This window comes from Anopheles moucheti, chromosome 2 (genome assembly GCF_943734755.1).
Source record: "Anopheles moucheti chromosome 2, idAnoMoucSN_F20_07, whole genome shotgun sequence".
Taxonomy (NCBI): domain Eukaryota; kingdom Metazoa; phylum Arthropoda; class Insecta; order Diptera; family Culicidae; genus Anopheles; species Anopheles moucheti.
Window position 1 is genome coordinate 52450034 of NC_069140.1, and position 120942 is coordinate 52570975.

The 120942-nt window shown below is 41.8% G+C and overlaps 4 protein-coding genes across 9 annotated transcripts; 1 reads left to right on the forward strand and 3 right to left on the reverse strand.

Annotated features, from left to right (window-relative positions):
- Positions 1-3024: 3024 nt before the first annotated feature.
- Positions 3025-29422, reverse strand: LOC128301047 (ATP-binding cassette sub-family G member 1-like). Its single transcript, XM_053037353.1, has 8 exons — positions 29245-29422; positions 17243-17737; positions 7597-7726; positions 7319-7524; positions 6662-7236; positions 4577-5386; positions 4399-4499; positions 3025-4340 (listed from the first exon to the last, which is right to left on the reverse strand). Exons 2-8 carry the CDS (start codon positions 17701-17703, stop codon positions 3840-3842), a joined length of 2784 nt encoding a protein of 927 aa, XP_052893313.1. The 5' UTR covers positions 17704-17737; positions 29245-29422; the 3' UTR covers positions 3025-3839.
- Positions 29423-41089: 11667 nt separating this feature from the next.
- Positions 41090-42939, forward strand: LOC128310737 (dnaJ homolog subfamily B member 14-like). 2 transcript variants are annotated; one of them, XM_053047453.1, is made up of 2 exons: positions 41090-41297; positions 41364-42939. In XM_053047453.1, the coding sequence occupies exon 2, from the start codon at positions 41515-41517 to the stop codon at positions 42664-42666; it is 1152 nt and encodes a 383-aa protein (XP_052903413.1). In that variant the 5' UTR covers positions 41090-41297; positions 41364-41514; the 3' UTR covers positions 42667-42939. The 2 variants fall into 2 exon arrangements, with proteins under 2 accessions (XP_052903413.1, XP_052903412.1); XM_053047452.1 differs by having other exon boundaries at positions 41367-42939.
- Positions 42940-44808: 1869 nt separating this feature from the next.
- Positions 44809-47251, reverse strand: LOC128301183 (cytochrome P450 4d2-like). The gene is made up of 4 exons (XM_053037537.1): positions 47092-47251; positions 45988-46441; positions 45343-45905; positions 44809-45262 (listed from the first exon to the last, which is right to left on the reverse strand). The coding sequence occupies exons 1-4, from the start codon at positions 47249-47251 to the stop codon at positions 44922-44924; spliced, it is 1518 nt and encodes a 505-aa protein (XP_052893497.1). The 3' UTR covers positions 44809-44921.
- A 5045-nt stretch (positions 47252-52296) lies between these two features.
- LOC128309411 (FMRFamide receptor-like) lies at positions 52297-120602 on the reverse strand. Of its 5 annotated transcripts, none has more exons than XM_053045787.1 (4): positions 120494-120602; positions 117509-117973; positions 86305-86369; positions 52297-54096 (listed from the first exon to the last, which is right to left on the reverse strand). In XM_053045787.1, the coding sequence occupies exon 4, from the start codon at positions 53755-53757 to the stop codon at positions 52297-52299; it is 1461 nt and encodes a 486-aa protein (XP_052901747.1). In that variant the 5' UTR covers positions 53758-54096; positions 86305-86369; positions 117509-117973; positions 120494-120602. The 5 variants fall into 5 exon arrangements, with proteins under 5 accessions (XP_052901747.1, XP_052901748.1, XP_052901750.1 ...); XM_053045788.1 differs by having other exon boundaries at positions 117509-117968; positions 120494-120593; XM_053045790.1 differs by having other exon boundaries at positions 117509-117934; positions 120382-120580.
- Positions 120603-120942: the final 340 nt, after the last annotated feature.

Genomic DNA, 120942 nt, shown 5'->3' on the forward strand with positions numbered 1-120942 from the left:
AATTAGATTTAGCTAAAGATTCTGGTTGCTAACCATTATTAGAACGTATAATTTATTACAGAGCTTCAAAGTTGTTGTTTGTTGTTCTTTCTAAAATGTTGAGCTTCTCGTACGAAAAGAAGAACATAAATTAAAAATTATAAAATTACTTATTTATGTAAATATTCAATTCATGAAATGAATTCATAATTATTCAAATTTTATATTCAGAGTTATCTCGTTTGCATTTAAGTTGGCAACTATTCTGTGTACTTATGGATTTTTTTACTCAGTTTGTAGTTCTACAAAGGTAAAAACACTTACGCACGAGATCGCCACCGTTCATTGATATACATCAATATATTGTATTATTTTCAACCGGGAATTACGTCGTGGGGCACACAGTCTTCGACAAACGTTTAAATCATCTTGCTTGCATTGTTCACGAGATCATTGTATGTACTTACGCGTTTTCCCCAATCGTTGCTGCATATATCGTCAGCAAAGAAGAGAAATTGAAAAGCTCGGACAAAAATCAATCCTTCAATGTCGCAGTCTTCACTTAAGATAACAGCTTTCAAGGCTATTATCCAAGGGAATCCAGTAAGATTAAATAAAAGATATGATTTTATTGCTGCAAGTTTCCGCTGAAATTCTAATTGGATCATAAATGGGGGCTTAACATAACTAGACTTTGATTGAAAATTTATTGAACATTTTATCAATTTTTGTTTCTGATTGGCTTATCAAATTGATGTTATTAAAATATTGAAGTGTTCTCCATGTGTTCCGTGGATAACGCTTAACTTATGTAGGTTATTAAAGGCAAGTTATTATTAAGGAAAAGGATTCCACAAAAGGAATAGTATTTCTTTCCAACGACACGTAAAACAACATACACCGGCGTCCCATTGTTTCAAAATTTGGGTTCTTTATTCATCCATTTCTGCTTTCCTCCAGTTCCGGTGCCCTACGATGTGTTTTTGTTGTTGTTTCCTATAATGCTAGTAATCCTAAACGCACGAGCGACAGAAATATGTTGAATATAGATGAAGGGAGAAAACGGATGGACACGTCCTTAGTTCTCTTGTTCTTGCTTCTCTAACCATTGTTGCACCGCGCTTTATGTGTTGGGTTTGGTTGGTGAAATCACTATCACTTATCACACGCAGAAATATCGTTTCCTTTCGAATTGCTAAAAATTGCCCCCAATTTCCCATACACTATTCCTCTCTTTCTCTTCCCCTCATTCTCTTTCTCTCTCTTTTATGTATCGCAAAGTCTACCTTTTCATCGTACCGGTAGAATGGTAAAATAAATTATGTTCTGTTAAACATTCCCACCGTATTACTATCACCACCCGTGCACCGGGCCCCAATCGGGGCGCATTGAAGGGGCAGAGACAAATGAGGACACTAAACATCACGTACTACGGACGCTGTTCCATTACTTGCTTAGAGCTTAAAGTTACAGGTTGTACATATGTAAGAATTGTAAAATATTTATCAAGATAGGTAGAAAACTAAAGGTAGGAAATATCCAACTCCAGCTCCATCGTATAACACATATAGCATGCTAAACGCAAGGCTACCCTACTGCACATATGATGTAGTTTGTATTAGCTTAACAAAAAGGGAAAGGTGAGTAAATCATAACCATCCCTAAATACCATCCCGACAGAAAGCATACTTGTAGGTTGTTGTATTAAAAATAAACAGGAAATAATATCACTTTCGGCCGATGGCCACTCTCTCTCTCTCTCTCTCTCTCTCTGCTCCCACCAACGTCTTCTCGTCACGCGCGATTAGCTTCTTTCGAGTTGCGTAAGGGTGTTGGCAAAGCAAAATACATTCTTGTTCCGAACACTTTCCGGATACTGAAAAGCCGCTAGGGCAGCGAACATGTGACACAAAATACTTTTGACGTTGATTGATGTCGCGAATCGAAACAAAACAAACCTCTGCTGTAATGTTGAAGCCGAAAACAACGCATTATTCCTTTTCCTTAACTACATTCCTATTCTACGGGGAGTCTTCGTTTCGTTTCACGCGTTTCAATATCCTCCGGAGGCCTGCTTGTTGGCGTTCTGCTGAATCTGGCAGCGACGTTCTATAACTCTATACTCGAAATACCCTTGCTTTTTTCGCGGTTCAATTCCCAAATATTCTGCTGCGATCACCTACACACTTCGCATACGCGTAATGGACTAAATGCCTAACTTAACCCCCCGATACTATCAACCTGCGTGGGGAAAAACATGATTCATTCCTTGGCTGATATCGTCGCTCGGTGCTGCCGGCTTGCCGACATGGGTTGGTTCCGTTGAAGCCCAAATCGATTTCACTAATTTTGGTTTGGTTTTTGCTCGTCTCATACCTCGTAACACAACAGTGTAAACTAACATAACCGTACCGACATCCTTCCGTTCCTAATTGCGGACGGGTTTTTTTTTTAATTTTGGTTACCTAACCGAAATAACTGCTTTTTCCTTTTTGTTGCACCTTTTTCGCCTATTCGCAGAGCAAATTATTTTTTGTTTTGGTTCACTTGCTCTCACAGCTTCACCTCACCGCTCTCGATTCTTTACAGGCAATTTTTGTTTGGATGTTAAGGGTGCTATTTTCACGATTCTCGCTTATTGTGTACCAATTTCTTCAACAGAGTTTTTGAATTATGTAAAATTAAACGTTTCTTTTGACTAAATGCACTAAACTATGCGCCGATCGGGTAATCACTTGTTTTCGATTGTTGTTTTCTATTTGGGTTTATTCTTGCCTTTTGTTTTCTTCCTCTCCTCATTTCTATGCATGTTCTATATACGTTTGTGGTTTGCCTATACGAGCGGATTCAAAAAACTTTCTATCCCACTTTATAATATGTATATATATGCTTTTTTTGTTGTTGTTGTTGTTTCTTTTTTTATGTTTCGATTTTCGTCGCAATTTATTCTTTTGTATGTTTAGTATGTTTTGTGTTTCAATCTTTTCTTTTGTCTATACGAGTATGGATTTTGCTTAATGTTTCTTCTTCTTCTTCTTCTTCTTTTTCTTTTGTTGTGTGGCTGTTATGTGAGAGCTATTATAAAGCTCTTGCGTGTTTTTTTTGCATGCTTTTGTTTTCAGCACACTAGAGCCAGTATAAATACTACTGTAATACTTTTAAAGGACATCGATACATGTGATTGCGACGTTCACGTAAATGTTCACATTCACGGCATGAAAAAGAAAGAACATTTGTGTATGTGAGTGTGTGTGTGTGTCCGACTGGTGTGTGTTTCTATGATCTGCTGGACATTAATCCTATATGGCGTTTCTATCGTTTTGTTTGTTGGTACCACCGGGTATTGTCGGGTTGGGGGGTCGACGTCATTACATTACGTTGCATAGCTTAGTTGCTGTTGTTAAAATACACATCTAGAGTAGGAAAACAGTTTGCTCTGCCAGAGTGGACAGTGTAACTGAGAAATCAGCTTAGGACACGCACAGTCGAGTTACACGTCAAGCGTAGCAGTAGTGTACCAGTGTGGTGCTGAACGTGTACAGCCTGTTCCAAAATACAAGTACAAAAACGTGTGATCAGATTGGTTTATCCCTCACGAAAGGCTGTGTGTAGGTGTGTGTGTGTGTGAGTGAGTGTCGTGTTTTTTTTCCTGGTGGTGTCGCTTGAGTTTTGGCTACTTCGGTTGTATTAGATCGGCGGGGCAAAGACAGCAAAATGGGCAAGCAACATGTGGATCTAGCGAGCGGGCGAGCTAGCGAACAAAGTGGCTGACACGCGGCTCACGTCAATTTTGCAAGGTGTGTTGTACGCTCTATTTGGGACTTTGGTATCGTAGTGGGTTCGTGTTTGTTTGGAGCATTTTAACGGATGGAATGCAGTTTCCAGCGCAGCACAAAGTACGCGATCACGCGCAGCGCGATGAAGAAACCAAACAGGGCGGTCGCATCGATCCAGTACTCCGCATTGTCCATCGACATCTCTTCGAGGAACTTTTTCGGGCTGCGGAAGTGGCAGTAGATCTCGGTGCAGGCAAGCTTCTCCCGCTCCATGCCGTACACGGACACCATGGCGCCCTCGAACCCGTACCGCACGTAGCTGACGTACGTCACCCACTGCAGGTAGCTCGGGATGACGTCGAAGTTGACGAAGAAACCCGAAAACAGGATGATCGGAATGGTGGAGACCGGGCCAAGAAACACACCCGTTTCGACGCTCATGCCGGCTCCGATTAGCAGACCGAGGCTTTGGGCCACGAGCGACGTGAGGATGCAGATCAGCACGAACATGCCCACCCGCTTCGGATCCATTGGCTGGGACGTGAGGTAGTACACTACGATCACGTACACGCTCGTGAAGAGTACCTGCAACGATGGAGAGCATAAGTATGTTGCGTACATCACAAACTGCGGCTTGAATTACTTGAAATGGAAGATCTGCGATCGTTTTGGCGAAGTAGAACGACTTGAGCGAATACCAGTAATTGAGATGTTCACGCACAAACACGGCCATTTCTGTGGGAACTGAAGAAGAAAATATTGAAGCATTCAGTTAGTGCACGTTATTAGTTGACGTAGGTTAATCCAGCAGATCCACTTACAGGTGAGTATCGTCGGCATCATGGCGGTGAACATGGTAAACATCGTGGTGAAGAAGATACATCCAGCATTGCTCATGATCTTCGACGCATCATTACCGATGTCGTAGTAGATCATCCCAATGATCGCACCGACAATCACGTGCGACAGTAGCCGCATCTGCGTGAGCGTTTGATCGCGCATTATCGTGATCATGGTGCGCTTGAGCAGTATCCAAAACTGCATCCAACCGGACGTGGGAAAACCGGCCTGCTTTTTCGGCACCGATATGCTCACACTTTCCGTCGAATCGAGCAACGACGTGGTACAGGTCGCTTTGCAACCGGTCTGGGTTTGGGTGGTGGAGCCCGCCACCGGAACAACGGCAGCTAACAGTGGTCCGGTAGCGTCGGACGCCGGAATGATCGAGACACCCGTGTTGGTTGTCGCCACCGCCGTCGTCGTAGTGGTGGTGGGGACCATGGACACTGCAACCGATTCCGCACCATTCCCGAGTGTTGGTTTCCGTTCCGCCGTGGCCGCGACACTCGCGGTGATTTGTTTACTTTCATTATTCAACTGCGACTCTGGTGTTGTGTTGGCCGGCATACTAATCGCGGTGTACTCACCGGTAGCGACAACCGTTTTTAGCAGCGCAAGCTCATCCTCGTGATCAGCAGTACCCGTTGCCGTTACGTCGAGCGACACATTCTTGTTGGAGGAGCTTTTACTTTGCGAAAGGGGTTGATTATAGTTGTTACATTTACCATTATTGACTGCAGTTACGAGTTTACTATTCCAGTCACCATGCTCCCCGCAAGCAACTTCCATCACTTGAATGTAGAAAATGAAAGAAAACAGTAATTAGTTTAACACAAACGAACTAGTGTTGGGAATAAAGGGGCGCAACGATCGAGAATCTTTTAGGTTCTGTTTGAGAAAAGTAGCTGGAGATGGGCGAAGTGCTTCATTTTCTAGATGTGGAATTGTTCATTTACGGGAACCTACAGAATTTAGTTTAGAATTTTCATTCAGATTGTACGATCGTTCCTATAAGGGTTCATTCAATTATTACGTAACGCTAATAGGGGTAGAGAGCGGGTTTAACTTTGTGTTAGGGAACATACAATAAGATTATACTTAGATTCCCGCTTCATAGTCTATGTGTTAAAAATTAACTTATTTTAGGGACTTTTATACAAATTCCATGTTACCTATCTACTTGTCGTTTATTTAAAGGTCAAGTTTCTTGGTATCATTTGATACCCACTCATTGATGATTCCTGTGTGTAGTAGTGGATCCAGTTTGAATCCACTGTCATATAACAAGCATCGTCGACGCTCAAAATTGTCATTGAACTCTAAGAGCTCCAAAAAGTCTCAGAATGATGCATCCAAGTTATCCACTATCTTAAAGAACTTCATGCAATGCCTGGTTATCTTCCTAACCAAATGTAAACCACCATAACCAAATGTCTAATCAAATAAAAAATATTGACATTTTAAATTTCTGATGTTCCATTGGGTGTTACGCTAGAGCTAGTTATATATCATCACCAAGTTAATATGTAATGTAAACTACCAAACGAGCTTCATAAGCTTTTTTCAGTGGACGATTAGCGAATGAATAATGGCCCTACGTTTGGGATCTGTGGTGAGTAGTAAATTTGTTAGGCAGTTTGTTAATATATTGCATTTGTCGAAATACGTTGGAATTACTTAGATAACTTAAGAAAATTTCATATATTTTTAAACGAGAAAGAGGGGGGGGGGGGGGGGGGCGGGGGGCGAAAATTGAAAATTTTTGCGTTACGTAATAATTGAATGATCCCTAAGATGAATGTTTTAATATCCTTCGAGATTAGCAAGTACTCTGGAAGGAACTCCACAAAATTCTAAAGAAATTGGAGTTGCACAGCGATATTTAGAATACTCAAATTGATTACAAAAAATCTGCAAAGTCGTTTCTTCGCATTTCATTTGAAGATTGTGAGTTAATTCTTGAAACCATTTAGTAGCTCCAGTCACTAAACGGAATTAATCAACCAGTTCCACAACGGTCACCATCGCAAGGAACCGCAGATAGAAACACTGACATCTTCACTTACCGTAATTCGCTGGATTGTGGTAGCTTGGGCATTCGAGCCCGAGCGAGGCAAGAAACGGTACCAGACCATTTACCCGCCCCTGATAGATACACTGCCCTTCGGCCAGCACGTACAGATTGTCGAACAGTTCGAAAATTCGAGCCGATGGTTGATGGATGGTGCAGACAATCGTACGACCGCCGCGCGCTAACGATTTCAGCAGCGCAATCAGCTGCGAACAGGTGGAGCTGTCCAGACCGCTCGTCGGTTCGTCGAAGAACATTACCGGTGGGTTGTTGACCAGCTCGAGGGCAATCGATAGCCGCTTCCGCTGGCCACCGGAGAGATTGAGCGTGAGCGTGGTGGCAGCGTCCAGCAGACCGAGCGTTTCGATAATTTCCTCCACGACGGCCCGTTTCGCCGACACGGAGATGTCCTTGCCGAGCTTCAGGTTGGCCGACACCATCATCGCTTCCCGCACGGTCAGGTAGGGTAGCAGCCGGTCGTCCTGCATGATGTAGCAGGAAAGTTTACGAAACTTGCGCAGATTTCGATCCTTCCCGTTGATTAGCACCGAACCGCTGAGGTGTGATGTTCTGCAATGGGTTAGGCAATGGCGATTGTTGGTAAGCGAACCTCACTGTGTGGGGGCGGTTTTGCCGTTCCATGGTGACTTACTTGTAACCGGCGAGAATATTCATGAGCGTGCTTTTACCAGCACCGGACGGTCCCATGATGGCGGTTAGCTCCCCGGATCGGAACTTTCCGTTTATACCCTTGAGTATGGTCTTGTAGCCCCGCTTGTGGCCTTCGGACACCGAGTAGGACATGTCCATGAACTGGATGTCGATCGGAGGTCTCTTTGGTAGATGCGTGAGTGATACCTTGAGGACGTAGGGGGAAGGTTTGGAATGAAATCTTGTGACTACCGTACCCCATAGCGTTCGATTCCTTACCATTGGCTTTTTCTGCCCATTTCCATCGCTGTTGTTGAGAACCTTCCGCACTAGGCCGTGCGCTAGGTTAGAGTCTTTCGTTTGTCCGTTTGTCATGATGGCTCCGTTGCAGAGAGCGCTTTGAGAATTCCTGTGGACAAAAAAGAAGGAATGCAACATTATTTCGGCTTCGGTAACATGTTTTTCCATAAATACTGTAGGAGCTTAATTAATTGTTTTTCTGTATTTGTTCCGAAGCAGTGTAGATATATGAAGCTCATAAATTGTTTCGACCCCAGCGCGTAACCTCACGCCAACAGTACGCTCGATGAGAGTTTAATGAGTATCAACAATTAGCGTGTAATAAAGCAAGAAAAAAAAACCCGAACACACCAGGCACCAGGCGTCAATTAATTCGTCATCCCGTTGTGGCAAAACCACTCGCGGAAGGGTTTTAATCTCGATTACCCATCACTCGTTCGTTGCACGTTTTGAGCGGCACTCTGGGCAGAAGTAGTGACGAATTGGGAACCATAACAATAATAATGAAAACCAAAAGCCAAAACAAAAAAAAAGAACACGAAAAATGGCCCATTAGAATTCATTTTAGGGTCGGCTGAAATTGCGTAAACTTTGCTTTTATCGTCGCGCCTTCGAGCAAGGCAGATATTTTCATTGTTAATGATTTTTATTCCGAATACTCCACGGGGAAGTTCTGTGGTATGGAATCGTTGCTAGCGTCAAAGCCGGGGTTTTTTTGGCAAAGAAAACGATACCAATCCATAATGTGATCGTTTTGTGTCGCGTAAGCGCATTTAACTGGAATAAATTACAACCAGCTCCCGCCGATGGATGGTTTGTATTGTGTTTGGCTTGTATTTTTTTCTTTATTTGTTTTGCTTGAGGAATCCCCACATAAACATGGCATGTTCCGGTAGATTCTGTCAGTTGGGTCTCACAAAATAAAAAACGGACCTCTCGCGCGTTACTGGCGACCATCGATCAAGGAAAACCGTGAGCTCAGTGTTGCTTTCGGTGGGCAATTTTTCGAAAACAGCGCATAAATTATGCTCCAAAGCAGGAACGGTGCGCTATTTCCTTGTTTTACAATTTGGAACAGGAGTCGCGCAACAAACAAACGCATCAAATCGATTTTCTCACACACTGCACGCCCATAAACTTGTGTTCCGGTGCCGATGAGGTGGAAAAATTGAGTGGAAATTTTAATTAACATTAGCCACCAGTTTCCATCACCAGCTGCCGAAGAGTTCAGGGAGCGGTAAGCCGGGCATAATTTTGGTCCCTGTTAGTTAGCCGGAGAATCGTGACCGGAGGTGATTACATTTCTCCATCCCGATGGACGAGACCACCGGCCAGGCCCGGATCATGTATCATGCCTATCCGCACATTACGGAAGTGACATCATTTCTAATTATTATATGTACATATTCCATACCGTGCTGCGATAAATAATTCATGGGAGCATTAAGGATGGTTGTTTGCTAACAAACAGACGATCAAAGGCATTTTGTAGTTAAAGTAGCAAATTTATTGAGGTGTTAACATTGATGTTATGAATAGCATTTTGCAGAACATCCGTTGTGACGGAAACGTGGTGAATCGCTAAAAGAACATGCATTTCTTTAAGGTGTTTTTTTAATATTAATTAGGCATTAATAACGGTTTAACAGGTGGGCTGATACTTGTTTGGCCTATGACAGTGAAACAATTTTTTTTGGCCAAATTATTTTTTTTTATTCAACATATATCCCTTCAAGGGTGATACACCGATTATAGCCGGTTTTCAATTTTTGGTTACTATTTTTGTAGTAGCATTTGTCTTTTGCTCAAAAAAGGCATTTGTTTCGGCGATCACCTCTTCATCCGAGGAAAAGTTGTTCCCAGCGAGCATCCTTTTGAGATACGAGACAAGGAAATAGTTCCTGGGAGCCATATCTGGGGAATACGATGGGTGGGGAAGCAATTCGTAGTCTAATTCATGAATTTTGGCCATTGTTTGTGACACGGTGCGTTGTCTTAGTGAAACAAAACATTTTTTTTTCTTCAAATGTGGCCGTTTTTTGGTGATTTCGTCCTTCAAACGCTCCAATGAATTGATAAAATAGTTGCTGTTAATGGTCTTTTCTTTCTCAAGATAGTCGATGGAGATTATTCCTTGTGAATCCCAAAAAATTGACGCCATAACCTTGCCAGCTGATTGTTGCGTTTTTACCCGGTTTGGAGCAAGTTCATCGCGTCCAGTACACTCGGATGACTGTCTATTGGACTTTGGAGTGAAGTGGAGAAGCCAAGACTCATCCATGGTAACATCCTGATTCAAAAACTCGGATTTATTTCGCTCAAACTGCTCCAAACGCTGCTCCGAATCATCAACTCGTTGTTGTTTTTGGTCAATTGTGAGCTCACGCGGCAGCCAATTTGCACAGAGCTTTCTCATATCCAAATATTCGTGAACGATATGTCCAACACGTTCCTTAGACATCTTTAAGGTGTCAGCTATCTCGATCAACTTCACATTATGGGTGTTCTTAATAATTTTATGATTTTTTTAATGTTTTCTTCTGTAACCACCTCTTTTGAGCTTCCACTATGTTCACCGTCCCCAGTGCTCATTTTACCACATTTAATTTTAACATACCGTAATTTTAAGGTTGGTTTAGGTGGAGCACTGTCCAAAAACACTTCATCAAGCCAATTTTTAGCTTCGACTGTATTTTTCCCCTTTCATAAAGCAATATTTTATCATCACGCGAAATTTCTTCTTTTCCATGATTACTCAAAACACAAAAGCGGCGTCACACAAAATGCTCTAGCCTACTAGGTTACTGTCTGAGTGCTGTCAAATTTTGACAGAACTCGTTTGAAGGTTGGTACAAACTAAAAATGATATGGATTTTTAAATCTACTAGCGCGATCTATGTGTTAGGCCAAACAATTATCAGCCGACCTGTAACTTCACATGCCATCATCGTCCTTGGCATCAAATCGTTCAAAAATTAGGTTAGTCCTTTTTCCCCCTTCAAACACTTTAGTAGCTAGAAGCTTTCCACTCTGCACAGTTTCACTAGAATTAATTCACCTCACCATAGTTCGGTTGGGAGCGTCATTGGGCTGTACACTGTCCGCGCACTTTGTCCAGGACCTTTTCCCTTGCCTTGCGTTTGTCAGCCAGCCAGACGGTCTAGTCCACACCCTAAAACGGCCAATGGCACACTGAACTGCAAGAGATCGAGGCAGCGGCATGGATCGCGCCTAGGACGGAAACACGCGTTCTACGTGCTGATAACCGTCGACGGCATTGGGGCCATTGTTAGTATTTGCTAATCGCGCCGGTCGGTCAACGTTGATGAGTTATTGTCGACGGCCAGCGCCCCATCTCACCTGGGCGCAACGGGGATGAATGGAATGTACTTCCTTGGAGATATCGACTTCGAAACGCGATTTTCGCATCACCACCAAGGAGAATGAAAACCTTCGCCGTGGTTGTCAAACGAATCGATTCGTTGCAATGAACCACGGGATGGTAGCACACCGATTAATCGGGTGTGATGTGTAATCATGTGGCGGTTCATGAGCCACCGTGGGGATTGTTCGTGCTGGAATCACTAAAATCGCGCGAGAGTTCAAAGTCGTCGCAAGTTGGTTCGGTTTGGACCACGAAAGAACGCGTTGATAAGCGAACTACCAAAGTCGCTCGTATTACTCAATCGATGGAAATAACAGAAGAAATTGTTTTAATGTTCAACAAAAGGCAAGGTTAGGGAACTGTCGAAATGAAACAAAAAAAAAATGTCTACAAACGCGACCCTCACACCGCACCGGTGACCGTGACATGAATTTTGAACTCATCTCTAGCTCCCATGTATTCCATTCTTGGCCGTTTTTGTGGCGGCCGTGGGATCGTTTAAGAGTTTTCATTTTTGCTATGACGGTATCGTTGTTTCGTCGTTTCGTTTTGCTTCGACTTCTTATTTCACCATCCGATTATCAATGGCCGGTGAGTTGGTTGGTTCGGTACACATGCACCCTCAACCGATCGAACGCAAAAAGGTGGAGAAAAGAATGGTAAATTTAAAAATAAAACCACACCGAACCGTCGTGTTCCCGAGCCTTGTTCCCGTTCGGCCGCGGAATGTTTGCTGTATGCACCAGTTGAACAAAAACCAAGATGGTGCGAGCAACGCGCGAAAAATACAAAAAAAAAACACAAAAATCGTTCACAATACAACGGGCACGATCGATGGTATGCTGTTTCTTAATATATTTGAAAATGGTTTTCCTTTTTTTCTGGTGGTCATTTTTATTTAGGGGAAAGAATATTTACCAGCCAGGTGCTATAATTATTTCAAAGTAAATAAATTCCTTCGGGGGCAGGAGGACTAGGTTAGAGAGTAGAAGTAATGTTTTGTTGAGAAGAGAGCTATTTGTTTACGTTTACGGCTTACGCGAATCGTGTCGCCGTTCATTTACGCTAAAACATCAGTTTAAAGTCGATTTATCATTGGTAAAAAGTGAGTCTTTCGACCCTTTTTGTAGACCACATTGATTCAGAGAAACAAATATATGAATAATGTGTATGTGTTTATTGAAAAAGATAAACAGTAAGGATAAATTTGGATTGGAAACAATTTTGGATTCGTAAGTAAAATAAACTATAGTTGATAGGTATTAGTAACACAACAACATGCAACTGCCAAAAATTGTTCAAATTCAGATGACATCAATGTGTCACTGTGAGTGTTTTCGTTTTTTTAATTGGTTCATCACTGATCAAACTTCTGAGTTTTACCCACGCATTGTCCATTTAAGTTGTGAACAATGAGGAGCGTGAGCTAAATACCACAACAGCGCCGTGCGTTAGTATCAGTTGTGTCTATTTGCACGAGAGCCACAACAAGCTAAATGCATTAACGTCGCCATTTGGCTCGGTAAACTGTGCTTGATTTTGGTGATTATATTTATGAACCCAGCAACGCTGTCAAATACGCTAAAACTGGGTTACCGGTTCAGATGTACTGGCTTCTTATCAAAACACTAACAATGCATATTAACGCGCACAAGCCGAAAGGAAAGAAGGCAATGAGTCGAGGAATAACGATACTCTACCTCTTCACCCAGACGGTTGGGTGGTTTTTGAAGTTCTTCATGCTGCCCGCATCCGATCCGGAATCGCAACGGTTGGCGTAGAAATTCAAGTTGTAATGGTTGTCGCAACTTAGTTGATAGATCGTCGTACCCTCGACGGTGTCATCCAGATCCTCCAAACTGCTGCATCCCGATGGTGGCAGCGTACCCAAACGAAAGCCATGCCCGCCACCGGGAGAAGTGGAACGAACGCAAGCAAGCGACGGTAAATCTTGACCCTGCGCAACATCCTGATAGTTTGGCGAATGTTGCACTACTGAATCGGCAATCACTTCGGTGTCCATCCTAGATCCCATTAGCAATGTCACTATAGTTTTAATTGCCAAAAACCACCAGACAACACCGCACTGTCAACTAGACCACTGATCAGCTGGAACCGTTCTGACATACTGAGGATCTGCAAAGGTTCGATCTAGTGAGATGGCGACTCGATCACGCACGATTCTCTCACTTGTGCACGATTTCATTCAATTAGGCTCGGTAGCAGCAGATGTGTGCGAAGAAGAAAGAATTGCCCAAGCCATGTGCCCGAGCAATGTTCAACATTCGATCAAATGGATCGACGATTAGAGATCGTTTGCGTCGGAACGATTCCCCGCCCATATGCAACCGGCGGTGTACGCTGCAGAAGAAGCAAACGTCTTCCTAGTAAACCGTTCCGGCTTGTAGGAGCCGTTCGGGGGAAATCAAACTAACATTAAGGAAGTCGGTCCATCGGGCCCACTATTCTCATGACGGTCGGTGCAAAGTAATTGACTTCTAATGGACACACATCACCTTTGTTTTGCTCGGTGCATCGCGCGTCAACCGACGGTGTGACACCGTCTGCGTGTTGGAGTCAATTAAACTCAATTTAGATTTAATTTCCTATCGGTGTCCGGGTGATGGCAAGAACTCATCATTTGCGAGTGGAGGTGGATGATTGAAGAAGTAGACGCGGTCGTTCGCGGATGGTGCAGCCAACGAGACACAAAGCGAACTGGTGAATGGTTTCAAAGTTCGTTCGAATGGAGGAAAAAATAAAGTTGCATCATAGGTGTATGATTGTCTGTTTCAACTCAGTCCCTTACGTATACCAGTGCTGTCTTAACGAAGCTGAATATCTATGATTTTTCGCTTCTTTACTGCTACAACAACCTCAAGAGGTCCATGACCATACATTTCCAGCTTTCTTTGACATTATATATCCTTAGCGAGATAGTCCTAGATAGTGGAGACATACGGGGGATTATCGCGAGATCTTGGGAATCTTGGACCGCTCCAATCGTGTGAAAACTGGTGCCGATACCAAATGCACTACCAGGCCACCTCAGTCCATTATTGGTCGAAATCATCCAAACCAGTTCTAATCTAAACCAGTTTTTTTGTATGCGTTTTGACGTTTCCAGGCTTAGCCGCTTTCAGCACCCCATACAAGCCAATAATGACACGCCAAGTTAAGCATAGGAAAAAAGGATTAATTTGTGTTCCTAATGAAAGGCTCAACAAATGTAAAAAAAAAACATTTTGCTTGATGGTAGAAAACCAGGTTAGGCCAGGTTTTTACCGTGTGGCAAAAATATAAAGCCCTAAATATAATATATAAATACAGGTAGTCTCCGAGATACGCGGTTCCTCTTATACGCGGATTCGGAGATACGCGGTTTTAGGAAATTTGACAGATGAGCTAGTTTATAGCATAAAATCTAAGCAAAAAGGTAAAAAATTGGTCAAAAAAATGTTTTTCGTAATATAAAACATTTCTTTATAACTAATTTATATGCATTCTTTCTAAAAATCGCCTGATTCGTTGATTAAATGAAGTCCAGAGAAGGAAGTAGACTCTGTGACTTTGAAGTATAAACGAAATTGCACCAGGATTCGACTTATGCGGAAATTCGAGTAACGCGGTTTTTTCCCGGATTATAGCGGGCCGCTATAATAGCGTATCTCGGGGACTGCCTGTATAATATATAAACAATATAATATATTGCTATAAAGCCCCTCCCCCCATTTAAATGCCAAATTGGTTTGTGATTCATCGACTGTAGCAAGTCTTTGCATTTGCTATTTTATAATAATTTTATAATTTAAATTTATCATAATATGCAACTTTGGTTTGCAATTTCACTTTACTTTTTAATTGATAAGGAGTTCATTTATCTTTGATCAGGTTGATGGAGGCTAATCTACGTTATTGGAACTTGGGATATTGATTAGCGATTTTTAAGAGCGCTCGTAATATACCTGTTATACGATACTAATCCTACTGTTACTCAATATATTTAAGCCTAATTATGTTATATCCTTAATATACAAGTCAAAAGAAATGAAATTGCGGTTAACTCATTGCAAAACGCAGTCAAGTTGTCAATATAATTCGTTATGTTTTCCTTTTTATTTTTGTTTCATTCTAGTGAATTTTAGTGAATTGAAACTGCCTAAATGGAGCTGTCTACTTGATTTGTGCTAAGGACCATTAAAAAAAAAAATAATGATGCTGAATACACAGTAAGTAATAGGATTAATATCTGGTATAATATGACATGCATAGAATATAATTTTTTGAAAACTTACGGCCGTTTATATGTATTGTGAAAAAGCTCGATTCTTTCAAGCGATGCAAATCAATATAAACATAATGCTCTGGAAATTCCCATAAATATACTCTAAGCCCTAAAGAAAATTCAATAAAACCATTTTAATCATTTGAGTGGAAATAGTAATGGGAAGCCATTTGCCAGAAAGCTTTTCGCGTGTCTCTTTCTTCTACTACTTATGCCACGGTAGTAGTGATGAGCAAGTGTGCCGAAGTTATGGATACGTTTATATGCAGAATTTTCTCGCGGCATGAAATGATACCACAAATACAGTGCATTATACAACCATCTCGGTCCCACTCCACGTCCACGTTGCTGAGTTCTGTGAGAAATGCACACCGATAGTCGAGGCACGAATGCACTTTAAATTAAATTGCAATGCTCTTCGCGCAGCATCTGCACTTCACCACCCAGCGCTGGTTGCGGCACAATTTCCGGGACATTGCGACCGGTTTGCTACCGACGGCGACCGGGAACGGGCTCTTTGGGCAGTGTGGTAGTTCTTGCTGTTGCGGCACGTCGCCAGCCGTGGCCGTAGATCAGAACAAGTACAATCGAATTAAACACATCCCGTATGCCGTGTCCCTTACCACCCAGTTTCAGGCGGGTTTCTTCGGTAACTTCCTGAATGTGTTGCCACTGGATGGACATGGCTGGCCTGCATATTGCGACAGTTAGTTGCTGTTGTTGGTGCACTTGGCGTGAAAAGACTGGTACGGCACCATGCTACAGACATGCAAGCGTTTTCGAGCGAGCAGGACCCACTTTTCCCTCGCTTTAACCAAGATGGCGTCACTCTAGGTGGTAGGACACCAGGCGTCTCCATTGTCCATTTTCAGAAGCAAAAATTGTGACCGTCATAGTTGAACATTTATGGAAAAGTTGATTTATTGGCGGCCATGACCATTTACTTTTCTTCAATTCGATGAGACAACGCTAGGGGTTTGCACTATTTGAGTTGCGAAACAGCAACATCTTCCTAATGGTTTATAGATCACCTGATGTCTATGTCTATGTTTGTGTTAAAACTTTCTTCCATCTGTCCTTCGCCTAGAGTGCACATGGCAAACCATGGCAAATGTAAAATGTAGAAAAAGAAACACACACACACACATTCACGAGACTATGCTCCCGCTGGTTCTGCACAGCGTATTCCCAGGGAACTAATGGAAGCTCTCTGTTCGAACAGCATCACGGGGGACGTCTGAACTTGGTGACTTTTTAACCGCCTATCTCTACAGTAGCCTTGACTGTTCTGCTTGGTTGCTGGCACCAAAGAGGAACGGCAAATAAATGTGCCGCTTGTTGAATGGTAAAGTTTGGAGAAACCAGAAACCCTCCCCACCGGTGGAAGGATTACGTTATTCACGCCGTACTAAAAGTTGCAAAAGGAATGGGGATGGATTTGGTAGCTGTGATTTTCCGTTTCAACCCGGACGGTGTGTGGTGCGCAAGGAATGGTAAGGCTGTAGCACGAAATATTCAAAGAAAAACTACCGTGCTTCAGCAGCTTAAAGAATCACGATATGTGGTTGTTTATTTGTAAATTCCAAAGATATGACCTGCGATTCATCGCATTGCAGACACACGGTAGTGAATTATAGTGCAACTATTTCCAGCCGTGTACATTTCGGTCGAGGCCGCTTTGGCGGTGTGGTCTGTAGTTTTTTTTTGTTATTCCAACCTTCTTTTCCTCCAACCAAACAATCTTTTGAGTGCGGGATTGATTATAGTTTGGAGATCACAAGAACAGACACAAGGTTGTAAACCTTCTTACGTTGGTTTACGAAGGAACGAATAAAACAGTTATTGACTTGAATTGTTTAAAAATATGGGGCAATATGTCTTGCGATGGAGTGTGTTAGGCGAGATATTTCTTTATAAATATGCAACAACGTAAGGAAACCCCCCCGATTACTTACCCGATTGTCCCGTTCTTTAGATTATCAACCAGCGTCGGTGGGGATTTGCAGCGAACGTTTTGTGTGAGCGAGTTGTAGGCGACCGCCTGTAGATCACTGCTGTTGGATGCGTTTAGAATGTTGCAGAAGCCGGGTACGTGCCCGGCAGCTCCTGTCCCGGGACCGACCGGGTGTACGGACGCAACGTGCGGTGATATGAGGGGGGCCGATGCGGCCAACGATGCGTTTATGTCGACGACCGAAACTTCCGTCAGGGTGTCCGTCGGATGATGGTGCTGCTGCTGATGATGGTGGTGGAGCAGATGTTGGTGTGAATTGGATTGCTGCTGTAACGGGGCGGGCGTCGGGGATGGATGGGGATGCGGGCGCAGTGGATTGTGTGGATGGCCGTGGGTATGACCTACACTCCCAAGCATAGCACTTTCACCGGTCGTCTTTCCCGCCATCATACCCGGATCCATTCGCCTATTCGCTACAATCCGTCCAGGGCTTTTTCTGAAACGATAGGGCGCAACGTTAGACGGAAGCGTGTGGTAAAGCACCAAGTGGCACATCAGCAGCAAGCGAGCCTGCGATGCCAATGCGGACGTTGAACATCCGATTCGTTTGGTGGGCGGTTATTCATTTACCCATACGGTTGGCGGGTAAATTTGTTACGCGTTCGTTATGCAACCAATCAGGGTAAAAGCGCGGTTCCGTCGATTAAGTTTCAAAGTTTCCCCGTATCACAATGATATTATTCAATTCATTAATGGTTTTGGCGGTTGGGCGATGCGATTTGTTTTTGCTTCCCTTCTTTGAACTGCAATTTCCAATTATGAAATGGGCCGTGACAGTTACAGATGGTATACGTGAACGATAAAAGAGACATTTTCTGCGTAATGGTGCATCTGATGGCCGCTAATAAATGTGGTTCGATTTAATCTAGTTATAGCACCGCGTTATAAACTCCATTGTATGGTATATCAACGGAAAAATGTGTTAATTAGATTGCATTTATCCCTGTTGATTGATATCATAAAACGCTGATAATTATATTTTGCTTATCAAAGATATTTTGTTCACCAGTAACATTCGTGCAACGCCACATATTTTCCACTATTTGTACTTTACTACTTTAATTTTTATTTTTGGTAATTTTTAAGAACAAATCAATGGATATAAACTCTCTCGAGTTCAAATGCCATTAAGCTGCATTGGAAAAGCTCTTATTGGAACATATTCTTATTTATCTTATTTAACTTATTGTAAGCTCTTATTTAGCTTATTGTAACTATCGTGTCACAACGTAGCGTCCGTGGCAGGAAAAGTTAAAGCAATGAAATGCAGCTTTTTCCATGCATCCTTCCGGTGCTAACTTTGAAAAGCGTTGCAACATGTCCGCTTCACCTAAACGACAGAGTTTTAGTCTCGTGTGATCCTAAGGAAGACCTTACCCCCCTTGTGTGATAACGGTGGGACCGCAACTAGCGAGTTTCAGGTCCATTATGTAGTTTTTGTTTAATTTAGCATCGGTTTACATGCTCCGTATTCTTCGAGTGTCCTTTTGCCCTCCGATTGTCGCAACATGCAACATGTTCAGCAACGCGACATGTTGGACATACAAAAAAAAGGGGGGACAAAACAAAAATGCAAGAAACGAGAACATTCCCGCAGCAGCGAACGACCCCTTACACTCAGGGCGGAAGGAAACGGGTTGAGCGTGTGTGTGTTGCCATGTTTTTCTTTACGTCGGTTCAGAGGTCTTCCCAAGTGGGTTCCGCTTTGCCGGAAATGCTCCATGCTGCACACGATCACCCATAAGGGAACGGAAGGAAATGTGAGCACAAGAAAGAGGGTTACAGTGCGGATTTTTGAGGTGGAACTATGTAACGTAACGGATGTATCCAAACTGTTGGCCTCGGACGTGGCTATGGATATTTGCATATCGATTTGTTTGTCTCGCGGTACCGTAATATGACATTCGCTTTGAATTTGAAGCGATGCGGTAAGGCCGTATTGGGCTGTATTCCCAAAACTATCGTACATGTTGCGACCTATAAATAGTGCACAACACACCTTCCGTTCGAACACAGCGCTGAAAACAATGGCAATGAAAAATGAATGGGTTACATTAAATTGCTTATACTCGGGAGGGATAGTAAAACTATACTTAAAAATACATTCCAAAAACCGAGCTTCAATGCAGCGTTGCAGAAACCCTTTAGTAATAACTTTATGTGGAATAGAGAAATATGCTGGCTGGCTGGACACACAAAGGACATGCTAGAAGTAGCATCCCCATTTGCATGCCACATACGGTCGGAAGGACTCTTTATTATGAGCGGATTTTCCAAACGAAATGTCGGGCCTTCAGAGCCTTTATTCTCCCTTTAATTTTCCTCGCTTCCATTGATGCAGAAGCTAACGTCGCTCATCGTTCGACCGTTTCCAATTTCTGTTCGCTTGGACGATCTAAAGCTCTCTAACAGGCCCATTCGACGACAGCAGGTTCCTTCCTATTTGGTCCTTGAACAATGAACTTCAAAACGAATTTTCCATCGTTTCGATTTTTGAAGAATAGAACAGAAATAATTTTAAAGCATCCCGGTACAAGCACAATACGAACATAACAACGAACGGACGTAGTGAAGTTTGATGTTCCATGAACTTAATGAATAAGCTTTTTCTCTCTGCTGACAGCATGCAAATTATGCACATTTTAACATAGCAGAGTTTCAATAGAAAGTTTAAACGAAAAAAAAAGTCATTAAATAACGCACCGGGTTTGCAGAGGGCGCGCGCCTGCATATGGCAAGGTTGGGGCCCGACTAGAAACCACACCGGATGGCACCTGTTCGAAGTGTTGGCCACTACGGAGCGGCTTGACTGACACTGACAGTGACAAATTTAATAGCACCGAGAGTCGATTCGTCGGTGGCAAGGGCACACTGCACACTGTTTCCGCTTCTCCCTTCCTTGTACGAGTCCGCGAAACATGATGACACCTTTTCTATACCGCTGGCCCGAAACCCGGCTGGTTCGGCCTGGTGTGATGGTGGTTATGGTGCATTAAAGATTCGTTGGTGTTTTTTCCGATCGTTGGTGGCTTAAAAAATGGGAAAGATGCTAAAAACACCAAACTAGAAAAAGAGCGACAAAGAATGGCGGAACAGAAATTAAAACAAAGCAAACAAAAAACCACCCACCCAATGACTGCTTCAAAGCCTCCCTCCCCTCCCGGAAAATGACATTGGTTAGTGTCACTTTGCCCCTGGCCGGAAATTGGGGATGGGGCGAGTTTGGGCAGCTTTTGGACACGCGCTATCGGTGGGACACAGTGGGGTTTGTTCGGTTCTTTCCCTTCTGGTTGGGTGTTGCTTTCCACTGGCCGGTAAACCGGTAAAAAGCTAATGGAAGCACGATCGAACGGGGTTTGTTGGTGTTGTTAATTTTTTAAAAGGTGTACACCTTTCCTTGCAGGACCTTTCCAGGCACAGATTTCCAATCCGCTGGTGGTACGACGCTACGGTAAATTGATTTTTTCCCTCTCGCCTCTATCCTATCGCCTGGCGTTGCCTTCGCTTTGCGTGTGATGCTATTTGGGATTTGATGAGATGGCAATTCGTGTTTGGGTGTTTTGTGTTTTAACAAGAACTGCTATACCGGTATACCGGTCAGTTTGTTTTGCTCGTGCAAGTAACGATGATCAAAGGTAGCGTGAGTGAGTATCCTTTCCCAAGGTAATGAAGTGTAGTTTTGCTATGTTGATTGGAAGATTAATGAAATTGAAATCAACTCAAACCCTTTGGATTTGGAAATTCTGAGATTTCATTGCCTATAAAGCTATCAGGAAATTATAGGAAGGTATGCGATTGACCTCCAAGATGCGAGTTCGGGTTCAAGTGTTTAAAAAAAAAACATTGTGTACGCCTCAAGAAACGTATTCCAATAAGCCGATTAATTCTGTGTGACTTAAGACATGTATTTCGTTAGCTAGCTAATGAATTGTATCAGACAGTTTACAAGTAAAGGGTGTCCCCGAAAGTAAAAGCACGATTTCTAAATGACGTATCTAGTAAACGGAGGGCGTAAAACAGATGATTCTTGATATTCTTGGTTGTTTACATTCAGAGCTACTAGCTAGTGCATTAAAACTATTTTTTTTAATAGCGTCTGTCGAAATGCGAGGCATTTCCGTCGAAAAGCGCAAAAGCACACTTAACATTTCGCTAAGTCAATTGGCGAAATCGGAAGGTGTGAGTTTCGGGAGGAGTCCAGCTTTGAGGATGCGCCGAAACGTGGCCGAAATCCTGGTCCTGTCGAACAGCGATTGGACCGGGAAATAGCAAAAGCGTTCAAACGAAGAAAGGAAAGCTCCGTTCGCGATGTGGCTCAAAAACTGGGTACATCAAACAGGAACATCCAACGTGCCAAGGCAAGATTGAATTTAAAAACGTATAAAAAACAAAAAAGAAACCGAACCCCAGTACAAAACAGGCCTCATGCGTTAAATATCGGGCTCGGAAGCTGTACGACAAGTTGCTGTGTCGCCAATCTTCATGCATCGTGATGGACGATGAGTCGTGCGTAAATTTTGACTACAAAACTCTTCCGGGTAGTCAATTTTACACCGTGCCCGAAAGCCAGGACATCGAAGAAGCCGACAAATCTATATCTCCCGCGATATAATTCGGAAAAAAGGCAATGTGGTGGCAAACCATTTGCGAATGCGGTATGATGTCCGAACCGTCTAGTGACAACGAAGACGATGAGGACCGATCCTGACATCCGGGAGTGTTTGAATCGACGTTTGCTGCCCATCAAACGAAAACATGCTGGTCCAGTGTTGTTTTGGCCGGATTTGGCCTCTGTCCACTATGCCAAAGACACGCTCGCATGGTATGAAGAACATGAGGTACGGTACTTGGCGAAGGAAATGAATCCCCCGAATCCTGAAGCCAGACCGATTGAGTTATTTTGGACGCTAACCATGGCAAAATTGAGAAAGCATTTTAAAGCTGCTGAGAACATCGACAGTCTTCAAAAAGACAGGAAGAAAGTGTCGAAAATCTTTCGGGACAAGTTTGTGCTGAGTCTGATGGGAGGTGTCAGATCAAAAGTGCGATAATTGGCATACGATAATTTTTTTTTTGGTAAATAATACAGAACACTCCACAAATTCTATTTATCAAATAAACATTGAGTTTCTGGAAAAGATTTTATTTTTTGTCTAACTTTTAAATCGTGCTTATACTTTTGGGGACACCCTTTACTCCCCAACATTTTTTGAACATTTTTCACTGAATCTAAAAAAAAGAAGTTTTTTTTTTAAAGATAATTTAACACAGCTTTCAGTCAGCTTTAATTACAGATATTCACTTTAAAATGTGCATGGAATTGACTTTCTCTCAGTTGTTCTTTCCGAAGGATGATTACACAGTGGTTGGGTCGAGCCAATATTTTCCCCGATTAGGGCTAGTGTTATCTAGTCCTTTAGGAAGAATTTGGACGACAGAATGGTTCATGCTGCACCAGCTACTTCCTCGAGTCTGGCTCGAGCAACATATCAAGCTCGTGAAGTAGTAGGAAGTACTCGTTGTTTAAAGCTTAATTTTATACCTCTTTATACACAGTTTTAATGACTTTTTATAAAAGTTGATACATACTACATAGTTTTATAAACCTTTTATAGTCTTTTGAAAGTGTATTCGTACTTATCGAACACCTCGAAGGCGTGTCAAGTCTTTTTGACGTAACTGATTGATTATTTTGTCGATTTAAAAATAGTTTGACAGCAGCTCCAACCTCCAAAAATTGTTTTTTTTTCCTTTTTAAAAAGTAATTTAAACTCAAATGTGTAGTGCATAACGACCTTGATGACTTTGCCGCTTATTGGCTGTCACCGGATGAATGGGAACTCTATTCATGCTTTTTTTATCAAAAAAAACACCTTTTGACATTTAAAATGGAATTTCCAAACCCTGCATAAAGTAGAATGCATAAAAAAGACGAATTCCATTTACAAAAGTTTCTGTTTATACCGTGTTACAGATTGAACGGACTCCAATAGCTTTTCGTCCTCGATCGCTCTCACTCTCTCTTTCTTGCTCTGCCATCCTTATCGGGTGGGAGTCGAGAGTTTTTTTTTGTGCATTTTGCACATTTTCCTTTCAGACTAACAGTCAGCGCCCTTGAGCGCGTATCAGAGAACCGATTACGTAGCTGAGATGAATATAAAAAAAGCAAAGCTCCGTTCCTTTCGATTGCGCCACAACGTGTGACCATGGTACATATGGAAGATAAACCAGTTCCCGGCACACCGAGTGCAACTGCACTCGAAGATCACTTCGTACAACTACTGCATTGTGTGTGTGTCTGTGTGTTTTTCCATGGTGATCCAGCGAAGGGCCACGAGGACCACTATTTGCCCGATTAAAGTAGCATGGCGCACATGAGGGTGATGCCTAACCCTTACCCTTAAAGATACCGACCCGCACGCTTCAACCGCTCCTGGGTGGCACCAAACACACCCGCCAGCAGCATCGAAACGAACCATGGCAGACAAAGTGTGTTACGGCTTGTGAAACATTAACGTTGCGCGAAGCGAGTAATTTGCCTGCCCGTCCTTCGGCCCATTTTCCTCGGTGGGGGGAAAAAGTGCAGCTGCACTTGTCGATGCAGCACACCACTCAATGTCAGGCTGGGCTGTGGAAGTCGCGTCGAGTGGGGGTTGATTTGTATGGTTTGTGAAACATATGTTGCGGTGTGGAGGTTTCTCCCTTTCTTTCCTTCGTTTGACTTTCCGTTGTCCCTTTTTGCGTTGCTATTGGCGAGTTTAGTTCCGTGCGGCATTTCCATTTTTCACATCGCATTTCCGTCCTGTGTTTCACTCTTCATTCGCCGCATCACGGTTCAAAAGCATCATAATCCTGGAAAATGCCTTCAAAACCGTACCAGCCGCACAATTCGTTATGAAGCAAATTAATGGCAATGTAAAAAATAGCCTTCCCATGGTTTGATATTTCCATTCCACTGTGATTAGTCATGAATTTTGCAAAAAGAAGCATTCGTATGCAAAGCCTCCGGAAATGTAGGTAGGGAAGAAAAATAAATAGGAAATCAGTCGCATTGTTGCTGGCTTGTGGCGCTGCAGCACAGTAAACAGGGACACACCACGACAATGAAACGATAACGCACCGGGAACGGAGGTCGATTGCATTCAAACAAGCTGACAGCAAAAGTATTCCGCATGTTTATAGCGGAAGTGTGTCCGCCACCGTTGTGGAAAGCATCTGTGCGATTTTCACATGATTTATGATGGGTGTACAAACTGCATCGGGATCGGGAAGTGTGAAACACGATCTACCGGTCGCATCGATTGGTAATAGGAAAAAAGTGATACGAAATGAAATAATCGTGCAGCTCTCAGGCAGAAGTGCATCGTACGGGAAGCGGTAGTCTGGTTACAATCAATAGGAAATGTTGACTAATCGTTTGCTGAAGAAGGAATGAGCGATGCGGCTAACAATCTATCGTGACTAAGTGGTGCCCAGATAAGCAAATAAATTGTTAGATTGTCAATGATTGTCAGAGGCAATTCTGCTAGGACCATTTTCCATTGAACGTATTTGGTTTTTAAAAGTTATGTGAATAGTTTCATAATTACTTTGTTTTATTTCGTTAGAACGGCCTGGCCATATCGACTTATTTTACCACGTAGCCGGATAGTCAAATCCTTGCTTCGGGAGATTGGTCCGGATGGGATTTTGGTCCGGGCCGTTCGTGTGAAGATCGGCTCCGCTACCATCATGCCACCGGGCCGCCCCTAGTTTCATAATTATTAATACTATTTTATATGTATCAGATTGACTCATGTCAAATATTATTCCCTATCCATTGTATTTCATTTACGATTGTCACAATATACCACGCGTGTCGCTAGCAATTTAATTTGACCTTCTGGTTCCATGTTCCATGGGTCTTATTTTTTTCTAAAACCGAAGAAGCCAATTGCTTGGTTGAAAGAGAAAAGCAACAACGAACAAAAAACAAATCTTATATCACACTCGAGGACACATTTTAATTACGCAACATTCACGCCCACACGCAGCAAAAGCAATCTGATGCTCCCAAGGGTGCACCAAACCCGAACCCGCGTTAGCAACGAAAGAAAAGGGACGATTATTGGGGCTTACCAGAAGACGCAGAGAAAAATTAACTAGCGCAAGGCATCGAAAAACGACAAGAGCTTCCGAAATATACAACAAAAGCGACGAGCAAAACTCTCATGTAACGAGGGAAGAAGCTTCAACAATGTGTGCTGTTCGCTTTCGCGGTTACGTTGAGTATGGACCGCGTGCAAAAGTCAAGCCGAACATGCAATGGTGGTGGTGGTGGCCGTGCGCCGCATTAAACCGGGAAGCCATTTCGGGCCGATATTCGAAGGAACGCGCGCCATTGGCAATGGGAATTACGTAAAGTAGACGTTAACCTCGAAGCGCGACGCCTCCGATCCATTGGAAAGTGTTCTATTCCACATGCGCGCCATGTCGAGTGCAAACGTACCGAGGGAATGATCGCGAAGAGCGAGATGCTCCATGTGAAAGCAAAAGTGCGACCTGAAAGTCGCTAAAAGTCATGCGGATTAGCAGCGGGTGAAGGAATTTCGTTCCATCCTACCACAGGAAGGAAGCGGCAAGTGTTGTAGGCGTTAAGTGTACTCCAGAACAATGCTCAATAAATGAGCCTCGCGATTCTGGCGTGTGGTGTTGCGGGGCTAACGCCATAATAAGTGTACGATTGGCTACACCGATCCATCCATCAAACCTTGCTATGGGATGATTCGTCCATCCGAACGCGACGTGCAGTAGCTGAATGGGTCAATAAAGCGAGACAACATCCCGATCGAGCAAACTATGCTTGATAAATCACCCATGGACATGGACATAGCCCGGCTCGGTTTATCTGCTCGACGCTGCATTCTTTGCTTTGTTTTTCCTATTGATTATCAAATCAATCACGGCGACTGGCGTGGGGATGGGGATTAGTTTCGTGCAATATGCTCGAGGCGCATTCCAAGCACCAGACAGCCTAGAGATTAGTGATCGGCCGGTTAAATGATTCACGGATTGTTCAATTCCATTGCCCAAAATGGCCGGATAGGAAACCATCAAAATTGATTAAAACCCATCGAGCCAATGTTTAGCTATCGTTCGTTTCCTTTTATTAATAACGTCATTACTCGTATCTCGAAACGCTTCCTCTGGGTGAGTAGAGAAATTCTGTGCAGACTATTGTATGATTAAGCATTAGTTTTATGAAATAATTATGAAAGAATGATCTAATAATAATCTAATAATAATTTTTTAGATGTTTTAAAAATTTGTTTAATCTAAAACAACGATGATTGTGAATAATCATCATCAATAGCAGAACTACGTAATCGCAATCGTAGTAGAACTTAGCTGAACATTACATTGTTTTCCACAACACTGTTTTGTTTAGAACAAACAAAATAAAATGTGGTCTTACAATCGATTTACCGGTTTCATCGGATTATTTGCATCGGAAAAACTACCCAATTCATCTTTTTTTGTTGAATTGATTTTTCGTGGAACGCACTGGCACGAAGTATTACGTTGCTAAGCAAACACCTGGCCCACAACAACTGGTGCCTTCTTCCGCGTTCTTATCGAAAACCGACCATTAGCCGCACAACACCGAAGACCATGGTGGAGAGATTTGATAACATAAAACCGCTTACCGCTCCTTATCATTCTCAATCTCCCCCGGACAAAACCCGGCAAGAAGGGTGTTCCCTGATGTGTGACGCACCTGGTGGCGCACTTGTTTTTCTTTTGTTCGGTTTTCGCGTGCTACGCCCTCTCTCTCTCGAGTGCACGATGCACTCGGCGCGTCAAAGGTTTTGGAGGCTCGCTACGGTGCGGATATGATGGTGGCGTCGACAGAATGCCTGCCTCATTGATGTACTGGAAATTCTTATCGGTTGATTGACATCCATTTGGCTGGTCGGCCGTTATCTAACCTATTATCTAAGTGCATGGTGGTTGGTGGTTGTTATTCTTATCATTTGATTGATTTTCGATATGATGGAGTTTCTGCACCTGCGGGTGGGCGAGTATTCAGGAGTTGCTGACGGGTAGTTGATTTTTTAGGTACGATTACGCAAACCGTTCGTTACCGCGATAATTGCGCGAGTGCGATCGCACCCAAACTGGGTGGGCGGAAAAAGAAACGAAAGGAAACAAACGCCCCAATTGCCAAGATAAAGGTGTACCGGTTTCCCCATATCTCTATGTGTGACAACAGGTGTGCAAAAAGTGGAGGATTTGATTGATAAAACGGTGCTTGAAAATCCTACTCGAGTGCGATATCTGGGTTAGATTAGGTGTGGAGGTGGCTAATATTATGTACTGGAGTACCTGTTGGCCGATTATCTTCGATCGCTTCAAAGGTCGTCAGTAGCCGAATGCTGGCCTAACAGGTGCAACGAAGGATCGTCGATTATTTTGCAACCGTGGCATTATTTTGATATTTTTTTTGAACGAAATTGCTAACGCACAGTGGATGTTTTTTTTCCCATGATCGGCTAGCTAAAACGCCACAATCCTGAATTCACATGGCCTTTCGGTCTTTGTCCTCATCTTTTGAAGTGAGTAAATAAAATCAAAGAAGCTTCACGGCGATCATGCTACGATGACTGCGAGTTGAAACATCCGCAAACGTTTGCAATAAAGGGAGTGGATGAAAGAAGATGCTTGAACCATGACTCATTCATCACGCCTGAAGGAAAGTGCAAATCGTAATGGAATGAGTGAAGCAAACAACTCTAAACAAATGCGGACGTTTGATTCAACGATTGAGTCACGGAAGTAGTTTAATTTCAATAGTCTCACCGTGTCTGTAGCATTGTGAATCATTTCAATTGTAATTCACATAACAGGTTTTGCTCATTCCATATTAAATATTTAAAATCTCTGACAACTACCAACGGCCGATGCTTCAAAAAATTAAACCCATAAAACAGTGCTATTTCAAACCAGCCAATTACGAATCCCCATCGAAACCAATAGGATCCTAAATAGCAAAACCAACATGCTTTTTTACTCTGTCTAACTTATAAAGAAATTTGTCAAAGTGCGGAAGGAAGTTGGTTTGGTTCTATTCCAAAAAAGCACCCCAATCGGATCGAGTCTCTGAAGAGTACCGATCGGATCGAGTCTTATTGCAATCTTAATCATTCGAATCTGTCAATTGGGATTCGGTTCGACTGAAATCCGTCAATGTATCGGATCTTTGACTCTTCCGAATCTCGATTTTCCCATCATTTTCATGTTGTTTGTAGACTGTGGACCCATTATACCAGATTAAGCTAAAACTTATTCTTTTTTGAATGGTTTGAATCTTCTCCAACATCATACCTGTCCAATACAATATGAATATGAATGAATAGGGTGACTGCTCACTTATAAAATGTTAAATCCACTTAGCAACCTTGGACGATTATAGCACTCATTTGAATTTTACTTAATATTTCGTAAATAACGTCGACTGGGATTCATAATTCTTTAACAAATCATTAGCCTTTGGTATTAATGAATCTTTGAACGTACCTATTAACGTTGCAGGATTTAAAAATTTTCAGAGATTCAGTGTCATTCATTCAATATAAAGATTTATTCCTATTCATTCACTAGAACGCTCACGTCAAGCATTACGCCAGCATTGTACAGGATTTTTTGGTCCACTCGTAACAAGCAATCTAAATCTTAAAGCTTTATCTATATCGAAGCTTTAAAAACGTCACCCAAACAATATTTCTGGTAAATAATGAAGTGCAATGTCAGCTCTTTACAAAATCGATAAAACTTCATTTAATCCCACTCTTATTGGTCGGTACAGAAGACCGATTTAATTAGGCTACATTTTCTACTAGCGTTGCAAACAATTTCGTCCCGAACATTGCATACGCCTACTTGGTGAAAGGAAACATAACTTACATTTCGCGAATGGAGTTTGCCGAAGAACAGGAAACAGGTTCGCTCGACTTTCACACGTGTGTCGCTTCCTTTGCGTACCGAAATCCACATGCACGAACGCACACAATCCTTTTTCCAACCGTCACTGAATGTGTGGTGGCGAGAAAAGCGCTTTCCCACGCGTGTTTTGTGGTTTATATCTTTTTCTGTCCACAGTGCCCTCCACCGGGCCAACACTCCTCCACGAGCCTACACGCGCTCCAGATGGCTAGCTAATGCTGTTGAATAATAAATCTGTGGCTGCGGGGGTTTCCTTCGCTGTTTGGTGTTGGTGTTGTTGTTGTTGTTGTTGCTGTCGCTTTTCCACCGAGTGGGCGGATATCTGCTTGTACCGGGTCACTCACTAAAAACACACGCACAGCACTGCACACACACGCACACGGTCGTGGAAAAAGGACACTCGCACACAGATGCAGCCCCAAAAACGACGACGGCTGTTTTTATTAAGCACTTTTCCACCTATTTTTAGGGTGCGGGCACTGGACTGCTTGCAATGGTTGTGCTGATTTATGGAAAGGATGCTTGTGCGGGTATGTGTGTCCGTATGTACCTTCCGGCTAGCACAGCCGTCATAGACACACAAGCAGTGATTCGCTAAACACACACACACACACACACGACCTCTCTTGGCGCAGAATAAGAATGAAAATGATATGACACACTTTACTATATACTATTCGCCACGCTACAACTACACTGCACACTGGTGGTTCCGTTCACATTGTCCTTTCTCACTGCACGATGCTTCCGTCCTTTTCACCGGCATCGTTCAAGGCGAATCGATGTCGATCAACTTTTCATTGCAATATCCACGCAACTCCAACCCCCGATGCTGCTGCTACTGCGATGACGATAATCGCATCGTGGTGCTGCTGTCAGAAAGCTTCAGCTTTTGGGTAATATTGTCACTGTTTCATCACAGGCATCGGCACACAATTCACACTCTGTTCGCGCACTGTGTCGGGTGATGGAAGGAAACAAAAGAAGGAATAACATTAGCGATAGATTACTCAACTATGCGTAGAACGGCGTCGAATTTCAGAACGAAAATTTGTTGTTCGTTCTCTCCTTTGGGGTTGTTTGCTTGCGAATTCCAAGCGCACCTGCGTGTGTGTGTGTGCGGATGACGTTGACGTTTGGGGATGATGATGATGATGATGATGGAATATTTTGCACAGAATATTTCGAGATCTGAGCTGTTTGGCTGTCAAAATCCAAAGCGCTGCGAACGCGAACTCTGCGGGTCCGTTCTGTGAAGGAGCGCATTCGCTCGCGCTAATGCTCCCGCAGCTCCCCAAAAAAAACCGATCAGCAAATCGTCTCTCTTTGCAATTCGTTGCAGTTCTCTCTGGCATGGTTAAGAAAGATCTTTATTTTTTACTCTCCCGCAATGGGTTTGAGTGCAATTTTACGAATGTGTTTCTATTACAGGATTTTTTATTATGTTTTCTTAACAACAGGTTTTTGAAGTTTCCTAACATTTTGAAACACTTCGCTTGGGGTCACTCTACTGGTTGCGGTGCGAGAGCGTACCGCAGCAAGGTCTCAGCTGATGGGGGTTGGGATAGGAGAAAACGAATAATAGGAAGTAGATGTCCACATTGCGCTGAGCACAACAAATATCGTTTGCATGCCATCTCACTTTGCACTGTGAGCAGCTTTTACGTACGGGAAGAGCGATTTGTTTTATATCCATCTCGTTCTAGAGAAGAAAACAGAAACTCACCCCTAATTTCAGGGGTGAGAGAACAATATTTTACTCCGTGACACATTTCCGTGAACAAATTTAAAGCAAAAACACTTAACCACACACATTAGAAAGAAATTTCAAATGTTAGACACTTTTTAGATAATTATTACATTGGTAGCTTGAAATTTGATTCGTTCCAGAGCAGGTTTTGCCACCTTCTGAAATTACCTTAAATGCATCACACACACACACACACGCACATTACAGTTTGGCTCCCCAAAAGCAATCAGGAGTGCAAGGATGTTGGTGATTGTGAAGAGTGTTGCAAAAAAGAAAAGAAAAAAGGGAACAACCCAAACCACCAAGAGGGGGATGATTTTCTCGTGGCCGGGAAATGCTCTGCAACACAGTGAGAGTGGATCAAGCGGAGAGTGGATTTGTTGTTGTTTTTCTTCAAACCCCCGGAGGTTGCTCGGGGAGATGGTATAGCCAGCTGCCAATGGTTAAACAAGCTTTGGGGTATGAAGTTGTTAGCAAACAACCGGATAGGCGAGGGGGGGGGGTTGCCTTTCGAGTTCGAAAAGCAGATGTTTTTCGATAACCATCCGAGCAGCAGCAGCAGCAGCTGATGAGCCGGTTTGAGGTGGTGTGGGTGTGATAGCAGTGAGAGAACAGTGAATACGAGACGGTGAAGGCTAAATCCCCCTTCGAAGATGCCTATGGTTGCTTAGATTGAAGGAGGAGAACTTAAAACCCAAAAGGTTCACGCTTGTACTAGAGGGATGGAGAAAAGCGTTTTACTTGCCAGAGAAAAAAAAACAGAAGAAAATGCGAGAGAGTTTGAATCCGTTTTGCAATGTGAACGAATATTTTATGTGGTTCATCTGATGCAAAGAAACTAATCAGTAAAAGAGCTCGATTTATTGAGCATTATCCAGAGTTCTAACATTGGGTATAGCTTTTCTTTGTTGATTTCAATTTAATACACTACGTTAACCCCTAGCCTGGTGCAACTTTGAATCGATCGTAACCAGCCACTGCTCGAAACATTCTTGGTAGTGGTTAAAGACTGGAAAAGCAAGGGAAATGCATTGTTGCGTGCAGCAAAGTATAGACCACTGGTGATGGCTGATGCATTTAGCTGCCTGCATCCATCTCGCAGAGGCGTAGCGTTTAAATAACAAAGAGATTTGCACCATGCTTCGCGACCGTTGGTGCAGAGCGTTTAGAAAAGATCACGTTTCGTATCGCGTAAGGTACAGGTAAATAGAGAAATTTCTTCCACATCACTAATAAACTGCGTCACACGAAAAACCATTCCTTTCTGGGGTTTTTTTTTAGAAAAGGGGTTTTCTCGCGCACACAAACGAATCGTTTTGCCCACAAACAGACGCACCAAACGTGAGAAAGCACACACATACACATGCACACACACACACGCGCGTGTGATGCACACGCACGCACGAGACCTCCCTTAATGTCGGGGGGGAGGAGCGGAACGGTTTCGGTAGGTGAACGAGGGACGGAATGCACATACACACGTACCGTTTTGGGTTGGGTGGGTTGTGTGTTGGGGTGGTTTCTTGGTTTAGATTTGCTCTAAAAGGGGTTGTTTGCACCGTCAAACACACACCGTGCGCGCCCGTTCGAAGACGAGAATGCAAGACACCGCCACACGAAAGAGACTGAGCAGCTCGTGGTGCACGCTGCTGGACTCTAGCGAGCTGCGTGTGCTGAGACCGCGCGCGTCACGTTGTTTGAGAGCGAACTCAAAAGAGAGAGAGAGAGCGATAGGGAGAGAGATGTTGATACGCGCATGTTCTTTGTTGTGCACGTGTATGTGTGTGTTTATGTCACGATGTGCTGTTTCCTTCCATCTTTCACTCACTCCTGTTCGGTGCGTGTATTTCAGCTGTACGATCCACAAAAGGGGTAGTTTATGGGGGTTGAGAACGGTCCCCGTCATCATCGTCATCATCATCATCGTCACTGGCACAGGCGTCGTGCACAACCGAAGCGTTGTTGTATGGGGCTGTGGAGCGTGCTACAAACCAGACTGATACGGGGAACGTTTCGTGACCTATCGAAAAAGTGTGTACGTAAAGCTTAATTTAAGGCTGGCCGACAACCACTTTGCATATCACATGCGAATATCGTTCTGATAGAAAAGCGACTTTTTCTATGCTTCTATCCATTAAGAAAAAGATTTTTAAAACATACATTTTATGTAATTATGTGTGCATAGAGTTTAATAAGACTGTACAGAACGTTTAAGTAACAGTAACAAAATGGAAGTAATTAAGTGATTTTTTTGCTAACAAGATAAAAACGACTCGCACACGACTTGATATGTTTTTATGAAAGGTAATACAAATTTACCTTCCCCATGATGTACTAAAGCTCCAAACAGATATGTATATACAGATGCCCCAACGTGCGGAGTAAGGTTAAGAAACTTGAACGCAAATACAGTTCGTCACGCGAGACAAAGCGTTGAAGCTGCCGTTACTTCACCGTGCGCCAGCCATGTGGAGAAGGATTGGTTTTGTGTTCCGTTCCAAAACTGTACGGTGCGGGAAGCGCAACGAAATCTCGTTTTGATTCCTTCGTCCCCTTTAGTTTTCAACCATGTCCCTGAAGGACAAAGAATCCGCTGCTGCCGCTGGTTTGTGGCTTCGTTCAACGATCTACAACAGTGAAGGTTTGCTGTTTTTGTGTTCTTTTGTTGTTGCCGTCAATGCAACTGCACTGATTACAAGTGAATGATTGCATTGGCGATGCACGGCGTGTAGAAAAGGATACAGAAAGACCGAGAAAGTTGACTGTTGGGAATTTTACATCAATTTCGAGAATACGTCCCGTATGCTTTTTTTTGTGATGTTTTTCGAAAGAAATAACTCTCGATTACAATTGAAAGTTACTTTTGTAAATATCCGATAAAGTTTCATTTAAACTCGCATTGTACAATTTTTTTTCAAAGAGGTTTTAAACGAGTTTTTCATATAACGAGCAATTGGGTCTTTCGGTGCCAAAGTCGAAACATTAAAGACATTGTGGCCCCTTATGAAATGTTGAGAGGCCGCTCACTAGAAATCATACCTTTAATAAACATGTGACGTTGGTAAATACCTCACGATTGGGGATAGTATTAGATAGAAAATAGTAGCATCGAAGCATTTGTAACCGAGCACATGCAAGGCCCATTACCCCAAGAGCATATGGAGTTTATGATATTTTGAAAATATTGCTATTGAAATAAATATTAATTCCTCATGTGTTACCAAATATCAACCTTGCGATTTAGTGCCTCTACAAGTGATTAACGTGTACGAGACAAATAATAATGTTAATTTGAATGATTGATAGTGTTAATTGATTAAAATTGTTAATTTTGTTAATTGATAGTGACTAATTTATAGCCAATAGTTTATCACTTAACGCTCTCCTAAAGAAATTCATTACAACGTTCGACGTTGAATGGTCAATACTTCGATTAGTAAAGGATTATATATTGACTTATCATGTAAATTGTACGGAATAGAGTATCCTACATAAGATTTTTTCGTATAACGACTTAAATAATAGAACGCATTTCACTCGTTATAGGAGGATTTGCGGTACTTTATTGCATGTTCTGAAATTATAAATATTGTTGATGATATTGTTATCATTTTGATTGTATATTAGTATAATAGACTATTCTTACGCCTGTTGAATAGTATGCATGATTAATCAACATGAATTGACTGGGCTGAAAATCTGGACTTTAAAATCAGACCTTAGTCACCAAACATTAAGGGTTAGGCAAATTAGATTAACACATTTAATCCGTTCTTTCTGTCTATGGCCAAATATACACTTGCGTGTCTCTTCGACTGTCATAGCCAACCGGGTCGTTAGAAATAATTCATTTGCCCTTGAATTTTCCCATCAATAATTCCCAATGGGCTGGTACCTTCCTATCACATTAATTTTTAAATAATTCTACCATTGTCAATTGTAAATCTTACAAGTAGTACGAACTTCTAGAACGTTCAAAGATAATTCTGCTATTCATAAATTGACGTTTAATCGTAAAAACCTCAATAGTTCTACTGTAAAATTACTAGATGTCTATGCTATACCTGAAAAGCTACATCTAAAAATTAAAATAATTTTGGTGCAATTTGCATATCGATGGCAATTTGAAAGATAACTAACTAAAAATAAAATTACAGTTACAGTTTTATGGTAATTGCATTAATTTTTACTATAGTTCAAGTTTTAATTTGAATTGAATTGAATTGTGTTCTTAATAAAAGTTTGTTTAATTTAATTATTGTTTTTAATTTAATTGAAAAGAGGTTTCCCCATACAACATGTTAGGTAGGTTTGGAAATAAAAAATGAGATAAACCTGTTCTGTTAAGTTTTTCTTCAAAATATATTACAAATGCATTAACGTTTTGGGTTCAGCGATAAAATGTAGTAAACAAAACTTTTTTGTTAATGGTTTTTTCAAGTTAAATAAAGCAAATCGTAATCGTTCCAAACGATTAAGTCACAGAAACCATCCTGTCAAAGTTAAACCGACAAAGGTTGGATTTTGTTTGTTTTGTTTGATCTTAGTCCATTCGGTTCCTTTCGTTGTCACCCGTACGTGCTCAGTTGTTTACAATTATGCAAGTGATTATATTTTTAAACATAAAATACAAAGATTGCGGCGTGTAATGAATGAAAGATTACGGCATCAATGAAAGCACATCAAAAAGTCTCGCACTTAAAAGCTTAAAGTTTTTATTTATGCAACACATTCGCTCGGGCTAGGCAAGGAAGTGAGAGCAATGGCAAACTCTGTCCTGTTTTTGATAGTTGCGTAATACAGCAGGACGAACAAAACATACACCGGTGCAGATGCTATTGAAATAGGGACCGCTTTTTTGCCGTGTGATATTAATATCTGCTAGCGGAAACAACAACAAAATCATTGCATCTTCCTACACGTTTTTCAAAATCTTAGATAATAATAAACATTTGCAATGGAAATGGCAGTTAAGTAATGTTTTGCTGGCCTTCAACACACACCTTCCAGGTGAATTTATGTGGATTGCTCTGTGGTTGGGACAGGTCTTAGACTCAGGTGTGTTATTATGCTGCAGGATGTCCTTCGTTTGGCAGGAAGTGGGCTTCACCCCGGTACATCTGCGCCTGTCACGGAGCCCTATTACGGAGGCAATGTTAGTAACCTGACGAATCCATCATTGAACTCCCGTCGTCCTGTGACAGTGTTGCATCAGTATTATCAGTGTCTCCTTCCCGTGGGTGGTTGATGGTGGGCTCGATCGAGCATGTTGCTGTACCAGGCAGCACGTGTTGTGCAATATTGAAATCGGTGGGTGTGGAGTTGTTTGGATGGAAGAAAACCATATCTATTTTAACTGCTCCGAACAGGCACGATCAAAACATTTTCATCCCTGCTTTTCGTGGGTGAATCACAATGTTATTTTGCACATTGTTTAGCGATAATCTATGAGCAATAGTAGCAGCATGCATGATTGATTTATATGCGTACGAAACACGCAGTCTGTTCTAGGCACTTGCCCTCAATCTTGCTTAAGTAAGTATTATGTTCACTTCCATTTGCCAGACGCGGAACACCCTTGTACGATTGCGTTAGCTTGACGTCCAGTTCAGGGTCAATTTACTTAGCAAGCGCGCGGAGGGCTTTGCGTACGGTTTACTGATTTGCTTCTCGGACGCAATTCGGTGCTGTGAAGAAAAATGCTCCGTCCAGCCAACAAAAGTCAGCCAGCTGGCAAGAGTAGCATAGAAGGGAGTTGACCTCAATTTTACGTCGGTAGTGCTTTAGAAGGAAAGGCAGACTGGGAAGAGGGGCTGTGTTTTGCCGGTTCATTTTTCGGTCCACGTTTACGCTAAGCACGCACGCACGCGACTGTGGACGGAGTGTCGAGGTGATGATAAAAGGGCGAATGACGATCAAAGTCCGGGATCGCGGAACGCCGTTCCACACCCGTCCTTTGTGTGGTTTTATTACCAGCAGAAGTTACAACGAAGCGCTTAATCAGTGAGACGCAACAACACATACTAAACCAATGTGACAAACAAATTAGTCTAACTTAGTTTTATTTTATGATACAGTCGGTAACATAACTGTAAGACATTTGGTTTTTCGGAATAAAAGACTAATTTATGTAGATAAAGTTATTATTCTATAAAGATGAAGAATTATTTTATAAAAACACACAATTTTTGCATATTTTCAGTTAGCGTATTTGCTCATTTTTTCGCAAAATCGATATCAATTACTTCATCTAACATAGTTAAATGACCAGCTGGAAAAAAAAACATTTTTTCCGTTAAGTATAATCATTTTAAACGGCATTAGCCAAATACAAAGAGGATATACTTTGAGAACACACTGTATTGATGAATGGGCAAATGGGACTAACAATACCGCAAAAAGCATACATAATCATTTTAATAAACAAAAATAAGCCTCTAGAAGAAATGCTGACAAGTTTTCTTTTTTTAAAATTTGGATTGCTTTGATGTTTTTTTAAATATTATTTATTGTTGATATTGATATTGTGATAAAGTACGCAAAACATATAACAAATGTAGAGAATAATTGATGGATAAGCGATATGAACCACCTTTTACATTTTTGTATGTTTCTATAATTTTATCATTTGTTCTCAAAAGTACAAATTAATTATAATAACTATGATAATGTGAAGAGGCATAATGAGAATGAGTACCCCAAATTGTGCAAAAGTTGTAAAAATTATCGCGTTTTAGTACGGCTAATAGTTGCTATATATAAATTCTAAATGAGTTTTGCTGAAATGACATAACAAATTGTCAAATGTTCTGCCTGTTCTGCCTACAAGAAAAGTTTGTTCAAGTTTTCAGAAGTGTTTCATTATGCTGCAACCGAATTTCGTAATCGCCTGCAATGTTGACGTAGAAAACTAACATAAAAATAGGATTAGGGAAAAACCAAGTAATCAGTAAAGATACAAAATTAGAACATGAAAGTTTGTATAAGTTGGGGTTGTTTTTTTTAAAATACGTTTATGAAAGTCCAACACAATCAAAACACGTAACTGCTTGAAGTAGAGGCAAATGAACAGCAAAAAAGAGGAGATCCGTTTTATAACACCACTGCTAGCGCTTTGGTTGGATAGTTTGAGTTGACTGTTGTCCACCAAAGCCAACGATTACTGTCCATTAGAAGCGGGCTACCACTCTGCTCTGTGTGTATGTGGCATCATCTTTGCGTCATTTTCTAAGCCGCGACTGTCGGTCATTGGGCTTCCGGGGTGGTTTTGCAACGCACACAGGGAGCAGAACACATTCTATTTTGCTTCATCGTGATAGTATGACCTCTGCGCGTGTTGGCTCGCTTATACTGGCCGCATGCTTCACTGTTGAGTATCTTGCATGTGCAAACAAAAAAAAAAAAGAAATCTCCTTCCAAGCGGAAGGAGATGTTTGCAGGGATGGAAAATTGCACGAAGCTTCAGCAGTCGCGTCACTCCCGTTTGCCTCACCCGCCGTAGCTTCATGGGGTGTGTGTGTGCTGTTGTTGTTGGTGCAAAATCAGCTGAATCACGGTTCTTCCCAGAAGATTGCCTCCTGTGGCGTATAATCGCTGCTGTTTTGTTGTTGTTGTTGCGATGTTGTTCACTCTCCTTACGCGTTTGTTCGTTCTTTGTTTCGATCGATTGCGTGATTCTCTGGCGGATTGAGTGTTTGGTTAGTGAGACGGAAAAAGTTAAGATAAAGCAAAGAAAACTACTGGCGATTAGTTTTATGCCTGCGAACGTCCACCGTGCGTGGGATGATGATGTTCCAAATTCTATTAATTTTGCCTCTTTTAGGAGGAAATATCGGATTACAACGTGTGGAATGGGAGGCAAAAGGGTATGGGAACAATATGTGAAGAAACGTGAGTCAAAGTAGGCAATCGTGGATTAATGCTACGATCAGAGCGAATGAGATAGAAAATGCAGCAAGCGAGACGCAGCCCAACAAAAAAAACAATGAAAAAAGAGGGGTGAGTTGGGTGCAAAGGGTGCGTTTGCTGCTGGCACCAGCAGTTCGGTGCAAGTGTACTTGGAACAGCTGATTGCCCGTCTCACGGATTCTCCGCGTTCGGTGCAGCTGTACCGAGCTGCCATTGAATCTTGCCGTCTGCAGTGGTGTGCGCCAGTGCAAATGAAACGGGAAATGGAATGAACGGAGATAGAGCACTGGACGTAGAGGCGGCATGATAACCAAGTAGAAAAAAGTGAGACAGATAATACCGTTCGAAAGAGGGTAAACATTCGGTTTCTCTTTTAATGATTGTTCGGTGCATGTGTACCGGATGGCACCAATCATTGAGTTCATAATGCTGATGGGGTCAGTTGGGTTGCCAAGAAAGTAATTACATTTTTTATCACATGAAAATAAACATAGGTGCTTCGTAACACCTACTGAATTGAGTTACAGTATATATATATTTGATCAGAATGTAAAAATGCAATTTGCAAACATAATTTTTTGCCAGAGGTGTTAAAACGATGCGGTGTTAAGAATTTGGTTTGAGCATATGCAAATCGTTAATTCGAATCTGATCTCTGCTCTTCTGCTGAAACGAAAACGAAAGTGATGCAATTGATTGCTTTGCGCTCTGTTTAGATGTTCGTAAATCAATCTAATGACAGGATGTTCTGAAAGGAATCTTCATTTTGATTGAATATTTCGTAATGTGATATTGATTGTTTTTATAAAAAAAAACATTTATTCAGCACACATATATACAAATTCAATTACATGCAGAAGGAATAAGGGCAAACAAAGCGATATATAAAGTGTGTAAGTTGTTGAGAATGTGCTTACAACTCGGACAAAACTACATTTAGGACGTTTATATCAATCGCATCATCCCTACTGCTAGTAATGTGGATGATATAATTTGCAAACAATTTGCAAACAGCCACGCGTTTACTGGCTCTAATATATGATAGGGCAGGAAAGCGTAGCTCATTGAAGGAAGGTGTGACGAGTTCAGGAACACGACGAACAAGGTGTTGCAGGAGTGTTGCTCAGGTTCCATTCACTCTTTGGCACAAGGCAAACTTGTGTTCCAGAGTTTCCAGTACATTACATGCCTGGCATTTGATGTGTTGGCCCCATCCCATCTGCTGTGGAGCACTCCATGCGGTATTTTCCCATTTACCAGCAGGTAAAGAGTGGAGCGTTGCAGTGTGTATAGGTGTTTGTTGTGTACATTTCTCCAGACATTTCTCCAGCGGATGTTGGGGACCTCTACTTGTACTTTAGGCTTCCGAAATCTTTCGATCTGGATGGTGTTGATTGATTTTGTGGTACCTCAACCATGGGTATGATGTTGGGATTCCCGAGAGGTTCGGTGGGTTTCCAACATATGTAATGTGTTGGATGCCAACTTCCAAATACTCTCTCTCCTACATCGTATCGTCTGTAATAGTACTTAAAGAACCGGCGAATTTAAAGTGCCATTCTGTTAATGAGTGTTTTCTGAAATATTTGCCTATTGTGAGGGTTATTTCCCATACCCATTGCGGAATGTGGAGTCTATGATTTCAAAGCTATTTATGTTTAACAGAATACATCAAAGTTTTAAATATTTAAACATCGAGGAACTAATGAATGTTTATCACTTTAAATTACTTATGTGTAAAATACCTCCAATTTTAAATGCAGTGTAAGTATTATTTAAAATTATTAGTTCTATTCGATTTGGCTAGTATTTGTTACAGTTTAAAGTCATTTGTTGATCAGTTAAAATTATTGCATCTATTAAGTTTCATGTTTTGCTCTTATAAAAGATATTAGGACTCACGGATCTGCATTTATTTTGTAATAGATTTGTAAATTGTGCAAATTTTGTAAAATTTAAAAATATAAAATTACTCTTTTTCCCAAGTAAAATTTACAGTGTACACTGCGATTCCGAAAATAGCTGAGAAAAGACTAACCGCCACATGACGGTACAGTTCTGAAGCCTGCGCTATAAACATAATAGTTGCGCGAATAAAAAAAAACAACACATCTTGTTTATTTCTGACACATCCCAGTGACCCAGTGTATTATCTATTGATGCAAAGTATTTTAATTGCTGTAATAGAATTCGCAGTACTCAAAATGTGTTCTTAAAAGATAATAACACAATCTTAGCATTAGCCTACCCAGGCAGGTGTTCGTAGAAGTCTGGCCAAGTCTTGAAAGGACGTGGAAGTGTTTGCCCATGTGATCAACTTGAAGGAGGAACGAAATGACGACTTCTTGTAACTGATGTAATTATTATCGATTTTTTGTTTTGTTATCCGTGTGTCCGCTTACACGATTTGTGTGCACTTCAGCAGCCATTGGATTAGGGACACGTGTATCGATAAACTTCTAGTCACGTTTGGAAGGAAGACTAATCGCATCGTGACGGCTGAAACAGGCACCATTGAATATAAGGTAGCTGTAAATCGTCCCTGAAATAAGACAGACAGCACAACAACAATCATGGAGGTGAACAAAGATGAGGCCAAACGGTGCATCGAGTTGGCAACTATTGCCCTGAAAATGGGCAATGTCGAGAAAGCGGAAAAGCTGTTGAAAAAATCCCAAAACCTGTACCCACTGTCCCAGGCGGAAGAACTGCTGAAGCGGGTGAAGGCGGCCGGATCCAAACCCAGCACAGGAACTACGGCCGGCACCGGTGGGACAGCGAATGGAGCATCTTCCGCTCGCAAACGTCCGGTCCATCGAGAGGAAGAAAAACCGGCGGAACCAAAGCTGAACGTTGATTACACCCAGGAGCAAGCGAACGCGGTTAAGCGTGTCCAGAAGTGTAAAGACTTTTACGAAGTGTTGGGAGTGTCGAAGGAAGCTACTGATTCGGAGATTAAGAAATGTTACAAGAAGCACGCACTGCAGTTGCATCCGGACAAGAACAAAGCGCCAGGCGCGATGGAAGCGTTTAAATCGCTCGGCAACGCGGTGGAAACGTTAACCGATCCGCAAAAACGAAAAGCGTACGATCTGTACCGTACCACCGGGGGCGGATCGTCGGGAACACGGACGCGAACACCAAACGGAGGTTACACGTACGGTCAGAACGGGTTTAACTTCCAGTCCGACTTCGATACGGGTATGAACCCGAACGATCTGTTCAACATGTTCTTTGGCGGTGGTTTCCCGCAGCAACGGCAACAGCATCAGCAGCATTATTACTATCGAACACGCACCGGGCGTACCTCACAGTATGACGACCGAAACGTTAGTCAACCGAGTCTTATTTTTGGGCTGATCTTGTGTTTCATCGTCATTTCGCTTCTGTCGACGTTCTTCGCATCTGATCCGGTGTACAGTTTGCAGCAGACGGGAAAGTTTTCGGTCGAACGGCGTACTCTCAATCTGAAGATACCGTACTACGTGAAGAACAATTTCCTGAGCGAATATCAGGGCACTTTGGCGCGGCTCGAGCACTCGGTTGAGGAAGAGTATGTGACGTACATGAAGCGAGCCTGCAGCAACGAACGGACGTACCGGGATGCGATGATCGGACGGGCGAAGAGCTTTGGCAGCCGGGCACAGTTTCAGCAGGCGCAGCAGCTTAAGATGCCCTCGTGCGAGGCACTATATCGTTTGGGCATCGGAGTGGTACAGTACTAAGGTGCATCCATACGTTGAATAATATAGTAAGGTTTGCGAATAAGCTATCGAACAAAACTGAACTCTTTATTTTGTTTTTTTTTCGTCGTTGTTTGCCTCATCTCGCTTCGTTCCTACGTACAATCGATAGAAATTCGGATTAGTTTCCCATGGGTAAGCTAGACACTATCCCATCAAAAGACACATTCCGCAGTAAATGTGTTGCCTGTAGGGTTATTCGGGTTGGTTAATGTGTTAGTTTTGTCATTTTTAATGCAATAAAAGCGATGTAATACGTTAAAGATTGCGCTTGGTTCTTTCTCGTTGACTTTCTATAACATACGGTTTATTGGTGTGAGAATTTAGCAAAATCGAAAAAGAACAACCTATACTATCGCTCTGGTCAGAGACACTTTGAGGAGAGGAAGACAGTTGTGGTTTTGTTTTCTCAATTAATAGTCTTCTTTTCGATTACTTCTCTTAATGATTTATACATTACATTGAATCTTGTTTCTTAGCGTTTAAAATGCTCACGTTTGCAGTTAACGTCATCAAGTGGGTCTTTTTTTGGGATCTCCTGAAGTTATAAAGCATTGTACAAATATTAGTGAAGAGAATTTGTTTAGAATCGATTTAAGATTACGAAAGCATAACTGCTAGATCCATTATCAATCTGAAAGCCAATAAGAAATGGTTACCACTTCTTTGACCTTACACCATAAATTGTCCTTTAATGTACATTTTCATTTACTTTAGGGTCGGTTATTTGGTTTTAATATAGTCGATCTAAATATACCCCTATTCGACGCTGTCATGACCTGGTAGAGGTCGTTAGGTGAAAGAAGAGAAATCACCTTATACCATTGAGTAAAAATGGGCGATAAAACCCAGAAATCTATTGTAAATCCACACACGGGTCTTAAAATAAATTACTTCATCCCTCAACGCAGAACCGTCGATCCCAGTTGTTCGGTTGTGATAGTTTGCTCGACTTTATTGGCTATCATTTTTACGATCCCTCTTCACTTTAATGGAGATCACTGGCGAAAGATGAAATACAGTTTCCAATTTTTCTATCGTTTAGTGTATATTTTGATCAACGGAAATGATGAATCGTGGTTCGTACATAGCGACGGTAGCCTCATCTCCTTCTTGCCACCTTCTAGGATGCATAAACCAACTGCCGTGACGTTGCTTTCGGACGCGAAATATTGCCCACTGTAGAGCGAAGTGAAGTGTAGTGAACTCATAAATTCAACCACTTTAAAGTGCAGCTTTGGAATCAGCAGCCTGCATGAGGGGTGACAGTCATTTGAAATGTTTACGGTAAATGTAATTTACTGCAGAAGCGACACGCGTGCAATGGGCGCGTTCTTCACCTGAGACGTGATGATGCCGCCAGAAGAACTGTGCATTAATTTATGAACCTTCCGATGCAGTGTGTGAGTGTGTGTTTGTTTACTCAGCACCATTATTGCGAACAGGACTCACTCGCCACCGCTGGGTGGGTAATTACGTTAATGCGTGAGCTAATTAATTTTTTACACCCAAAAGGCAATATGGGTTCGATTGTGTCGCGCATCGATTGGTGGGAAGTGATGGGATTTAATGTTTCAATACACCTATTCACGGTGCCCTTTTTGTGTGCCGCTGGCAGATCGTTAATTGAATGCTGTCCGTCGAACGGGATACGAGCGTTTTGGTACATCGCCGAATCGTTGCGTTTTTCGGGGTTGCATTACGGTGGTCGGTGCCTACTTCAATCATACAACAGACAGTGTTTTAGTTGCGGTCACAGACGACCAGGCACCGTTGCTAAGCGACTGACGTTAAATTTATTAATCATCATTTTTATTGATTGGCTCTGGATGTGGACGCATGGGAGATCGGTACCGGGTCCCGAAACCGAAACTGTCACAGAGCGCAGCTGAATAGCCGTGGCTCATAATTGATATAAAACGATAATCAATCATGCTTCAAGGACGTGAAGAAAACGCAGCACTGAGGATGGTACCGAAACTGCAGGGTGTACTAGAGTCGGGGGCTCCTTTCAGAAGGCCTCTTTTGGCGACGGAAGATACCGGCAGATGAGCATTTGATGAATTGATTGAGCTCCACCGAGCACTGCGGACAATTTTGATTACGATTGGCTTATTGCCTGTTTTCGTAATGGTTTATGTCGCTTTTATTGGTCATAAATACATATTTACGGTACGGTATGTATGCACCACCACCTATCCATCTATCCTACGAGGTAGTCTTGCGTTTTATTCCCACTACTGTCGGAGTTCCAGTTTCACCTGAATACCAATATCAGGACGTAGCACAAGATCAGTCTTTACGCGCAGCTTGGGAAGTGATTCGCCCGGCAGGACGCGATAGTTCGCAATCAGCTTGATGAGCGATACCTTCATCTCCATCACTGCGTACCGTTGGCCGATGCAGTTCCGGGCCCCAATGCTGAACGGCAGATAGTCGAATGGACCACGCTTCGATTCGGCATCCTCCGAAAAGCGGGACGGATCGAACTGGTTCGGGTTTGGGTAGATCTCCGGATTACGATGGATCACGTAGATCGGCACCAGGATGTTCTGTCCCGCCGGTACAATGGTGCCATCTGGTGGATAAATCGAAAGCAAGATGAGTGTGACACATTTTGTTTTCTTAGTCACCTGTGCATTGCATTGCTGTACTTACTGAGCTCCAAATCTTCGACTAGCGCACGGCCAATAATCCCCACCGGTGGATACATGCGCAAACCTTCCTTCACCACCAGATCGAGGTACTTGAATTCCTGCAGATTCTGGTAGGTAAGCTCAGCCGTTTTGTGATCCTTGCCCAACACCGCCACTATCTCTTCGTACACCCGGTCCTGCACGTCCTGATTGCGTGCGAGCTCGCAGATGGTGAACGAGATGCCGCTGGTTGTTGTGTCGTGGCCCTCGAACATGAATGTGTCCACCTCTTCGCGGATGTCCAGATTGCTCAGTGGTTTACCCTCAACCGTCACGTTCAGCAGCAGATCGAGGAAGGTAAGCTTGCGCTTGGAGTACAAATTTTCCTCGTTCAAATCGAACGCGACATTTTCCGACTTCTCCTTGGCCAGCTGTTGGCGCCGGCTGCGAATCACGTTGTCGGTGAAGTCATGCAGCTGCTTGACGACTTTGCGCTGTTCCCAGGCGTTCGGGTGAAACGCGTCGTACAGCATCGGGTACGGTCCGACGATGCTGATCGTACGCAGCAGCACCAGAACCGCCATGCTGAGAAGCGATTATTAAAAAAGGACCAATATTATGCGGCATGTTTTACACATGATGAAACTACAGCAAGGTAACAACTCACCGCTTCACATTCTGCACGTACTGGTTGTCCGGGTTGTGCTGTGCGTCCACCGACGTACCCATGGACGTTTCACAGATGCTGTCCAGCGCCATCAGCGTGACGTAGTCGTAAATGTCGAACTCCTTCCCGCCGACATGCTTGCGCAGCATCTTCACCATCGTGTCCGATTCCTTGTTGAACACGCGCACAAACTGCTCCAAAATCTTGAAATGGAACGTCGGCGTGATGATCTTGCGGCGCTGGAACCACTTTTCACCGCTCGCGATCAGCAGCCCCGTACCGAGCCACGGTTCGATGAACTGATACAGCAATGCTTTCTCCGTTTGCTTCGCCAGCAGTACCTTTTCCACATTCTTCCGGCTGGTCATCATTATGATGGTCCAGTTAAACAGTGACCACATCATGTAATCCTGCCCATGCTTCTCGTGTAGTGCGACCACGCGCTCAAACACACCTGCGTGTAGGAAGAAAAGTTGCAAAGCAAAAAAAAAAATCATGACCGATCAGTTCTTTTTGCAATCGCACTAATCTGTACGCAAACCTTTGCCCTTTCTAACCACACACGCGATAATTTACTATTGGCGTGTGGGTGAAACGGGCGACGCACGATAAGCACAATCCCTGGGGGGTGATTCGTGTTGTTGCTTTTACGGTGTTTACATGCCGTTCCCGTCGATAACAAACGTGACGGGACGAAAATCAACAATCGGACCGATTAAGGGGTTAAGCGCGTTGGGGTTATGTTGGTGCATCGGGTGGGAGAGATATATAAATATCTTTTCCAATGTTGCAATTTCCGCGATCACCACACTCCTAAGTGTTCTAATGGTTATTAGCTATCAAAGGACGTACTAGGGGACATTGTTGTTTGGGAGCAACACATAGCCAAACACATCAAAGAGTGCCTTGACTTGCTCATGCAATTAGAATATAAGCACACATGTCCGCTCATGCATATTTTATATTAACATCGTTAGAATAGCGTTTTTCTGATTCGTACAGTTTCCAATTTCCGTGAGCCATTCCCGTTAATGAACTAACTGGTCCTTGTCCCTTTTTTTTTTAATTGACAACTCCTTCTTCCACAACACTTCACAAACTTACCGGGTATGTCCAATGTGGCAAACTCGAGCAAATTACCAACCACCGGAAGTGGTTTCGGTCCCGGAAAGTGTTTGTTCATTGCCTGCAGCTTCTTCCGCTGGATCATATGGGTGATCAGCAGATATACGACGGCCGCTATAAGGAATGCTTGCAGGATCATGTTGAAGCTTGCGTTACAACAAAACAATTCTTCTACAACCAGCACCGGTCAACACTTGGCGCGAAACTAATCAGCTCGATGAAGTGAGGCGGCAGTATTTCTACCACAATACTACTATTATCGAATCTTATCAAATGAACGCACCGTTTGGATGGGAATCAAAAACCCCAAACTTATCACCAGTTTCGGGTCAGGGAGATTAGGTTGGAGCGGGGACGGTTGTAAAATTGGGCAAAACAGTGGATTACGACAATTTCATGCTAATGTTGGTGCAAACTTTGCCAGTTATCTTTATCGAAGGTGGTACGGGTGGGCCTCTTTGGAAAAGGTACGTTTTTATCAATTATCTTTCGCGCGAGATTGGTTGCCGGTTATTAAATCGTAATCGTGTCAAATTGATAAAACGAAACTGATGTTGAGCTCAATGTTATCGATACAAACATAATAATAAATAGTAATAAAATATATTTATTTATAAATAGTAAAAAATGAATAAACAAATAATGAAATAAATAATTTTGATAATAATAATAAAAATAATAAAATTAAATACTAATTTAACGAAATAATAAAAAATAATAAATAATAAAAAATAGTAAAATAAATAAATAAATAAATTAATAAATAAGTAAGTAAATAGATGAAAAAATAAATAACAAAAGGAATATATAATCTAATTGAATAATAAATAAATAAATAAATCATAAAGTAAACAACTAACTAACTAAATAATAGATTAATAAAGAAATAACAATAAATAACTATATAACACAGATAAAAACACCACGACTTGTACTAAACATATTAAAACGTTATCGGATAGATCATATTGAATTGATTGCGAAATTAAAGATTACAAGTTCTAAAATAGCAATACGGGCAGGTTGTTGAAAAATAGATGAAATAGACTAACATCACAGATCAAAATGCGTAAAATATCACGTTGACATCATGAGATATTTTATAAAGTATTCAATTCAAAGATGTTTATACTTTTTTGAAGTGTAATGTATACAAATAATGCAACAAAACTCTAAGAGATTAACTTTCAGTTTTTTTGATGATTCAATAATTATCAGGAAAAATACCCCGTTCTTAGGCGCTACTTATTAATGGTGTTTTTAGTTGAGTTTTTTTTAAACCAAGTTCAAACCAAGTTACGAAATGTGGGTTAAGAATTTAAATTAGTTGCAAATAAAGTTTCCATTTCGAGAAATCAAAAAAGAAGAACTCACTCGAATAAACGTTCGTCAGTCAATTCGTAAATGAGGTGCTATTCTGTAGAACTCAGTTCAAAGTGCAAACCACTTCATCCGGACAACCGGATTTGATTTCCAACCCAGCCTGCTCCAAATTGTTCCGCCTTTGTTTGGGCCAAGTGTCTGTCTGCCGGTTCCGATGCCTCCTCCAACCTGTGATACCCAAATTCGGAGTTACGGTTGCCCGGTTACTGGACAAAGTTTGTGATGGCAAGTCATTTCCATTTTCCAGGTAACTTACTTAATCGATCCTTGCTGTTGAAGTTTTCGTTCTGCCAAGTACATCCAAAATGGGGCCACGGGAATTGGGCGCTTCACAGCACGCAGCACGGCAAAATGCAGCTGTAATTAATCAGTCGTGCTTGTGCACGGTGAGAGTGCCCCAGAATGAAGACATTGAAGCAAAACCCGTAATTTGTACCTCGTTGTCGTCGGCAGTGAGCATTTGGGTAGGAATTCACTGTTGTTTCGGAAGCACGTAGCGCTTCCAAGTTCTTTCGATGCTAGAATAGATTGGTTCGCTGCATCAAGTGGAATTGAATTTCTTGCTTTGTTTTCGGAAAATTTGTTTTCCGCGTAAAGGATGTTTTATTTCGACCGTGTTTTGAGTGCGTTCCTGAAGCTGCCTTCCATGTTCGAAAACACTTTCCCATTTTACAGCGTTGATAGGTATCGTAGTGTTTTTTTTTGTTTCCATATCGTACTAGCTACGTCCGCCATCTTGAACTATACCTTCCAGAATGATTTTGTGGGTGTGAGATTTGAAATAAATATGTAAGCTGTTTATCTGTTTTTTTTTTGTTGTTTTGTTTATACATTGAACATATTTACATGATTTGTTTTTGTTTGTTTTTTTAATAGTTCTTCTCTTCTTCATTAACCATCTTTTAAAAAGCAACAGTAATAGTTACAGCAGGTTTGCTATTGTGAATGTGTGTGTGCGTGTGTTTGTTTTTATTTCGCTATTTATATTTTGTTGTTCACTTTTTGTTCAAATTATTTAACTTTTGTTTTTTTTACGATACTATTTTGATTTTGGTCTTTTCGCTTTCGTTTTATGTTGCGTTTCTTAATGTTTTGCAACAATCAATTTCGTGTTACATGTTTTCCTTTGAATGTTTAATTTCTTAACCCTTAATTCTCATGAACAACTTTTACAATACACACTTGTTTGTGCATGTGTGTTTTTTTAAATTATGCATTAAAAGTTTGTTCTCTTTATGATTCAAAGTTTTGTGCTGTGTTTCTTACTCTTCCTCCAAGAAAGGATTTCCTATGTACAATAGTTAAACAATATTTACAGTAGTGATCCGGATGACGCGTTATAATAACGCCCGGTTCTCGCGTTTGCCTTATTTATTCCATTACTAATTGAATATTCAAACGAGTGTTCATTTAGGCGTTACTTTCATGATCGGCGACATTTCACATTCCATCTTTCGAGTGGCGTGTTGTCGAACGTCGAAGTTAGCATTAGTATTTACCCCACGGAACCGCCAATTTTGTAGTTTTATATTTCTATAGTTGCTCTGAAACAGTTAACAGTTTCTGTCGTGATTGACAAAAATTCCAGTTTGACAACAGAACGAAAAATTTCAACAAACAGTTGAAGGGATGAGAATTTGAGCGAGCGTGGTAAAACAAGTGTGATAACAAGCTTATTCGTTACGGGATACTAGAGGGAACCTAGCGGGACTGTAGTAAACTAGTGAGGTAGATATAAAAACTACGGAACTAAATGGATACAAATGCAACTACGCAATGCGCTACGTAACCTGATGCGTTACAAACGATCAATGAGCAAGCCTCAGCAGGATTGTTTCTCTAGCGCTAGTGTCGAGTCTCTAGCGTCGAGAAGATTTGAACTTTAAGCAAACCAACCAAGCGGATAGGAATAACTTAGTGTTTCCGCAATTATAGCACTTCAAAGAAGAGTATGCGCTTGGAATCTGTTCACTTTCACACAACTACTTTTCATCAAATTATTCTCCTCGACGTTTCTTTTTCCGGAGGATCAGTAAAAGCTTCGCTTCGAGTATGGCTGGCCGGTTGTGACAAATCGTTCCCACCATCGGTCCGGTTAGATTAAATCCCGTACCCACCGAAAGTGGCTTCCCATCGGAAGGATGGCAGGATAGGAGCAAACAAAATGAATAACAAAAAGCTAAATTAAAAACACAAATAAAACGAAAGGACGAAACAATTTCATTCGCAGCACGACACAGAGCAAGCATCCTACGGCTGCCAGGGTGGAAAGTTTAAACAAAAAAAAAATGCAACCACTTGGAAGCGGAACGAATAGAAACAGGCGATTCAAAGAAAGAAGATCGCCCACATCGCCCCATTTTTTGCCCTCTTGACGTTATGTCGATTTTACGCCTTCTGACACTGCGTCCCACTGCGGGGGTGGGGGCATTGGCGTGGACATGGGGGTGATGGTGCTGCTGATGGAGGATTAAAAGTTTTGCTCCGTGAAAAATCCCACCCCGAATCGAGTGGCAGACAGGAAGGCAGAAGGTCCGTTTAATGCCGAACGGAGTTTTCGTTTCGTCTCCGGGCGGGGTTGTGTTTTCCTCGGGTTTGTTTATTCGTGGATTTTCCGCTACAACAAACAAAAAAAAACCGTGCCTAGCTTTGTACGAGTCAACGATTTATTTGGGCCCGCTACGGTTGTAAAAGTTGACCAGCGTTAAGTGAAAAAAGAATGCTCACCGGGGGAACGGCAATTTAGAACGGCAATTAGAAAGACGTTAGACAACGGTGAGGAGTTCTTTGCTTACTTTTGTTTGTTTGTTTGAAAAGGGAAAATTATCCGACAGGTAGTCACTTTTGCAGTGTGATCGAATATCATGCACTACAAGACAAACAGTAGCTCTTGCAAGAAGATCATTTTTAATTGTAGATGAAACTATCTACAACGTGTTTTGCTGAGTCCATTTGGGTAATTTAAAATATATTTTTTTCTCCAAAGCAAACTTGAACAAAGAGCTCATCTATCCTTTGTATCCCTCCGCACTGTTAAGCCACAAAAAGTTTGTCTATCTAAAAAATTACCAACCCCCTTTTTGCACGTACGAATGAAACAGAGAAACATCTCCGACATCCGGCACCCTTGCCCGGCAAGAGCAACTTTTGATGGTGAGAAATGGTGAGATGGTGTGCGGATCGTTTTTAAAAACCCCGGCCACGACTAGGCACAACTGCGCGCCAACCGTGCAGGTCCAGGTCCAGGTTCGATTAGTACCGTTCAGCAGCATGTCAGCAGGAGGATGTGCTGCGATTGCAGGACGTGCGCCTCATTAATCACAATTAAGCCGGAGCCATACCAAGATGTGTTGAAGTGGAACGGCAAAGTGTGAAAGCTGATAAGAGACAAGGCGAGGCAAAGAATGCAGGGAAACAGGGTGTTGCAGGGAAAGTGTGCCAGTAAGTGTTCGCGTTTGCAAAATGAGAAAATGAAGTGTACTAATTATCAGAGCTCTTGCGTCGTTTTTGCGTTGAAATGGGTGCAATTTAAAACTCAATTCTCTCCACATAGGGAGTTGCTCCCCCGACCACGGTGTCGACAGGATGTTTTATCGTGTTTCGATCGGACAGTCACACGATGGTGGTTGGAAAAAGCTTTGTCTTTCCTTCCTACGGGGACGGGGTTTGGGACAAAACAAAAAGAAAATCACCACCAGAGACAAACTGCTCGCTTGGTGTGCGTGTGGTACCACGCAGCCACGGGTAAAGAATGGCTACGGATTAAAGCTCGAAACCTCAGTGCTGTTGGTACTGGTCCAACTAGAAGCCGGACGACGCCATCATGATCCCCCCGTTGGTACCGTTCTCCCCCCGGGTGCTCCAGTCCGGGAACATCGAGCTGCTGCGCGTGATCGTCGGTGGCTGCGTGATCCGGGGCAGTGTTTCACGCGCCGGATAGTACACGATCGGCCCGGGTGACGGTGCCCGCGTGCTCCGGACCGTTGTCCGTATCGTGCGCATGCTGCAGTTGCTCAGCTTGGTCGAGGTGCTGCGCGTAGTGCCGACACGCTGGAAGCGGCCCGAATTGCGATTGCTGGCGTCTCCGTTCGAGAAGGAACTGTCGTCATGGATAAGACCGTCATCCGGCGATTGGCGGCCGCGGGGTTTGCAAAAAAGCAACAGAAAGATGCGCTTAAACTTCTCGCCGAAGATGACGTAGATGAAGAAGTTAACGCTCGAGTTGATCGTGACGAGCAGGTTGGACACCTTCACCATGTACTCGATGATCACGCTGTAGAACGCCTCGACGATGTTGATCATCATGGCGGGAAGATTGCAGAGCAGAAACACGATCACCACGCAGATCAGCATGGTGGCGAGACCGATCTCGCGCTTCTCCGACCGCGATAGTCGCTGCCGTTCCTTGTTCGCTCGCCGCACCTGCCGGTATATCATCAGGTTGAAAAACGAGATCAAGCTGAACGGTAGAAAGTAGACGAAGATCATGTACAGCCAGTGTATGTACACCTTGATGTACGTTTCGTTCGTACGCATGTCGGACGCTTTCACGCAGTAAATGACGAGTCCCGTGTCCGGGTGGGTGGAGGAGATGAGAGTCACCTCCCAGAACCGGGGCAGATTGTACAGGATCGAGAAGATCAGTATACCCACCACGTACAGCCGGGCTCTGCCGTACGTACAGAGGGCGCGAGCCCGCAGCGGATGACAAACGGCCACGTAGCGTTCGAGTGTGACCGTGAGCGTTAGATAGACGCTCGCCGTTTGGGCAATCATCGCCAGCGGATAGACGACCAGCGAAATCTTCGGAAAGATCTGATAATGGTAGTAGTAAAGGTAACCCGTATGCGGGTAGATCGCACACAGCCCAAAGATGAGTACCGAGGTCAGGATCAGCACCGTATCACAGCGGGCCAACCCTATCAGCAGGTAGTTAATGCTGGAACGCATCTGCGGCCGTGACAGGATCACCATCGAGAATATATTGCCCAGAATACCGATCAGTGCGATCACGTTCATCACCACACCACTGATCCAGAACTCGAACTCCACCAGCACCTCGTTGGGCAGGTAGTCATCGTAGCAGGAAACGATCGTTAGGATGCTTTCGTTGCTGCCAACTATCCGCGCGGTAAGATTACCTCCTATCGCCGACTCGTCACCATAGATGGCGCCACCAGTACTAACGCCGCCATTACTGCTGCCGCTTCCATTGCCGAGCAGAAGGTGTTGCACCTCGTAGTCGATGTTCGAGACATTCATTATGTGCGGTCTGTGTGCGGTTCAGCGTGCCTGGACGACACGCATTTGACTTTATTACGTTCGTACGGATATGCTGTTTTGCACTATTTTATGTCTGTTTTTCTTTTTACACTGTGCGCTTTAACCGATCGACAAATGTGTCACTAAAGAGGATAGTTCGTTCCATCCCGGGTTTTTCGATCGGCACCGGCGTTGCTTTTACGCGTGCGTGTTTCCTTGCCACACAATCTCACTGTATCCTCACTGGAACGGTGCCAGCGAAAAATCTCAACCACCAGACCGCCTCTTCCAGCGGTGATCTTTTTGCTGCATACATCGCGTGTGGGGTAGCTGTGTTTGCTGTGAAACAGAGAGAGAGAGAAGAAAAAATGGAAACAAAGTGAGTGCACCATACAGAGCTGATTCCCCACTGTTTGCCTTTACGCGACGGAAAATTATGGAATTAAACAAGCGTAAAATTGAATCCCTGCTGGAGCGAACCCTTACCGCCAATGGGACAATATTACGCGAGCATCAAGAAGCTTGAGAAACGATGCAAGCATTCGTTGCTTTTTTTGCCTCTTCTTCTATTCGCGCTCATATCAATATGGCGTTCGCCTTGGTGCAAACATTGTGCTCAAGTTCAACCCTAGCGGGCATGATGGACTGTACAAAAATGGACGATATAATGCATTCGGAGAGTGGTAAAGTTTCACTGTGCACTTGGTGAACCACCACACTACATGCCATGAATATTGAGAAAATAAATGAAAGTCAAGTATATTAAATCGATACGTCGAGCTGGTAGTGCTGTGTGTAACTTCCAGCATATCCGTTTTAACAACGACGAAACGCATCGTGGGTTGGCGTGCAGTTGAGTACGTAAATCCTACCGATATTCAACGGTGGCAGGTTCTGTTTGAATAATACTCATCAGACCGAAAAAAAAACCCACACACACTCCCAAATCTGGCTGGATAATGATGATTGTTTTCATTTTTTATTACAAATTTCGGATGAAAAATGAATCAAAATGCTGAGCGGAATAATGCATGACCGCTAGCGAGTTAAATGATGCTTTTGGGGCATTTGTTTTTTTTAATTGTCACTAGAAAAATAAAAAAAAACGAATTCGCGTGTTAAGTACATTGGATACATTTTAATGAAATGCATCCCGTGGATGATGATTATGTCTGTGTTTCAGTGTGCAAAATATGTTTCATCCCTCAATCCCTCCCCCCAACTGTTTGTGTTTCAATCACAATTTTCCTCGAGGTGTTTGTTGTTTTTTTCTGCCCTCCTCCTCCCTCCTATTACTCAAAACTGCATCCCATTACGCGTGTTTTAAGCGATGTATTTCCGGTGGGTCCGGTTGCAAAAAAATAATAAAAAAATGTTAAATGTACTAAAAATAAACGACACGAAATGCGATGGAGACGCCTGGTGGCGGACGATAAAGGAGCTACACCGCTGCAAATGTCAGCAAATGGGACGTGAGCAATCGGCAACCGTTGATCCTTGCACAGCAATGGTGGATTGTGCAACATTAAAGATGGAACAGAGAGAGAAAGAGAGAAAAAAAAACACTTGTGTTTAAGCGGCACTTTACGGTGCCATCTCACACCTCACCTCATTCACAACACTAAAGCGCCCAGTTTATCATCGCTTAACTGTCACTGTTGTGAGGGGTGCTGCAGCTGGTCGCCATGATGATGAGGATGTTTATTGTCGGTGAGCGAAAGTGTCCAACGGTCTGATGGGTTAACATGGCAGAAGCCCGAAAGCGTTACCGTTTCCGGTGGCGATGCGATTGTTGCACGTAGCGTTGCACGGACCTCGAAAATGCCGTAGATGATGAATGAAGCGGGATAGGTCGTTACCACTTGGGAGAAGAGCTTGCAAATATAAACGCTGTGGTAGCGCGTTCATTTCTTATCTGTTGGCGTTAATGAGAGGTAGCGCGAGTGTTAGCGCGACGTTTATCCGCTTGGAGCGTTATGCGAAATACGTACGGATGGAGTGACAGTATTTATAATTTGTTTGATCATTTTATTCTCGCATGCAACGACAAAAGAAAAGTGACATTTTTTTAATGACATCGCAACAAATAGCTTGATACTATAGACCTGAAGAACTGATAGTAAATGAGCTGTTTATTGTTTATTTATATTTAAAAATTTTACATTAAACACCAAAAACCCCTTTTTTCGGCAGTGAAGTGAAACCCTGCTCTTCACAACATTTAATGAGCAACTTCGGTTAATGGGATATAAAGGGGGTTTTGTATTGTGTCTGAAACGGCAAAAAGTTAGCTACTGTACCGAGCAGTAAGCGTCGGAATAAAGAGTTTGCTACTCCGGTACAAAACCCCTAACAGCCGGACAGACCTTAATGGGGTGGGAGGCGGTTGGTCGGAATCTTCATTTGCGAAAGTACGCCAGTATTTTGTACTGTTTTGTACATTCGCTGCTCGCACGCCGTGTGGCTTCGTCTTTGTGCAAAATTCAAACCCGTCCAGACGGCACCGTTCTGGCACCGGAATGGGGGTTGGTCGTTGGTCCGCACTTGTAATTTTATTGTCCAAAGTCGGTCGGTTTGAAGCGTAACGCGTAAATGACTCCCGCTGGCCTAGGGAGCGATGATGAAAGACGGCACTGTTCGTGTTTTCTTGCAGCCAGCCAGTGCTGTCCCTCACTGTCTGCTTATTGTTTGACGCACATTTTGTGAGGTGGCCAGAACTTGTGGAAGGCGGAAATATGTCATAATACAGCAGATAGAATATGCGGGCTGCTGCGGACGCTGTGTATCGGGGCGATTACTGGGAGAGCGTAGAAAATGCTTAATAAATTTAAGTGAACGGCGTAAAGTTGCAACCCGTCGCGCGAGAGTTTGCTGCAATTATTGACCGAGTTTTGTTTGAATGTTTTACCCAGTTAATGAGTTTTCTAATAAGTTGTTTCGTAAATAGACGACAATTACATCCATGCTATGTCATAATTAAATTTCGAGTGGAAAATTTAATAAATGCTTTATAATATTTACACCGACGAGCTTGGGCAAGTTTCAAAAATTGTTATTGTACTGTGTTAAGGATTGAGATAGGATCGGCCTGAAGTGGCCAAGCGGAATATGTAAACGGCGCTCACGAGCGAACCCGAATGGGAATAGAATTAAGAATAGCGATTAAGAGAAATATAGATTAGTATTGCTTTAGAACTAAACCGAATCGAACGCCAATTTAATTCTCGCCTACAATTTTCGTTAACATACTGCTTATTAAAGTAGTTGTTAGCATTTTCTTAAATCCAGTTAAGGTAGAACTTTTATACGTAAATCTTAATATTTATAAAACCAATGGAATAAAAACATTTAAGCTCTTTTCTAAATAAATTCATTTAAATGAACAGTAGAACATTACAAACAAGCTTACATGATGTGTTTATGCAATCATTACATTTTAATCAACTTTTATTAACCTAATATGATTGCAATTATACTAATGTGTGCATATAATGTAGGCTTAAACAGTTTGCACACCACGTCCGTTTGGCTTAACCACATCCGAAAGCTTTACAGTCAAACAGACGTCAGATTACGTGTTACAATATATTTCATTGCGTTGGATAATGCGTGCAACATGTGGCCCCATTGCGGCACGTCTACTGAATGATGCCGTATTTATGTGTTGCAGCAAAACCGCACCTATTGCTACGGTATGATTTTCCAATAAACGAATGCACAGTTTTAGGAAAAGCCGAGTGATGAGAGCAATGCACCTTCAATCACCTTCAAAGCAAACCAACCAAATCAAAGTAAGCCTCGCAAAGGGCAACATGCAGTGCTTTTCATAACGTAACAGGTTTTATTGACAGAGAATTAAACTTGGACGTTGCTCTACAGCTTTTCATTATGTTGCTGTAATACATTCCCATTGAGCACGTGAAGCGAGTGTGAACCGTTGTTTGAAATCGGTACGGCATTGCATTGTGTTCGACTTGACGGATAAAATACGCTTTGATCTTGTAGCATGAACGATCTAAACGAACCTTAATGATTCCATCCCCAGCTCGGGAGGGATAGGCATCCCTCGGTGGCTGTGGAAGATATCGAATTGGAAATGCCAACGGAAACCATCGTCCGTACGATGACCTGCCGGCAAAATCAGCCGGCCCTGCCGTACTGGCCATGTAAATCATCCTCTTTTAATTCCATTTCGACAGGATATTCTTTACGGCAATTGGCTTTTGGCCGATGGTACCGGATGGCTGACGGCTGTCCGTTAGACGCAACTGGATGATCCTCATCGAGCCGACCTTTCCCGGAGGCACGGTGCTGTGCTGATTGTGAATCGAATCAAATATACCAAACCTTCCCACATACACTCCGATCCTCCGCAGTTCCGGTTTTTTTTGGGTGTACCAGCGTATAGCGAAATTCCAATATTTGCATGCAAATAATCTCACGATTGGAACACGGATACGTGCATGCCGAGTGTGTTTTCCTTATATACTTATCTTCGCTCCAAACCGAGCACCCGGTGAAGTTTGCTTATCGCATTGCGTACCATTATGCGTTCGTAGATTCATTCCGGGTGAACTTGCCCCCCAAAGCTACATTACCTCTCGAAGCTTTTGTCGTAGATGGGAGGGGGGACCTTTCCGAAAAAAAAGGGCAAATAACGCCTCGCCCAAGTTGGCAATGGAAGTGCCAGTGAAATATTGATCGTAAACTGTTTTGATGCGGCATGGAAACATTTCTTCGAGCACGAGAAGAAAGAAAAACGAAGCAACCAATCTTCGCTACTCATCGCACGCGCGCTACTCACAGTGACACTCAGCTCACATCTCGAGTGCGGCTCAGCGTGACAAATGAGGTTATGTGTGGTGGGTGTGAATAAAGCAAAAGGATTCGGTTCTGTGGCAAAAATCGTATCAAATCCGCCGTTTTTCTAAGTGTCGCGAAATTGAAAACGGAACGGAACCACTTCGCACGTTACACGGTACTGAAGAGGTGAACAACGCTTCATGTTACGTTTTGTTCCCTTTTTTTTTTGTTGTAAATGACATCCGCAACTTCTTCCGTTCAAGAAGCATACATTATTTTCGTAACATTAACGACGCTCGTCGACAGTGGCAGCTTTAAGAGGGTTGACGCTTGCACAAGTGGAAAACGGCTAAAGTATCCGACTTCGCGGCAACTTGTTGAACGTGTGGCGCTTTTTTTTTGTTTCTTCCTTCACCCTCACCAGCACTGAGTTGGGCTTTGGGGGGGGGGTACGAGTTTTGCCCTTTTCGCGCGGTAATATTTTAGATATTTTTATCCGCCCTTTTAGGTTAGCAGCTTAGAGCCTGCCGCGAACTCACATTCATATGCTAAATTTATGCTCAATCCCAAGTAACAGCCACCACTTGGCGGTGGCGGCGATGTTTTGTAACGGTTCAATAATGCACGAGGTTAGAGCTGATTTCGTCAACACCTTCACATTCTGGCCTGGTACAGATTTAAGCGAGTTTTGCTGGTTATGTACCAGCATCAGTGCCTTTTTTTGCGTGTTCATTCCATTGTGCTTCAAACGATCGCAAAATACGACACAATGGAGGGAGCAGAAAGTGATAAATTGAATACAATTTAACTGCATGGCGAGACAATTATTCGTGCGCATTCCATGGTGACATTATTTGAACCGGAATGATTGTGCTGATAATTGCTCTCGTTAAGAAATGTCACCATTGTTGCGTATGCTGGATTAAGCATGCAGTAACGATGTAGTGTTTTGTTTTTTTTTCTATGATGTTGACAGTGTTTCTATGATGCTTTCCTGGTAATTTTTCCTACTACCAAAGCAGTTGATGGGACTAAAAGTCCGTTGTATTTGAAACATGAAAATCATGGCACATATATATATCTAGTCAGCATTTTAGTAAAAGAGTAATATTTTATTGCATTTTCTTAAAGCTTCGAGTTTTATAAATGTTTAGCAAAAGTTTTAAAACAGTATATCCACAAATAATAAAGCTACAGCCAAAAGAGTCAACGCCATGCCAAAACGTGTACTTCAAATGTTGAAACTTTTTTAAATTTAAAAATCAATTAATTTATTGGATTTACTTGGAATCATCGTCAGTTACTCTTTATTCAATTTGCTAGTACTTTCCAGGAGCTTTTTATTATATTAAACTCAACCTTGCGATGAAATACTAGAAATGTTTCATTCAAAACATGATCTCCCCACTTTAAACGTCAACCATTTTGTTATTTATAGAAAAATCCCAAAACCTACCCGTAAAGTATTAGTTTATTAATTCTTTGTATTTTGAATCAATCTTATCTTATCTTATATTTTGATGCAAATCAAGCATTTTTATAACAAATGTGTTAAAACAGTTTGTCAAAGTTTTTGACACAACCTGCTCATCTGGAGGATCGGAGCTTGAAACAAGTGACGGGAGAGGGCGCCACCAGCAAGGCAATAAAAAGGGCTGCATTCCGAGGATCGGGCCCTATTCCTGTTGCAATCCATAAAGAAGAGAAATAAATTTTGAACGTCTCTAATTATAACGAGACTGTTAAAAATCTACTTATAAAATCCGAATTTGCAACACAGTTTGTTTATCATATGGCCCATTTCCATACTGTCAATCGATTCCAAAATGGCCGTTGCAAAGTTGCGGTCCTAAGGTGTATGAAAACGGCAGCGTTTTAAACAACGCTTTTAGTAAAACGCATGCAAACTTGTGTAACAGGAAGAAAAGTTTCTTTGAATAATGATTAGCTTCTTTCTTGACATCATTTGGCAGGGAAGGAAACTCATGTTTTACACATCAGCAACGGCAACAGTGAGTTCACACTACCGAGCTTAAACTTATTTGAAAACACTTTATAGACGAACGCAGCTGCTCTCTTATGGCGCTGGGATGAAAAATGGAAATTTAACAAATAGCTACATGAAATAAGCATATTTCAAGCTGCAACTGCGGGGGCTGCTATAGTGAAAGGATTACGATTGGCAACCAGCAGCATCCCAACGGACAAACATGTGCGCAGGTATGTGCGAGACAGAGGTGTACCGTGTACAGTAGTACAACGCGAAGCTATTTCGATGGATAATTCTTTCTTCTAACAGCGGTCGGAAACAAAAAGGGTTTGGAAAGGATTTCTTTTTGTATTTTTTTTGTTGCTTGCTTTATGTCAAACTTTTTGGTGCTGTCATGTCGTTCCAGTCCCAGTCACCATTCCACAGCACACCGCTGACGTTCGCGGCCCGGCACGATATGTAGACAGTTGTTAGTAGGAAATGTGAAACGAGCAGTTTCTTTTCTACTTTCGCCATTGTTTCGTTGAATATTGGGAGGTTTTTGGGGTGGATGTTTCCAGAAAGTGTACATTTCCAACATATCCGGTGGCTCGGTGGACCGCTGCTACACGCTCTATTGAATTTCCACTCAGCAGCTGACGGCCCTCGAGAGGATAAGGAGATCGATTAGAGCGAAACATCGGTTTTGTTGATACCGCTCCATGTGTAGGAGTTTCGGAGTTAACATAGGATTGCAACGGAAAAAAAACACACACACACACACACACACACACACACAAAAGAACAGCCGATTACCAATTGCCCATTTTGTTCGTACAGTTCTTGACACGGGGAAATTTTGCATATCTTCCATCGACTTCCTTCCCTTTGGCATGTTGTGAGTAGACCAATGTTAAACACACTCGAACTGATGGAACAGAAAAGCTGGTGGGCCAAGCGCTATGCACATGTGAACTGGTAAACATAAACAGAATGAGGCCGTTTCGACGAAGCTAGGCATTTGTTATGGAATTTACGATGCAGCTAGTGTATTGTGAAAGCTTCAGAAATGCCGCGCCAAAATATGCTTTCCACAGCATAATAAAGGAACGGGGTTTCTGTTTGGCTATGTTTGCGTTTTACGATCACTAACCGTGAGGAAACCCGAAATTGCATTTTGTGCTGCGAAAAATATGCAACTTTCAGCGAACTTGTGAAATGTTTTATAATTTATTGTTGAAATAATTGTGTGAACACTTTTTCCAACAATCAATTTCCAATATTTCGGGGCATGATGGTAGCGGTGCCGATCTACACACGAACGGACGGGAGCAAAATCCCAACCGCATAAAAGTCGATATGGCTGGGCCGTTCTAACGAAAAACAAAATTACAAACGTTCCAGAAACTTTTTGAAAATTGCATATTTGCGAACGCGATGTTTGGCATATTTAAAGTAGTCATATCAACGAAATCTAGCCGAGAAGCTCCTTCTCGTAGCCTGATGTATTAAAATTTAAATCACATTTTAATCTTCCCTAGTACATTGTTCACTTTATGAATAAGCACTCAAAACACATTATCCGGGTTCGGGTAAGCTCGACAAGCTCAAAAGCTTTTACGCCAGTATCAAGATGCACTTTAGCGTGACCAGCAGCTTATGGTTTCCATAGCAACGGGAATTTTTATTTACCGTCGACTTGAATCTCGTAGATACAGAGAAATGGAAAGATTTAGGATGTGAGGAAGATATCCTAGGAAATTCAATCCACGGGAATCTTGGGAATAAAATATGTTGAACCTTTCTTTTTGTTCACAAAACGTAATAAATTATATTTACAATATAAAAAATTAATTCAAGAATTGACCGGGTGCTAATCGACTTTTTTTGTGGATTTTTATACTATTAAAAAAAATATTACTGCTGTTCAAAAAGAAACATTGTTGGTATTTGTTAATACATAAAATATAAATTGAAAATACTTCTAAAACACCTACCATTTTTATTGCAATTTAATTTTCCGTTGAAGACTGACCGGCGCTAGATGGAATAAAATACCATCGACACTAGCATTTCAGGTTCAATAAGATACTCCCTCCCGTAGAGCATGATATCGTTCATTATCACGAACCCGAGTGATGGCGGCTTTTTGCCGTTTGCCATCGAACTGATGCAAACTCCGGTGACAGAGTGGATGGGGACGTAGTTTTTTTTTTTGCGGAAAAAGTGACACACAATATTCATTAATCAAAGTTCACAGCGGGTGTAGTGGAATCCGCTGCTTGACAGAAGGCACAGTTCGCTTTTTCACAGGTCTATCTCTCTCTCTCTTTCTGTCTGTTTATTACTCGAGACGTCTGGCAAAGATGGTTTTAAGGATCCACATTGCGGTGGATGACACAATTCGAAGGATACCGACCCGTGCGCAGCCCCGAACCTCGGAAAAAATAAACAGTCTGATGTCCTGAGACAGGAGACGTGCGCTATGCGGTGGACAAAACAGTTTTGCAAGTGTTTGTAATGTTATAGCCACTTTGCAACGAATGACCTCGGATCCATGCGCACCGATCCGGTGGGAAGTGGCAATAAAGTGAGAAGAAAGCTGACGATATTAAAAATAGACGAAATTCCTTTGCATCGCTCGGGTCGTGGTTTGATAGCCGTGCCCGCTTTCAAACCGTGTGGAGCAATGTTCCGCTATATTCAAAACGCCTTCTTCTTGAGGTTTTTTTTCCGGAATGGTGGACACTTTTTTACTTTCTCCGGCAGCTGGCGGAGAAAATGTATTCCTTTGCCTTATGCACAACCGAAGTCCATTGATCTGACGCATTTCCGTCGATGAAAAAAAAAGCTCACGAACACTGAGTTCCAGTTAATCGTTGCATAATATGAATTATTCAATCGTTTAGATAAAATGGAAAGCTTTTCCAACCGGCAGATGTGCGTTGTCATTTGATAACAGCACACTAAATGTAAAATATTATTAAAAAAGCCATGTTAAAGCAACTAATACGCTTGTTCTTCACAGTGCTATTATTGAAAACATCAGTAGAAGACTTTTTTGTAGTAAAAGTTAAAATTTAAACATTTTAAATCATCTTTAAATTATTGTTAGATGTAAAATGATGAAACCTGATGTTTCATGTGGATCAGCACACACTTTGCAATGCGGCTTTGATACGCGTGGTTAGCGACAGACTGGTGAATAGCGGTTTGGGTTTGTTTGCCACAAACAGCAGCAAAAGGCCATGTGTCAACGATGTTTCTATAGACGTCGATCGTAGTTTATCGCCTATCATTCTGTCATCGTCGTCATCATTATCGTTCCAAGCAATAGTTGTTTCCGGTTGGTTCCTACGGCTGAGACACAACAGCCAGACAATTCCCCCTCATGGTAGGTGTGTGGATGATATGTGACATCTCCCCAGGATCAGCAGCACTGATTGAATTATTAGCAATGGCTCGCTGTTGGAATGTTATACTACCGGTTAAGGCAATTGCCTATGGAGGTATTGTGTTAAATGGACATCGAACTAGTGCGTGAGTTTGAATTGATAGCTGTGCACATTACAAGACCTCCGACATTAGCATCTAATCCTGTTGCAATGATGTCGTTCTTGGAGAAGTCCTTTCCTCTGCATATTTAAATATTGTGAAAATAGTGCTTACATATCTGGCCATGTTGGGAATGGAAAATCAATATCCAACATCCGATTATACTAACACATTCGAACCACCTTTAAAGTACATCAAACAAAAATATTCATTGAACAGTGTCGATGGAAGGTTGATATTGAAATTGAAGAAGTTTTAGCCACATGAAATATAGCAATGGGACACGGATTTGCAGACTTTCGATATTGAAATGTAAATGTCTGCAAATGGCATTCCAAACCCCGTGCAGTTGTGTGAACATTCCCGGGAACTGCCATTACCACACGGACCCATTTACCACCTGTCCCGACCGGTAGCACGACTCATGCGCTTGCAAGTGGAAAGTTGAGACGGTATGGAAAATCTGTGTAAAAATTTCACTCAACTGCGTCCCTGCTTCAATCTACTCGCTCCACTACACCTCGGGAGGGAAGAATTTAATTTAGTAAAAAGGATCGTCAGCTTCCCAAACCGACGACGCTTCCATGGGGACGTATTAGGGATAATACAAGTATCGGATCACTCCCATGCTGGCCGAAACCTGACATCGACACTGCAGGATACGGGTAGCAAAATGGGAAATGTCGCCCAGGCTTTGCATATTTCCCATGCCAAACAGCACTTCAGAGAGAAATTAAAGATCTTGTTTAACAGAATGTCACCCATAGAACCGATCCCACCCACCCCATCGTTACGCTAGGTTCATGCCAGCACCTAATATGACTTACATTGATTCTTTGCACGGAAAAATGGGAAGGAAACACTGTGGCTTTCGTGGCACCACCATGCGGAACCGCTCGTATGAATATTTCATTAAACGACAATAATCGGCAAAAAGTTGTTCGTGTCGAATGTCGCCCATGTTGCAAAATGCTTCTAGGGCTGGCTGGTTCATATGATGGCGGTGCTGTTGTCGAAGGGCACGTCGAATGCGTCGATGCGAGATTGTCATTTCTTGCCGGAACAGGTAATGTCTGTTTTAATGCGTGCTTGATTCGAGTTTGGCGTAAAGTTTGAAGCGTTCAAAGCAGCAAAAAAAAAAACGGAAACAAACTTAAGATCGTCCTTTAACATTCTGTTTGACTTTGGAGTGCTTTATTTTCTTGATGGGGCCATTTAGTATGCATTTTGCGTATGAGGCGAACACACACGCAAACGAAAACGAAGTTAAATGTTTGGTGAGCTCCCGAAAATTTGATCTGAGATAATAAAGAACAACGGTGAGTTTTTAGCGGAAAGGCGCACCGTGTTTATCTAGTTCTTCAACTGCTTTAACTTACCGCACAAAATGTGCTTAATTGCGCTTCAACGAGACAAATATTGATTTGCTTTTATGCTCCATTTCACTGCCACTTAAGTGTCGCTCCACACTTCAACTGCAATCCGGAACGTACCCCCTGAACGGTATGCAAACTGAATAGCAAATTGCTGTTATTCATCGCACGATTCCGCTGACATTCGATTGCGATTGCAGAGAGAGCGCACAGTGTTCCGCCACGATGAAAGCACAATCACGCACCTGGCATGCCGAAATCAATTTATTTACGATCGTGTCAACCTGAAGTGAGGTTAATTTTTGAAACCTTGGCGTGGACGGGCGTGAAACCGTTTCCAAACGTTGGTGCTCATTGCATTTAAATTAGTGCGGGGTAGGCGCGCCGGCACAGCCTGCTTTGACGGTTGTATTGAATTATCACCATTTTGTTTCCACGATTCATCCTTCCAAGAAACCAGGCTCCACATTCTAATGACGCATTCTTACGATAGCATTTTTTTGTTGTTGTTGAGGACACTAATAAATAGCAACATAAAGGGCAAACCTCCTTTGACATCGCTTCATCCACTGGTTAACGATTTCGACGGTATGAAAGTTTAATTACGTTCATGCACAAACGACGCTACGAAACGTTGCGGGAATGTCTTTCCACGCATCTGCTCCACGGAACTGTCTCTCGGACATCGTTTGTCTAGGCATCCAATTTTCTGGATCGATTCGGCGCTGATTCGATATGTGCGCTATGATTAAGATCTATGATCGTTTCGTTCGTGCGTCCACATTTACCTAAATCGATTTCCACTGCACGGTGGTCGCTCCGCATCTTGCGGGCGGGACATCTCAGACAATCTTAGACGAGGTAAAACCAAGGGAAATGAAGATGAAGGGAGATGACGGCGCTGTAGACTTCCATTTGTTGGGAATGGCATTTACGTGAGTGTGCGAGATAAATGGCAATGGGGAAAACGTGCGCCCTCACCCGAGCATAGTCGCTTGAAAGCACTTTCCGCTAAATTGTAACCTCAAAAAATCCCAGACAAATGGCGCTGGTGTCCACAGGGAAGTCAATTTTAACAATGATCTGCTTAGAAGTTACTTCCTTTAGAGAAGCAAATGGTGGTTTGCACTGTTAATTGTATAACGAAGATACGCTTTTAAAAGATTTTAGCGTTACGGTATGGTGAAGCTAAGTTACAAAATCCTCTGCAACGCCACCAAGTCTTCCGGTGATGGTATTAAAATTTCAGTGTCAGTGTGGGTGTAGCTTACAACGGGGAGGAAAAAATAAAATCTCCAACTAACCACATGGAACAGCGATGCCACAAAAGTAAAGCACCCCACAATGGGGCATCCATTTCAATTACATCCTTTGGCGTCCACCGGGAAGTCTCTGTGGAGCGGCGTACCATTAGGTGTCCGGCTGTATGTGTGATTTTACTAATTAAATTAAGTTTCCACGATGTTTGCCCAATGGAGGGCACGCGCGGTGTGGTTTGAATGTGGGTGGATGGTGCGTGAATATTTATTCCGATCGTCACAAACAACGGTCATTTAGTTTACTTCAATCGTCGGGGTGATATTTGTGTTTTTGCCATGTGTTTTCTCTTGGATCCCAATGCGCGGAGGGCATTACACCTAGCTCCCTGTGAGAGATGCTGTTTCTGCGAGGGGATGGGTTTGTTTGTTGTTTTGGCGAGCAAATGTATTGCGAAATTGTATTAATGAGTCAATCGAAATCGTAGCAGGATCGGGTGAAATAGTGATGAATTGTTTGTGTTCACATGTCTGACCTGTTGGCTAAAATTAATCTACTTAAGACAAGGCTTTGATTTTTTATAAATTTCATGAGAACGGCCAGACCATATTGACTTGTTTCTATCAGTATCTACCACGTAGCCGAATAGTCAGTTCTTGCTACGAGGGTTTGGTCCGGAAGAGATTTTCCCTCGGTCCTGTCGTATGAAGATCGGCGCCACTACCAATACAGCGCCGAACCGCGACGAGGCATTGAAATTTAAAAATTATAAAATTAACCCTCTTATAACAAGTTTAATCCGATGCAGTTTTTTTGTAGCACCCACAACATTGCTTATACGAGTTGATGCAATAAAAAAGTTATGGAGAACTAAATTCTTCATTTATTTTTATCGTTGCAATGGAATTATTTTTGCGGTAGTGTATATCAGCAATCTCCATACTACGACCCTCGAGAGTTTCCAGAGCGGTCAGAGTTTCAACGCTATTTTTGAAATTGAGAACATATAAATCTGGCTTATTCAAACAAATTTTTCATATTATTTAATCATCTAACCAAAAGTAATGATCGTTTCGATTAAATAAATTTTAACGTCAAATTACGTCTAGCGCAATATATGTGTGTATGGCCAGTAAGTTACTGAGTCCCCAGATTGTCAACCCAATGCGGTTGAAAAATTATAAGATCCCCGCTCTATGGACCAATTTTTGGCCCAGTACTAAAGTGGACCGGAGGTGAAAAATTGCATTCGACTCATAAACGTTATTTATTCTTGAAGTGACTACATCGTCAGGACAACGATTGTTAACAAATGAGAAAACAATATCTCATTGATTTAATTATTTTAGAATATGCTTATTATGTGCAATATGTTATATTGAGAATTTGCGGAAAGTGTTACAGGAACCCTAATATTCTCTGTGTGGGATTTTGCCAGGAGTAGGTAGCATGGCTTCCACAGTACCAACTCCACAGCTTCCAACACTATCCAAACTTCAATCTTAACTTTATGTGATAAAAACGGCAATTCGATTACGCTTGAAGTTTTTGGTTTTGTTAAATCATTTTGCAAGTTTTTATGTTATGTCTTTAATTATTTTATTGCATATTTTGTGTACTACAGGTTTATAATGCATTTTTTTAATTCTATCTTTTACAGTGGGAAGGTAGGGAAGCAAATCTAAATGTAAGTATATCTTATTAACGTTTTGTTCATGTTTGTTTTGTATATTGTGATAAATTAACTTACATATATCTTTAATGCGTGCTAATGGTTCAAAATAGACTACAGATAATGTAATAATATGTTACTAGTAAAGTTCACCGTTGAAAAACAACCTAATATTAACATGATTTAAAAATACATTTAGCATTCTTCCGTACAGTTTCTATGTATATAAACGATCGCATTTCTACCTGAAACCTTCCAGGAACGGAAGATACTTTTGGCAAAAGTTTATAAGCGTAAAATTCTGCTGCCATGCCCAAGGGCGCTGAACGTTTGTATTTATGTAGGTCATACTGACCGGATGTCAATCAGCCAACCTGTCATGCTCATACTTCTTTTGCCATTTTGTGTTAGTAACGTGCTGTATTTTTTCTCCCAATACAGTTCAGGCTCGTTATAACGTTAACTTTTGAAATGGGATCCTATGCTAATCCTGTCAATTATAATGAGCCTTCGAGGGTTTCTGTTATGGAGAAATATCGTGATTTTACCGTCAGTAACAGCTTCTTTGTCATGACAATTACGTACGTACGTTGCTTCCCGGAACGCATCCCTTACTATCCGTGTCGGTAAGAGATACTGGACGAATATACAGTCGCGGTGTAGTTCTGACACAGAAAAAAGTGACACCTTCTTACAGTCCAAACAGTGCACAGCTTACCGGGAAAATGTGAAGTGCGGTGCAAGTTTCTGTTCCGGTTGCTAGTTCTTTGGTTCTATGTGTCCCGAAGAAGTGGAACCATTAATATTCGCTCCAGTGCATTTTGATGTGCAAAATTCAGAAAAACAAACCATCATGGTTTGGTGCTTACCATTGTTAGCATTTCCTTTTATTCCGCCTGTTGTTGGGTTTTTGTAACGTAAGTGGTGTTGAGAGGAATAAAAAAACACCCACAAATGGGTAACAATATTCTGGAAGCTCCCACTACTGTTGGTGGTAAGTGATGGTGGACATGAAAAGGCCCACCATAACTGTGCTAACCGGCGGCATAAACATAAAATTCAAAGTGTAAGATATTCGTAAAATTGAATTTTTGCTCCCAAATCCAACGACCCCCGGGGTTGGCACTTTTAGCGGGTGGCCCACCAGCGAGTGGAGCGAAAAACACCCCCGAACAGAACAAATAGGCAATTATCATTTTGATTGCAGTTAATCCATTTCGGTTCCGTTCAGAGCCGTACCGACTCGTAAGTAAATGGAACCAACCGACCGTTGACGATGGTCCAAATAATAAATACTGAAAGTGTGGCGCTAGTGAGCGATAAATTTGTTCACCCTCCCAGGGTTCAGCTGACTGGTAAGAGACACGAACCTTTAGCGGCGCGGATCGGAAACGGAAACGGATGACGATGATGGTAATGACAATCATAAATTTTCCAACCCATACCGAGGTAATTATTGGCCAGTGGCCGGAACTTTCAAGCGCATTAGAAGTGCTTAGTTACAGCGGAAAAAGTTGGAATGAGAAGGAATCACGACCGATACCCCGGCATACAGCTCCTGTGTGGAGGTTGGGAATAATGATCATAAATTTACAGTTAAAATACAATGCATTCTAATTGCTTTATAGCAGTGGGTAATAATACTTTAGAAAGTGAGCGTTTTTTTGTTAGAAACTGTCAAAAAAAGGTCCTTGTGTAATATTCGTTTTTTTCCAGTAAAGTAATAAGGGTAGTCAACAGTGACACCGGGTGTAATTGACACTTGCACTCACCAACGGATGTTGGCAGGAAATCGAATGCCGATTAGGTGCCACGGTTGTTTCCAAGTGGCGTGACGTGACCAGCGTTTATTTTTCCATTTATTTTCCACAACCCAAAAATGTCGCCCAACACCCCCGAAAAAACTTCTGCGTGATGGATGAATTTGACTGAATTGGCTTTTCATTTCATCGCTTACCACCAGCACCGTGCGGCGGCATCGGGTAGCAGAGAGAAAGAGAGCCGAGAGAAAAAAAAACGCTTAATCTAGCGAATTTATAATTTGATGAAAATTAATCGCAATGTTCAAACAAACCGAGAGGATAAATACAAGGGCACCGATGCAGGGGAGAAGCACCGCTTCGGGGGTTGCATTTTATGACGATTTTCAAGCGCCAGCACGCGACAGTTTGGTGGAAGAAGTGCGCCATCGTGGGCAATAAAAATTCAATCAGCATTCCTTCTGGTAGGATTTGCGTGCCTGCCTGCCGATGGATTTGCCAACCGGCGGCGCGGTTCGATTGCTATTTGCGTTGTTCCGTTTCTTCGCAACGCACTCGACGACTTTAGACCGGAACAGAGAGTTGAAAGGATTATGGATGGGATTTTTTTGTTCTCTCCCCTCCTTTGCAATCGGATTACACGGTTGCCCGAGTTTCTTGATCTGTTTTCTCAGGAAAGAAAATCAATAACTGTTCTATAGTCGCACAGTCGAATAAAACGATCACGATGAAGATGCTGATGTTGATTGATTCTTGGCAATTCTGGTACGCCTTACAATTCATTTACTGATTGGTCGGCAAAGTTTCTTGGGAAAAGATTTTGGTGGTTATATTTAACGCTTTATCGATCGTTTGCGAAATTTGTGAAATTCCAGTTGTGGATGGTAATTAAATTCTGTCTGCATGAGGTTTAGGGGTAAGCTTATCAACATGCATGAGCAATAACAAGTATTTAAATGTATTAATATTTGACATATGGAATGAGCAATTCACACAAAATGGCAATGGAAAAAATTGCTTATTGGGTGATCTTTTTGGGTATCCGTATTTGGGTAAAAAATTGTGGTCTCTAACCGTTATTATGAGAGTGTCAGAACTGTAAATTGTAGTAAAAGTAAACCGAAGGAATAATCATCCAGAGCCTACTACTACCAATAGTCTGCAATAGAATGCATATATGCAGTGGTGCAGTTGCAGATTGTATCAATAGGATCGAACAAATTGGCGAACACGTCTCTCCGTGACATGTGCTGTTTACATTCAATTCTCGCAATACCTTTTCGTTTTCCGTCGAAAAAGCAAACCGATAATCGCACCACTGTAAAGTAAGTTGATACATTTGCTAAACGTGCCCTCTAGAGTGAAAGATCTCATGGAAGGATTATCCCGCATGCTAACGCGTCGCGGTCGTACCGTCGGTATAATATCATCATGGCGCAAAGGAGCGAGTGGTAAAGAACAATGTGAAGTTAATACACTGTACGCGGCACGTCGGGCTAGATGTAAAACATCCGCCCGATATCGCACAAGCGCTTCCTGGCGCACTAATCCGCTAACCAACGCTTTCACTGAAACCGAGACGCTTCAGATGTAGCAGACGCGTTCGTGCCCGTGCTCGGATACAAGCTGCTTAGCCAAGAGGAGGGAATTTTGTGCGATATCTTAGCGGTGCTTTAACCACTCATCCGCTTGCTGAAAGCGGGCGGAATAAAAACGCATTCGTGGGCGAATATACGGGGACGTTACGGTGGTCGGGAGTAATTCGGCACCAATCCTCCCCGGGTTGGGGTGGAACAAAATGAAGGGATAAAGAGATTAAACTCCGACCGCGCTAGGAGAGTATCCTTAGATCAGATCGCACAATTGGTAGCTGGACAACAGCGGTACGAAGGGAATGGCTAATAACGCCCGTGGAAAGGTGAATAGTCTGTTGCTTGGGCTAGCACTGAAGATTATAGAACAAAAGAAGGTAAGTGGATAATATAGTCGTTGCGGTAGATGTATTCGTCGCCAAAATCATCCGCGATTGAATGGAATTATAGATGAAATCTGTAATGTTTTTTTTTTATTAATTTTCATTGGTCAATTAAACAATTTAATTCAAGAATTTTAAATATATTATTGCTTCATTTCTTGTTATTGAGGTAATCAGTCTACATTCCGACCATTTGCTGTTGTCTCGCCAATGATTTTTCTTGTTTTAATTCCCGAGTTCGGAATACAATCACACTTCTCTCTTCAATGCTTAAAAAAACAAAATCAAACATGTCAAAACATGGGGAATTGAGTGGACTTAGTGGATATCTGTTAGTCGTTTTGGAGTGTATGTTTTATATCTACATTTAAAATTTATTTTCTTGAATTATGATTCAGTGAAACGTTATTTATACGTCTTTCAACCAAGTATCGATTTATTCATGCTACTCGCAGACGGTAACTTCAACTGCAATTTTTCTTAACCGGTGTCGGTCAAAATTCAATGTAAAGTAAATAAACTTTAACCTAAACAGCTGATTTTATCAGCTAAAATAATTTTACATGTTTGCGGTGCCAAAGCAGTAATAAATAGTGGTAGTTAAGCACTTCATGGTAGAAACTTAGGAAATATTTGGAAGCTGGATTCCTCGCGTTGGAGGAGTTCTGAAGCTTGTCGCGTTAACAGTTTTTCTTGAGCTGAATTTAGTGCAATATGTACTAGACATTTCCCTCTAACAGTTTGTTTTTTTTTCAAGAGCTCAATAAGAAATTATTTATTTGCAAGTTCAACAATAAGAGAATTCTCTTCTCTATACGGCGTAACATGAAACGCTCTGAGTCTTTCCTTTGAATATCGTTAAAGGATTTTGACGGTTTCATCATTTAATTATCTTATTTCCAATTAAAATATTTGTTAACATAAACGATCCGGCCATTGTCAAAAAAAGTAATATATTTAACATCATTGCAATGCATAAAATGTTTGAAAATTTAATATTGAAAAGATCCTCCACAAAACATAAAATTATATGACATAAACATTTGATTTATTGTTGCCATATTGTGCCATGTTAGGGTTTGGTGATTAAAAACATTAGTCCAATTCTCTTAATTGAGCCTTATGCATTATAAACTGAACAATTGCATGAAAAACTTTTTTTAAAGATTCTTACCGCACCCGAGAATTTAAAAATAGTCTATTGTCTTTAGAAGATAGCTTCAATACATTTTCTTTTTCAAAGTGATACAATCATTCTATTCATCAATCATCAAGTCTATTTATTGATACTTTGTTTTGTGTTTTGATGCTTGGATCGTCTTAAGGAGCGTCCAGACTGTAGACCATAACAGTTATGCTCGACTGTAACATATGCTCGAATTTAGCAAATTCGAGTTGTTTTGCACCGGAAACAATTTTTAAACATTGGCGGTTGATCTAAGCACGGAATTAAACTTTTTCCCATGGTCTTTGTGCGAAAATAATGTATTTCAGCAATAAAATAGATTCTTGTTACGCTACGCGGGGGATTTTGCGTCCACACTTGTTACGGTCCGTTCAGTGTTGCCAAATCATCCTAAAACGCAATTTTATGTCAATTTGGTTGCCAGAAACGCCGATTTTCTGCTCGAAAACCATTCGAGCGTATGTTACGCTTATGCCCTTATTAGACGAGGGATTTTCGGTTGTCGTCTATCTGTCAAACTGCGTCCGTGTGGGGGGTTTGACACATAAATGCCGTCCTCTCGTGTAATAACGCTAGCTTCTGCAAACATGGTTTCGTCTGTCACTGGCGAATAATTTCATATTTAAATTTTTCGTTTTTCGTGGGTGGAATGAAGTTTTTAAATGTAATTTGTTATTCGTTTGTTATTCTTATTTTTAAGTTGCTATAATAACCCAAAAATGTATAGTACATTCAATTAAGATATATGCTTAGCATATGCTGCAGTTTGAAACCGCAAACACTGATAAGAACTCCCGCTGATCAAAAATCGCAACGTTGCACTCAGACGCTCGTGTGGTGTGATGGCTGGTCTCATTACCGTGTCCTCCTTTATTATTAGCGGTGTCACTTTCTGCAACAGGAGCAAGTAGGAGTCCTCGTCCATTCTGGCAAAATTAAGCCAGTCGGTAGGCTCCAGTCGCAGCTCTGTCATCATGTTTGTGTGTGATAACATGTTCCGCTTCAAAAACATTCATTTGCACCATTTTTCGCGTTTCTTCGGCATCGGTTGGAAGGCAAATAATGCCGCTACAGCCAGCAAAACGTCCTCTTCGATATCCATGCTATATGCGATAGAAAAGCTCACTCAAAGGAAAACAACGCGAATGTAAACAAACCGCCACTTTGACAGATAGACGACTGTCCGAAGCAAATCGGAACCGAGCGTGCTCAATTCCGATTTTCGGACCGTCGTTTATCTGTCAGACACGCGATCGGCAAAAATGACAGATAGACGACAACCGAAAATCCCTCGTCTAATAAGGGCATTACAGTCTGGACGCTCCTTTACAGATCTTGTGTTCTTACTTCACTTCAAATTTGATATTTGAACTCAATTTCGATTTGCTACTCAACTTCAACACGGTGCAGTAGAAAATCAACGCAATGGTCAATGGTCGAAAATCATGAAACACCGTAGAAAAGTGTATGAAGTGACGCATGAGCTTTTAAATTTTTTGAGTGGGGACTCAATAAGCCGTTTAAATAGTAAAACCAATTTCTACAAAGTGTATGTAGTGTAATATTGGAGCGTGTATATTGCTTATCGCGAATCGTTCACTTTAACATGGCCCAATATATGAGTGCTTTTTACAAGCTACGCGAGTTTTACAAAAAATAAAAATTGTAACGACTAAAAATCCACCAGCTTAAACCGCAATAAAGCACCAAAAAAGGTAGGATCCAATCAGTACTGGAGCAAGCATTGCTCCATCGCTGGTAACGGAAATTAAAATACGCAATCATGTTCATCGCGATCATGAAGGCTTTCCCGTTCGTGAGCGTCCCTAAGGGTCGTTTCCTCCGGTGGGTATTGAAAACATCAGTAACTGTTTTGTGTTTAAGAGGGAAAAAAAACTCACCGTGCATCAAAACAACATGCCGAGTGATAAAAGGACCGATCCCGTACATAAGCCGATCATTTGTATCTTTTGTGTTATTTCCTTGTGTTTCCTTCCAAGACAACACTTCCTCGGCGTGTGGTACAACGGAATGAAGCAGCGTTTCCTGCTAAACGGTGACAAAGTAAAGAATGGTAACGAAGCGGAACAGATTTGCCATTTTTGTCAAGACAAATTTGGCACGCCAGTGGTGAAACGGGGCTGATTCCTGTGCGTGTTATTTTTCCCTATGAACTACCTGCGTTCGGCGAAAGGTAATGGTAACAACAATAATCATCTCCACTCATCCGCCGCGATGGTAGTTTGTGGATCATTTTGAGTAATTTTGACGCGCTGGCATACGGTAGTTGAAGCGTTGAAGCGAACGTACCATTCGGTTGGCGCACGGTGTGATAAATGGTTCCACGAATAAAATTACACAGACAGACACAAATAAATATTCAATTTCGTGTCTGAAGAAGCAGCCCGCCGGCACGGATGTTGCACGATTTATTTACATTCCATTTCCGGTTCCCTGTTTCGTTGACTTTTGTCCTCCACTGCGGGAGGGGTGGGTGGTATGATATTGGTAAGCAACGGGTGCTGCTTGCGGTGTTTTTGGTGAAAAATGAAGCCGTTGCCTCAGTGGGTGTATATGCAGGGGAATAAGATAAGGATGTGATTTTAAGCGCCATTTTGGTACCTTTAAGTAACGCCAGAAACAATACGTTTCGTTTTCCTAGATTGATGAATGGTAGGTTGGAAAATTAATAGCAGAAAGCAAATTTAAATCGATTTTCAGTAAACTTTTTTTTTAGGTAGGAAATTTGTTTTTTTGTTTTATTACTTCTCAGAGGCAATATACCATGCTAAGAGTGATTTTTGGTACCCTTTGTAGGGCCGTTGGCCTTTAATTAATTTTATCGTACGGGTGCACACTTTCAGCAGTGGACAAATATTTCTAGCTAGTTAGTGCTGGCTGCTCCTGACTCTTCTATTGACTTATTGAAAAATAGCTTTTTGGATAGAAAAAAATGTTGTTTTTTTCATAAGAAACACAATTTAATCGTTCAAGCGTTAAGTAAAACACATTTCTCGTTAAACGTTAAAAACCTTTTCAATTACAAAAATACAATAAAAAGCACAAACAAAAATATTTTAATCAATGCTTTCTTCGCGCCAAACGCCACTACCTTCTTCGTAATAATTTCTAAAGCAAGGGAAGCAGGCAAAAGTTTATAATTATGAAACTGTTTTCAATTAGCCAAAGAATTCGAATTCATTTAAGCGTTTTGAGCTGGCACAAAACGTGTAGCAGATTTCATCGCCGATCGCCGCACGATTTCGTTCCATCGGTTATCGTAATGATGCGAAGCAATTAAAATTCAATCACCTACCGAGAGAGAGAGAAGCAAAACTTTCGTCGCAGCTCGCTTTAACCGGACAGCGGAACGTGACGGCAATGGTGCGAATAATTTCCACGGAAAAATTCTATTTTATTTAAACATTTTTCCTCTGTTTTCATCGCGCTGTTTTCATCGCTTCTTCAATCCATCCACGTGTACTGTAGATTCGTGATTAGAGGAGGATGATCTTTCTTTCGCTTGTAAGTGAGACCTTTCGACACACCAGTCATATCTCCCGGGCAGCCTACTCATAGGGATTTGTGCATCAAGCATACGGAGAAGGAATGTGATTGCTGATGTCATTTTGGTAAAGTGATAGGAACGTGTTGGCTGACATATCCGGCAGCGTCAGCCGGAACTAAACCAATCTGATCGAAAGCATCCCACAGAAAACCGGGAGCGATACATCGCGGATTGCGGTTTTGTTGTACGGGCGGTGTGGTAACAAATATTCAATTTTCTTCCATGTGTTCGAGGAACACAATCACACATTTCATCACTACCATCATCGCCATCATCATTGTTGTAGAAGGCAAGCGACAGAGATAGCGAATGCATTCTCCCCGTTCGCCGTATTTGTGGTGTGCGACGTGCGAGTACGACAACCCAACGAACGTAACCGGAACAAGGGCTTGGCAAATGCAGAACAAATTGCATTTTCATCAGCTCGTGGTAAACTGATAAGGTTAAAGGTTTTCACAGCCAGAGGAACAGCACAGTTTTCTATGAAGAAAATTCAGCATGCCTTAAACGATCGTTCAGCGCTTCCACTTTCTCTGAAGGACGAATGTTTTCTTCGCCACGTTTTGACAATTTTTTTTTGTAGTAAATGGTGTAGCAAATGGCGAAACCAGGGAGCATGATTGAGGTTCGATTTAATGCATCGTCAAAATACGGTGCACAGGGCAGCTGTGACTGTGTGATGTTGTGCTTTTGTTTTTACGGCACATCACAGTCGATCGATTTTGCTCTTATTTTTAGATGTTTCTTTCTATCACCGTAATACATTCTTTGTTTGAAGCTAGTGCCGTCCCACTGCGTGTCACCGAAACAAAATAACCTTTCACTGTCACAAAGGGTCCAGTTCGCAGGAAATTCATGTGAACTGCCCTGCGATGAATCGTAACGGTGTTTGCCTTTTTTATTTCGCCTAATGCTGTGTACGAAACACGTTGCGTCCCAAATGTCACCTAAACCGATACCTAATGTACATTAGATCTTGTGCCGAAAGGCAACATCAATGACAACGGAGTAAAAACAATAATAACACGGAAAAAAGGCACACTGCCCGAGCGAGCTTGCGTGTGTGTTGGTTCATTCCTACGGCTTTGGTCGATGATAATGTTGAAGAGTTGCCGAAAAACGAATTCGCCAAGGACAAAATCATTCGCCTATGGTGAATATTTTAGTGATCGTTTCTCTAACTGGATGGCAATAAGCGTAGGGTTGGATAGTGTTGATCAGAAGCTTCGACCAGACGATAATAATGACCAGTTAAAGGGGGCGAGAGGTTTCGTTTATGTTTGGATGTGGAAGAAAACATCCCGAAACCATGTACCATCATGCATCGCGCAAATCCCTTTTTGTGGTTGTAAACGGTTGCGTGTGTTGTTCGGTTTGGCATGTGTTTTTTGTTGATGGATTGATTGATTCACTGGCTCGTGGCTTATTTTAACAAAGAGATTGTCAGAAAATGTTTGAGGACGAATCTGTCAATTTCAATTCAGTTTTTCTTATAACATAGGAGTTTATGATGTAGAAAAGCTTTATGTTAAGAAAGTAACAATCTTCAGTCACTCTCAGTTTTGATTATAGAAGTACGTAACGTTGTTATTTTAACCGCCAATTCTAACAACAAAATCAAATTATCGTTGTTGGAGGCATTTCGGATTTTTTCTTGGTATAATACGGATATACGGCCTGGCCGTTCTAACGAAAATAATAATAATAATAATAATAATAATAATAATAATAATAATAATAATATAAAATAATGTCCAACAATTATACTGCTGGTTTCAATATAAGTTCCATTCATTATAATTACTTGCTAAATATTTCTTGTGCATACCACAATCAAGTTATTTGTAGACGGATAGTGCTTTGGTACGCCATATCTACAGTCTTCACATATTTGAAAACATTGTAGACTATTAGGCTTAAACATAAATAAAGCAAGTTGATAGCACTGATATGGAAACATTCGTCATTGATGATGGTCACTAATTTAGTTTTGTCTGATTGATTTGGCACTTTGCTTAAGTCGTTCTAGTGTTATATTCAGCTTTTTATTAATTACTTATCCTATAAAAACGATAGTTTATTTTTCCAGCAGAACAATTTAGACCGGCCCACATCAAACAATAGACCATAGTGCAATTTCAATAACTAATATAGCAATCGATCGTACCGCGACCGATCAGTACGATACCAGCGACACATATCTAGCAAGCACAGCGATTGATCGCATCGTTGACAACAGGTGACATATTTTCAGCGTGCGTAGCTGCAAATAATAATAATAAATAATAAGTCGCTTAATAAATATTTAATCCGCGAAGTTATTCTATATTTCATTGCATATTACATATTTTATATTACAAATAAAAAATGAAAAAAAAATTCAATATATAACAGTTGATTATTAGAAAAAAAAGCGGCATCCAATCAGTGCGGCATCTTAAACGAAACAATCTTAAAGTAATAAATCACTGAAAATAATTTTTATCTCAATATGGCCAATCGTTTTTTCTTTTGATGACCTATGAAACGAAAAAGCTGCAGAATTGGTCATTATTAATTGATTACTGTTTTACGCTTTGTTCATAAAAATGCTCTTAATGATAACATATTTTACTGATGAATAAAACAAAACAAAGGGAAGGAGCAAGCGAGATTGAGTGAATATTAATTTTAAAATAACATTCATCGCTTACTGAAGGTCCGCTGCAAAGTCGTAAAAGCGAATTTTGGCTAATTTTATGCTAGCCCTGGCAAATCGCGAACGTTGGGCCCCATGGCATTAGAGGCAGCGATGGTCAAATATTTTACAAGCGATAAATCGAATCAACTCTACCGGCTACGCTTTAGCACGATTTAGCATGACGAGCATGATGCCACGGCATCGGGGACTGTACGAGTGAGGTGCATCAAATAAAAACGAACAAAAATAGTCAAAAAACAAAAAACAAAAAAACGGGAAAATCTGTACCACAACTTCGGGCTGATTGATGGGAAGATGATTTATTGAGTTTCGCTCGCAGCACTACTTGCTCGAGCGCTGGCAACAACACAGCGCAATCCGCAACTGGCGGATAGGAGATTACGATTGATTGCATTTCTTATGGGATTTTCGGACGCTCTTATACCGGACCGGTTCCGGAGTTGCCGGGATTTTCGGGGATGAAAGGGAGCACACAGCAAAAACAACGGGAAAGGGCTGTATTCAGCTATTGATTCGCCGGGAAGGATTCTTCATTGTTTGAGTTGTTTATTTATGGGGTGTGTGTGAGTGTTTGTGTGATTGGAAGGTGGGCAATGGGTCGCTTCCAAAGACTAAACGCGGCGGCGTTAGTAATGAATGTGAAGAGAAGACTCGGGTGTCTAAAAATGCCATTCCTTGCGTACGGGCTCGTGATCGGCACTCGGGCCAATGAAGGATTAGCTTGGCATTTCGGCACCGTCAAACAAAACGCATTTCTTCGTGTACTACCTTCCACCACCAACGCCCCGGCTGCTGGAGAATGCGTGCAGACAGACGAGATGGACGTCGGCGAGAGGCAAATCCAATTCCGTGACCACATTCCGTACCTCACGTTGCGTTGTTCCGCACGGTCCACAACACCAAAGACAAATGGTGTTCCGGATGTGCCGCCAGTGTTGGGGAGCTTTTGCTTCACCGAGCACCCGATTGTCCGAGGCGGTGGCGATGCATGATGCGCAAACGGGAGTGTCAATTTTATTGGTATATCCGTGGCCGTGGAGCAGGAAATGGTGCCTTTTCGAAACAACCGGCGTCACCACAACGGGCCAATACGGGTATAGAGTGGAGTCTTTTCTTTTTGGTTTTGGTGTGTGTGTGCTTTTACGCTGCGCGAATCGCGTATGGGGAGCTTTTGTTGCTTTATTGGATTGCTTCGGGCGGCGGAGATTAGCTTCGTTGATGGTATTTCTTTTAGGTTCGTATGTCTTTATTGTTGTCTGTACAGTGGTAGGTACCGCAGAGAAGCATTCAGTCACACAAAAGCGTCCTGCACCCCCACTGTTCGGTACATGTAGCGAGACTGAAGGCATGAATTATCCTGTCGCCTCGTAACATTGGTTGCGTTCGAGCGAACTGCGAACGAATTGAAATGATTGAACCAATTTATGTACCAAGGTGCTGCACCCTTGCTCCGGGTACCTGAGCACCGAAGGTTCGGGTTCGGGTTAAAGTGAGCCACACACTGCACGGAAATATCCATTTCCCATCGGTTTGCATTGGCGAGCGGAACGGCACAAATCCGGTCAACTGTGATTGTTTTTTTTTTGTGCGGTGTTACACAAACTTCTAGCACCCCGGATATCGAGAGCTAACGGTTGATGTAGGTTGTTTCCGGGCATGGACCACCGTCCGATTGTTGCCATTGCTTACCATTGTGCAGGGGAGCAACGAAGTGGTCCATTAAAATCGGAAACAATTTGCATTCGTTTGCATACCGTAGTACTACGTGCACGTTATGAAAAAAAGGTTCTACAGAAGCGAATTCTTCGTTTATGGAAAGGGTTTGCTGCTGGTTGGCCGTATGAAAATTGAACCATTGAGTTATTTATGGCACGCAAATGACCAAGGTAGTAAAATTCGTACCCGTACTGCGAACTCATCGTAAAGCTTTGTGCCGTGTGAATTGTTTTCTTTAATTTATGTACCGATAACTGCGTGTCACGTCACGCAGTCATGGCTTTTTCGCTTTACTATTGTGATACACTATCGGGACTGATTGAGCTTAAAGGTGTTGTTCTGGGTGTCTCGTGTGGGTGCTACAAACTCCAATCATACAGCCAATTGTTGGAACAATTCGATTTCGGTACGAGCCTTTAACAAGCTCATTATCATGCGACATAACTCAGGCACGAATTATGATTCACCAGGCGGTAATTAATTATTCCGACGCACCGACCAACGCAATCATTGGTGCTTGCTATCTTACTACAATCCCAAACACACATCGAACTATTAGTATATTTACATAACATCAGATATGGCTAGTGCATGACAACATGATTTATCGATAACACCAACTTACGTTCAATTGGTACGTACATTTGTAAAACCCATCCATTCTGACGTGAAGTCAAAAAGTCTAGAGTAAATCAATGTTATATCAATTGAAATGAACAAAGCTCTTTGGTTATTTAACTCTGAACCGATGATAAAATGTATTACATTAAATAATTGTAGTCATATTTAGTAGATTTGATGCTTTTTTCAGATAGGTGAGATATTACCACATGTGCAATAAATGTGAATTTTTCTGATTTTTATTTAAAAATTGTATGTTATTCCTATTGGATGTATCATAACGTTCCATTGAATCATAAAAATGTATAAAAAAAGCGTACATCAACGCACATCCAATTATTTGATTTATATTCATGTACCAAGCATAAAAGCCGGTTCCTTTTTTTTTTGTTTTGGTTAGATTTATCTAATCTAATTCCTTCTGTTTCATCGTGATCAATGTATCATTCCTAAACCATAACTGCTTCTTTTTTGTGTGCTTATTGCTGTATTGCATTTTTAATGGCTGCGTAGCGTGAAAGTTGAGAACATTTGTATACCCAATAATTGAACTTGCTGATGCATGTTGTAGACACGTGTGAGTGAGGAACAACTGTGTTAAACATGATAAAAACTCGTTTAGTATGTGCGCGTTGAATACTATGTGTTTCAGTGCGGTTTGAAGCATTCGTTTTATGCCGTTATTCTCTTGCTTTATTCACAACCTCCATTTATAGGCACGGTAGTGCATCAAATATTTGACCAATACCCATTAAACGTTGTATGACAGGCTAAACCAGCACTAGCCTAGCGTGATGGCATAAATGAGTGTTTTAGAAGTGCGCTGTCCCAAATTTTCGTGCATAAAACTGCTTCTTGCGGGTGGGTAATGTATGGTGAGCGTGGTGGAAACGAGGAACATATATAGATCATCCTTCTAGTTTTAGTTTGAAGGTGATGGATCCACCATCGGGGCCATTACCGTGTGGGAACCAGCTCATCAGCGGCATAGCAAATAGAGTCACTATTAATATACCACGGATCGGTCTGCTCATGTCATGTTTTGCCACTAGCGCGATGGGTAGGGAGTTCGAATTACAGCGAATGGAGCGTTTGCCGCCCTAGACGATTAGTTTCAGAATGGCCCTGGCGGTGATGAACCGCCATGCTCGGCTAACACAATTCCCTGTCCGTTGCTGCACAACGGTACACGGTACTATTTGATGCACTTGCGATGTGCGATGTTTCACCGAAAGGAACACGCATCTCATCCGATGAGTGCAACTACCGGCAAGCATTTGGTGGGAAATTGGGGAGCAGTGGGGATAGATAAATATTTGTCGCACCGGAAAATAACACATTATCGAGGGATTAATTATCGGTGGAGGCGCCCAGTACTTTGTGATTGTACTAAAATCTGTACTAAAATCATTATGTGTGTACCTATAATGGGCAGCGCGTTAAAAATACTGTGTGTGTGTGTGAAAGAGAGAGAGAGAGAGAGAGAGAGAGAGAGAGAGAGAGAGTGAGAGAGAGCGCGCGTTAGAGCGTGTGGAAAAAATGTTAAGCGATATTAAAATAAAATATAATCATTCTACGTGATATTTTGTGCTATTTGCATAAGCTTGTTTACTCTAAATCTGAAGCGTTTCCATTATCTTTCCATTTACAACTTCGCGATTGCTTGCGGTTTTGTATTTCATTTCACTGTCCTACACAAACAAAGTAATTTTAAAGTTTCCAGTGCAGGAGTTTGTAAGTCCGCTGTGTACACACCATGGGGAACGGTTTTGAGTTATGCAGTCTCGACGCAAATTGAAAAGGTACAATTAACAACAAACCATAGGGCATAGGAAAACCGGTATAATCCAACCGCAGACGGAAAATTTACTGCGATAGCCAAACCATGCTGTCCGTCTGATTGCCAGACACTCCGCAGAGGAATTTCTTGCTAGTTTCCGTACGGCATCTTTCCAATATATACTTGGGTCTATCGTAAATAAAAGTTTCCCGAGCAGAAGTTTGCTTTTAATTTGCCCTGTTCGCAAAGAGTTGCGGAAGAAAACAATCCCACCGAAGGTCGAATTCGGAAATGGAAAAAAATATACACTAACCAGACGGGTACGATGAGCTATGCGAAGAAGCTACAAACTATTGTAGTTTTGAAGCAGCGTGTAGAGCTAGGAAACAGAACCTAACCCAGACCGTGTACCGTGAACCTAATCAGTGGCAAACAGCCAACGGAAGCCGTGATGATCATTTAATTAACGAAAGTGAACGCGGCAAACAATGCTGCACGGGTCTGAAGCATTCGGAATCCGAACCATGCACAATTTCACAACAACAAAGCGTACAGGGCTAGTGAAAGAGCTTGCAAAACTGGACTATTGTTTGAAGGTCTTTTCTGTTTTCGCCTGCCCGTTGTGTGGGGGATTGATGTTTGGTATGCGCTAGACAAAGGGATTTATCAGTGAAATTTAACCACTTCCTGCTGCGGAAACACAAAAACGCAAAAAAAAAGTTATGTTTATTCAGCAGGCGCTAAAAGGAGTGGCCTTATTAACTGACCGTTCGATGTAAACTGACGAGAAAGTGAGAGAGAGGGAGATAGAAGGGAGAAAAGTTTTCTCCAGTGCGCTTGAAATCAAGCAACTAAGAAACAAAGAAATGGCTTTACCCAGAATGGTGCGTGCTGAAACATGAAAGATTGCAGAAAAGCTTCATAGCTTTAAATAAAACAAACAAAAAAACTAACTTACAAACAAACACGCCATCATCAAGCACGCGCTCCCTCAATGGAGACGCCTGGTGGCTTGTGAAAAGCGAGCAAATAAAGAACAAAAAAACATCATAATCTCTTCATCTTATTCGGGAGTAATTTCGTGCGACGTACTACGGTGACAACGCGCCGTAAAAGTAGAACTAAAACACACACACACGCGCGCACAAACACACGCACATCCGCAAAACGTCAATGTTGCTCGCTGGATCACGCTGTTACGGTGTGTGTTGCCGCACGGCTTGGATGAATTCCGTGCAAGCAAATGGGGACTGCGTTTTGCTGTCAAGCTATTCCTTTCCATGAGCAGACGAGCTTGGGTTTAGGTTTGTTTGGTTTTTTTTTTTTTGTTTGTTTGTTTCGCAGCGAGAATGTTCGGGACGGAAGTACATTATTATAATTTTTCGGTTTTAATTCCTACGCTCCAGCACACGCCTTGGCGCAATATTCCATTTCTTACTAATGGACTAGCTTAGTTTCGCCCGCTTCGCTTTCACTGCCGCTTCGCTGTGGTGGGGTAGGACACAAAAAAAGATTGGTGGCCCATCCTTTCTAATGATTACGTTCCAGTGCGCAACCGAGTTTTGTGCTGCTATTACTGCAACACTTTCCAGTAGTACCTTCATATGCTGTTTATTTTTTTGTAGCATCCTGCAGAACCGTCTGCTGTGGTGTTGAGTTGCGTGTAGGCGAGTGTAAAAAAAAGGCTCAGGTTGCGTGAAACACTTTCTAATCCGGTATGATTTGATAGGCTTGGCATTCGCTAGTACCAGCGCCCAAACATTTCAAAATGAAGCAAAAAATAGCTGGGATGGGATGGAAAAGGTACACCCAACCCAAAGCTACTAGTATTTGGTGAAGGAAATTAAATTAAACTCAACATTTCCAAATTGTTCATGTAAATGAGTAATTTTCGTAAGCTACGGAATGATTTATAATCAACTGCTTTTTTGTCGGAATTATTTTTCCTGTACAAAATTGTGTGAGTCGTGAACAGTTGCAGAACCGTTAGATATTTGCGCATACCAAACCTATGCAGTTCTTAATTCTCAACATTGCAGAGCAAATAAAGCTTGCTAGTTTTGCCAGTAATAAGCAACATTTTGACAACAATTTTTGACAATTTTAATATCAAATCAAATGCATGAAAATTAAACTTTTATTAAACAATTATTAACTCTTTAAATGTTTTTTTTTGTAGTAAAACTTTAAAAAATGGAACATTAAAAAACATTTCAACATTAAATATCATCCGCTTAATGTCCAGCGCATTTGATTTCGTGGAAAAAGTAATTTATTAAATTGCTGCTCTGTCAGTAACATGGCCAGGTGATAAAAAAATATCTCTAACTGGCAAAAATGCATTTCTACTTGCATGAACTTTTTTGTTTTATTTTCACATAATTGTATTGTATTGTAATTGACACATTGTACAATCACTAGTGCATTCCCTTTCTACCTGTACAACTCGTGCATGAATTTAGCAAGTAATTGTGCTTGTACTTAACAAAACATGGTCTCCACATTTATGTAAACTGTTTTACAATATTTTTGTAGCGAATTGAAAGAAAATGCAATGTGCTATACTACACTTGATTATGCTAGTATCGTTTTTCCCATTCGCGTTACTCACCTACAAATTGCACGTGGTTCACAATTACATCAGGAGGCAGCCGCATGCGAACAGGTTCTCCGTACCTGAAAATAAAAAGAAAACACATCGTACGGTAAAGATAGGTTGCCTGCAATGATGGCACGATATTGTGCGTCGTTAAAATTCATGGTATGATAAATTTGCCGTTTCCGCACAGCCCGTTAAAGGAACGCTCCGTAGAGCTGATGATTTCGAGAAAGATAAATTTCAAATAGCACTCGTAAAACATTCGCAGAATTTTACATGTTTGAAAATTAGATTTCTAGTACAGATTAGGGAATATTTGCAAAATAGGATGGTCTTATAGGAACGTACGGTTCCTATACGCGTACAGGCTGAATACGCTGTAGGTTCGAATACTACCTTCTTAGTATGTAAAACCTAATTAACTAGCACGTGCCATGAAGCCAATGTAAAGAGCCGCCCAATGTCGTCTCATCAAATAAAGTAAGTGATTTATTTTTATTCATTTAAAAGTTAAAAGTGATTTTAAAGTTAAAATGTTTTAAAACGTATTGTTTGTACAATGCATTTGTATTAGCACGTGTACACATCATTTCTTTATAAGTGTAAGAATTTCCCTTAACAATACCGATTCGACATCATATGAAATATTCATTGAACTGAAGTAATGTCTAGTGACAATTTTGGAAAAAGCTTTTCTTTACCAAATTGAAATTAATTTGAAATATTTGATCGATTTCTTTAAAGCTCCATACCGTGATAGCACCAAACCAAAGCGGGAAGTACCGCATCGCAATGATATTATCACATTTTCACCGCGAGTGCAAAAATGAATTGATGGAAGCAATATAAATGAATCAAATTAAGCTTTCATTTCACCATCGGAGGTAGTGTTTTGCGAAATTGATTTCCCATCGAATAAACCGCTCTGCGGTACGTTGCCAACACTATTACGTTCAATAAATTTGTGAAATTTTGCAGCTCCCAACGCTATCTATGCACCGTCAACGTGTATTCTTTTCTTCTCACCAATGCTGGTTCAATTGGACGGGCCAGCAATGTCACCTGAAATTTAGCGCTTTTCCCGTTTTTCCCATCCCACCTTAATAGCTTCACAGTAGCGCCATCCAACGGGTATGGCCGGTGAAGAAAAAGGGTAAAGGAAATGAGTCATCATAAAGAAGCGATATTTATGGTTCCTCGAAAGGCGAGCGATGGACGAGCGTTGAATGGTATCAACCCGGGTGCAGGCAAATACTGTAAAAGTTAACCCCTCACTCAGCAGCAAGCGCTGGAACGCGTTGCGAATCACATAAAATGTACACTTTAAAGCCAGCCGGCTTCGGAAATGCTTCCGAAACCCCGGGTTGTAACACGCTTGGGTGTAGCGTATCATTTCGGCAACCGGGCCGCGTCGGAGCCTCTGCAGCCACTACCAGCATATGGACGGACCCCGCGAAACGGATGCTTTGAAGTGTGGCGCTGAAAGTTCACATCCGTTCCGGACAGTGTGGCAAGGTGGTGGTGCCTCAAACGTACAAAAGCGCTCGGTCATATCTGTTCTGCTAATGTTGAAATATATATCCACCCGGAACGGGTCCCCATTTTCCCTAGTTTTGTTAAGGTTTTCACCAGAAAAACGGCACTCCGCGTGTACATCAACCGTAAGCTTTTGCGCAACCCGTTCGTAAAAGGAGCGGGTTTGTGCGTCATCGAGTGCGCTTCGAAACATGCCACTGGAATGCTTCGTATGCCAGTGTGATTCCTCAAAACGGTCTAACTATTGTACGGGTATGGGAGGTTGCGAGTAACAAAGGAAGAGAAAGAGGGTTTGCAATCCTATGCTACCATTTTTCAAAACATAATTCGCATAGTCCCACGTTCCCAACAAAGGGGTGGATCCAAACTCCGTGAACGAGCGCACAAAAAGTGTCTGCTTCCGGTGGGAATGCATCTATTGCATCCACTGAACGGTCGTACAACGACCGACGAACCGACGAAGAAATGAATTGAGTGGTTTTTGTGGGATTGGTTGGTGCGTTGGAAAAGCAAAAAAAAAAAAAGCAACCGCCTACTTAACCGTGTAAAACAATTGTTAAATTGAAAACGGGAAGAATACAAAAAAAACGGGAACAATCAGGCAAAAAGTGTAAGGCATGCAACGATAAAGCGGTGAGCAAGCTTTCGTTTGCATGTCCGATTAAATGCAGCGAGAAAAAAGAAGCAAAGCCTTAATTGAAGCGTCAATGGGTATTAAGCACATCTCGAGAACGGCATTGTTTCTTATGTGTAGCATTTATCAACTGTAAACGGTTCGGCACACAACCCTTGAATGGAACGGCCTGTTAAATATTTGTTTCCTTTTATCAGCGCCGTGAGATATGGGTTGATGTCATTCGTAAAGTTTCTTCGTCATTCGAAACGTTTCTTCAAATTGTAATATTATTTACCGTAAAATAAAACATTGTTTCTTAGGAAGACCACTGCCATAAAGGTGAAAAGGTGTGCAATTGTAATCGTAATAGTAAAATATATTTATTATTAATTTTAAATTATAATTAATTAATTATAAATTAATTATAATGCTTATATATTTAACAGTATCCTTTATTTACATGATTGCTATGGACCTCTGTTAAACGTTAACTATCTTTTGCATGGTGGTAATACACGTTCTAGGCTCATTTGCTTTCGCTTGTTTGCTAGCTTTTCGCTGTTAGAATAGTGGAAATGCACGGAAAAATGCATCACCGCGTAATCTAAGCTTCACCAACCCACCGAAACCGAAAGCTTCCATCTGCTTCGAGTGCAAGCAAACAATTTCACACGATCGGCTTTGATCTTTTCCATGCAGCTCAAGCCCTGCTCGCTGACGATTAGCTGTGGAGAAGAAACATAAAATCTGCCACTGCATCACATTTGTTCATGCTCGTTTTGCAGGAACTTTTACTTTGCCATTGCTGCGTTTTTTACGTTAATAATTCGTAATCTACGCCATGTTGTAAAGTGGCACAGGAAAAATGGTGAAAGTTGGTGCGATTGTTCAATTGTGACCTTTCCATTCGCTTTCCATCTCTCGTACCCTGTTATCGCCTAGCTCCATCTCTTCCTTCAACAAATAGTACGCAGAGAAATCACATTTCATCCACTTCGTAGGCACGCTAATGGTTCTCGGATGCTTTTCTTTCGCTCTTCGCTGAGCGGAAAAATATAATCCTTATCGTATGCCCTCGCGCCTTGTGGAAGTATCAAGGCAAGGCAAAAAAAAAAATATGAAGAGATAACCACGACAAAAGGACAATCTCCAACGAGAACTCAAATGGAAATATACGGAAAGGCTTCCACCGGCGCTCAAACGCACACACCGAAAGAACGCAAGCTCACCCATAAAAGAAATATTAAATTTTATAAGATTGACATTGATGTGTCCTTTTTCCCCGTTTGGTGTTTGCCCCACACGGCATGGCGTCACTGTATCGTGCGAAAGTTGAACATCGCACACTTCAACTTCACCGTCACCGGCGACGATTTCGTCGAAGCAAGACTTAAAACAGCCGCTCTCGCTGAGCGCCACGGGTTCGATCCCTCACAACAAGAGGATCCTTCGCTGAAGTGTCTGATAAGGTTTGAGTGCTGCTTTGCTTAAGGAGGCAAAGAAAGGACTCTTATCTGACGCTAAGGAAATCGTATAACTTAAACCTGATATGTGTGCGTGTTTTTTGTTAAGAAGCATCAGATCACCTGGAACTCGATTGGTTTGAAGAATTAGTTCTGTTCCGATCCGGGCAAAGGTTGAACCAATCTTATCGCGATAATCTAGAAGCCACCTTATGGCCTCGTTTGCTTCATTAGCAGTTATGAGCAGCGTGTTTTATTTCCTTCTGCCTTGTAAAAGGTTTACTGCAACAGGAATTAGGTTGGTCTTGTTATCACCCAAGGTCAATCGTTAAAGGGTAAGTCCATGGGCCTCAAAAAGTAGGAAACGTAGGACTTCATTTTCCCTTTGTTGGTCAAATAATATATGCATCCCTTTCCAGTTGTCCATGGTCCTTTAAAAAGGTTCGTGCAAAGTGAATAGCCTTGTTAACACGAGTAAAAGTTCATCTATTGTCAGCGCTGCGTTGGTGTAAAATGTTCCCAGCAATCCTACGAAGAACCATTGGGGGAACCGATTATGGAGGTATCCTTTTTATCTACCGAACCCATTCCAGTTAGGTTAAATTGATTGGCAAACGAGTGAAAGAGGGATCGTAATCGGATACGGACACCTGGGGAGCGAATTGGGATTTTTAATATCCGACAGTCTGCTCGATACGGCCTGGCCATTCCAACGAACTCCCAATAACCCAACGAACCGTTTCTATAAAATAATAACATAATCACAATTGCGCTTTATTTACAATTTATTTTTTAACGTCCATTTGTTGATCTTTGCAAGTACGTTTACCAACCACTTGCACCTTTCAAGTTCTGCTTTCCAGCAGCAAAACATTGCCCACTTTTCGTGTGAAACCTTTCAAAGAAGTTCCCATCTCAGGTTGATCAAATTACATTTCCTAGATGGATGGGCAGATGTTTATTTGGGGACACCACCATGGCTTTTAAAGAAAACCATGCGGTTAGGATGAAAAAATGGATGTTTTCTTCCCTTTTCATCGCCTAAAAACATCTTTCCCAAAAGAAAAAAACTTTCAAGGAAAACACATCCCGAAGGATAAAAGATGGAGTGGAGTTGCTACTTCGGGCATTTTAACGCGTCTGTACGTGATCACTGAACCTCGCAGAAAAGGTCGCTGAAAGTGTCTTAAAAAAAATGTTGAAAAACTCCATTTTTACTCCACAAAGGTCATCTGCGGTGATAAGAAATCACAGCGAGGAGAAGCTGCCGGGATGTGAAATCGTAAGCAAAACTCACATCCATTGATGCCAGAGTGTGTACGTTTCGATGAATTTAGGAGGTTCTGCTTCTTAAGCTAACCTAATCCGGACGTAAGCCACGATTGCTTAGAATTGGCTACATATCCTCCCGGGTGGGAGTTTGCTGACGAGTAGAAACCATCCAATGCCAATGACACAAAAAGAACGCCTACGAAAACGGAACCAATTGCATACTCCACTATTGAAAGTTACGGAGCTAAGTTTCCATTTCGATTGTCTGGGCAGTTCCCTAAACGCGGGGGGTAGGGCTAGAAGGCTACGAGGTAAATAAAAAAAAAAGCCCAGATCGTCCTTTCGTGGTGTGGGGTAATCCTTTCATAAAAAGCCACAATTGATGATTATTGTCCAGTGGAGTGGAAGCTCGGCGGACGTGTGGGAAACCACACCGGTGAGGATCAATTTCATGCTGACAAGGCCAATTTGTTACAGCGTGGATTGGGGGAAACTCGAAGCAAAGAGGTGTAGCCTGTTTTACCTGTTTATTTACCTGCTCGCTCCAAAGCGAACATTTATTTACCTTTCCCGGTGGGGGGAGGGTATCATTTGAAAAGTACCCAAAGTAATGCTCGGGCAAATAGATTTTACTTGTCCGCCGACAGCGCCATCTAGCGTCAATTTTATTAAGAGTTTTATTTGATACTTCTAGTGGCATTGTCTGGAGTGAGATTGTGCGTTTGTTAATATTTTTAATACAAAATATACTAGGATTTTAGTGCCTAGAAGAGGGGGTGGGTTGTCCTTTTGCAGTAAAAACCCGAAACATTCCATTCTTAATATTATTTCATCCAGCAGTAATGTGCGCAATAAATCATTCTGCTTTATTCATTATCACGCACAGGGATGAATTTCTTTGACATTCTGAAAGGAATGCATTTTGGACGGAAGAAAAACGGTCTAAAGAAAGAGAACAAAAAAAAAACAAATTTCTCATACATATCACATAGACTCGGGCCGTCATCTAGACCAGCTGTGCACAGGCAAACGGCAGCCGGGGGTTCGGGTTCCGGATACGGTTCTAATAAAATGATCCAATAATTGTAGAAACCGGAGGACGATTGTGCAGATTGCTATCTACTGCACGTTCCCATGGACGGAAAATGGACCGAGCGCCATCTACCGGTCATCTGATCCGTTGACAACCCCAGCTGGAAACGATTTAACAGGTCTTTCCCCTGGAAAGTCCTGCCGGTTGGTTGGTAAAGCTGGCATTTTGTGAGTGCCGATGCCGGGGCTCATTTGTTTGACTTCCTGCTGTTCTTTATCTTAACTGCTGCTGGTAGTGTGACGGTGTCACACGCGCTACGGCAAACCCGTCTCAACCACTTCAGCACTCACACACACACACACGTGGACAGGGAAGCAGATTATGGAAATTCGTTTCGAAACGGTGTCACATGGGACAGATAAAGTGTTATAAGTGGATCTTCACGCCACCCGAAACCTGTGGCATATGTTTCTTCCATCCACCGTCATGTGCCCACACTCGGGATGTGCGTTACTCGGGCCAGCAACAACGCCAGCACGACGGTATGCATGCAGGGCGTTCGGATTAAATCAGGATTTCAAGCGAAGGAAAGAAAGCGATCCGTTTGGACGGTGCGTTCCGGTGCGAACGAGGGCAGCAAAGTTTGGGCAAGACATCGTCGCAAGGAATTGTTATTGGATTTGAAACCATTTGCTCGCTTTTCGGAAAACTGACTTTAGATCCGGAACTTCAGCAATGAAGAAGTTGAGCGTTTTTTTTTTGCCGTTTCCAGTTTTGGCGAAGGAAAGTTTCACGCGTATCCTTCTGGTTCCTAGTTCCACCGGGTTCACCAAAAATGGGAGATAGAAAGTTTATCTCTTTCCTGCAATCTGGCCGGGGGCCGGGGGTTGGAATGTGTGAAACCCTAATTCGTACAAGAAACTAACGAACGTTGGGCGAAGCGAAGTGAAAGGAAACTGTGTTGATAAAAGGCACGACGGCCGATGGTTCATCGGCTGGAAAGTTGTTTGTGCCAAATTTTGTTTGAATTGTTTTTATGGGTGCTTCCGTGCTTCCCGTGGTAGTAGGGCAAGCAATCACAACCGATTGGTGATGGGTTTTGGACTCGAAAAACCCGTCGCACGTTTGCCATTGCCTAACACCGATTAGCTTTGGGCGATTGTGTTTGGGTGTGGGGAGAGAGAGAGAGAGAGAGCACAAAATGTATCGAAAGCTGTTCTTCAATTCCTTCGGGGCAGGATCGGGTTGATGTCCAATTTTTTCATTCTCATTAAAAAGATGGTATTTTAGGACTGTAATTGTAATTTCTTCACGTCACACGAACCGTTCGCAAGGGGTTCTTTGCAAAAGGGAACAACAGCTTGAAGGAAATGGCTTTCCGGGTATATGGGTTATGATCGATGTCGATCCGGCCGGTGGATGGGAAACTACCCCGTATCGGGTCATCAAATCAACAAAACTTCCATTGGAAAATAGCATTTACCACGCCATGCCGGGAACCCGCCACAGGAAGCTTTCCCATTCAAGGCCATCCCGTGACGAAGTGAATTGTTTTTTTTATGCTTCTTTTTACCGCTTCACGTTGCATGGAATCGTTTTTTGAATGCACACGTGGCCTGTACCTGCCTGTTGGGGCGACCGGAGGGCGAACGGTTGCTGAATTGCATTAGGCGAACGTTCGACCCATCGGGAGCTTGTTTGAGGTTTAGTTGCTATTTTCCGCCACTGGCACAATATGCAATCAAATTTAAAGTTTTTCGGTTGTTTGATGATGCAATCGCAAATAATCGTACATAGCGTGAGAGGGTTGGTTTTGGGACAGCGAAGATAATGCAAGATTACGATCCATAGTTCAATTCAATAATTTGTATGTTATCTATCCCACTGTGCACAAAGTTTGTGGAATCAAAGGACTTGTTTTCACACAAAGGACAACCAGAGTCTGTCTAGCTTTCTGTTCCATGATGGAATGGCAAGCATGCAAATAGTTCATAATCAATATGCATTTTTTGATTGGTGTGGCAAATTACAGCAATTAATTTCTAAAGTACAATTATTGCACAGTACGTTAGTAATTAATTTCGGAAAAATAATATCGCCTCTTTATTTACACCTCATTAAGCTTTTCCGGGTGGAATTTAAGGGTCATTAATCATCAAAATCCACGTAAAACCAGTAGCAAGCGTTTAATTGGGGCTGCGTTTTTATTGTTTGCCAACTTCTTCACATTCCATTCACAGATGTAATGCTTGCTCAAACAACTCGAATGCCCCGAAGCGTCGAGATGCATCAAACAAAGGGTGCGAAATCTGATCTGCTTGCAATGTACAAACAAACAGATAGACCCTTACGTTGCCATCGATTCGCAAATAATAATGGTAACATTAATTACGCTTCTGTGCGCCCGATGCGTGATCGAATGTTTGATTTTTATAATCGGAAATGAGCCCGGCAATGCCATGCACCTGTGCACCGCAAGTTGGATACAATTTTCGTGCTGTGTAACACATCAAACGCAGCTGCTATCCGGCTTGCAAACATAATTATTAAACGATCGTTATTAAATTGAAAGAATTTTGTCATGCCGTTTTGGTTGCGTTTGTTTCCTTCTTCTAACTCTTGTGAACAGTGTGTTGTAGTTATAGGTAAACGTGTTTGCAAACATGTGCTGTATTCGGTTGTAAAATGCACAGTAGGAAATAGGTCCAACAGCGTCCGGATAATAAATCGATGTTTCTAATAAATATCTTGTAATTATTATTTTGTTACTTTATTATTATTATGAAAAATATATGTTTTATAATAATATAATAATAATAATATATATAATAATTAATAATAATATATGTTTTTCAAATAAAAATACGACAATGCAGCGTATAATAAGCGACCATAAACAATAATAGCAGAATAAGAACCATGTTAATTCATATATTCAAAATCAAAAATTTCTAAAAACACCAATCAAAAGTATAAATTTGAGGTCAAATCTCGGCTTAGTAGTTTAAGCAACAAAATTCGAAAGAAATCATGCGAATTACACAAGTTTAAATTTTAGCTGAAATAACCGTTTTGTCCATAAACGATGAAACAATCGTGAGATGTGTCCCTTTTGTTTTTTTTTGTCCGTATTGTCCCATCGCGCGGACGTCAGCTGGCGTTGCGGTAGCTTCGGACACATTTCCGGAAACCATGCACAGTTCATTGACTATGCACCCAGCTGATCGGTGAACCACGCTCCAAACAGCGATATGAATTTTCATCCCACGCCGAAGGGCTCCGGCAACGATGGAAAAGTTCGATCCGGATGGAGCCGGGTTTGCCGAATCTGTTGCGTCCAACGCATAAATATTTTTCAATCTTTCCCAAAATGTTTTCGCGCTCTAGGTATGCGAGGGGGCTGCCTACAGCGATGGTGGACACGAATATACACACACACACGGGAATACGATCCTCCGTGATCCAATCATGAATCAATCTTTCGTGACCGTTAGCGGTGTTCCCGTATGTGTGAGCGTGTGTACGGTGCGGTTGTGGCTCAACGATTTCTGCATCAGCTTCCACGTCCGTACATGAGCCGGATGTTGGACAAGCGGCTGTAGCAAACTGTTTGTTGTGCAATTGGCAAACGGTACGGACAAATGATATTAAGTTTTCTGAACGATGCTTCTGCTGTCCGCGCTGTTGACGCGTAACGGGTCCATCGTCCATCACGGTGTTGCTGTCGGTGTACGGAAGGACCGAACCAGTGCGAAAGACAGTCCAAGTGTGTAAGAATTGACCGAAATTGGTAAATGAAATAATGCCATCCACTTGAGCCTGAACGTGCTATTGGCAGTGAAAGCAGGCATGGAAGAGAGATGTTGGGGTGTCGAATATTGTTGGCTTATGTTGAAGGTGCTAAAGAGTAGCTATTCGTTGCCTATCGTTTGCCGGTCTTTAGGGGCTGGTTTTGTGATTCGTTTAAGGGCACTGCAATAGAGATCTTCTAAGTGACGCATTCCTGCTCGTTTAGAGTCAATCATGTGGAATACTGTAATGAAGTTAGTGTTTGCGACACATTGAAGAAGATAGTACGGAGCACGTTACCAAACAACTCATATTTTGGGTGAAGAGACGAATTTGCTAGAATGCATCATATCTGTGTATAGCTTTAATGCAATTCGCATACTATCAGGACATGACCTATCCGACTACTGGCTAACCATAATGAAAATCAAACAAAACGGAAAATGTGATATATGCGATAAACTAAAGACAGGATGGTATATACTAGAATGGAATAGAATAGAATTATAGAATAACAAAACAAGTACTACAAACAAAGTGGAAGGAAAAAACTGGAGATACAATAAGGAAACTAACAAATTTTATAATAGAAAAAAATATAGAAATATAAGAATAGACAAAAAGAAAATACTAGTAGAAGGCCATAACCTCTTTCACCTTTTTCTTCACACGGGGAAAAAGCATAATAAGAGGATCGCCGAACTGCCAGAAAAAGAAAGAAAACAAAATAAAACAAAGAGAAAAAATGAAATAGGAATGCAGCAAAAACAAAAAAAATGGCAGAGACTCTAATTACATGTCTTTTGCGCAAAAAAAAAAACAGCAAAATACATGGTAGTTAAAAAAAGTCAAAGCATAGAGAGAAACAAGAAGGAAAAGAAAATAAAAATTGACTAGAAGACGCACAGAATAAACAAAATGAAGATAAGAAAATAGATAGATAGGAAAAAAAGGAAAAGAAACTAAACTACCAACGGCAATTCAAAACACAAAAAAAGAAAGGTAAATAGACTGACAGGTCTAATCTACACAGACAGTAAAACTCTGATTATGAGCCAACCTGGCATCATAGGAGGTAAACACTGTCGACAGAAGAAGAAGAAGAAGAATAATGCAATTCGTATCGTACATTGTTTTAGAAGCTACAATAGAGATACTAGCAGAAATGTGATCAAGATCTGTACTTTTGCCCATGCTTTAAATAATCACAGTAATGCAACCGAAGTGAACAACAAAAAGCACTATAAAGTTTCCCGACCCTGTGATACGGGACCAGCATTTGCATACACCATAAATCTTTCTTCAAAAACTACGGTTTTTTGTGGGAATTTTTCTCTTTTCTTTTTGCTGTGCACTGACACAAAATGCATTCCGTTGCAACTGGCTTATTGTACACCGTGCACACTTGGAGGATGGTTGTCTCTGCTCGAAAAGTTGCACACCGCGATGACTCAATTAAACTTTTATTCACCCCCTTTGTCACACCCCTGTAGCACACACAGCACCTGGCATGACGTTGCAACGGTGACGAACGTACGTCACCTTGGCTTGTTTGAAAGAGTTTGTGAAGTGTGCTTTTTTTTTTTTGCTCAAACAACAAAACTCCAACCAACATTACACGCTTGAACGAAACCGGAGTTATGGAAGAGAGTTTGTAAAGAATGAAAAACAAAAACGGAATTCAATACAGCCACGATCCCCTGTGCGATCTGCGCTCACTCCAGTGACTTTCGGTACCTTAATAATAATGGTACCACGGGAAGAGCGCACTAACCGAAAAATGAAGGAAATATTTCATCTTCACACATGAATTATTTCATCATTTTTCATTCGACGACTCTGGTGAAAAATGATCTTCGGGAAGATTGTACGGTATCGTTGTGAAGCAAGCGTGCGGTACTGCTGTATCAATTTCACTTTACAAATTTCCCCTGTTGAAAGTGGGGAACTCGGGCAAAAGTCAAAAAACTCCCGAGGCCTAAGCAAAAAAAAAAAAACCTGACCTTAGGGGGTAAACCCTTAGGAAAACGTTTATATTTCCCGAGGTAAGCTTTGGTTGTCGTTGGTTTTCATCAGCGTTGTTGTTGTTCTAACCGTCCAATCCGTTACCAGGACCCACTACCTAGGGAGCGCGTGGAAATTCCACCCTCATCACATGCTTGGAAAACGTCATTTGTTCCAGCGCGGAGTGCTAGGGGAATTTGGTCGCTTTTCAGTACTCCGAACACGTCGACCCAAAACAAGCTACTACCGGACCAATCACTTGCCTTTCCCTGCTTTGTGCTTGTATGGTGACACAAAACAAAAAAAAATAGCCCCTCCTAGCTAATGATTATTTTATCGTCCTCTAAAGAGTTGCCAATCTAGCGGCGTCTTGTGCTTATTGCTTCGTTAGCTTTCATCCCACTTTTAGCTCCCCGCGGTGCACCGCGCACGCCTCCGATGGAAAACATTATCGAGCTAGTTTTTGAAACGGTTGATAAAATTGGTCCACTTCTCTCTAATGTCGCCATCGTCCCGTTGCATCGCGTTATCTGCGTCGATCGTGTCCTAAAACAACAGCTAGAAACGTTGCTTGTGTGTCCACCTAGTGCCACACCAAAGGACGATTGCAGTCGAAATGTCACGACCCTGAATTCGGTCACGTGCGACAGTGTGAAATCGCTTTCGTGCAACGTTTCGCACGAAACATCATTGCCGCTGCCCAATGGTTGTGCCTTCGCAACCGCAAGCCGCCGTCGTACAGCGTTCCTTTACAATGCTATCCGAGTTCGCAACGTGATCGTCTGATTCTAAACGCATTAATAGTATTAAAAAAGAAATCCCTTTCTGAATCGGATTTCTTAGCAATCAGGAGCGAAACAAACATTGATTAACGCTCAGTGACATATTCTGACTTTGCCGCGCTACAGGCGAAAATGCTCGTTGATAAATGGTGCTCTAGGTGGCAACTCGTGCCACTCGAGCAAATAAGCAACCACAGCCCCCACCCCCATAAGACAGCTCCGCCATGACGAGGCCTGAGAGCATTCCTTCTGTTCGGTTTAGAAATCACGGATGGTGGTGACGCTTCCAACACGATCCCATTATTCGTTCGCGTGAAATGTCAACATCCACTGACGGGTTCTTGACGGTAAGCAGCCAGCAAAATTTCTCCACCCTCCAGCTAAGAGCAACACCAACGAGAGTGTAGCGAAATGCAACCAAGTGAACGGATAAGGATTAAAAAGTTTTACCACTGTGGCGTAAGCACGGGACCGTGGATATGGATGTGGAGGAGAAACTTTAATTCAATATTTACCAACTTTTGAATTTAATTTCATCATTTGTAGTGGGAGAGATCTCCGCCGTTGGATCGAAAATAGTTTCACAGGGGCCAAGTTAGCGTGAATGAAGCAGATTTTGCTCGGTTGCTCTGGCGCTTGAAGATGCAATATGATTAGGAAGTAAGGCTATAATATTGCTGAAGGGCTTAATGAAAGAAGGGAAGTAATTAACTCTTATTATAATCCTACGTACTAAACAAATGTGCTGCTATGTATTTATGTTTTGCTCTTTTGTTTATTTGGTAAAGTATGAACATTTCGTAAAACATTTGTAAAAAAGACAGACATTGCTGACTGATATTTCGAGGATTAACAGATACGAGGATTTTGAAATTTTGTATTAAGCCTCTTTAATGTGAAGGCTATCACTGAATAAAGTTCAATAAATTCGATTCGATTTGAAAGACTTTCTTTATTAACAATTTGTCAATACTTTTACAATAAAAGAGAGAGAGGGAGAGATGGAAGGATGGAGATCAATTTGACGTAGAAATAAAGAACGCCTTTTGCAATCCAACACCAAAAGGTCAACAAATGGACTTAGATAAGTTTTGAGCAGCAATCATTGGGGACACTAATTTGAAAAAAACCTTTTTTTGGGAAAAGTACGTTTAGACATATGTTTGTGGACATATTGATTTGGAATTTTTGCACGCTATTCAGCTATCTATGTTAAACTATGTTCTTACTTCTGGCTGTACCTCTCCCTTGTTCATGCATTATGAAATGCAAAATCAGCATTATCAGCATTATCAAATGCAAAATGGAATAGCGCTACGCTTTTAGCTACGTTTTTGGGTGATAGATCAATCGCATGATGAAAACCACCAGACCACCAGACTTACAAGACTTATTTTTACTTAATTGAAGAATAGTATGTCCTTGATGCTTTGGGACTAATCCAAATGAGTTTCCCTCTTCGACCTTCATATCAGTGTGAATATTTCGAGTAAAGATCTTAGGATCTCCCAAAGTTCAGCTTGTTTTAATTTGGTTTAACATAAATAATGCCAACCTCAACAAAATTGAAAGGTTTCCACGTTGAAGAATTGATGATTTTTCGTGACCCAAAAATAAAAAATAAGTTTGAAAATTAATGTGCTTACTCAAATAGCAAATAATTAATTGTTCGTATAACGTGCTTTAAAGTACAAACAAAGCTGTGGCTATACAATCTTCGATAGATCCATCTTGAATATTGTCACGCCTGCCAATTACTCGCTCAATTTATCCACCCTCAAGTAATCCGACCAAGACCTCCCGCCAATGCCCGCTATATGTAAACGAATGTAACGTAGCACATTGTTACGTGGTATTATAGAGCAGCAAAACGAACAGCCGTAACAACAAAAACTGCATCAACCCGAAATGCCAATGCCAAACAAGATTTTATATCAACACGAGTTTGAACGAGGGGAAAGAAAATAAAACAAGATTAAAAATCCCGATGAGCTGCCACCGTTCCGGTGTCATGTACGCCGCTTACGTGTGTTATTTTTGTAACATTTTATAGTTCCTCGCACACACACACACGTGCGTCCACTCCCTTCCGTTGTGGTTGTCCTTTGCCGGGGGCCGTTTCATCCCCGGTCGGTTGATCATCGCAAAGATTGCCGATCTGTTTGCACTTGGTCGTCGCATCTGTTTCCACTAAAATGAAGGCGTACCTCGCAAGCCTCAGACAGTACTCGCTTACCTTCACCCGGTGGTCTGGCCGTTTGACAGCGCGATGGACGGAACGAAGGCGGTGCCGATGTGATGGTGGACACGTACGGTATGACGACAAAGACAGCGACAATAACAACGGCACTAACAACAACAGCGGCACACAAAACCACCTTGAGTGAGGATGGATGAACCTGTGACGAAAACCTGTCACTTGTGCGACATTGTGCGAGTGTTACGAACAAACACATGCGGAGCAAAAAGGGAGGAAAAAAAACAAGTGGGAAATAGACATACCCTCCGCTCGAAACGATGCCATGGTCGTGGTCGGTTCGAAAATTTGTATCGTGCCGCCGTTCCGCCCGACTCGCCGTGCATGGTGGTTTGGAAAAATCCGTGTGAAAAACCTACCACGATTCACGACGCCCACAACGCCTTCAACCTTTCGCGATCGCGCGCGTGTGTGTGGTGGTGGTTTGTTTTGTTTCATTCAGTTTGGTTTGGGGTGCAATTTATTTTACCTGCAGCTTGCTTGCGGAATGAGTGCGCGGAAATAGCATCCGAACGATTATTCCCCCACATCGATGACGATGGTGATGATGATGGAGAATTATTACGCAAAGTAAACACGTGGCAATCTTCATCATCCAAGCCGATCCATTCCAGGTGATCGTAGGTGATGGATGGTGCCCGGTTGGGATAACAGGAAGCACACATTATTACACCGCAATGGTATTTGCAGTTGGCGAGATTGAAAAATGAAGGTGCATGTAATAAAACATACACACTTACAAACGCACACACACACACACACGTACAAAATGGAGCACAATTTAAGTATTCTCCTTATGCACCGTTATGCATGGATCCTTCCGTTGTGAGATGATAATTTAATATTGCTCCTTACGTGTGTTTTTGCTGCTTCTGTATGTACGTTCGTGTGTTTGTTCTTTGTTTCAATAAATACTTAAACGACGCATGAGGTGGTTTCCGGTTTTTGATTGAGTTTTATCGCTGATATCCCTTCCCATCTTTTTTTTTGGCTTCCATCTTCCCCATCTCTCATAACAGCATGTAATACAACATGCTTTATTTATTCACTTTCGGAACCTTCTTTCAAGGGAAGGAAATCGTTTTTTTTGTCATACTATTTACTGAAACACATTTTAGCATGCTCCTCGGGTTTGTGCTTTTTTTTTACTTGGTGACACGTTTCCGGTTTCGGGTGTAAACGCGTGTGACGAAATAATTCAATCCAAGCATCACAAGAACTTCTCCACGTACGAACAACAACAACAAAAAAAAATACATAAACGGCGATGTTTATATCGTTTGGGTGGGGTGGCTGGGAAAATGAAGCAAATCTTTTCCACATCGTTATTTGATTGAGTCATGGATGTTTTGGTGCGTTTTTTTTAATATATTGTGGGAAACCTGTGAGACATTCCTGTGGGTTTTCATGTGTGTTTGTGTGTTTTTTTCCTGGGAAAAATGTTCGTTGACATCTTTTTAGAAAAATGATTCAAAAAGACCCAAATAAACCAAAGGCGTGCCAGAGGAGGTTGTTGTCATCTGTTTCGCATAGCATCGTTGGTCAAGTGTCAGTGTTGTTGTTGTTAGCATGTTTGATTCATCGTACCGTAGTACCGTGAATGAATGAATCATTTCGATGAACCTACGACGATGAACGGGCGCAAAAGGACCATCCAGGATAATGTTTCATTCTCAGAACGAGGTATGATATTGGCACGCGAAAGGAATGTACAAATTCAGGTAAAACAATTTGCAGTACCAAAGTGGTATCTGGTTAAACACAATTACGGTATGTTTGGGAGCTAAAAGCGTTACACTTGCTTTGATATACCAAGCATGTTTAGCAATGATAAATATATTACATTTCTTGCGTATTTTTTTTTCGGCAAAACGGTTCATTGCCATTTTCTGGAGAAAACCAGCAGGGTGTGCCTTCTTGTGAATTCTGTGATATGATTTAGATAACAGTTCTTAGGAAATCTTTCCAGCAGGGTAAGTCATTTCCCCCTGTCTGTGATGAAATTATAAATTCATAAAACGTAAATTTTGCTGTGGGTTTCCCCTATGATAAATTCGCCCTCATCCATCGGATTTCCAGCGAAAGACCTTATGTGGAGTATTCATCTGATGATGATTGAGTGAGATGCCAGATAGAGCGAAATGTTTTACAGAATAGAAATTTAGTGAGCTGACATGTGATACTAGCACCGGTTTTCACTTGATTCCTCCAGTCCGATGTTCGGAGTTGCTCACGCAAATAAATTCTTGTTATATTTCTATGGGACAAAACAATTTATAGCAGACAATTTTATTATATATTTTTATATCTCAATGCTTATGCTGATCATTTTCACTATGGCGCCTTTTGTACACGTATGCTATCCTTTGTTTTTCATTAGTAACTATCTTCTATCTTTTCCCTTTCTATTTTTTCGATTTTTTATCTTTCACGGTATTGTCCATAAACCTCAGCTTACGTTGCTTCTCTTTGGATATTGTTCCGACACATTGAGTACTTTGGCGCTTTGATTGGAACATTTGCGTTTAGTTTAATTTGATTTTAAAATAAGAATTATTATAAGTTTTGGTTTAGTATTGTTTGATAAGAAAGAGCGACTGGACTTTCCTTTCGGATCAATCTCCTAAACGCGCCCGTCGGGGTTAATTACGGGGAATTATATTCTAAGAAAGTCAGAAATAGCAGGCGTAATCTCTTGAGGTTGTACTGCCACCAAATGAGAAGAAGTACAATTTATAGCTAACAAAAGGCCGTTACGTTTCAATCAAACGAATATTTCGTACCTCAAAATACTCCCAAAAAGTGTTAATGTCATCGAAAAACATAAATTACGAGAGCAAATTATGTACATCATCATCCATCTAACGCAGCACTTGATTTATCAGTGAAGTTCACTTGATTGTCATTCCAAAACCAATCAACTTGCTGTGGCCATACGTAGAATAACTTCCCATTTGAAAGCTCTTAACTTCATCGATGTTTGCTATAAACATGAAGCATAAAGCATAAAATAGAAACTTCTCCCTCCCGGGGTGGCAAACATAATGTTGTTTGCTTGGAACAATTTTAAACTACAATCACTTAGATGCCTTTTTGTTCTGATGGCCCAATACGACGCCAACCATTTACCAGCTGTGGTAGCAAAAATGAAGCAACAGAAAAATAGAAAGCAACGATACGGCCATATGAAAGAATAATGCACCCTCGGTAGAAGTTCTAGATTTTACAAAATAAAAAACCTTTCCTCTTGCGAGAAACAGCCATGGGTCGTTCCATCCGTTTCGCACAAGTCCCCATTTGAGAGCACGCACAAACCCATGTTCCATCGCTTCCCTGTTGAAACTGCTTCTAAGCGGCGGGTGGAGAACGATGATGGTCTCGATAATGGCGAATGTGATAAAGTTTCCCATTTTGTCATCAATAAAGCGTACGAGACAGTCCGCTTGTTGCGTCGGCGTTAGCCGTACGTGTGCCAGCAGTTGGGCACGTTTTTCCGTGTTTGGGAACTTTCATTTTCTTCTATTGGTAGTGGTTTTGGATCGAGATAAAATCATGTTCGACATTCTTTTTTGTTGTTGCCTTTTTGTACGTAAACATCTGTGTCGAACTAAATTCCACTGAATGAAGGGGGGCACTGAAGCCTCCTTTATTAATATTGTAAAAATAAATAATAAACATTACGATTTTATTTTAATGCTCCTTATTCTCTAATGCTAATTACTTATAAGTTTCTTAAATTTCCTTATATTTATAGCATGTTTTAGGTCACATTGATTCATTATTCATGTCTTTAATTTGCACATTTTCAAAATGCTATCAATTTCAATCGATGTTTACTATGTTTCTCCCTCTCTAAGTGTAAAGTTAGTACGAGAGTCGAAGGAAGATAGTAGGGAACAACCACCAACCGATCGTGTACTGATAGCGTTCAATTACATCGTTTCGATGCGCTCGTAAGAAACATGGTTTTGTGTGGTAGTGAGTAAAAGGGCATCCAACGCTTGCTGCAAGATTTATAACACTGACCACAGCCCACACACACTCTCCATCCATCCGTTCACTTACCCTTTTCCACACCGGCACACACAACGATAAGAACTCGTTACTATTCCAGGACAACGCGGTTGAAAAGTGCACTCGGTAATTGAAAGGATGTGTATGGAAGCAACAGGACCTCACCTAGTGTGTGTGTGTATCCTATTGTCCATATGAGTTCATCGGAAAAGATTAAAATACCCGGAAGGTCTTCGGGTGATCAGGTTTGTTTGGGTTTTAACCTTTGGTCTGTGTGTTCTTCCCGAAAGATAACGCACAGCTTGTGACACTTTGCACCGATCGGTTATGCTACACGGAGGAAGAATTCCAAGGGAGGAAATCGCATGCCCTTTAATGTTATCGATGACGCCCTGATGACGTAAAGATATCTTCATCGCAGGCACATAAATAAAACTAAATCCTTTTGAGCTTCCGAAGGGATGTTTTTTGGTATGCAACCCACGTGCCTTCCAATGTATCCAGTAGCAAGGCAGAAGCATTTTTCTATTGGTAACATAAAACGGGAAAGTTTATAGATAGCACAAAAGCACTGCTATCCATATGCTATTAGCATATAGTAGCAGTAGAAGCTTCCTGCAGCTAACGGGAAGTAATTTACAGCATGTAATAAGTCTTGCAGTTTTCAAACAAAAGTTTTGTCCGCCGTACACAAAGAGGTTCTCCCCATTTGGCATATGCCAAGAAGATGCTGCAGAACGAGACTACCCAGTAGCGTTGGGAAGAATCGCTCCCATGTGGGATTCGATCCGACCGATCCGGATCCGCCTTGGGATTCGATCCTCCGAATCCGATCCGAATTCTACTAGATTTTTTTATGACCACAAAAAAACTCTGCTTTGTAATCATAGAAATGCATAGTGGATATGGTAATACGACATTTTTTTCTTGAACTAAAAAAGGGTTCAATTTATGAATTTTAAACCGAACTCATATTTGCATCGTAGCTGAATCACACCCACCAAGAAATCAATGATGATGATCATCAAAGTACTTTATGTGATTTTTTTTTAAATGTTTTAAACCGAATGCAAAAATTTTAAAAAATACAAACCAAAACTATAAAATTCCAATCCCCAAAAAAAATCATAAAACATTATTTCTATGTCTTCCTCGCTTAAATTATGCTTTAGAAATAATCTATCATTCAGTTTTTTCGGGAAGCAGCCTATTTCTTAATAAAAAGGCAATAATTCACAAAATATCCGCATCCGAACACAATCCCTACCACTATCCCAGATTCCAATCATGACAGATCCGGATCCGGGATCTGGACTCTTGTTTTGGATTTCGATCCCGGTTTCCAGTCATAACAGATCCGGATCGAAACGGATTGTTTGGGATTCCAATCCAAAGGATCCTGGATTTAGGATCAAATCCGGATTGATCCAATCCCAGAATCCGATCCGATCCGCCCAACACTACTACCCAGTGCAGAACGGTTTTACATGTTAATTACTGCAGATTGTTTAGCAAGGATAATAGATGTTTCTCAAACACTTCCGTGGACAGGCTTCTTTATTTCTTCAAATGGAATACATTTGTTTCCTTCAGGACTCTTGTGCGAAGGTACGAAATGTTACACGCTGAATAGTTTTATACGCACGAACCATTGTCACCGTGAATTCATTATTTATTGTTGAATGTTGAAAAAAGTGCAACTTCCATACGCTTCGCCTTGATTGTCATGGTTCGGTAAGTTGCGTAAATACGTTTAATTGGCAGCTTGCATGCTTTAGTCGGAAGTAGTCCATTGATTTGCCTGCGGGAAGTTCCTGTTGATGATGCATGATCATGATGATGTACTGCTAATTGGCTCTAGTATGTATGCATTAGGATTTTTACCGCCTGAACGATTGGAAAGGTGGACGGCAGAACCAGTGGGGTCCCCCTTGCCCGACTGGTCCATCCTAATCTCTACTGTCACTCGGTGGGTACGATGTTTTCCTCAGTTCAAGAGATTAGCACAGGAATTACGTGCGAATAAAACGTACGGACGCGAATGGATCTGGTGACCTGCTTACCCCGAATGTGGCATCTTGCCTTGTGTTGCTCAGCATCTCATGCCCATGGCCAAGAGTACGTTAGGTTTGTGTTTTTTTTGTCGGTTTTGCCCTGCATCTTTTGCCTTTTCCTTTTGGTGTGGTTTTGTCCCGAGGGCAAGCTTGTGCCGACTGGTGCCAGATCGTGGCAAAAGATGTAAACCACCGGGTGTCTGCTGACCAGCAGATGTAAACCATACTGCTTTCCACGTTGTCGTCACCAACCGAATGGATGACCTGCCCTTGTCAACAGTGCGTAATTGATGGCGTAATCATATGTGGTGGTGGTTGTACACACACACACAACAAACGGGTGGCCTGGGCAGAGCGTTGAGATGGTATCGTTTTCACCGATCCCAACCGAAAGTCCCTTGGGTGGAATCAACTGGCATCGTAATGGCAGGAAGAGCTTTACTACGTCGGGGTTTTCGGGTAATTGATGGTCATTGCGATTTTTTTTTGGGGGGTAAAGGTATCTGAAAGCATCAAGTGTTGGCCGTTCGTGTGTGAATGAACTTGATCGTCAGGTTGGTAAAATATCGATTCGAGTTCTAATAAAGAATGTTTAAAATGGGATGCGAAGAAAAGGTGTAACCAAGGCCAAAGATGTATTTATTTGGAAGAAAGTTCACACTCACACTCGCGCATAATAAAATACGTCCACCAAATTGGCACCATTCGAGCAAACGAGAGTGCGAGAGTATCATTCGTTAACGAAGTCCCATGCCGGATTCATCACTATGCCAGTGCAGTAGCAACTTCAGCTGCTTTGATATGATTGCGTTACATGCCCGTATAGAACCGTGCTGCTATTCCCAATTCCTTTCCAGATTACAAAGCCCTACGAAGCAACTGATTATGCGACAAGCGCTACGTTCCGTTGTCCCTGCGCTTGAAATAAAGCCAATGTACAGCAAAGAGCTAAACTCTTCCGAGGGTTATAAATCCAGCCCGGAATGTGATCCTGCTTTTCTGCGACCCCTTCCTTAATGTGATACAATTCTTTACGTCCCCAAGTCCCCAAGGAAATCCTCTCCGGTCAATCACTGGAACATTGTCAACGAACTGTCGTTCCCTGAAGCAGCGTTTTATATGCAGCGTGGCGCTTCGCACGTGGTGCATCTATTGCAAACATTTGCATCCTATAATGCAAATCAATCGCTAACAAACACGTCCTAGAAGGGTATGCGTTTTTTTGCAGTGTAAGTAAACACTTTCCAGAGGCTGTGCTTCAATGCTTTCTCCTGCTTACAGGTCGTATGTTGTTCGAGAGAGCAACAAAAAAAATGCACCACCGTAGATAACGATAAAATCCGCTCAAAAGAAGCAATTTGTGTAAAAGTACGCTGACATTCGAGTATCGCACGAAGACTCTTGAACAAGATGTTCCCTTTAAGTACCGCGCGACTATCGGTATGCGTCACAACGGATCCAGCCGCAAGTGAAAGGACAAAGACCCAAACCTATCCCTTATGCCCGGTGAGTTCACTTTCCGTTTTGCTTACCTTTGCGCGGTAAGAAGCGTTTAAATGGGTTCCCCCTTTTTTTTTCGAGCGATGTGGGATCATAAAAAAGCGAAGGAATCCCAGCATCGTACTACCATTCGGAAGGAATTTGCCATTTTATTGAGGCACTGCCACGCGGTGCACACAGGTACGGCATGCTGTTGTGCCACGGACAACTTAATAAATTTAGCCTCCAGCGTACCGTAATCCGTACCGTACCATAAACCGGATCGGAGGGTTGCTAAATTTTCCTTACCGGTCGTTCCTCAAACATTTCTCGCCTTAACGCAAACAGTTGAAGAAGAATTCGCCCACCGAATTCTTGTGTATTTTTTTGGTTTTCCTTTTCTCTCTCTCCACCTTTTAAGAGCTTGGTGGGTTCTATTAGATCAGCTTCTTTTTTTTTGGGCGTACATCGAAAGCTACTCACCGGGGAGGAAGGTGCTGGGTTCCAAAATAGTGAAAATTACGACATACCCATTGGCTTTATCCCTTAGCACCCCGCAGGTGCCGGATGGTGTGAAAATCTGGCTGATGGTAGCAAATAACAGCTTGAACCAGCACGTTCGCTAGATCTATACACACGCGCGCGCGATAGATTCGGATCGGATGGCAGACTTGCGAACGATAATATTTGTTTCTTTCGCATTTTTCCTCCAACTTTCTTGGGCTGTAAACGAAAACACGCTAAGGGTTTTACGTTGGACATGCTCCACTCGCCCCACTTGATTTACTGATCTTTACCCCAAAAAGCTCATGAAAGGATGTCGATTTGCTAGCGTTTTCCGATACGCTTATGGTTCACCATTGGGCGGATTGGGTGATGCTTTGTTTTCCCTTTTTCCATTCGACCACGCATGCGGTATCGACGTCGTCTGGAAAAGTCTTTATACGTTTAAAACGATGGACGACCGTTTCAGGATGCGTTGATGCTCATACACTCGGACCCAGGTCGCTTCCGGGCAAGATACCACAAAAATTAACGACCCGTGGCGGTGGTAAACCAAACCAGCAAACAGATCGCAAACAATATCGTAACCAAAAAAAAAAAAAAGCGGGTACAGTAGGAGTATTTTCCGAGTGTTGTAAAAGTTGCAAAAAGCTTGTTGAAGAGAGGCCTACATCAGTACAGATTGAGCGCACCAGAGCATGGGCTGCTAGATCGGGCTGGTGCAAATACCGCATTGCTTGGGTACTTCCGGTGAATGTGTAACCGCTCGCCGTTTTGGGGTAGATTTGCTTTGGCACCTTTTCACCGTACGAAGTTAAAAGGTTTTTAACCCCCGAAGTCATTCTAGCGGTTTGCTGTGGCTGATATATACCTACCATAAACCATACCGTAGTGTGTAAGTATTGAGTTTGTTTGTTTAAAAAAAATAGTGCAAATAAATTCAAAACTGAAAAGAGATTTTTTTAGTGTCAATTTAACAACAAGCTATAAAATAACATATCAGCATCATAGCCCTACATCTTATGGGGCTATGGAATATATGGCTTTGTGGTATGTAAAAGTTTAAACATTTTTGAAAGTGATAAAAATTTTTACAAATTTCTCCAACAAAAAACTAGCATCATGTGGCAGAAGGAACGGGAAACACAACATTTATCATTGGGTTTCAGGTTGAATGCCTTTCCGCTAGTACCTACCACTAACGGATTATCCTTCGGTGTGGGTACAAACCGGAGCAAGCACAGGCAAACAGTTTAACCGCTGCCGCTTCGTATGGTATTTTCAGCAACTTGAGACGTGAAAATATGCTCCAATGAGATAGTTCTTTTGTGCAGCAAATAAATGTTCCACGCTTGTTTGTTCCAGAATGAATCTAGATTCCTATATACGGTCTGGCCGTTCCTTCGCTGAAATAATAATAAAATAATAATAATAGCGATGAATTTAAATATCCCTTTCGCTCAACATCAATATCGTCCCTATCAATACAAAATTAATTTAATTATACTGCATAATTTCATTCCTTTGTATCTAATAATTAACCAGTTCGTACCGTGACGGGTAATTAAGTTTTCACTCTTTACCTGGCACTGTTTAATTAGGCATTGCGTAACAGAGAAAATGGTGGGCCACCTTCGCCAATCTTCCAAGAAAAGCAACTGAAGCAATTCCAGTGTTGTTTTGTTTTATATAATAAGCTTCCATATGGCCGTTTTCCACCCATCGATCAATCCATTCATTTTCCGTCAGCTCGGAAGCAAACCTTAAATTGATAACTTCGATACGCGCGCCTACGCTACGATTTCGCGCATAATGTGCCTTAGATTATGCAAAGCATGTATTTTGCCGTTTTTGCACACGCTGCTGGGCTGCTGCTGGCAAAATGATTCAGCGACATCGTCGATAAGATTGCGCTGTCTGCACAACATTCCGGGAAAGTGCGATTAGAAACACACTGTGTCCGTCACGGACTGGAGCTTTCGCAAACCCTCGCAAAAACACTCAAAAGAGGCCAGCACATCATTCGTTCGTGTGTTCGGCAATGTGGAAGGATTTGTTTGCAATTAAACTTTTCTCAATCGAAGCCTGTTTGGCTGAAGTGGAATAACAGCCGTGCTGGTGGTCAAGTTTTTGGACCATTAGAACCAGTAGTTTCTAACGAACTGATCAATGTTATCAAGGCACCTATAGGTAGATTATCGAAAACTTTCTCTACCTCACTGGAAAGGCTTGAAAAGTTTAAAAGCCAGTTCCGGTATATTTTAGATGTTTCATATTAAGATATTTAACCTAACACAGGATGGAAATGAGGAAGGAGAGGGGTCAGGGAGAGAAGAGAAGGGAGAAAATCTGTTTGGATGATTCCATCCATAATAATCTGATGAAAATTTATTCAATTCCAAACCCATTGTGCACATCAGTGCAGCAGTGAGTACTGCACAGTCAAAGAGTTACAGTGCGAAGCAAAAAAAAAACATGATGTTAGCAAAAAGACACAACTTAATTAACAAAATTAAATGATACAAAAAATTCACACAATTAATTTTTACTTCCTGCGAACTAATATATTTAACCGATATAATAATCGATCCGAACTGATATAATCAAACCGAACCTAGCTCACCTACTAATATTACTTCAACAGTGTTGTGCTTAATAAAATCTCAAACAAATCACGCGCTAAACTTAAACTATTCAATTTTTTCTGCTATTCTGTTGCGACGTAACAGCACGTACGTTAGTAAAATCTTTTAAAATTTCTATTTTCTATAAAATTTGGAGTATGAACTACATTAATAATCAGATCTTTTTCATTCATCGAAGGCATTTCAATCTATAATCTTAAGCCTATTACAATCATATTCAAAGCTTTCATTGGTTTGATTTACAGACTTTATGTTCATTTTGAATGTTTTGTAAATTTAAAAAAAATGCATTCTTTCATATTTTTTACACCACATACATTGGAGTGGTACAATTATACTCTGCAGCTTCTGTTTCAGTCCAATTTAATTTAAAATTCTAATCTGCTCTTCATTCTTTCCCCTTCTTGGCGTAACTAACTGATAGGTCATGCCAGCCATTTCTGGCCTACTAAACTTATTTTAACCACGTAGTCGGATAGTCAGTCCTTGCTACGGGGATTTGATCCGGACCGTTCGTGTGAAGACCGGCGCTGCTACCATCATGCCATCGTGCGTGCTACCTGCTGCTCTTCATTAAAGCTTCGTTTGATTAAACCAAATTAACGATGTATTGGTTTTGATTATATCTTCATACCTACTATTTATTTCACACAGGTTTGGTTAGCGTGGCCATATTTTTTTCTAACTATGTTACCTCTTATTTCTCTAAAAACTTGCTTAATTAAATTATATTACATTTTTAAGCGTGAGTGCTTGTAACAGTAGAAATACTATGGTATTTGAATAATGTCTCATGATGTTCGATAATAAATGTACAATTTTGTTTATGAAGTAATTAATGCTATCTTAAATTTATGAAATACTGCAACTTGTTACAATTTATTGCGATGGAAGTAGTTGCTTTTTTCTGTCACCCACTGTACTCTCTCAAGTGGTGGTCAAGAAACTACTTCTACAATTCACAAACAATTTTGTCATTCTTCCGAACCAGATCAAAATGCAAATGCACTTCCGGCAGTCAAATGCCCATCGGAATCATCGTCAGTGAGATAAAATTGTGCCCGCAAACAGCTTTCACAATCGGCCAAACGTACGGAAGCGAGCACGCAAATTGATTCCCGCAAGTTGAATTGCAAGTTGGAAAGTTCGTCCCCGTCCAATCGACGCACAGGGAACCAAGCTCTGACGTGCTAATGTAATATGGATGGTCACAGTTACTAACCTTTCTGCCACGCTACCGATCTGCCTATCGACCCACGGGCACCTATTATTAGACCGCGCAAAAGTCAAACCACCAAAAGCTTCCTTCCGGACAAGTGCTTTCCGGTGTTATCGTATTGTTACCCGCAGGATTTGCTAAATCCGGCACTGATGCTTTAAGTTTTTGCCTTCACCGAAACCTTCACCACACCGTAGGGTCTGTTTGAATGTGGTTTTAAGAGAAGCAGGCGAAACGATAACGGAGACGTTTTGGTGTCGTTTTTAATTAGGTTTTTCGCTTCGAAACGAGGAAAATTGTCTGGGGTGTAGCATTTGTGCGATCCATCGTTCTTTTCCCGTTGGTCTGTCGTCGATCATCCGGCTCGTCATTTTGGGTTGAACCGTAGACAGGAAAAGCAAGCTTACAAGCCAGCGGTTACAGGGACGGAACAACTTGGGTAAAAAGCAAACATCATTCTTGTCGGATTTTTTTCCCAAAAAGCTTGGATTCAATCTTTCTTCTTCCCCCCTGGCAATAGAATAGTATTTATCTCTGTTTATTCTGCGGAGGTTTTTGTGGAATGTTGTATTTTTTTTATCGATCGCTTCGCTTTTCTTGGGCACTTCAGTGCGCTTCGCTTTTTTACGCTTCATCAGCAACGTCGGACCGGATTAGAAGCAATTAGGGATATCCTGTTTGATGTGGTTCTTTTGCAACTGATGAAATGTGCTTATTAATCACGGATGCCGTTAAAGGGATTCGATGATGTGAAATTTACAGCAGAAAAAAATATATGATAATCATCCACTAATTTTAGTCGGTTAACAAGAATTCTAGGCTTCTATTCGATCTTACAAATCAGAAGTATCAGGAATCAGTGACCATTTAAAATTGAAGTACTCTCTTGACCATACCCAACTATTACCACATTTTCCAATCTAACAGGATGGGTTACACTGAAGTGACCATACGGGTAAACATCCGAGTGTCCTTTGTTCATTACCGCAACTACGGCATCTGATCTAACCACACCACTACCGTTAATTACATACAAGCGCAAACCCAGTTAAAAACGTGGTCAAATCACAAGGCTAATCACATCATCCGAACCATTGTCCATCTGAAATGACGGAAAATTAATTACGCTAAATTTCCCGGGGCAAACTTTGTGTGTTCTGGCAGCCAAAACGGTAACCAACACTTAAAAGGTTACGTTTGCCCTCGAGCGGGCAAAGGTGAGCGTAACAGTGTGTGTGCCAATGCCGGCGGGCAAACGAATGCTAATGAATGAAGAGTCCGGGTGGTGCTGGCTGCACACAGCAGCTACTACATGTCGGATCACCACCGAGGGGTCACAAATTGCCCCAAGTACCGAACGGTGGTTTTGCGAGTTCGAGTAAAAACGATCCACATTTACTGCGGCCGGCACAGAAACAGACCGCAAATGATGTCGCAAATGATTTGTTTGCCAGCAGTTCTATGCATTTACACTATCTATCTTTACCGGGAACTAACGAGCGGGGTGCCGTCGTCCAGCGTCAGTCAGGCGGTTACAACCTGGTAATCGTTTCGTCCTTTATTGACATCGTTTAGCCGTTGGCGTGAGCGTGAATTGGCATTCCGTTACACTGTTGTATTTTCCAGCAAACACGATAGCTTGCCACGTTAAGCGTTACGCTTTGCACCGTGCCCCCGAAAGAGATAATTTACGAAACTTTGACGAAGAGTTAGTCCGCCTGACAAATTCGCCAATAATACGTAGCTAATAAGCGAAGCGAGTGTTTATTGTCGCGGTGGATATGGGTCCACGGGAATGTTTCCCCTTTACGATGGTTTTCAAAAAGGGCAGCGAATACCTTTGCAGTCGCCGATAAGGATAAACCCGGCGGTAATACTTTTCAATCCACGCTGCTTTCAACTTCCAAAACTCGTTTGTGTCATTTTGTGCGAACTTTCTGCATGTTTTTCCATCCCACAACCACCGTCGCGAAGGTAAAAGTCGTTTGATTTAACTTTTTTTTTTGCGTTGGACACACACTTATCAGTGATCTTTACTTTAGGAACTGTTTGTTTCGCGCCTGGTCGCGCGCCCCCTTTCTCAATCAAGTGGAGAAGTTTTATTTACTCGCGGCAACCCCCGAAAAATTCCTCGTCCAACTGTGGGCTTGCAAGCGGTCAAGAAAGTTAGTCGTTCGTTTAGTGAGTGTTCTTGTTCTTTTTTTGTTGGCGCGTTGGTTTGCCTCCACGCACCCTTTCGAAGTTCCCAGACGAGGCGAGGTCGCGCAGTAGAAACGATCCGTCAAAACAGTGCACGACTTGGGCTGGTTAGGTGGCCCAATATGTTTCAGTGTTCGGACATGGTTTTATTTTTGCTGATTATGGCGTGCCGCGGAATGCGAATCGCACCATCGAACGCAATTTGTCAACTTTTAATGAGATTTGAATGGTAGGAGCAAACATGAAAGGAACAAACTCTAGTGTGAAGGTTTAATTAGATGATGATTCGTCCGATCCGAGCAGAGTTTGCGTGGCCAACGTGAAGGAAAACTCGTGATAAACAAATAAAAACGATAATAATGGATAATGATCAAGGCATTAGAAAAGGCTCAAGGTGATTTTGTATCGTCAAACGGTTGTCAAAACATCACAACATTAAACGGCTACGGTGGTGTGAGCGTGCGTATGCGTGTGTGTTTTTTTTAGCTCACGACCCTTCCAATAGACAACAGAAAAAAAAGATGCAAACGAAAGCAGTCGTCAGGGATTAAAATAACTATTAATAGATAAATCATTTCATCGAGTTTTTTTTTGCTGCCCCACGTTCAAAGAACGTGAACCACCTGGCGTCTCCATGTGTGTCAGGTGAAATTCATCAGAACGCTGCTTGATATTGAACTGTTGTTTAATGAGGGTGTTTGATATTTTCACCGTTTGAAAGTGAAAAAATATTAACGATTTAACGGGAAATAAACAATGCCCTGTTGTTAAATATCTTTCGCGCCGTTATAATAGCCAAATCGAAAATTCCAAATACTATAATTAATCGCAATGTTATGCAATTTGTAATAGAATTAGTTTAGCATCTTTTATTTAATTTTTATGGCAGCTTTACATCCTTTCCAATTAACTATTTATCTATAAAATTTCATGCAATTCAAAATTGAGGAATAAGAAATCCTTTTCAATTTCCATCCTTTGTTATTAATTACATCCATGTGCCCAAACACTCAATTTCTTCAGCCTACAAATGGATCATGTGCTGCTAGTAAATGGTCAGAGATATTCAAAAATACATATTATATGATTTGTTTTTCCCTCAGTGCAACACCATGCCAACTGATTACCTCCTTTTTCTATCAATTCAAGTCTTCCGGAGTGATAAGAAATTAAGAGGAAGAGAATATAATAATCCATTAAATTTGTCATTAAAGAAGAATAAACACTTCTATGGGAGAGCAACAAGATTTACTGCATAAAGGGGCATATTTTGCATCATCTAAGACATGAATTTCCCCTAAGCTAATATACGTGAAATTTTTAATCAATATTGAAACGATGCCATCAAGCCGCCTTTGTACTATTTAAGCAAAATTTAAAATAATAAATGGACCTTAAAAAATTAAATAAAATATTTAACCACCCCCAATAAAATATTTTTAAAAACTTTTAAAATTATACCTAAGTAAGGCTAGCCCTTCACGATACGTTCTTTTTTTTTTGTTTCAAAGTTTCCAATCATCGGTTGTTTGTATCCAGACAGGAAAAAACACATATTAAATTATGGCGCGAAGGAAATAAAATGAACCATCGTAAACTAGGTAAATACACTTGGTATAAAAGTTTTCTGGCATCGAGTTTAATGCACTGCTCGAGGCAGCAATGCACGCCGAGAGCGAAAGTTTTGGCTTGATATTAAAGTAGCCGTGGCAAAAGATGCAAGGAAATTACAGTCTTTCTTTTCATACCACTTTAAAAATTGATAAGAATTTATACGCACCCTATTCTGCAAGCAGCTGAACACAAAACACTATCTGCCGGTTCCCATCGCAGTGGCAGATAACACTGTATTCTGATGGTGCATTATCGCGATAGGATGTTTTTTGTCCCTTCACGCACAAACCTTCATTTTACCTTCATTAACTTCAAGGCTCACGGAAAAAAAGGCATTTGTGGAGGGGGCTGGAAATTATGGATGAAATGTGTTTAAGTAGACAAAATTTAGCTTACAAACCCCCCCCCCCAAAAAAAAAAAAACTACTCGAAATCTTTCCCCAATATTACCCTTTGAAATAGGAAACAACGGAAAGGAAACGATATCCATGAAAGGTGTAGCGTAAGATAATCATTTCTTTCATTCGTAAAAGCGTACCCTGATCCTTCCGCAGTCGCTTTTTGCTTGCGCGGCTCGCGGTCGAAAAAGGTTGTTGTGGACCAGCGTGCAGATGAAGTCCAAAATATGGTAGAAGTCAATTCAGGTTCTGATTTCACTTTACCTGCATGCTTTGACCTTTGCCTAATTAGGAAGCTGGTGCATGAAATGATTCTGTTTCAACCCTTGATAATGTACCTGTTCGTTGCCGCTCCGGTTCCAGCTCAGTTGATACCGATATTCATTTCATTGGAGTTGCTTTGGGCGCTTTGCTTTTCTTTTGATCCAATTTTTCACCAGGAGCTGCCACGCACACAGCACAATTTACCAAGAAACGTTGTAGCCAACTTCACTTAACGATATCTTTTTTTCTTATTTTTCGTTTTTTTTTGCTCTCTCTGGGCGTTTGCTTACACTTGCACACTTGCTACTTTCGCTCGGTAGGATTTATGATTATTATTATTTTTCCTTTGAGCACAACACGGATTCAATTTTTTGGAACGATTTTTTTTTGTGGGTTAGTGCTTGTTGATGCCTTCTTTCACTTGCCAAATCACTTGTTACACCGAGAATTTATGGCTGATTAGTAATTCAGGGCAGGCATTTTCTGCCGACACTTTGACACTACAGCAGTAGCGGGAACGCAAAAGCAAAATCACTACACTGGAAAAAGGTGCGTGAGAAGAAGAAAAAAAAACACTCATTGCGTAAATATGATATAAAGTATCCTGAAAGAAACCTTCTTCTGCTGTCTGTTGGATGGAGTGTAACCGTTTAAGAGCCTGAGTGTTGCAGCGTTTCATCCGTGAAGATCACAGCTTTTGTAATATTTCAACGCCCAGGCGTAAGTTACGAGTGGAGGAGCGATGCAAAACAAATCTTTAATTGCCGCACTTCACCATTAGCTAGTCAATGCACAACGACACAGACAAACAGCAACGCAATAAATCGGAAAATGCGCACTTTTACGAGCTTTCACAGCTGCCACACAGCGGTAGCAGCAGCAGCAGTAGTGACGATGCGGTTTCGCTTTCCGATTTGCCCAGAGGCCAAACAAACACGGCGGGGCTGGGCTGTGTGGAGCGAATGGCTAACGAGCAAAAGTTAGCTCATTGAACACTATCGAACACCCAGAAGGGAAGGGTGTTATCCCATTCCGATAACGGCACCGCCAACACTGAACCCGATCATTCCAACACTTTTTGCCTCGCGACGGACTCGCGAGCGTCACTCCTTCCGTTCGGGACATTTCCACAGCACAGCACCGCACAGTGCACCAGGACATTACTTTTTTAATTAAAACTACACAACAAACAGCAATCACCGGAACCGGGTGATCATCATCTCCGCCGACTTTCCACGCGACTTTCCTCGCCGCCCAAAGCGGTGTTGGGTTTTGTACCCGGAAAGGGACAACAGATCTGTGTCCCATTGCAAATAGCACTAACGCACCCAAAACAGAGGTAACAACTTCACTGGATGATCCTGTTCGCTAGCTTCAATCCTTACGCTGAAGTGGAATTCGTTTCAGAAGATTAGCTGAGTGTGGCAAGTGTCATTTTCCTGCTCACTTCGTAGAAAACAAACAACAAAAAATAAAGCACTCGATACAGCGAATAACGGCGGAGAGATGAAACGAGCGCCATTAATTTGTTTGTTTTGTTTGTCGACTGTGCCTCCTTTAGTGTGATGTGATGCGACAAGGGCATAACTATAATTTGATGGTTATGACTATGTTGATGTTCTGTTTTTACTGACATTGGTTTGTCATTCGCTGTTATAACGCTGTTTGTTTTATTTTTATTATAATATTTTTCTGTTTGTTTTTGTTTTTTTTTTGTAACACACGATGAAGTTAAATTTTTCACTTTCGCTACCATTTTCACGATGTTTTGTTTGTTTCTTTGGTTTTCCTTTGTATCTTCTGTCTTTTATGTTTGCTTTTTATCGATATTTCATCCTCTATTTTTGTTTTCACAACACGCAAGATATTTTCAGCTCAGCATTCACAGGAACAAAAAACCCCCCACTGTGTTCCGATTGTTATCGGTCAAGTTTTCGTTCAACCCAGCAAAACACTTTTCACACCACACATTACTGTCACCGTTGTTTTTTTCGTTTTTTTTTTCTTTTGCTTTCTTGCACACAAGGACAGGCCAAACAGTGGTTCGCTCGTCGAGAGTATCGGTGCGCCACGGTTACCAATTATTTTTATTCCACATCAAACCACGCACAGAATCACTCCCGGTCGGCCGGACGTTAAACGATGTGGGCAAACATTGAATAAAGGAAGGGTAATTTTGTGGCGGGGGGGACAGTTTTGAGGAAAAGCAAGCCTAAAACTCAAGAACATAAGCAGATGGTACGAAAAAACCATACGGAAAGGTGAAGGATCACAGAGAGCCGCAACGGGGAAGGGACAAAAATAGAGACCACCAGAGGGAGTAAGGGGTGGCAAAATACACACTGTCGTGCAGGCACAAACACATACTGTACGTGTATTTTCACAATTCGCGGCACTTTGACACGTTATGCTAAAAATAGTATTTTTTTTTTCTTCCCATCGAGAGGATCCCTTATGGGGATGATTTCAAATTAGAGCACAAGTTAAAGCGAGATCAAACGAAAGTTGACGTAAAATTCCTTTCGCGCGAAAAGCTAACAAAACAAACTAATCACCCGTTGCATACCTTAGCAGGTGAATGAAAGTGTCATTTTTTAAATACATTTTAGATATCGAACGGTGCAAACTCCCTGTCGCGCGACAATCGGATTAGTTGGGATTTTTCTAATGAAAATTAGAAAACACGCGTTGACTCTTGGATGACATTTTGTAGGGAAGCAAGGAAAGACACGCAAACAAACGAAGATCGAAAGTTTCGCAGCAAATTATGTCATGCTACGATCTACGGGCGGCGCGATGTTTGCTGGGCGATGATCACAAATCGTAAGTTTATGAATTTATCGTTTGAAACAAACAAAAAAAAAAAATAATAATTTTAATACACCCGCACTCGAGATCGCGCTACGGCATGCACGCCATACTTTTGAACTTAAAATATTCTCCCGACCATGATCCTCTTGAGAACGGCGATGTTTTTTTTTTACTGTTCGTTTCCACTGTCACGGCCAGTTTTCCCATTTTTCCTTTTCACCATTTTTTTATCCCCCTTTCTAACTGACCAGACCGCCAACAGGAAAGCGATCGTGGCCGGTTCTATTTTCTGTTCACGCGCCACCACCAAACACAGCGCAGCACACGGGAACCGTCCACACCGGAGCGTTGTGGCATGCAGACTGGGGCGCTCACGCTGTGCAGCCGGGTCACTCATTGCGTGAACGAGCAAAGTGAACTCAGTGAACGTTCGGATGAATGAAACCCGTGTTCTACGGGGGGCAATTGCCGAAGCTGGCACGAAGCGAAAGATTGGCCGAAAATGTGCCGAACAACCGGCCAAACAGCAGGATTGTTGGGTCTACCGGGTGGAAGGAGCGAAGACGGGGCCAAGCGGATGGCTCTCTCTCACTATCTCAATGTTTGCTCTCTCGCACAACGGTCGCGTTTCCATCACAGCTGTTTTTGGATGCGAACGCACAGTGCAACATTTTTTATGTTATTTTATGCACGTTTT

Coding starts and splice junctions, on each gene's coding strand:
- LOC128301047 (XM_053037353.1), bottom strand. CDS start 17,703: ATGGATCCGGGTATGATGGCGGGAAAGACGACCGGTGAAAGTGCTATG. Junction 7,727..17,242: donor CTAAAGAACGGGACAATCGG/GTAAGTAATCGG, acceptor TTTTGTCCACAG/GAATTCTCAAAGCGCTCTCT. Junction 5,387..6,661: donor CCACAATCCAGCGAATTACG/GTAAGTGAAGAT, acceptor TCTACATTCAAG/TGATGGAAGTTGCTTGCGGG.
- LOC128310737 (XM_053047453.1), top strand. CDS start 41,515: ATGGAGGTGAACAAAGATGAGGCCAAACGGTGCATCGAGTTGGCAACT.
- LOC128301183 (XM_053037537.1), bottom strand. CDS start 47,251: ATGATCCTGCAAGCATTCCTTATAGCGGCCGTCGTATATCTGCTGATC. Junction 46,442..47,091: donor TGCCACATTGGACATACCCG/GTAAGTTTGTGA, acceptor TCCTACACGCAG/GTGTGTTTGAGCGCGTGGTC. Junction 45,906..45,987: donor TACGTGCAGAATGTGAAGCG/GTGAGTTGTTAC, acceptor ATCGCTTCTCAG/CATGGCGGTTCTGGTGCTGC.
- LOC128309411 (XM_053045787.1), bottom strand. CDS start 53,757: ATGAATGTCTCGAACATCGACTACGAGGTGCAACACCTTCTGCTCGGC.